The 144,179-nt window shown below is 36.1% G+C and overlaps 1 protein-coding gene and 1 pseudogene across 4 annotated transcripts; both read left to right on the top strand.

Annotated features, from left to right (window-relative positions):
- Window positions 1-18,988: 18,988 nt before the first annotated feature.
- Window positions 18,989-19,088, top strand: LOC116569750 (annotated as a pseudogene).
- Window positions 19,089-52,446: 33,358 nt separating this feature from the next.
- ITGB8 (integrin subunit beta 8) lies at window positions 52,447-135,082 on the top strand. 4 transcript variants are annotated; one of them, XM_032304038.1, is made up of 14 exons: window positions 52,447-53,155; window positions 82,369-82,454; window positions 88,338-88,509; window positions 98,487-98,733; window positions 100,241-100,406; window positions 100,997-101,155; window positions 111,725-111,820; window positions 116,044-116,133; window positions 119,903-120,037; window positions 122,406-122,811; window positions 125,185-125,410; window positions 126,657-126,763; window positions 129,772-129,935; window positions 130,030-135,082. In XM_032304038.1, exons 1-14 carry the CDS (start codon window positions 53,086-53,088, stop codon window positions 130,150-130,152), a joined length of 2,247 nt encoding a protein of 748 aa, XP_032159929.1. In that variant the 5' UTR covers window positions 52,447-53,085; the 3' UTR covers window positions 130,153-135,082. The 4 variants fall into 4 exon arrangements, with proteins under 4 accessions (XP_032159929.1, XP_032159931.1, XP_032159930.1 ...); XM_032304040.1 differs by having other exon boundaries at window positions 53,004-53,118; XM_032304039.1 differs by lacking the exon at window positions 88,338-88,509 and adding an exon at window positions 54,727-54,759 and having other exon boundaries at window positions 53,107-53,155.
- Window positions 135,083-144,179: the final 9,097 nt, after the last annotated feature.

The raw sequence follows: 144,179 nt of genomic DNA, 5'->3' as shown, positions 1-144,179 counted from the left end.
TTGTTTCTTCCTTCCTTCTTCCTTCCTTCATCCCTCTCTCCCTCCCTCCTTTTCTCCTTTGCTTTCTCCCTCACCCCCACCCCATCTCTCTCTTTTGTTTGTAGTTGAGACTCTGAAGTGGAAACAGGATGTAGGCTAGAGGTGGGAAGTTGATTTCTCAGAACCACATGATGGAAGCATAAAGTAAATACTGCAGTCAATTCTACAATCAGGAATTTTGTCATCTCAGGTCATAAGTGGACCTTGGCAACCTGAAGCAGTTAGTCACCACAATTTCAAGAAAAATTCATGTATATCCACAAACACCCTACTGGTTTAGAATTAGGAGAGTAACACTCCAGGTATTCCCCAGGTGGGAAGGGGCACTCCCTTGGAAGTGGGTGAATTCCCACTGGATGTCCCCATTTCTGTTGGGGATCTTGGCTCACATTTCCTGCATGGAGAGCCCCATGGATTTCTTAAAATGCTTTCTTCAAGAATGGGAACAGAATTGAGAAGTCTACCATGTTGAGGAACTCTCACTGCTCACTGCCTAACAATATATGAGATAAATTAAAGATTGAGGAATCCCTAGGATACTTCCTTTTATGGCTCCTATCCCCTAATTCATTTAATGACACAAGATTTAATTCTTATTCTATTGAAGAGAACCAGGAAATACCACCATGAGATTTTCACTGGATATCTCATAATTAAAGCCAGGTTGTTATATATTCCTGTCTACTCTTCTTTAGATATGTCTTTATAAAGTGAGCTATTGATTGCACACATTTATAATAAGGAAGCATTTACACAGTAACACACATACACACACACACACACACCACATAAAGTTTAACTATTTTGTTTGTAATGGTGTCTTCTTTTTAATTAAAAAATAGCCTCTTTCAGAATATAATGAAGAAATGTAATCTTTTTTTTTTTTTTAAGATTTTATTTATTTATTTATTTGCCAGAGAGAGGGAGAGCACAGAGGAAATGACAGGCAGAGGAAGAGAAAGAAGCAGGCTCCCACCTAGCGGAGAGCCCGATGTGGGACTCGATCCCAGAACCCTGGGACCATGACCTGAGCCGAAGGCAGAGGCTCAACCCTCTGAGCCACCCAGGCACCCGAGAAATGTAATCTTTTTAACAGCTGGTGATGGAACAACGTCCCCATGGGGGGAAAAAAAAATGAACCTAGACACAAACCGTGGACTCTTCACAAAAATTAACTCAGAATGGATTGCAGACTTAAGTACAAACCACCCAACTATAAAACTATAAAACTCCTTGGAGATAACATAAGAAAAAATCTAGACGACCTTAAGTTTGATGATGACTTTTTAGATATAACACCAAAAACATGGTCCACAAAAGAAAAATGTAGTAAGAAGAACTTCATTAAAATTAAAAATTTCTGCTGTGCAAAAGACATTTTTAAGGAGAAGAAAAACAAAAGCCACAGACTAGGAAAAAAAAAATATTTGCCAAAAATCCACATGAGTTATTTACTGCTCCGTAATAAACCATCCCCAAAGTTAAACAATAATTCTTTTTTTTTTTAAATTTTCAATCATGTTCTGCTTTTTAAATTTTTTTAATTTCTTTTCAGTGTTCCAGAATTCACTGTTTATGCACCACACCCAGTGCTCCAAAACAACAATTCTTTTAATTCTATGGGTTAGAGTTTCTGCTCCACTTAGTGTTGACTGGAATCACTCACATTCAGCTGGGAATTCACCTAAGAATGGAACATCCCAGATGGCTTCATTCACACTGTTAGCGGTTGGTGCTGTTTGTCAGCTAAGATCCTTCCTTTTTCTTCCATGTGACCTTTTATCCTCAAGGGTACCCTCACATATGCTTTCTGATAGATTAGCCTTGATCTTCTTTACATGGCCTTTGGCTTCTCAATGAGTGAAACAGAATCTGTAAGACCTCTTAGATACTAAGTTGCTTTCTATTGGTCAAAACAAATCAGGAGGACCAAATTCAAGTATAAGTAACAGTATATCCCATTTCTTGGTAGAAGAGGGCAAAGTCACCTTGCAAAGAAAACGTGGCATGTCAGGGGTTTTGGTGCCCATTGTGAGAAACAATATTCCACAAACATAATACTTTTCCAAAGAACTTATTATAGTTATATTGTGTCTGAGATTTAAAATATTTGCAAATTAGGGTATGTTTGAGTGGCTCAGTCCTCTGCCTTTGTTGGCTCAGGTCATGATCTCACGGTCCTGGGGTTGAGCCCTGGGACAGGTTCCCTGCTCAGTAGGGAGTCTCCTTCTGCCTCCTCTCTCTCAGTCCCTTGCCCCACTCTTGCTCTCTCCCTCTCTTTCTCTCAAATAAATAAAATCTTTAAAGTAAAATAAAATGCTTGCAAATTATAATAAGCATCCTGTAGAATTTTCTTTACAGAATGTTTATCTTTAAGTCCTAAACTTTTTATAAAAGTCCAAATTATTAAATTGCTTAAACTGCAAAAATATAACCATACACATACTCCATTTGTGTTCCCCAAATAAAGGTCTTGAGAATTTTTTGAGCGCTTCCAGCAGGGAGTGGGTATGGATTATATGCCCTGATGAACTAGTTAGTTCATTTCCTAAAAATAATGAGAATTATATGTAACCCATTATAGATTAATCTTAGCCTTGACTACCAAAAAGCATTTTCTGATTTCATCAGTAAAGACATTTTAAAAATATAATCATTCCTTTACCTTATCACTTGTTTCTTTTATTCAATATAAACGTGATTTTGGATATTTTTTACCCTACTTCTTTTTCACTCAGAGAGAAGCCACTTAAATTTTTCAGGAAGTAAGAAATGGATTTTAAATAATCAGTATTATGTTAATATATAAGAAGAGAACACAGGAATGATGGACAATGAGAATACTGTCTTACAGATTTGGAATCCAGAGCTATAAAAGGTAACACATTGGGGGCACCTGGGTGGCTCAGTGGGTTAAGCCTCTGCCTTCAGCTCGGGTCATGGTCTCAGGGTGCTGGGATTGAGTCCCATATCGGGCTCTCTTCTCAGCAGGGAGCCTGCATCCTGTCTGTCTGCCTGTCTCCCTGCCTAATTGTGATCTTTCTCTCTCTGTTAATAAATAAAAATCTTAAAAAAAAAAAAAAAGGTAACACATTGGACACAAAAGCTTCTCACCATTTCTAACACAAATATCAGAAAGCAGAGGGAGGCTCATCCTCTGAGCCTCAAAATCCAAACTGTTTTCACTCTTACCATACGGTATAAATCTTCAACAGGGCTAAGATTGGTAAATTTGAGACTAAGGCACATATAATGCTCTTTCTCAGATTACCAAAGAACAAATTTTCCTGTCCTGTACTTATTAATATACATGTGGTCAATCTTACCCTTATAAATAAACATACTCTTTTAAAAATAGCCAACAACTTTTTACCAAAAGATGTTTAAACACATAGGAATCTTAGGGAAAATCCAGAGGCTGAATCCAATGTATTCCAAGAAAGGGACAGGAAACCAAAACACTAAAAAAACTCACCATTTGTGTGCCTGAAATGCTCTTGGTTTTGTGCATGATTTGTTTATTGGTGATATAGGCATGTTTTCTAAATGTTACTGCTAAAATTTTCTACCTCATCTAATTACATCTGTTTTGAAAGAGAAAAAATTTGCTTTTCTGGATTCTAGAAAATCCCCACTGTATTCTAAGACGTAATTTTAAAAATACATAATTAAAGCATGAATGATTCTCACAGTCCCATAACTGATCCAATTCTTCTTGATTGGAAGTCAGTGAAAGAGTACTAAAACAATAAAAGAATACAAAAAAGCATGATATCACTTGTGGATTATTTAATAGGTAGGCTTGATTTTATTATTTCTCCAGTTAAATATTGCTTCCTTTTTAAACAAAATAGTATCAACCTCTCCAATACCAAAGTTACAAAATATTTGACTTCCATATTTATCAAAGAGAAGCTGATACTACATTGCTCCCTTTTGATATGTCATTTTGGTTGTCTTTGTCACCTTGAGGTCTTAACAAGTGATGCTTTGACTGGCCCAGGATAATATAAACCATTGCTCCTGACAAGCCTCCTTTTTTTTTGCAAGAAGCAACCCTACTCAATTTAACAAAATAAAATATAGGTTTATTAAAGAATACAAACTATCCCAGAATACTAAAACAGAAAATGAAGTATAGTTGGGCTTCTTGTGACTTGGGACTGAAAAATTGGAAACTAACTACTTAGTCTTTCAAGAAATGCCTGGACTGTATCCCTTAATTTTACTCTATGAATATTTTCAGTCTGTAATAATTTTTATCATATTTCTCTGCTTACCCATTTTTACCACAGCCCAACCTGGATACCTGCTCAACTCTAAGTTCTAGAAACCTAATGACTTAGGTTTCTCAGTACTTGATACCAAAATTCTAAGGAAGATATATATTGTTCTTCTTAAGATATATATTGTTCTTCTTAAACCTTCTTAAGGTTTACCCACAGTCTGTCTCTGCAGATTATCATAAACATATGGTCAACCTATATCCTTATTTACCTGAGACTGTAGTAAGATGGAGTCATGTGGTCAACTGGAATTGAGGACAATGATTTACATGTCAATTGCAGTTGACTAAATACATACCATGACATAGTAACATATAAGAACCCGTTTCCTCATACATAAAAGCCAATAATGTTTACTTATATTTGCATTGCCTACTCTTAAGTTCTATCTATAAAGTACATATATATCCATAAAAGCAAATGAATTAATAAGAAAGAAAGCACATGGGCAGGATGCCTCAGTAGCAAAGTTGGTTGAGCCTGGGACTCTTGGTTTTGGCTGACGTCATGATCTCAGGGTATGAGATCAGCCCCATGTGGGGCTCTATGTTCAGCATGGAATCTGCTTGGATTTCTCTCTCCCTCTCCCTCTGCCCCTGATGTTCATATTCTCTCTATATATATCTCTAAAAATAAGTAAATAAATCTTAAAAAAAAAAGAAAGAATAAAAGAAAACACATGGACAGCCATGAAGAATGAAGCTAATAACACTTTTCTACTATCAAAGAAATTAGTGGGACAAACTAGATTAAAATGATAGTCTCTCAAGATGTTGGGGACTTCATATAGGTAATTTTTTATTGTAGCAGATGAAATCAAGAGTCTAATATAACTCAAATATTTTCCCCCCTAGTTATTTAAGTTATAACTGTTTTTCTAATGAAACTGAGAAGATAAATCTCACTTGGATGTATAAGGTTTGAGGGATATACACTGATTTTAACTTTTGTTTAAAGTTTCCTTTTAGGTGCCTCCTTAGCGCAGTAGGCAGCGCATCAGTCTCATAAAGTTTCCTTTTATTGCAACTGGGTTTATCTGGCTTGGAATTTAGGCATTTTCTTTGACTTTTCTTTGCGCTTTTTTTTTTTTTAATTTGGTTTTTCTATAGCTGCTACTGGTTCTGGTAGTTTATTTATTTTGTACTTTCTATTTTTCTAGAAACCTAGCAGTGGTGAGGTGTGAAGATAACATAGATTATAGAAAAAGCAAAATAGCACAGAGTCTAAGCCCTGACAGCAGACAGGATTTATCCAACAGTTTGCAAAAATGAAAGGAGTGCTGTTGAAAATAAGTTATAGAGGCAGATGTTTAAAGCCTGCATTTATTTCTCTTTATTATTCATTTTGGATGAATGTTACATTCTTTGTAGATTCAAAATGTCCTCCAATCTCAAGGATGTTATGAGACTATGTTATGGCCTTTGTTAGTAGTAGAGAAAACTTTTATTTATTAACTGTAATAATTCATTGGCTTTTTAAGATATATTTATAAATTATCATCATTTTTCAAATTTAGTTATAATTGTCTATGGGCGATATCATCTTGTCCAATCAAAACACAAAGTTTAGAAATAACTGAGATTTTTTTAAAAATATAAGTTTCCTACAAGGCCAAATTGGCAAAACTGGGAATTCAGCCTTCTTTTAACTTTTTTTTTTTTTTTAAAGATTTTATTTATTTATTTATTTGACAGAGAGAAATCACAAGTAGATGGAGAGGCAGGCAGAGAGAGAGAGGGAAGCAGGCTCCCTGCTGAGCAGAGAGCCCGATGCGGGCCTCAATCCCAGGACCCTGAGATCATGACCTGAGCCGAAGGCAGCGGCTTAACCCACTGAGCCACCCAGGCGCCCCTTCTTTTAACTTTTTTTGTGGAAACGTTAAGTGCACAAGTGAATGCTTAATAGCAATAAAACCCTTAAGATAAATGACCAAAAAATTACATGATTTTAAAAGGAAAGTTGATTTTTAAAATATTTATTGAGAACTATTGAAATAAGTCATCACATTTATAACAAGAAAGACTTAAAATGTTTAAAGGGATATTTGTTTCCAAAAGACAGAAATTCTTTGGCATATGGGCCTGAAAAAAGTAAGTTTAAGCAGCAATATAAGCATGGTAAGTTCCAAAAAATAGAGAAGGACTGTGTTATCCTAGTTCAGTTAAGAGAACAATAACTGACTAGAAAGGGAGTGGCTATGGTCCTCATTTCTTGAAGGAAGTTAAAAATTAATATGGACATTAAAGGATAGGAAATACTTGAAAAAAGTAATGTATTTCTGCCAGGAGGAATAGCTCAAGCAAAGATTCAGAAAGTAGGCTCCACAGGTTGAAGTGAGAGAATTGGTTCAAAAGCATTGAGAAATCCTTCTTCTTCCAAAGAAGAAGAAACCCTTCTTCCAAAATCACATTGAAATGACAAGGGGGAAAAAAAAGTTACAGGATTAAAACCACAAAGGAAGGGGTGTCAGTAGTTGACCAAAAATTTTGAGGGATTTCTGTAAATAGAAAGTGGATGGGATAAAATTGACAAAGAAACCAAAAGAAAGAAACCTAGTCTATAGAAAAAAACTACTGAGTTGAGAATTCTCTTCTTAGTGGAGGCCCAGAAAAACTCCAAGCTTAAACTGAGTGAGCACAAGAATTAGGAGTGAAGTGAGAAATTATTAGCCAATTAATCACATTAATTTATAGCTAATTATACTATATATTTATATATTAGTTAAACATAACTTAAAGATATGTTTATAGGGTAGCTGGAGCAGAACTACCACTTCCCATCCCTATCAGCAGTAGTTGTTGGCCTCCAGGATAATATTTTTAATCTCCTCAAAAAATGCAGTATCTTTTCTGATAGGACTCATCGGATGGGTGTCAATGCCAAATAGGGAAATTCTGAAAAAAAAAGGGGGGGGGATGAAAAATCCATAATGGATGAGAAGGAAATTATTTTATTTTACTGTATTGTATTTTTAAAAGATTTTATTTATTTATTTGTCAGAGAGAGAGAGAGCAAACACAAGCTGGGGGGAGGGGGGAGCGGCAGGCAGAGGGAGAAGCAGGCTCCCTGCTAAGGAAGGAGCCTGACTCAGGACTTGATCCCAGGACCCTTCGATCATGACTTGAGCCAAAAGCAGACGCTTTAATCAAGGCATCCTGAAAAGGAAATTACTTTAAAAAGGAAAGATAACTTTGCTTGCTCTTTACCCTCAGATTAAATGACATTTTTTTTTTTTTTTTGCTTTTGCTTACCAAATGTGAGACTTTTAGTATATGTGCTGCCGAAGCGAGCACCCAAATGTGAGACTGTAAAGACATCTGTCTACTACATGCCTACCCATCCTGAAAGGAAGTCTACAAGGCAGTGTTCTTCCCTCATTGAGAGTTCGCACAAGAGCCTTCCATCAGGTAAGAGTTCCATTGAGGAGATACACTTATAGACAGTAGAGAAAATCCATGATGGGTGACTACCAGTTAATCTAGCATTCAGGTGAAAAATATAAATGGATAATGAAGGCTCACAAAAGAAAAACCAAGAACATGATCAGGATGAATTTAGATTCTTGGACTCAACTGCAGTGTTTACTTGTTTACTCACTAGATTAACAATTTATTACAAAGGATATTAAAGGATACAAATCAATAGCCAGATGAAGAGATACATACAGCAAGGTTGCCAACAAAAGAGTTTCTGTCCTTCTGGAGCTTGGGGCCCCATACATTGGCACATGGGAGTCTTCTAGTTTCCTAATATGGAAGTTCGCTGAACCCTTTCCTTTTGGGTTTTTATGGAGGCTGCATTACATAGGCATGACTGATGAATTCATTGGCCATTGGTGGCTGATTCAACCTCTTGTCCTTCTCCTCTCCCACAGGGTTAGGGGGTGAGACTGAAAGTTCCAACCTACTAATCAAGTGGTTAGCTCCACTGGCAAGCAGTCCCCATCCTCAGGTGATTTCCAAAAATCACCTCATTAACATAACAAGACACCTTTATCTCTCTTAACATTTTGGAAATTCCAATGATTTGGGGAGCTATGAGCCAAGAACTGTGGAGAAGACCAAATATAGATGAGAAATGACCAAACATATATTTCTTACAAATCACAGTATTGCTATGAATAACTAGTAAATCTAACAGATGTTAGAGGGATAAATAAATATCTAACATAAATTTGGAGGCAATGTCTACAGATATTTTTAACTGTCACAGTTTGGTAGGGGTGGAAGAGCTACTGGGATCCAGTGAGTACAGGCCAAAGACATTGGCAAAAATACTATGACATACAGGACAGTCGTCCACAACCATAAAAAAAATTATCCAGCTCAAATTTCAATACTGCAGAAGTTGAAAAACTCTATGTCAATTTCTCTTCTTCCCCCAGAGTCTTTAATAGCATTCTGGAAACACTTATCTCTTTCTGCCCAGTACATGCATCTGAAGCTCCTCCTTCCTTTTACACCCCCAGGAGATTCTCACTATTTTTATAAAGTTGTTCTCTCGGAATTTTGAAATCCTGGAAGTAACACATCTTGTTCTTGCTGTCTCTGAGCTTAGAATTTCTCTAGGATGAATTGCAGGGAAAAAAAATCAGTTACCTTCACTTTTCTTTATTAATTCTTTCCCTGTGACCACTGAAGAATGGTTTTACTTATACTTTACTTGTGGTTTGCTCTGGTTTCTCCTTGAAATTAAATGTGAATCCTTTGTAACTTGCAGAAATTTTTAAGAAAAAAGATTATGTATTTATTTGAGATAGAGAGCAGGGGTAGTGGTATAGGGAAAGGGAGAGAAGAAGACACCCCAGTGATTGTGGAGCCCTGAGATCATGACCTGAGCGGAAATCAAGACCTAGATGCTTAACCAACTGAACCACCCAAGCTTCCCATAACTTGCAGAAATTTGTGACTGTTGGATCTGTTTTTGTTTTTTTTTTTAAGCCCTAGAGCAGCTATGGATCTACTCCCTTGTTTATATCTTTTTTTTCATTTCAGTGGCCTTCAGGAAAATGAGAGAAGTTTGCATATATTCTCAGACTGCCATTTTTAACTGCAAGTCACTGATTATTTTTGAAAACTTACATCCATAAAATTTAGGTTACAAAGAATTACCAGTAAGTAGAATTTGTGAAGATTTTCAGTTATAAAAGTCACTGGAACTATTTCTTATGTGTTTTTGGCACTTTAATTTTGACACTGATAGTTTTGCTAGAGGCAAATTTTCGTCCTAGGATCATTTCTTAAAGTACAGAGTTATTTTAAAACTAGATATTAATAAACATTATTATAATAATATTGTATAACCTTTCAGATACGAAGTGATTTCATAAGCACATTATCCTGTCTGAACCTCACAATCCCAGGCAGAGGTATTATTTTCTTCTTTTTAACTGAAGCTTTGAGAGGCAATGTGAATTTTGAGTGAAGTAACACAGTTGATTGAGTTGATTGTAATCAAGTCTTCTAACTCTCTAGTTAATTTACCTACTGATCTACCACACTGTTTTCTTGATTAAAGAAAACAATGTTTACTTCAACATTGTACCAGCTGCTCCATTCCACAAGAGGGAGGGAGTTCTATGACAATCCAAGAAGAGGACCTTGTATTAGACCTTGTCTTTTGATTCTGCCCTCGTAGATGCCAACTGCAGAGCTCTATTAACATAAACATACCACTAACAAATTGTTTTTAAAAAATCAATCAATAGAAACTTCCGGATTAAGTACAGTTAAGGCTAACTCTGGAGGTCTCAGGCCAAAGAAAGAAAAATATTTTTAAAGAAATTTTCCAAGTTTTGCTCAGATCACATTATCTTGCATGTACTTCTCAGTGTTCAAAACCTAAACTAGTGCCTTCCAATTCATTATTTTCTTGCTTCTGTGTTCATTTGAAACTTGTGAGTTTAGAAAAATAACTTTCATTCTCAATTCTCCTACTTTTGTAGAAAGACAAAGCTTTATTCGCTGATCTACTGATGCCCAGGAGAATAAAACTACAGGTTCACAGCCTCTTTTCCCACTGAAATCAAGGCAAGTACTGTGATTCGTCACAGAGGATGTGAAGTAGCAACTTTTTTCTTCCTCTTTCTTCCTTACCAGAAGTGGTCCTCACATCTAACCCAAAGGGAAATACTGCTTTTTGTTATTGCCCATATTCAGTGTTGCTGGAAAGGGAATTTTTCCATAATCTAACAAACTCCTCACTTTAGGAGTATAGCAGGAGCAACAGAAATATTATTTGTATAAACCTTCCACTAGAGGACAAAATTTCTATCCTCATTTTTCCTTAGAACTGGTATTAGGAATAATTTTTAAAAGGAATAATCAATATTAATAATTACAATAAATTATAATGTTATTATTAATTAATACAATTAGGAATAATTAAAATAATTTGAAAATTAAAATTTACTTAATGTTTCATATGCAAGTATTGTTTTGAAAAATAAGTATTTTGAATTATTCCATAGTGCTCACAAAACCCCAATGAAGATGGTACTATTTTTCACATAAAAGGGAGAGCAAGATGGAAGTAGTTTGCCTAGCAAGTAGTGATTGAGCTTGTTCCCAAATTATTTGACTTATTCCAGTTAACTATTTCTCAGGAAGTTCGGATTTTTTCAACATCATATTTGTTCTCATTTTTCTCATTTCTGACTTTTTTTAATGGCAAGCATATATGATGTGAGTTTTTCACATATCCAACAGAGTTGTTCATAGAAATATCAACATGACTTCAATAAAATTTTTATTGTATTTGCTACTAAAAATAATTTTTCACATTCCAGATCCAATGAGTTTTGGTAGTGTAGCTGAAGTGCTAGCATTTTCCAATTAGTTTTTAACAAAAGATTATAACTTAGATATGCAATTATTTTTGTCATCAATCCTTTCATTTCATGTCTTGTTTCTGGTAAACTCCATTTCACATTTTCTAAGGGCTGTCTCAAAACTCTAGCATTGTCTCCGGATCATGACTCGCATCTTTCAGAAATACTTCTGCTATCTATGTCACAGATGACAGGCCTACAAATATGAACTCCTTCAAGCTTCCCCCTTCATACCTTTAACGTTCCAGTAATGACATCCCTTCTCTTGGTCTTGTAACCTATCTTGCAGGAAAAAATGCTCTTTATCCCTGGCAGACGAATCTGTTTTCTAAATCTAGTTCTTCTTATCTCTTTTGAGATGTTTGACTAGCAACTTATCCTCATCATCTCTATTTTCAATATCCCTCTTTCCAGAGTCTCCTCTCCATCCTCTACAAACATGCTTTCAGTCTTTGGGTATTCAGAAAAAGGTAAAAAAGAAAATCCTTCCTCCTACACACCATATAAATGATTGCCTATTTCCTTCCTTCCTTATCTTTCTTTACCTTTAATTTTCTTGGAAGTGACTTCCTTAGGTTCATTCATTCCTCAATCTGGTGAGTTTGGCTTCTGTCACCAACCCTCTAAAAGTCATCTTCTTTAACCTACCAATGATCTTGTAACAATCATATCTACAATCAGTTTTCAATTTCCATCTTATTTAACTTGTATGACATTGATAATGTTTATAATACCTGCTTCTTGAAGGACTCATTCTCTTTTTTTTTATTCTTTTCTTTTTATGGGAGTCCCCATTCCTTTTGGAAAATATATTGCCTAGAATTTTTTTTAATAGATTGTTACATGTAGGGACGCCTGGGTGGCTCAGTTGGTTAAGCAGCTGCCTTTGGCTCAGGTCATGATCCCAGCGTCCTGGGATCGAGTCCCACATCGGGCTCCTTGCTTAGCAGGGAGCCTGCTTCTCCCTCTGTCTCTGCCTGCCATTCTGTCTGCCTGTGCTCGCTCTCTCCCCTTCTCTCTCTCTGATAAATAAATAAAATCTTAAAAAAAAAAAAGATTGTTACATGTAAATATATATTTTAAATATAGATGTAAATATAAATGCAGACATCAATATAGAGGTATCAATGTAGATGTATCTTAAGCTATAGAGATCTATGCATATCTTATAGAATTTCTGTAGTATGAAATTTAGTTTATAGGAACAAACTAAGGTCATATTATAAAAGGTAAGATTTAGCCAGAACTTTGTTGTGTCATACATATGTTTTTATTAAGTTCACTAGATTAAGGCTACCCCTTACTCCAGGCTTGCCTACTCTATACCCATTAAAAAATAACTTCTCATTTCTCCCTACCCTACTCTACTTTCTTTCTCTATGATTTTGATTACTCTAAGTAACTCACATAAGTAGAATAATAAAGTATTTGTCTTTCTGTGACTGGCTTATGTCATTCAAGATAGTGTTTCTGAGGTTCATCTACATTAGAGCATATGCCAGAATTTCCTTCCTTTTAAAGACTGAATAATGTTCTATTGTATATATATGTCACATTTTGCTTATTCCTTCATCCATCAAAGGACTCTTGCATTGGTTCTACATTTTAGCTATTATGAATAATGCTCTATGAATATAGTTGTCCAAATATCTCTTAAGACTCTGCTTTCAGTTCTTTCAGATATACATCCAGAAGTGGAATTGCTGAATCATGTAATATTTCTGTTTTATTTTTGAGAAACTACCATACTATTTTCCACAGTGGTGACACCATTTTACATTCCCATCAACAGTGCACAGCAGTTCCAAATTCTCCTTATCTTGGCCAACAATTGTGGTTTTTCTGCTTCACTTTTTTTTTAATGATAGCCATTCCAATGGATATGAGCTGGTATCTCATTGTAGTTTTGACTTGCAGTTCCCTAATGATTAGTGATGCTGAACATCTTTTTACATGTTCATTGGCCATTTATACATCTTCTTTGAGGAAATGTCTACTCAAATCCTTTGCACATTTTTGAATCAGGTTGTATGTTTTTGATATTGTTAAGTTTTAGAAATTCTCTATATATTCTAGATACTAATCGTTTACAGATATATGATTTGCAAATATTTTCTCCCATTCCAGGGGTTGCATTTTTATTCCATTGTTAGTGTTTTCTTGATGCACAGATATTTTAATTTTCATAAAATCCTATTAGTCTATGTTTTCTTCCTTTGGTGTCATAGACAAAAATCATTGCCAAACTCAATGTCCTGAATCTTTTGCCCTATGTTTTCTTCTAAGAGTTTTGTAGTTTCAGGTCTTATATTTAGGTCGTTGATACATTTCCTGTTAATTTTTATATGGTGTTAAGTAAAGGTTCTACTTTTCTAATCTTTACTTTTTCCTTCTTTCCTTTAGCTTTAGATTTAGCTTGTTCTTCTTTTTCTAGCTCTTTAAATTGTAAAGATAGATTGTTGATTTGAAATCTTTCTTTTTTATATATAAGTATTTATAGTTATAGTTTCCCCTTTAGCACTGCTTTTACTGTGTCCTATATGTCTTGGTATATTGTGCTTTCATTGTCATTTTACTCTAAGTATTTTCTAATTTCCCTAATGATTTTTTTCCTTGATTCATTTGTTGCTGAACAATGTATTGCTTAATTTCCATAAATATGTGAATTTTTTTCAGTTTTCTTTCTTTTATTAGTTTCTAACTTCATCCTATTGTGGTTGGAAAAGATACTTTGCATGATATTCATCTTTTTAAATGCACTGTGACTTGAATGTGACATTCAACAAGTATATGATTTATCCTGGAAAATGTACCATATGTAATTGAAAAGAATGTATTATTGTTGTTGTTGAGTAGTATTGTTGAGTACATGAAGGTACTAGGAAGGTGTTGTACCCAGCAAGGGCATGGAAGCTCTGAGTCCCTTCTCTAAAATCCTGCCAATATGCATTTCTTTCATCTGGATGTTAATCTGTATTCTTTATTATATCCTTTTATAATAATCCAGTAAACATAAGTGTTTCCCTGAGTTCTGTGAGTCATTCTAACAAATTACTGAACCCAGTTATGGGAAGCCCAATTTATAGCCAATCAATCAGAAGAGCAGGGACTTGTGATAGTTATCTGTAGTGTGGAGAAGGGCAATCTTGTGAAATTGAGTGCTTAATCTGTGGGACCTGATGCTATCTTTAGGTAGGTAATATCAGAATTGAGTGAAATCATAGAACATCCAGCTGATCTAGAGAATTGCTTAATGTGCAAAAAACCCCACATATCTAGTGTCAGAAGGGTTGTGAGTGAGTGTGGAAGTAGTATGAGAGTAAAGGAGACACAGAAGGAGTGTGTTTTTCCCATATAACTACGATAATACTAGCTTTTATAATTGCTTAGGCATCTGTGTTTAGTATGAACTTATTTCTCCATATGGCATTGAGTTGCCATCTAGTGTAGTTTCACTTCTAACTGTAGGACACCTTTTAGCACTTCTTGTAGCCCAAGTCTAGTAACGAACTCCTTTGGTTTTGGTTTATCGTGTAATGTCTTCATTTTCCCCTCACTTTTGAAGGACAGTTTTATCTGAAATAGGATTCCTGACTGATATTTTTTTCCTTTTAACACTTTAAATATCTTATAACATATATCTCATAACATAAATATCTTATAACATATATCATAACACTTTAAATGCACTGCCTCCTGGCTTTCAGAGTTTTTTAATGGGAAATCCATACATTATCTTATTGATGATCTTTTGTATGTGATGCATTGTTTCTCTCTCACTGCTTTCAAGATTTTTTTGTCTTTTGACAGTTTGATTATAACATGTCTCAGTGTAAATATCTTTGAGTTCATGCTACTTTGAGTTTGTTAAGCTTCCTGGATGTTATATTCATATCTTTCATCAAATTTGGGAAATTTTTGGTTATTTCATCAAATATTCTCTCCACCACTTTCTCTGTTTCTCCTCTGGACTCCTATGATGCATATATGCTGATTGACTTGCTAGTGTCTCACAGGTCCCTTAGGCTCTGTTCATTTTTCCTCAACTTTTTTTTTCTGTTCCTCAGATTCCATAACTTAATTGTTTTATCTTTAAGTTCATGGATTCATTTTTTTTGCCTTCTCAAATCTATCCTTGAATCTCTCTAGCAAATTTTTCATTTCTGTTGTTAAACTTTTCAGATCCAGAATTTCTTTTTTGTTTCTTTCTAGGCTTTATATCTTTTATTTATAGTTCCATTTTGCTCATACATCATTTTCTTGATTTTTCCATATATTCCTTTAGTTCTCTGAGCATTTTTAAGGAAAGTTATTATAAGGCTTTTTTTTTTTTTTCCCCAGTAGATATGCCATCAGGTCTTTCTCAGAGAAAATTTCTATTGGTTTGTTATCTTTCTTTGAATGGTACATACTTTCCTATTTATTTGTATGACTTGTGATTTTAATTTGAAAGCTACACATTTGAATCTAATATGTGATAATCATGAAAATTATATTCTCCCCCTCCCCCTTGGTTTGCTGGGGTGTTTAGTTCTGTTTTGACTGTTACAGGCTGTCTCTATGCCAAGGATCAGTATGACATGTGAACTTATGATCTTACAAGGTCTTTTCTGAGTCTGCACCTTTCCTAGGGCTTGTGTGATGACTTTCTAATTTCCCCCATAAATATGACTGATTTCGAATACCCTAGTATTTAATGTCTGGCCTGAAAATAGAAAAAAGGGGGGGGCAAATTAAGTGTGGGGGGGAAATGTGCTAGCCCTTTAAATCTCGTAGAAGTCACTTCAGCTGAAAAGGCAAGGAGCTTCCAAGGATAGACAGAGGTGTAGCAACAATAGCAACCCACCTCTGTGTTTGCATCTCCATTATCAGAGGCAGCAATCAGCTATCAGAGCACAGGCCCCTGACAGTAGGAGGGCAGGGTTCTTATTGTCACTCTGGTTCCTGCAAACTGTGTGCAAGCTGATTCAGAAACATGTGCACAGCTGCCTGCCACTGGACTGAAAAGCGGGGATGGGAAGCTGATTAGTGTTGAAATTGACTGAAATTAAGCATAAACCAATGCCCAAGACTTCCTGAAAGTAGCAAGCCCTCAATAGACTCCAGAGATCCAAAATATCATCTCAAATACAATAGGGGTATGTTTCCCTTGTGGATTCTATGAAATGGCTTTTGATAGGAGTGACTTTCCTTGCCTGGAAATATTGCCTGTATCAACCAAAGTATTTGCTCTCACAGTCCCAACTTAGAAATCAAGAAAGAACAAGAAGTAAAAAGCAAGAAGAAGAAGTAAGTACCATCTGAGTCATATCTGAAAAAAAATGATAAGTCCACATAATTTTTAAAAAAGAACCACAATCTGTTAGGTAAGAATGATTTCTTACCTTATCTTACCTACAATAAGTAATACAAACCCCCAGATGTAGTTTCTGAGGCGACAGCATTTGAAGTATAAACACACATGCCCTGTGAAGTTCTAGTTATACGGTATGAAAATTTACACTCTGACCTAAGAATTTTGTCTCTTTTTCTTATGATTATGAACAATAGTGGGACTGTAACAGGGGATTCTCCTTTCCTTCTGGAAAATCCCTACTTCTTCCCTCTTAGAACTGAAAGGGACTAACTCTGTGTTATGAGGCTGCTGGGGAATTTCAACGAACTCCTGTGGAGAAAGAGATGGAAATAAGCATTCCTCAACAATCCTATTGATCAACCACAGGTTTCTCACAGGAATCTCTCAGATTCCTATAGGTTGCACTGAGGGAGAAGTGGGCAAAATGGAATCACCACATTTAGTCACCTTTACTATACTGACTGCCACTAACTATAATAACTATTCATTCTTCCTGAAGCCTGGACCTATCTGGCACATGCTAGAGGATAAGAAGCAACAGGAGACCTTAATGGTCTCCATGGTTTCCTGGCAGGATGCTTCAGCCAGTGCCAGTAGGGAAGAGAATATCTGTGAAATCAGATTTCTGAAAACTTGGGTCTGTGCCACTATCAAAAATTTTTAAGACCAAATTTCCACTAATTACATGGCATCCTATCTATGTCACTTCTGGTTAACCCACAACTTCTTAAGTCACTAACCACCTTAGACACTACAGATCAAACTCATTAGTCCTAGTGTTCCATCTTCCCTCTGCTCCTTTTCCTCCAAATGCTTCCACTTCTGCTGTCAGGGATCTTTGGAGTCCTCCATTCTCAAAAACAACCAATAAAATCCAATTTCTCTACATCTTTAAATCCTTAACCTCTCACAGGGCATGCCCTGTATGCTCTTTTTTAGCAGAAACTAACTTTGATGGAAAGTCAGTTCTTCTCATGTCGACTTTTCTAGCATAGGCTGCACATTCTCCCGTAAATCAACATGAACATCTCAACCCTGGAGGCAGAGATGGCATCCTCTTGGCTTCCTACTGTCACTTCCTGTTTATTGCACATTTGTTTTCATTCAAGAAGCCTCTTTTAAGCTCATGCTGTCTAGCTTTACATCCATTTATCTGAACCTGCTGCTCTCATCTTCTCATCTTTAGATTCCCCAGCAATTAATGAGAACATTGTCATCTGACCTACAGCCTTCATCCTTAACTATCCAACATCTTATCCTACGTCTGAGCTACTTAACTGATCTTTTCTTTCCAAAAATCTTTGCCTCCATTCAACTTCCACATTGTAATTCCAAAGACATACCATGGATCTAGTCAACCTCAAGAATCTTAAGTCCAGAATCTGAAACTTTGACTGTAAACCATTATCCTAACACTTCTGTCTCACTAAAAGAAAAAGAGAAGAGAAAATGGAAGGAAGGAAAATGGGAATGAGAAAGAAAGAAAGAAAGAAAGAAAGAGAAAAAAAGAAAGAAAAAGAGAAAGAAAGAGAAAAAGGAAGGAAGGTGTAGGAGGAGAAAGAAAATTCCATTCACCATCTCTAGCTGCTGCTCCATTTCTTTCTCCTTTTTCTCACAGCCAAGTTTCTCAAAAGAATTATCAGCCTTCACTATCTTCAGTCCCTCATTTCACATTCTTTCTTCAGCCTGCTGCTTCTATCCCACCTATTGAAACTATTCTCACTGAAGTTAACATTGTTTTCCTAATCACTTTATACCACCTCATCTTTGAGATCCTCTCATTGTTTGGGTTTCTTGACTCTCTTCTGGTTTTTTCTCTCACCTCTTTGAGTATTCCTTGTTTAATTCTCTATGTATCTATTAAATTTAGTGGTTCCCAGAGCACTAGCCATGCTTGTTCTCCTTTGTACACTCCTCTTTTCTAAAACAGCCTCTCTATTGCCTTTATTTCTCCCAATATACAATGATTGCTCAGCCAATACACATCATCCGCATAGCACTTTTCCAAGTTTCAAAAAATATGTTTCCTTTGCCCACAGGTATCCCTACTTCAGTGTGCTCCACATAAATCAATATCAACATACTATTTCTCCATTTATTTATGTAGTATGTTATACCACACAAGCAAGAAACAGGTGAGGTTGCGAGACTAAACATAACAGGACTTAAAGCTATCTTTTCCATTTCTATGGCTGCTTACTCAGACATTTATCATTTCTTATATAAATTATTATAATCACCATCTAGATTGTACAGCAAAAACCCTTTACATCTTCATATTTTATACCCATACCTCTTTCCCTTCTGGTTTTTCAAAATACATTATATAAATAAAACTTTTTTTTAATCTGAAAAACAGTCAAATCTCAAAACAAATACTGATACCACCTAATATAAAATCTAAGAAGACAGCATCTCTTTTTAAACTGAGAATGAATTTCAGTACTGTTCTTATTGGTTAATAAAAATCATATTTATGTGCTCACTTTAGCACCACATATACTAAGATTAGAATGATAGATTAGTAAGGCCCTTGGGCAAGAATGACATGCAAATTTGTGAAACATTCCATATTTTATTTAACACACATACACACACACACGCACCTTTATGCTTGTGCCAGGAGTCTCCTTATGTTATTCTAGTCTAAAAAGAAACCATCTCCGAAAATTTCATAAGAGTATCATTTTAGAAATGACTAGAACACTAGTATACCTTTCTAAAAACTAAACTCAAATATGTCATAATATAGCTCCATCTAACCAAACTGGAATTTTAACAATAAACAAGGCATTTCCAGAATAAGGATTAAAGCTATGATAAATGAGTAGATGGTTTATGCAGGACATTTCCCATTTTCTCCTTCACATTCATTATCCATTCTTCTCTCTTTGAGGCTCTTTGGCCAAAAGGAAGGAGAGAGGAAAGAAGTTGAACTACTTCTCCAATCCCTCCCCATGTGATGGTTAATTTTGTCAACTTGGCTGGGCCACAGTGCCCAGATATGTGATTAAACATTATTCTGGATATTTATGTGAGATTATTTTTAATTTTTTTAAGAGATATTTTTTATTTAGTTGAAAGAGAGAGAGCATGCACACGAGAGGAGGGAAGAGGGGCAAAGGGAGAGGGAGAAGCAGACTCTCCACTGAACAGGGAGCCTGATGTGCAGGACTTAATACTAGGACCCTGACATTAGGACTTGAGTCAAAGGCAGATGCTTAACCAACTGAGCCACCCAGCACCCCAGATGATTTTTAGGTGAGATTAACATTTAAATTGGTGGACATTAAGTAAAACAGATTGTTCTCCATGTCAATCAGTTGAAGGCCTGAAAATAACAAAATACTTTCCCCCCCACAAATAAAATGTAGTTCTGCCAGTGGACAGCCTTCAGACTTAAAATCCAACAGAGGCTTTTTCTGGGTCTCCAGCCCGCAGACCCATCCTGCAGAATTCGGACCTACTGGGCTCCATACTCCTATGAACTGATCTCTTAAAATAAATCTCTTTCTGTATAGGCTTACCTACAGCAAGAAAAAGAAAGATATCTGTGTATATATACATCCTGCTCTAGCACTGTGCCTGAAAGTAGCTGCAGCCCTGGTAAAATGATGCCTTTCTCACTTGTCCAGTTCACACTGTGTCTCACTATTGTTTACTTTTTCCTTGGCCCTAAGTGTAATATTTCCCCTGTTTCTAGTATCCATATCTTACCATCCTCTATTTCTTACACTGCCCACACTTTGAAAGTAGTCCTTTCATTAATGCAGTTGTCTATCAACTCAGGCTGCATCTTAAAATCAGCTTTGGGAAGCTCTGAAAAATTCCAATGGTCAGGCCACAAACCAGACCAACTAAAACAGAACCTCTAAGGGCAGGATACAGGCATCAGTATTTTTTAGAGCTTCCCAAGTGTTTCCAGTGTTTAGCCACAGTTAAGAACTATTGCATCAATTTCTCTTTATCTGAATCATTTGAGCTGAATTTGGTTTCCAGTCACAACCCCAACCAATATGCTGTCATCATCTAATATCCCCTTCAATGAATTCCTCTCAAGGCTTAAAAAGAAAAAATACATTTCTTGATATCCTGTGAGCATTTATTACTTTTATTTCTCATAGAATTATTCCCAATGCTACCAAGGGTTATTTCACTTTTAAGAGTAATTTATTTCTTTCCAAATTTGCAGGTTCCTTAGTGTGTTCTACTCAAAAACTTGTCTCCCAACTATCATTCTCAGCCTTTTCTTAAACCCCTTAATGGTTTAATATGTAAATTAAATATTTTTAATGACCTATACCTAAACAAATAAATTACAGTCAGCTATGGCACTGAAAGTCAATTGTTCCTTTCTTTCTTCCAAAAGTCACCCTTTGCAATAGCTTTTTCTCATTCTAGTATTTTTTTCTTTCCATTTCATAGCCTTGTTGGTCATGTGAGTATCTCTTTCTTTACAGGTATTTATGTAAGTCTTAAAAAATCTTTTTTTAAGTACTTTTAAGTACTTTTCATGAGTACAGCAAAGAATAAACATTATTAAAATGTAAGTATCTAGAAACAAGGGTGGGAAGTCCATTACTAGCTCTGCTTGTTGTCAGGTAGAATATAATTTCACTGATAGTATAACTTGGAGTTAGAACTCTATTAGAGAATTTTACTTTATATATGGAAAATGTATTTTCTAAAAAAAATTAAGAACTTCATATTTCTATTTCAAAATAACTTGAGTGAGGATATTACATCATAGAGTGTCTACATACAGTAACATAAACCACAATACCTCATGTATTGATTACTAAAATGTCATGTGATCATGTATAAAGCAAATGTCACCAGAGATTCTCACACAGAGACCCAAATGCCTCATCCAAACTATTAGTTTGAATTTGATGCTCCAAATTCTCCCTGTAACAGTTATTATTATCTTATTAGGGTCAACTTTTTTACTTTTCTGGTATCTACAAAAACTTAATCACAACAAGCATTCTGTGAGTATAGTAACTTCAGTAGTTCATAAGAAAAGTAATGTTACTCATAGGAGAGCTTTATTCCATCTCCTGTTGCCTCTACTTTGTTCCTATTCTCATCCCTCCTATCTCTTAATTCTGTCCTCTCCTCCATTGTATAGGAGCACACATGTTTCATGAACACTTAGTAAGGCCAATACCATACCTGCAAAAACTGACCTCATCTAAGAACTTATTGAGAGTTTCCAAAGCAGTTGAAGCAGTTAAAAAAATTCTGTCTTATCACATATGTAATACATGTGAATGCAGAAGACAATCTTACCTAATGGGGTCTGATATTTTACCCAGATCATAATCTGTTTAGTATTTGCCATTATCCATCATTTTCTATTACTACCTATCACTCAGCTTAGATTTTAACACATTATCATCATCCGTAAATAAATGGATGACATTAAGAAGAAAAACATTTTCTCTCTCTTCCAAGGAAGGAAAGGGGGGTGAAATATGGAACTTGGGATGAAAAAAAAAAAGCCCAACTTCATGCAGGGTGACATCTGAGGCATTTTACAAATATTACCACATTCAATAAACTTTTAAATTGAATCTTCATGATAAATAAGTAAAGAAGATATTACAATTCCTCTTTTTTCAGATGAGAATCCTGAGATTGAAAGAGACTGAATAACTTTCTCAAGGTCTTGATAGCTATTAAGTAAGACAGTTGAAGTCCACATTTATTCTGCTAGAATGTTGTACTAAAGATTAGAATAAACATATACGTTTTCTTTAACATCCCACTCATTACAGCCATGACATCACTCTTTGACCTAAATTCTTATCCTATGGTCCAAAACTGACCAAAGATAAGCAAAGAGGATATGCCTTAGTAAGAATTCAGTCTCCTTACAACACTATAGAAAAGAATTTCAGAAACACAAGGCTTGGGATATCACCTGTTTCTACTAGAGATATTACATGAGAAAGAATTAGATTTTTACCTACTAAATCAGTCATTCCTTCATTGCTTTATCTGAATAACACTGTCACCTGATTCCAAAGTCAAGATGAAATACAAAACTAAAATATATTTTTTAAAAAATAGGGATGTTTGGGTGGCTTAGTCAGTTAAGTATCTGCCTTTGGCTCAGGTCATGTTCCTGGGGTCCTGGGATCAAGTCCTGCAAAGGGCTCCCTGCTCAGCGGGGAGCTTGCTTCTCCCTCTGCTTCCTGCTCCCCCTGCTTTGTTCTCACTTTCTCTCTCTGGCAAATAAATAAATAAAATATTTTTTTTTAAAAAGAAATTTGAAACTAAACTTGGATCCTGTATTCTAACAAATGTCTGAGACCTTAACACATTTACCCAGATTTTTACCACTCACAGTCATGCCCCAGACAGAGGAAATGACTCATTTGTTTTGAAAACTGGAAGTGTTAAAGTTAACATAAAATATTCCAAGACAAATTTTTAAAATATATGTTATAGGAAGTACGTATTTATGTTTTTATAAGTCTAATCCATTTGCAGACCTTTAATTCTTCGGTACCTATGTAAAAATCAATAAAAGGAAGTCCACAATTGAAAAATAGATTATCAGGAGACAGGAGTACCTACTATTGGGTTTAATTACACCCATAAGCTTCAAAGGAAATTTTAAGACTATACTTTTTTTTTTTAAGATTTTATTTATTCATTTGACACAGAGAGATCACAAGTAGGCAGAGAGGCAGGCAGAGAGAGAGAGAGAGGAGGAAGCAGGCTCCCCGCAGAGCAGAGAACCCGATGCGGGACTCGATCCCAGGACCCTGAGATCATGACCTGAGCCGAAGGCAGCGGCTTAACCCACTGAGCCACCCAGGCGCCCTAAGACTATACTTTTTAAAAATGTTCATGCATTACTATACCTTCAAATGTAATAAAATTTCTCAAAATGCTGAAATGTCATGAGAAACCATGAAGTACTTTATTTGATTACAAGTAATATCTGATGAATTGAAAATATGATGGTGCTAATGTCTCATTTAAAGACTTAACTCTACCCTAAGACTCAATTTCAAAGGGTCTATTGATTAAAAGGCAGATTGCCTTCACCAGGGGCATTCAGCAAGGACAAGCCATCAGGAATGTGTGCTATGTACCCAGTACATACTATATATTTTTGATAGGATAAAACAAAACATCTCAGAAGATAAAGAAAATAGCTTCAGAGGCATGCCTCAAGGAGAAATTCAAAAGGAAAAGAAATCCATTTCTAAAGGAAGAAACAAAAAGTTTGAGGTCTTGCTCCAAAAGACAGATTTTGCCCTAAAATATCCAAAAAAGGAAAATGGCTGCCGGATATCCAAAAATGAAGAAAACTTTGACATTCTAGACCTTGGATACCTTAATGCATGATACATGTATCACAAAGTCCCAATTGTAAGCCCCCATGCAAGAGGGAGGGATAATCCTATGAGGGAGATGGTACATACATAAGACAACCTTTTCCTGGAGGTGTGTTGACGCCAACACTTAAGACACAAGGGTCCAGGGCGCCTGGGTGGCTCAGTGGGTGAAGCCGCTGCCTTTGGCTCGGGTCATGATCTCAGGGTCCTGGGATCAAGTCCCGCATCGGGCTCTCTGCTCAGCAGGGAGCCTGCTTCCTTCTCTCTTTGCCTGCCTCTGTGCCTACTTGTGATCTCTCTCTGTCAAATAAACAAATAAATAAAATCTTTAAAAAAAAAAAAAAAAGACACAAGGGTCCAGAGCTTGGCTAGACGTAGTATTACAGAGGTGCTCAGAGGTGAAAGCAGTAAAATAAAGACCAAAGAAAATCTTGATGTTAAGGCCAAGACCAAAGTACAGCAGGAACCAAAGATATAACCTAGAGTTAATGCCTGTCAGAAGAAAAAGTAATCTGAGCATATTTTAGGTGAAGCAAAACAGTGAGAAGGTAGGCTTTTACAAATATGGCTGTTTTTATGGCTTGCTTTTATTGGCTGTGTAGTAGAAAATGTGAAGGTGTGTTGGCTATGTCTTTAAAGTAATAGGATATTGGAAGACAAGAGGTCTAAATAAACTTTGTTGGACATTCAGTAATAATAGACAAGGCACTTAGTCTCAGTTTTTATTTTTCTTTGCTTTGCTCTGGCTTTTTTCCTGCAACTCCTATTTCTGTTAATACCACCACCACTCCCCTCTTTGAGTAACCCAAAAGCAAGGGAGCCATCTTGATTCTTTCTACTGGTGCTGTTTAATATCTGTCTTTAAACAGACTCAGCATTCTTAGAGCACCAGGGTGGCTCAACTGATTAAGAATCTGACTCTTGGTTTCAGCTCATCCAGCCCTTTGGAAGGCTCCATGCTCAGCACAGAGTCGGCTTAAGATTCTCTCTCACCCTTTCCCTATCCTTCTGGCCCTCTCCGTGCTAATGCTCTATCTCTCAGATAAATTAATTAAATCTTTAAAATAAAGAAATAACCAGTATTCTTTCAACTTAAATGTATTTAAAAGGAAATCACATTTTCCATCAAAAACTACTAGTTACTAAAAGTTACTAAAACCACCAGACACTAAAAAAGAAATATATTTTTGAAAATTGAATGAAAATTTTAAAATGTCATTGAATTTTGGCAGAAATCTACTTCTTCTTTTTTATAAGGACTGATTAGCAAAAACCATTTAACACACAGATTGGTATCACCCTAAGATTTTAATTAGAGGGATTAAAAGGTAAATGAAAAGAAAATTATTTTTTTTATTGTGTGGTGATTTAATTATAATTTAGTGCTGCATCCTTGTACCAACAAATGATCATCCCACACTTTGGGAAGCACCAGACTATGGAATAAAATCCAAACTCAATAGCCTGGTATGTCACTCCTGAATACCTTTCAACCTCATCTCCTGCCACCACACACGCCACATATCCTCACTATATTTGGCTCCATTAATTTCCCCATTGTGTCTTCTGGGACTACTCTTATTTCTCCTTCAAGAGTTTCAGATGTCAAGTCTTGAGAGACCTCCCAAGCACATTTCTCTTTAGCACTGGCAAGGATTCTTCCTTGACCATACTCTATCAGGTTCCTCTGAGTCCTCTATCTAACTATGCTTCAACCATAAAGACTTAAATAAACACTAATACAGTCTCCAACAGCTCAAAGCTGCATCCCTAGGATGACTCTAGCCTCCTTGAAGTACCTGTCTAAGAAAACTCATGACAGCCAAAGAATTCACTGTTTGTTTTTTCAACACATGAAAAAGATAGGGCCCCTGTCTCCCAGTGTCTTTGGGAGATTAGGAGCTTAACTTTGATAAGTGTCAGTTAGTAAACTCAGATTGATATCACATGGAGCAAATCCTTTCTCTCCACTCTTTGTGATTTCCTTTTCAATTCCCTGGAAAATTCCAGTGAACCCTTGCTGGCTCCCTTCCCTACAGCCTCATTCTCCCTTTAAAACAACCCATCACCCTTATGGACATTGGTGAGGGTATGTGCTATGGTGAGTGCTATGAAATGTGTAAGCCTGACGATTCACAGACCTGTACCCTGGGGCAAATAATACATTATTTGTTAACTAACTAACTAACTAAATAACTAACTAAATAAATAAATAACACCTTATCACCCATGTAGAAATCAAAGTTGAGTACAACTCATGCTGGACTCTTTTCCCTACTGCAAGAGTTACTACTGATTAAAATCTGTCTTTGCGGGTGCCTGGGTGGCTCAGTGAGTTAAGCCGCTGCCTTCGGCTCAGGTCATGATCTCAGGGTCCTGGGATCCAGTCCCGCATCCGGCTCTCTGCTCAGCAGGGAGCCTGCTTCCCTCTCTCTCTCTCTCTGCCTGCCTCTCCATCTACTTGTGATTTCTCTCCGTCAAATAAATAAATAAAAGCTTAAAAAAAAAAATCTGTCTTTGCCCTTTAACTAGTGTCTGCCTTTGTTTATCTTTGATAGCACTCCATATCTGCTTCTAATTCTCTACATTCTAAGTACCGAACCGGCCTCCTTACTTGTCATGCTGTGCTTGGTTTTGTACTCCAAGTGCCCAGTACTGTAGAGTGTCTTTTGTATGCAACATGGCAAATTTTTTTTACACAAATAAAGTAAAATGATTAAACAATGTTTTGTCAGATTGTTGCACTGTATGTATATTACGTATGAAATAACTAAACAGTATGATATCACATAGATACTCAACCAACACTGCGGTGGTATTTTCGCGAGAGCAATCTTTAAGCTTAAAAAACTGTGTACACAAAAAAAGGGAGCCGAGTTGTCTGACTAGTGTGAACAGGGCCACGTGGAGAAAATCAAACACAATGCTTTAGTTTTGGTCTCAACTTATAAACCATAAGAGGGACATCAACACTGTACATTCTATAGTTTAAAAATAATTTTAAAATCTTTATGAGCTTATTTTCCTTCTTTCTTAGCTTTGTCAGTATCATTTTTGATTCCACTGTTTTCTTTAACCTTCTTATCTTCCTCTTTTGGATGTCTACTTCCTTTTAAAATAATAATTGCCTATTACTTCTCATATCTTTTGTCTTATAGTAGTAATAGCACTTCTATAACTATAGCATGGGGAATTTACATGTAAGCTGTGTTTTTACTTCAAAATTAGTTTTGTTTTATCTGCTTCTAACATATAGGTGAAAATGCTACTTTCCATGGAAGCCTTTTAATTCCATAAAGTTAAATGAACCATAACCCCAAAGTGCAACGAGACGCACACAGCATGACCACATTATTTCAGAAGGCTGACAGGTCGCCAGTCCATTGATCTCAGACTTCCATGAGCCACAGTGCAGCTCAAATTGGGTCCCTGCAGAAGCTTTGAACTTTTGCCAAACAGCCACTGCAGAACTCTGAAAACCACAAGGTAAGGAGATGGCATCCAGGCACTTTAAAAAATACTGTTATTAACTCTTTTACTGAAGTTCATTTCATTACTTTATTAAAGGGGTTGGGGTCACATCAGAAATTTTTCTTGCTTAAAGGTAACATGCAGTAATGGCTGAGATAACAGTACTGAAAACATAAAGCAAAATGCAGGGGCGTATGTGAGCATCCTCCTTTTGCCAATGAATTACAGATGTTTCTTCCTTCATACAGTCGTATGAACATTAAACAATAAGTATAGAATTCCTGCTGTTGTTGATTTTTGGCATATAAAGTCACTTTTTTGTTTTCCATTGCTACCTTTATCAGCAGCATCCAGTTGCCTAAAACCATTCAGTCAATGCTCCACCCAGGCTTGGAGTCAATTTTAATGCAGCCAAGCAATATATTAAGAGTTCTATCCACAATCATTAACTGGAGGCTAAAATTAACCATGCATTCCTGGGCCCAGAATCCAGAATGGAGTGTCCTATGCATTCCTTTATAGCAGGAAACTGCAAACTGCAGCCACTCCTCCACCCAGTAACTCTGTTGCCCAATCTTCATTGCTGGATGCCTGTCCTTAAAGACATCCTCCACTCCTGGGGTTGTAACCCGTGTCCTTACCTAAACAACCACTGGTTTAACAGGCGCCCTGCTCCCTAACTAGAATGTGAGTGGGCCCCTCACACCCTGTTCCTAAAACAGGCTGGAGCTCTGCTTCCAACTGAATGAGCTCTTTCCTTCTTTTACCTGGAGCAAAAACTGTAGCCCTGCCAGGAATTCCTATTGCCATACTCTCCCCTAATCCCATTCCAAACCCTTGTAAATCATTCTTGGCTTAGAAGCCCACACCCCTTACTCTCAGATGCTGTAACTGGAAATGCTGGTAACTCACTCACGTTAGAGCTTGATCTCAGCTCCCTTTTTCTTGCTTGCTTCTCTTGCCTTGACTGAGACCCAGCACACCTCACAGTAGGTGCAGTATACGGGATAAGACCATGTCAGTGTGTAAACAGCACTCATCATAGAGAGGATAGCTTAAAGCATCATTTTTAGTCAATGCAAATAACCACCAGAATCATTCCTTTTGGTGGCTTCTATTTTTTAATGAAATGTAAACCTTTACATTTTTCCTAATAATAAAACAGTACAGTTTCTTTATATTTTATTATTCCAACATCTGGTAAACCACATGATCAAGTTATTCTTTTTGAAAACCATAATATGTAAGGTGTTAGAGAGCCCAGATAATACTTGAATTAAATAGTTAACTTTGTATTACGAGCTTGATTCTTTCTATAAAGCTTTCTGTACTATCTATATTTTGTACTACCCAGTTTCTATAGCAACATGTTTGTTCCCATGGAGAAACAAAAGTGAACACCTTAACAGAGTTGAACTTGAAGATATAAAACCTCACTCAATGGATAGTTTGCACAGAGGCTATTCAGGAATAAAAACAAAAAGACAGAAAAGCAGAAAATACATCTAGGTTTCAAATAACAGCTCAAAACTAAGAAACTACTTCTGATTTCTTTTGACCTGCCAAGTAACAAATCATTCTTGGTGTGTTCTTAATAGCAACTTTAAACTGACTGTTTTTCCCCAAAGGCAAGTTTTAAAACTCTCTACTTAGACAAAGAGCCTTTTAAATGGTGATTTGATGGTTTGTTTTATTTTAGCAATTTGGTCCTCATAGTTGGAATTAGCGTTTGCATATTTCAAGAATATTTGAATTTTCATGAAACGGCCTAAATTTGGCCAACCTAAGAAAAAAACAAAACAACACTATACATTAAAGCAATGAGAATGTAAGCAAGTGAGCATAAGGTTTTTTTTAAATGAAAACAAATTCTTCTTTTCTTTTTAATGTCCAAAATTTTCCTAGCCTACTTATAGTTCAGTATGTGCCCTTTGAATAGAGCCCGCAAACTGCAGATGGATGGAAATTTGGCTGCTTTGGTTGAATACAAAGGGAAGTTGGTAGCCTTAGTTAGGCTCCTACCAGTATGCCAAATTCCTAACACCATTACAACAGGACTCTGAATGATACCAGTAAAATAATTCACACCCATTTGCAAGCTCCAGTGAAGTGGCATAAACTCTACTTGTAAAAGACAAAGAAAAATCACTTGGCTCCAGTGGCTATTTGCTCTGCAACTTCCCTCCCTCCTGCCCACCTACCCCCCACCCCTCTACGTGCCCCCCCCCAATTTTATAATCTAGATACTGCTTCTTTTCCATTTGTATCCTACTTCTTTGTCTGCTATTCTCCAGCCCTTTTTGTGCTTTTTTTTTTTTTTTTTTTAAATCTTTAAGCCTTGACCTCCTTTTCCCATCCTATTCTGTTATTTCTACTCTACAGTGTCATCACTTTTTTTCTGGCTTCACTCTTGTTGCTTAGCCTCCTCTCTCTCTCTCTCTCTTCAATCTTTAGCTTTTTTGGCAGTATGCTTATTTTTGTCTTCTTCCCTGACTTTAGATTATTTTTCATTCTTGCCACCTTTTCTTATTCTCTTTGTACTTCCTCTTCTAGAATTTTGTGTATTTTACTCATTTTAAGTTATTATGTATTTTCCTTTGATGAATTATTTTCTCTCTCCTTCCAAGTATTATTTTTTCCTGATTGTTTGAATCCCAGTTCCTACTGACTTTATGCAAAACATTAGAATTGAAGCAATTTAATGTATTTCTTTAATATAATAAAAGTGAGAAGAAAAACTAGCCCTAGAAAATAATATCTTAAATAGTAGACTGCTTTTTTCCTCTTTGCCCCCTCTTTAAGTTCACAGTGAATAGAATCAATGAGATTTGTCATCTGCTATGTTTGTCTAGATCTGGCATTATTTACTCTAATCACGTAGTGAGGAGCAGGATTCTGAAATCAGCAAGTCTATCATGCTGAGTTGTTGCTGCTTAAGATAAAATAACTTTTATACATTATGTGGCCAACTGACAAGAAGAATAAAGATGTGACTCAGGATTAATTGGAGGTTTTGAAGCAATGGTTAGAAGAAACAAGACACAAAGGTTTTTCTGCTACTTATTTTTGTATGGTGCTGGGGGTAAAAGAATTTGGGCCCTTCCATCATTTTATATTGTTTATTCCATAAGGCAGATAGAATAATAAAAATTTCTTGAATACAGACCTTTCTTTTGCTTCTCTATCATCAAATGGGCATACACTTTGAGTTGCCTTTTTTGTTTGTTTTGGGAATTGGATAGTTTATCTTTCTTTCATAGGCTCTCACTTAACTTCCAAAAATATGCAATAGTGGATTGCATGTAAGGAGAAATGGTCCATTCAGGTTTAAATGCATTGCTTTGAACTAAGGAGATATATATTTTAATATTTGAATTACTTATGACCATACAGTTATATAAATTACATGAGATATACTTAAATAATTAAATCCACTAGCATAGATTCTTTCTTTATGATTTCACATACTTAAAATTTAATGTACATTGCATTTACTAAATACCTAAAAGCCACATTCATCCACTGATAAATTTTCAGTCTTTTAAATCCATAAGAAAATTATAATGCTCTATAATACCTACTGGTTGTATAGCCCTCAAAGTTTTGGAGGTTTATTTTTACTCATCATAGTTAAGATACCCGCCTTTTCTGTTTTCCTTTGTTTTTTACTATTTTTGCATTTAACAGTTTTTTATCTTGCTTAAAGGTTCTGAAAAAAAGACCATGCCTTAGAAACTAAATCACTGTTATAGAAAACTTCAGTACGGAGGAATTTTCTATACTTTCTTTTCTTTACTATGGATATAATTATAGCACCAACAATAGTCATGCATGCTGAGCACTGAACAATGCTAGGGGACCATTCTTGACCTATGTGTAGGACCCTGTATACAGATGGGTTCATTTTGCATTTCTCGCTGAAACTACACCATGCTTTTATCTGTCAGATGAGTGAAATTTTCTGTTGATCATGTTGGATTATGTTGGGTTTTACTCTCTAAAATTCCTGAAATGTAAATGTACAGACCATCCACTTCTCTTTCATGTTACAGAGAAGGAAGTTGCCTTCAGAGAAGAGATGTATCCTGACTATAATTTTATCACCATATATATCAACAGAGTCAGGTTAGAGCCAGTTCTCCTAATTCCTATCCTCAGGAATACCATTCTGAATATATTTGTATGACAAGGAAAGTATTATATTTCTATCACATAAACCCCATAGGTAGAACTTTCTAGGCTTTTAGCCTAACTTGACTCCTAGAAAATTTTACATTATAAAATAAGAAGTGAAATAATTTCTAGGTAATTTTCTTTATGCAGCTGGCTATGTAATCTGACAACATACTAAATGTTTTTTTGAGAGAGGGCTACGACATCACCATTGACTAACATAGTGGAAAATATTTGAAAAAGAACTTGTCAGTGCTACTGCTACATCTATATTACTGCATTACAATTTTGGAATATTGACATTAAGTATTTGAAATAAAGTTTCTTAGGAATTAAAAATGTATACTTTCCCAAAAATGCACTAGGAAACTACCCGTTTACTTATCTTCTCTATAGAGCTTTTCTTTATTAATGTCAATCTATACTTTTCCTTCTCTTATTTTTATTACTCAAAAATAATGTGTGGTTTTTGCTATTGTAATTTGTTTCTGTTCTCTTACTGCATCTTAAAAGTCTGTCAATTCCATATGTACTGTTTGTCTTTTACTTGTTTTCCTTCCTCCATGATCTTTTTTTTTTTTTAAAAGATTTTATTTATTTATTTGACAGACAGAGACCACAAGTAGGCAGAAAGGCAGGCAGAGAGAGGGGAAGTAGGCTCCCTGCTGAGCAGAGAGCCCGATGTGGGGCTCGATCCCAGGATCGAGGATCCTGGGATCAGGACCTGAGCCGAAGGCAGAGGCTCCAACCCACCGAGCCACCCAGGCACCCCCTTCCTCCATGATTTTGAGTATGTGTATAGATAATGCTTAATGTGTGCTTTCAGTGGACAAGAAGTCTTGATTAATTGGAAGCAAACATCCAAAGTTTATATTGCCAAAAAGTTGTCAGAAATGTACATCATGAATCTAAATGCTAACAGAATTAATCATTAATGATAACTCTTAAATGAAAATTACTACAAAGCATTTTCTCTTAGTGATGCTTAAAATTGTTTCCTCTAGTAGATTAAGCTATATTGATGAAAAGAACAAGCAGGGAGGAAAAACTAGTGCAAACTATCATAAAATCATAATGCTTTTAAAAATATTTTTTATTTTTCTCCTTTTTTTTCTAGAATTGAAAGAGATATATGACAGATTTGATCATAAACTTTCATTTGAGAGAGAGAAAGAACATAGCACTTCAAGAAGCCCCAGCTTCTGGCAATGTTGCAAGAATAAGTTACATCATTGACCTTTTTTCTGGGGCATTAAGTCCATTTTGAGTGGAGTTTCCAATTGCACAATGAGCATCTGGACAGTTTTGACATCTTTATTACACTCTCTGAGTTCTTAAAATGCTACCATTTTGTTTTAAAGATGATATCTTTCAAAATTAAAACAATGACTTAACTGCCAAGAGTAATCCCATGAATGAATGCCAATAAAATTATCTTCTCAGATCTGGTTTCCCTACTAATACTCATAATCAGAATACCCATTGTTTAATCAAAATTAAGACTTGATTAATGATCTTAACATTCAAATCCGTTTCTTCACAGGCCTAATTTTGTTTCTTGTATTTGCTTTGCACTGAATTACTGTGGTTTAAATAGCCTGTTTAACACAACCACTTTTAAACAAAATCATAAATTCTCATAAAAGCAGACTAAGGAATTCATAATCATAGCTCTTGGCCGCCACCTAAAGGTTTCTTTCTTGTTTTATTTTACATAAGACCTACTGTGCATGCCTTTTATAATAAAATTGTTGCCTGTATCATCACATGTTTCCACATAAGTATAAGGTTAAGAGACTTATTTCAGTATTTTTTTTTCATTTTTGTGTATTTGCATTAGCAGCCTATATAATTATACCCACTTTTCAGTCTATTTGGTACCCAAAAGTAAAACTAGGTCCACTAAGTGGTCTGACAATTTTCCATTCCTTCAAAAAATATTTTTTATTTCTGTTTTTATAATATACCTTCCCCATTCCTAAGCTCCTCAGAAATAGAAAAGTACTTAAGCCATGGTTTCTGGCTTCAAGAAGCATGCACCAGTTACCAATGTAAAAAACTGGCTTTTTAACATAATCTGTATTAAAATTATCATTAATTGGATGCCAAGGAGTAAAACTAGAAGCTTGAACAAAGAGAAATGTTTCTCATTTCCATCTTTCCTAGGTAAATTCAATAAAACTCATGTTTATTGAATCATTACTGAATGTAAAGTATAGGCTAAACTCTTCAACCTCTGTAGAGAACATTAACAACAGGTATACTATCTTGATTGTGCTTGAGAGTAAATGGGATATCAGAATTAATAATTCTCTGCTGCCTATCTCCATAGCCATAGTCTCACTCCTTTTATTCTTCCCTGAAGAAACACTTGCTTGAATCAGGCCAAATATCTCCAGTACCCTACTTGGATTCTGACAAAGTCATGTTTGGAGAATGGATTCAATTAATATCACACTGAACTGAAAAGTTAGTTATAAACTCTGTAGAGTTTATACTCTACTATAAAGATATAAAGAAGTTTACTCTTCTTATTTCATAATCCATACTGATAAAGCATCTATGAAGCACCCCAGTTTTTCTTAAATCTGTAGAAAAGTTTTATAAGCATGCACACTTACCATTATAGATTCTGTGTATTTAGCTTTTGAGTTACTTATAGAACACTATTCATTTATTTATTAATTCAAAAAATATTTATTAGAAACCTACTATGTGCCAGGCACTCACCATTGTCAGTGTTTAAGAAGAGATTTGTCTTTGCCTTCATGGGGCTTGTGAGGGAAACTAAATAAATAAACAAATAAACAAAACACATCTGATACAAATTACAAAAAAAACTAACACACTGCTCTGTAATGGAGAATTATGCTGAGGAGAGACAGACCTACTTTAGGAAGAAAATCTCTTCCAGGAGACAATATTCAAACTGATACCCAAAGAACAGGGAGCCATTGCTGCTAAGAATATAAGGATGAGGCAGTGGGAATTATCTCTACAAAGGCCAAAACACTTAGTGAGGGTAAAGGATCTAGAGCAGAGTGAGCAAAGGGGCGATTCATGAGATGTGGAGAAAAAAAAAAAAAAGAAACTCAATTATTCAGGGTCTTAAAGAAGAGGATGAGGACTTTGGGTTTTAAATGAAATAGAATGGAAAGTCATAGTAACAGATTAGAGAAGGAAGTAACTTAATCTGATGGCTCCTTGGAAAAGGGAGCAGGCAGAAAAGAGAGGTGGGAGACAGAAGTCTAGTGAAGAAGTACAGATGGAAGAGATGACATGGACAAGGGTGGTGGCAGTAGAGGCAGAGAAGTGAACAAATCTGAGGGGCATTTAAGAGCCAAATTCAGTAGGACTCAGTAATAGGTTAGATGACCCCCCCTTGATTCTACAATTCCTTCCCATCTTATTAGCATTTGCAGATATGAATGCTGACATGAATTGCTTATCTGAAATGCTGATATGGTTTTCTATATTAGATTTAGATTGTTATATTAGATTTTAAGTCACACTTAGACTTTTAATTTAGTAAAAAAATTAAGAAATATCTTAATAGGATGACTTATTTACATGTCAATAAGGAAATATTATCTAGCATCTTCTGCAAATGAGACAATCTAAAAAAATAATTTTATACATAATGGAAGTTTGTCTACTAAAAGTACCAAAGCTTATTTAATGTTAACCACTTTGAAGAATTTTTTTTTTTACTTTTTTAATTTTTATTTCATCTTGGGGGGGACCCAACATTTTAGCACATGGTAAAATTTGTAACTAGGAATAGCATTTTCATTGATCTGTCATTTCATAGTTTCTCTTTAAAAAATTAATTTGGTGTTCTCCTTTTTTTAAAAAAAATTTTTAATAAACATATAATGTATTTTTATCCCCAGGGGTACAGGTCTGTGAATCACCAGCTTTATACATTTCACAGCACTCATCATAGCACATACCCTCCCCAATGTCCATATCCTACCACCCTCTCTCGTCCCCCCTCCCCCCAGCAACCCTCAGTCTGTTTTTTGAGATTGAGTCTTCTATGGTTTGTCTCCCTCCCAATACCATCTTCTTTCATTTTTTCTTTTCCAACCCCCCAACCCCCCCACATTGCACTTTGAAGAATTTTTTTCTAAAATTGTTCAATATTTTTCTGACCTATTAAAGCTTAACATTAGTTAAGCTTTTCAAAAACTCAGGCTCACTATAATGAAAAACAGTTGCTATACCTCTGTACTATAGAGGAACCCCTAAAAATAGTAAGATATGAGTATGTTTCCTATACTCAGAAAAATAGCATGCTTTGAAATAATTAAATTTTGTTGTTACCTCGGTTGTTCCTAGTTCTCATTGTCCCAGACTGAAGTCATTCTCTTCTAACACATTGTAACATGATGTTTTTCCTTTGCTGTAAGGTGGGAACCCTATCAGACTTTCATGCACATTAATAGTGTGTAGACTCCAAGTAAAGTATGAACTTTTGCATTCTGTTTTGATTGCACAGAGGCTTTTTTACATGCTGTTTTCTCAAGTATATTTTAGGTCATTGAAGTTGCTTGATCAGCGAAGTTCAAGTCAGGGAAATGTCCCTATACTGGTATTTTATTTCACATTTTTCATGAGGTTCCTTGCAAATGAAATTCCTATTATCATATATTATACATTATCATGTTAAGTTTCTATAAAGAATCCTTCCTTATGACACAACTTCAACTGCATCATTATAAATATTGCTTTTTCATTTTATGCCTATAGTTTTCAAATGTAACATAAAATCATAAAATTTGACCATAAAACTAGACTAAAAAAAATCCCCAATTTCTTGACTGTGACTAAAATGTAATCTCTTTCCTTTTTTAAATTTTGACATTCATGGAAACGAAAATAAATCAAAGTCCACAAAGCCCCAATCAGCAACACTACTTTGAAAGTGTCTTTTGACAAGTAACATATGCATATTACAAACCCGAAGGCATGTTTGAAGTGGTTCTTCCAGAAACCTACATTCCTCAAAGCTCTGCCATATCACCACCTTGTTTCATGGATGAAAATGTGTAAATGTGTAATCGAAATGTGTAAATGATTAAAGCATCTGTGTAAACAAAGAACATTCTTAACACACATAAGAAAAATTTTGAGGACTTCTTGAAAAACCAGACACCAGATGCCTAAAGCTGATCTGCCAAATGAGAATCCTTGAGAGAGAGAGGTCCAAATATTTGAAACAAATATTCCCCAGCTTATTAATATATGTGCTCCTTAGAAAAATCCTTAGATAACACTGTCATAGACTTTAGATAACCAATCCTAAATGATCTGCCATTTCAATTTTGTGGCAGCTTGTATTTTCCAAAGATGACTGTAGCAATGCATACCATCTTATGTTCTCTTCCTATAAAGTGACGTTGACGTCTCTTCACCAAAAAATGGGGCTTATGTTCCCTTTTCCTGAATCCAGGCAGACTTTTGACCACAGTGGAAGTGATGTTATGTGACTTCCAAGAACAATTCATAAAATGTAAAACAGCTTCTTCCTGTTCTCTTGAGACACTTGTCCTTGGAATCCAGCCATCATGCTGTGAGAAATCCACATGGAAAGGCCACGTGTAGGCCTTTCAGCCATAGCTCCTGCTGAAGCCCCTGTCGACAGCCAGCCATTAACCACCAGACACGTGAGTGAGCTTTCAGATGATTCTAGCCCCCAGCTTTCGGGCCACCCCAGGAGAGCAAAAACTACTTCTCTCACTTAGCCATTTTGCTAATTGTGAATATTGCAGATTTGTGAATAAAATTAATGTTGTCACTGTTCTAAGTCACTAAATTTTATAGCAGTTTTTTATGCAGCAGTAGATAACCAGAACAAATTCCAAATAGTTCTGTGGCTTCTTTGGATGAAATGTAAAGCCCCAGATAAACCTTCATGCATTCCAGTTTGCATTTAAGGATTTCTGATTCTATCCAGCCAGATCCACTCCAGACTCACTTGCTAGGTCCTGCTTTAGTTTATTGCCTAGATCTGTGCTTCTCAAAGAGAAGTGATTTTGCCCCCTAGGGGACATTGGCAATGTGTGGAGACATTTGATGGTTGCCACAACTGAGGAGGAAATGCAATTGGCATCTAGTAAGTAGAAGCTAGACATGATGGTCAACAGTCAACAATGTACAGCACAGTCCCATCTCCCAACGACAGAGAATTATCAAACTTAAATCGTGCAGATATAGAGAAACTCAGACATGATCTGGTCCAGTAGTGGGGTACTCCATTCATACCCATGCTTCTCTTCACCATTATATAGCTCTAGAGTTGTCAACCAGGAGTTGAGAAAATGGTGCGTGTGTTGGGGGTGGGGGTGTGGGAGGGAGGGCTTTAGAGTGATGTAGAATATCAGGATTATTTGTGAAGATTTTCAAGCCATACGCTAAGCCCATAATGTTCACCCTGGCAACAAACTAGAATAATTTGTCAAAAAACTTTTTGCTTTGTTTTATTTTTAAATACTACCTCTATTTAAATTCCAGCATAATCTTCAATTCTAGAGATTCTGGTTCAAAAAATACTGGATGCCAGTAGTTTTTAAAAGCACCTTTAGGTGATTCTAATGTGCAGCTAAGCATGAAAACCAGACACTGGCCCTTTTACCTGGAGACTATGACTCCTAACTTGGGGAGTAATGTTGATACAGTCTAAAGAGTAAAACTGGAAAATTCCAGTAGGTAATTCTGGCAACACTCTGCCCCCTTCTTCCACTGAAAACCTTTGGCCTACATGCTTGCCTGTACTTAGCCTGCCAGGTTCTGGCAAGAAAAGACTGTCATTTCATTCTTCTGCTCTTATCTGGGATGGAAGCAAATCCCAAGGCTTAGTTACTTCTTGTTAAGTCAGTAAGCAGCACTACTTAGTAAATACTGAACAGCCAATTCAGGTATAATGGCCTCAGTGGGCTATGTACATCTCCACCAATAAAGTCAGCTCTACTGGATTTCCCATTAATTGCCTAAGATGAATATAAAAACATCAGTCAATATTCTTAGAATTTTACCCACTGGAGTGTTAAGCTAACTCAAATAATTTATATGATTTACATAGTTCAAGTTGTTGATATGATGTTGATAGGATGTGAACTTGCCTTGCCACACTCCTAATAAAATAACCGGTTAGGCAAATACATTGCCTAAAGTTGTTGATAGGATGTGAACTTGTCTTGCCACACCCCCAATAAAACAACCAGTTAGGCAAATACATTGCCATCTGCCTCAGATGCTAAGCAGATGAAAGTCTGCTTATTTAAAAAAAAAAAAAAAAAACAAAACTGACGGGTGGAGAAGAAAAAAATGTGAAATAGCCTATTATTATAATAATTACCTTGGCAAAAATGTGTTATTTCATCATGACAATAAGCTTTTCAGAACATGTTATTATTACATTACATTTGTGGTAAAAAGAAAAAATCAAAACTATGTTTTTCTTTTCAAAATTTATTTGTTGAAGGATAACACCAATTTAATAAATTAAATTTCTCAATTATCGCTTTGTAACTTTTCTTTTTTTAACTCTTTCCCATTAAAGCCCCAAACCAAAAAGAATCTTTAATTTTGTACATATGATCCCTACCTATGAAAGAGAATGCTGAATGTCTCTAACAGTTTCAAGTAATAATTATACAGTGTATGTGCCTAAATCTGGTAGAAGATGGTCATGAATAAGAGCATTTAACTCTTGAGTCAGACTGCCTAGGTTTAAATGCTAACACCACCATTTACAAAGTGGTCTTGGGCATGTTATTTTATTTCTTGTGACTCCATTTCCTCTTCTGCAAAAAGTAATAATAATAGTACTGAAGTCATAATTATCTTTGAAGATTAAAAAATAAAATGAATAGAATGTGCTTAGCACAATCCCTGGCATATAAGATGTACTTAATGCATGAGATTCAAATTTAACTATCAAATATAATTAATGCTGGTTTCTGTCACTAATTCACTGAGCAACTCTGATTAAATCACTTAACCCTTTGATTATCTCATTTTTCATTTGTATTACAAAAGGCTTAATTTCTAAAATTCAACTAAATAATTATCCATTGTGTCAGGTTCCTTCTAGCTTTTAATTTCTAAAAATCTGGCCCTTGAAACAGATTTTCACCTATTTTCTTGTATCAGAGTGTCCAATTTACACAAATATAGCATATGTTTTAGTCTATTATTTTAACGATTGTACTGAAAAGTCAGTTTCCATAGATTTCATTTCATTTCTTCTGATATCAAGTTAAGTATGCACTGAAACATAGGGTATGTGAATTTCCCTGTCAAGTGGTATACATATTACTTATTTCCTCTTAGACTGGAATCTGAAAAGTAAAGCTGACAACAGAAAAGTTGTCCTATAGGCATTGCTTACATTGTGATACCGAGCAAATCCTTCCATACTGATTTTATTAAAAAAATTAATATGGCAGCATATATAAAGATTCATTGAGAAATGTAGAAGTTTCTCTCAGGCTATTCTGACCTCTTTCATTCCCCCTCACGTCAGCATCTCAAATGATGTCTCCAACTCATTCACATAGTACAGTCTGGCTCCTAAGGCACCCTTCCCATAGGCTGCTTCCCCTAACAACAACAGTGATCTTCTGAGTTCCAATCTAATAGGATTGGATTCAAATCTAATTTGAAATCCTTACAAGAATTGACTTTTCTGTAGCATTTGACCTTCTGATCACTCTTTCTTTTTAGGTAGGTTTCACTTTTCTTGGTTTCTATCAATGAGTCTCCACTACCCTTTTTCTCTTGCCTCTATTGACCATCCTGTCTCAGCCTTCAATTGCTATTTCGCAGATTCCCCTTCTTGGTCATAATCTATAATCCTTCCATATATTCCCCCAAAGAATACCCATGACTTTATACACCACCTAGCATACTTTTACTCTCAAATCTATAATAACGGTATGTACTTCTCTTTTAAGATTCAGAACTATATTCCCAACTGTCTTCTGGGTATCTCCATCTGAAATTCCTTCAGGCCACTTCTAAATTATCTTCCCCAGTATATCTTGGTTTTCCTTTTATATTCCTTGACTAATCACTAAATATACCCTAAATATCTTTTTTAAATAACCCAAATAAAATATCTCTCAAATCTATTACCTCCTCTCCATCACCAAATACAACTTTCCTGTCCCAGGTCCTTTGCACATCTCACCTAATCCTGCTCCAGTCTCATCCTATCACATTCACTCTCCATACTTAATGCCAGAGTGATATATCCAAAATGCCTAGATAACCAAATCATCTGCCTGTTTAGAACTTCACAATGACTCCCCATCATATGCAGGAGAAAGTCTAAGCTGTATGGCCAACAGGGTCTTCCATGGTCTATTGCTACACACCTCTCTATCCTCATTACTAGCTACTTCCTTCCATAAACTGGAACCCACTACAAAACTCATTCATGCCATTACCCCAGTATCCATTCCTCATTCTTCAAAATCCCACACAAGCTTTTCTCATGTAAAGCCTTTCCTGATGCCAAGATGGATTAAATTTTTCACTTCCCTATACCACCTCACATGTTCCAAGCATTGTTATTATTGCTCATTTAATTAATATACAATTATATTGTAGTTATTTTCTTTAAATGACTATGTTCCTCAGGGTACCATAAAGTCCTAGGACAGAAAAACTAAATCTTACTAATTATTGTATTCTAGCACTTAGGAAAAAGATAGAGATACACCAAAGCTCTGTATATGTTTCTTGTGTTAGTAACAGAATAAAGTTATAAATTGGTTCAATAACAATTTACTCTGCATAAAATGTATAAGGATAAAAACCCAAGATAAATGTTGTATTCAGTTAAAAATCTCACTTTGAAAAAATTTTTAGCTTCACTGAGGAATAATTGGCATATAAAATGATAACATATTTAAAGTGGACATCATGGTGATTTGATATAGGTATATGCTGCGAAAGAACCGCCCCCCACATCCAGATAACTAATTTGTCAATCATCTCACATATTTATCTTTTTTAATGAGAACATTTTTTTACCTGCATAGCAATGTTCAACTATACAATACAGTGCTATCAACTATAGTTACCTTGTTTCACATTAGATTCTCAGACCTTATTCATCTTACTAAAATTCTCACTTTTCATTTCAGTCCTTAAACTTTTCATTCACACCTGGATTTTGTCCTTTTCTCCACCTCACCTGCACCCAGGTACCACATCTAATCTAGGTTCTTTTAGGTCTCAGGATGACTGAACCTTGAGAGAACTTCTTAAGTTATGCTTAAAGGACTTCAATCACTTACCTAATCTAGGATGTCCTACCAAGAACTTTATCTCTTTGAATCCTGCTTAGTCTTTCCTGTCAGCAGAAGTTATTTTTCACCTTCCTTAGAACATAAATGTACATGTATTCTAATACGTCCTTGACTCTTCTGTCCTAGGGTCTAAAACAGGTAGGAAAAAACAAAGAGTAAGGTTTTTGGACTGATGTTTCAAGCTCTGCTTTCTTCTGAAGTAGGTTCTATGGCAACTATGCCTCCAGTTGTTATTTTTTTCCTTTCTCTAGAGACATACTGTTTGCTAACTGGGTGAAATATTTAGAATGAACCTTTAAGTTCTCTATGCTCTTGTTGTCTTTTAGCCTTTCTAATATTCCAAGTAGTGCTGAGAAATAGTTTCTTAAAGATGCTAGGCCCAATGTCTTACCAAACAATTTAGGCAAGTAACAAAACCTGATGTTGCCCAATTGTACATATATCTTTGCTTGAGGATACCATAAGAGAGAGCCATATTATTATTTAGTTTCAGGACCTAAAACCATCTGGGAAGTATCTAGTTTCATAAAAAGAAATCTGTTTTAATAGGTAAAAGCTGTTTTAATTCCAAGCCACTTCCTGCAGGTCAAATCAAATCAGAGGGAGGAGGTATAATGGAAAGTATTAAAGGCTAGGACATAGGACAGGTAACAAGCAATCACTATTTAGTAAAAGGATTTGTAACAAGGTTGACAGTAGTTTTATTATACCACGTTCTATTGTTCAGAATGTAGTTCCTGCCACATTGACATTCAATGTTCAGTCAATCCTGAGAAAATAAAGAATCAGAGGCCTCCTTTGCCTATGAGCAACTCAAGCAGGGACCACAAATTTAAATGTCTATAAGATTTTGACATGTAACATATATGAGCAAACCCAGCCTAGGTATATGAAAAGCAGTAGCATGATCACATTGAAAACCAGTAATTGACAATCAAAATACAACAGGAAGTGGTGAGGACTATGGCAAACTGAAGAGCCTGGGCTGCTTCTTAGGTAGGAGCAGATACACAGCTCTAGCTCAATGCCTTGCAGAAATGAAGGCCCAGGTGTGTCCAGTAGTCTGACTATTCAAAAGAAGCTAAAAGTAGGATATTATGTTATCTTCTGATTTTAAAGCATTTGGCAAAAAAAAAAAAAATTTTTTTTTAAAGTTAAACCATGCAATACATGCCCTCTTTGCATGCAGCACTGGGTGTGCATAAACAATGAATCTTGGAACATTAAAATAATTAAATTAAATTAAATTTTTAAAAAAGTTAAACCACTCTATAGGCAGAGAGTATGAGCACTAAACAAAACATGTGCTTATATTAGATTCTGAAATGTGTGTTTCACAGTCAATCAAGAAGATCCAGGAAATTCAGGCAGACAGGGGTATGTATATTTGAGAGGAAAATAACATTTGCTCACAGCAATAAAAAATACGTATTAGGCAAAGATGTAAAATTTAGAGTAAGGGGCAATTTTCATATTTCTTTTGCTAATATTGCCGAGGTATATTATGGATATCTTAATGAAGCCAATCTCTTTTCCCTTGACCATTTGATCTCCTTTGAAGTTAAGCAGGTTGGATATTTTCCATTTACCCATTCAGTTCCATTCCCCACTCCCTTTGTGTCCCAGAAAACTAGCCAGTGTAGGTTGCATTGAATGGTTACTTTATATTTGGCTTTCATTGGGTTTGACCCATCCAAGACACTTGCAGGAGTTTGGAGGGTAGGAAGAAATTGATATCAAGATCTTTATTTGCCTGGCTTTCCCCCTGCTGGTTCACCAATGGGTTCCTTTCTTCCTGTCTGGAGACTCTCTTTATACAGCTCCTCTATACCTTCTGTGTGTGTGTTCCTTGAAATATTGCCTCTTCTTGACCTTCTAAGCCTAGGGTGCTAAAAGTTTCTTACTATTATAAGCTCCAGAAGACTACACTATCACTTGTTCCCTTCCATAAGACCTATGCTTCAGGCTTCAATTATCCAGCTCAACTCTGCTTTCCATTTCCTGCTGGGAACCTGCCTTAAGACACCATTTCCAAAGATACAATGATTTCCCAGGGCTGGGCTCTTCACCGGGCAAAACGTCTCATCAAGTCATTTTATTCTTATTTTCTGAGTCCTTTGGAAAAGCAGAGCTATTTGGCAGGAAGTATCAAGAGCCCTCAGAATGTATCTAATCTTTGACCCAGTAACTTCACCTTGAAAATTTTTCCTAAGGAAAAAGTCTTAAACATTCAAGAACTTAAAAAAAGACTTATGCAAATATATTTGTTATTAAAATGTTATTAAATGATCCACATCACATCCTAAGGGATGCCAGGTATCTCGTTTGCTCCATTATGCTTTCTGCCTTGACGGGCCAGACTACCTGGACCCTGGCTACAATGGCACTACCCTCTTGCTTAGGGATGGGCTTTGCCTATGGTATGTCTTAACAGGACACCAGAGAAGGAGAAAAGAATGAAGTAGGGCCAGTTATGCTTCCTGTCCCTTCTGTACAGATGATCTCAGGCTGGAAGTGACTCTTAAGCAAAGGTGACAGAACTTGCCAGGTGATATCCACATACTCAATACCTCTGGGGTTTAGTAATGCACCCTTCTTTTACTGTCTGAAGCCTGAGAATAGTGATGCATCTCCCCCTGGTTTATAACTCAAGAACACAGCATTATCACTGACACTCTACTCCCATGTTTACAAATAGCTTCTTCATTAACTAATTCTCCTCAAATTACCCAGTTTGAGTAGCTATTTCACTGCCAAGAATCCAGTGGAATCAAGGAGCTTTAAGTAAACTGAATAACAAACTCACCAGGCAATAATATATAACATAGAAAGATGTTCATGAAGAATGCATATTAAAAACAAAAATGGTAGATCCAGTATGAACAAAACTACACAAAAATAAAACAAATAAAATTAGCCATGAAAATGCAATATACAAGATATTACTTTTTTAATGAAAATTTTTTCTTCAAAGGTTATTTAAAAGTGAAAGATATTATAGATTACGCCAAGAGAAATCCTGATAAACTTGGTAGAAATGGCATGAGAAATTATTCTTAACAATCAAGTGGGACAAATGGAAAGGAAAAAGGGGTGGGGAAAACATGTCCGGCTGATGTTAAAGCCTCTGAAAAGGCAAGTGGAAGTGCTTATAGAAAATCAGGATTTCTCTTCTGATTTCTCTTCTGCTCTACCCTAGGGCATAAGGTAGTCAAGGAAGATGTCATACAAAGTGGTACTGGGAATTATGATTTGAAATATATGAAATATTCTAGGCTTCATAGTTGATGATAAGTAAAGTTCTTTTTCATAGCTTAGAGAAAGCTGGAGAAAAGGACAAGATGAACCATAGAAAGTTTTAAGAAAAGAATAACAATATTAGATTTTTATTTCAGAAGGAAAGCTCCTGGGCACCGGGTGGCTCTGTCGGTTAAGTGTCTGCCTTCAGCTCAGGTCATGATTCTAAGGTCCTGGGATCGAGTCCTGCACTGGGCTCCCTGTTCTGCAAGGAGTCTGCTTTTCCCTATCCCTCTGCTGCTCCCTCTATTTTGCTCTTTCTCTCTCTCAAATAAAATATTTTAAAAAATCCAAAACACCTTGATAATCTCCGTTACTTTAGCTTGAAAAGGGTTCAAATGATCAAAAGTATCATTGCCTTTCTGGTTGTTACTCTATATCATGCTGAAATGTGCAACTCTATAAATAATTTTATTGTATTTCTGAATCATTAGAGGACTAACATCCCAGACATAAAATTATGCTGCACATTATTCTATTATAGGGTAAAGGTTTCTTTATTGATTGTGTGAACACATTCTATAGTATTATTTATATCCTTTTCTAAAATATGTATAAACACCCAAGTTTTAAAGAAATTTATCATCAAATTTGTTGATTCGTTCTATTGAAATTCAATAAATAATTTTTACATTTTAGAAGGGAATTTTATGCCAATATCAGAAAAAAAAAAGAAATATGTAGTCTTGTAGTTTTATGCTTAAGTCCTTTAATCCATCATGAATGTATTTGGGTATACAGTAAGTTTCTAAATTAATACTATTTTTTCCAAAATAGTTAATAATTATCCCAATACCATTTGTTAAATTATTTATTCCCTCTCCATCAACTTTCAAAGCATATTTTGTGTTATATTAAGTTATTACTGATGTTAGAGTCTATTTCTGATCCATTCTATTTACCAACTCAGTCATCTTTTTTTTATTATTACATATCATTTCCAAATCAGATTAAATATCTTTGAAAAAAGGACTGGATTTTACTGATGCTTATATTTTCCATAGATCTACGACTTTACACATAGCAAATGTTCAATAAATATTTACATATTTGTTAAATGAATGTCAAAATTGAATATCCTGTGCCTAATTTACAAAGAATTTCCTCACTATGTTAAAAGGTCACATTCTTCAAGGTGAAACATGAAGTAATTTTGAAATTGGAGAAGGGGGCTGAGAATGGAAGCATTCCAAGTATAAAAATGCCATGTGAATCTGATTAGAATAATTTACATTTTGTAGTGACTTCATTCTCCAGAGGCTATGTGATCATGAGAAAATGCTGAGAAGGAAAATTTTAGTAGTGGATTTACTCTGAGTTATTAAAGTTCAGAAAGGCCTTTAGCTGTGTAATGATGTGCAAATCTAACCACATACCATCCTGGCTCAACAGATGAACTATGTCAATGGTGAAATGTTGTCTTTTTAATATCTGCTGCTACCTTTATTTGGGAAAACCAGCTGTGGACCCTTAACATTGCTAACCATTTAGAGCACTGAGCAGTAAAGCAACAACATTTAAAATATACTACATATTCATATTACCATCCTAACTACATATAGGTTTAAACATGTTGGATTTTAAGTAAAAGGCAGTTAAGACTTGTCCCTGTCATGTACAAATCAGTGAGACTTTCATATAGTTTTATGTCAAACTGTATAAGGATGACTTCAGGCTGAAGAGATTGCAGAACAATTTTGTTTGGTTAGGGAGATATAAAACTTGACCATCATAAAGAATGCTAGGATTACAGGCAGAATCCATATTAAGTCATGCTCATTATATCTACTAATGTGGATAAAGAATTGCATTGTTACTAGAAAAGGAAAGTTATGTATTCATCAAAACCAAAGATAATTTAATGGTACTTTTATGACAATATGCAAGTCTGGAAAAAAGTATTTATGTATTTTCAATGTTGTTTATATTGTGAAATTTAAATAATCTAAATTACCTTTGCAAAAACTGTTTGGAGACTATATGGTGAATTCGAACATGTTTCATAGCTGATCTCTCCTTTGATTCTCACAATAATCTTATTAGGTAGTCCTTTATGTGTGTATTATATAAACTTTAATTTTTATTTTTTTAAAGATTGAGAGACAGAGGAAGAAAGTATTGGGGGACGGACAGAGAGAGAGGGAAAAACAGACTCCCTGCAGAGTGCAGAGCCCAAAAGGGGGGTCGGTCCCATGATACTGAGATCATGACTTGAACCAAAATTGAGAATAGGGTGCTTAACCCCCTGGGCCATCAAGGTGCCCCTAAACTTTACTTTGTAGAGTAGTTTTAGGTTCACAGCAAAATTGAATGAAAACTACAGAGGGTTCCCATTCGCCTGTTAGCACCCTAGTACACATAGCCTTCCCACTTTCAACATCCCATATTATAGTGGTACACTTGAAACAATGACTGAACCTATACCAACACATTGTTATCACCTGAAGTCCATAGTTTACATTAAAGTTCACTCTTTATGTCATACATTCTCTGGGTTTTGACAAACATACGATGATGTGGAGTTAGTTAACTGCCCTAAAACTCCACTGTGCTCCATTGATTTATTGTTCCCTCCCCCTTACCCTCGCAACCATCTTTTTACTATTTCCACACTTCTGCCTTTCCAGAATGTCATATAGTTGGAATCATACAATACGTAGACTTTTCACACTGGCTTATTTTATTTAAGAATATCTATTTAAGTTTTCTTCATATCTTTTCATGGCTTGATAGCTCATTTCTTTTTAGCACTGAACAGTATTCCGTTTTCTGGATATACCACAGTTTATTTATCCTTTCACCTATGAAAGTACATTTTGACTGCTTGCAAATATTGACAATTATGAATAAAACTGCTATATACATCTGTGTGAAGATTTTTTTGTGTGGACATAAATTTTCAGCTTCTTTGGGTAAATACTAAGGAGTGCAATTGCTGGATTATACGTTAAGGGTGTGTTTAGTTCTGTAAAGAATCCATGAAACTCCCCCAAAGGAGTTGTACCTCTTGCATTCCATGCCAGCAATGAATGAGGATTCCTACTGTCCCATATCCTCACCAGTTGTCAGTGTCTGGACTTTGGCCATTCCAATAGAAGTACACTGGTATCTCTTTGTTTTAATTTGCAATTTTGGTAGTTATTTTTATTTTGTTGGGCATAAGTGAATAAACTGAAGCTCAGAGAAAATAAATAATTTGCCTGTGGTTCTACTGCTGCTAAATAAGATTCAGTTTTTTTCAGGCTCCAAAGCTCCTATACTTTTTATTTTGTGGATTGCCTAATAGCTAGACAAGAATAAAATTCAAATTCACACATGGAGCACTCCAGAGAGTGGTTTCCAGGCTCATTCACTATTTGTCTTAGGTTAGATTCCTCCAGAAGAGGACCCTGTGATAAGGAAATGCTAGGGAACAGTGGGGAAATGAGGGAGGAAAAGGCGGTCAGTGAAGAGTATGTCTGAATAAAGTTATCACTGTGGGCAACTGCAGCTTACAGAAAAGTGACAGAAAGCTAGGATTAGACTGCACATAGAAAATGTTTCATTCAAAAGTACCCATGAAGATAACTAATACCACTAATCAAAGTATCAGTTAGTAGGCAGGGTAGTTCAATTAAAGCTGCATTGTGACCCAAAATCCAACTGTAATGCAAACCAGTAGTCAGTGGAAGTCAGGATACCTGAGTGATGAGCATTTGTCACTTTACAGGGCTCCCTTCCTCAGCCTATGTGATTTTGTGTCATCTTATTGGGAAAGAGTATTATATTTTCCACTGAGGAAGCCAAAGGCAAGAGCTTCTCCTCCTACCTTTCCAACCCCAAAAGGCCAGGGGACTGTCATGTGACTAAAGTTCTGAAAATTCAACATTCCCAGCCAGGATTCTGCATCTTGAGCAAATGGTACAAAGAAGAAGTGATGATTAGAAAAGTGTTCTTGTTTGCAGGTTGCTTACTGCCCTTGCTTATGCCTCCATTGGTTTTTGACCTTTTTCAGTCCTGGTCTCTCAGTCTCTTATTCATTCTGTGAGCTCCCAATTTCCTTCCAATAATTTCCCTTTTCACTTATGACTGTCACAGTCTGACTCTGTTACTTGAAACCAAAAGTTGTCACTGATATGAGATAGTGGACAAGACTCAGAGCACTGATTTGTCTGCTCAGTAATTTTCTTCAGGATGTAAGGTTTGTCTCCTCTCCAATCTGGTTCTTAGTTTCCATTTTTGTAAAATAGGATTCATTTGGCAGTGTGCTTTATGGAAATTAGTTTTTGAAATGTTCTTTTAAAACAGGTTCTTCTTTTGGAGAATCCAGCTGCATGTAGCTTGTATAAGTTTCTGTAAAATCCTCCAGTAAAGGATTTCACTTAACTTTAATGTAGCATTTCCCAAACTTAGTCATGCAAGTCTGTCTCCAAAAATATCTCACAGAGTCGATCATTCATAGAATACTTTGGGAAGAGACTTTGGCTCTAGCAATTCATGTTTCTTTGACTTTGCATCTGACACTGGAGTTTATCAATAAACACACAAGAGGTCTTTGAGGAGTTTCTGTATTAATCTATTATGGTAGGGGTTCTTGAAACTCAGTACTTAAGGAACCATTTGAGGATTTTATAATAATAAATACTGCTGGATACCACACAAGATCTATGATTTCAGAATCTCCTGGAACAGAGCCAAGGAATCACTCAACAGATGATTACATTGTGGGCAGTGTCCAGTCCACTGTATGAGGAACACTACCTTGTGTTATATTTCAGTGAAAACTACCTTCCAGTGGCTTATGGTCTTTATCACTGGAAGAAGCTAGAAGTCATGTTCACAATAATACATCCCACTTACTGGATCACTCATCATATCCCTAGAGCAGTAGATGAAACAAGATTACAGACATCTTGTGAACATTTCCTTATAACCTACTGAATATCTGATCCTAACTTCAGAAAGATATAATATTAAAGTATACATATAGTTTTAACTCCATGCATGAGGTCAATAATTTGGACAAAATCTAGATAAAGGCTGAATACACACTAAAAGGAGCAGTCTTTCATATGTCTCTCTCACTGCTACTATCTATTTATAGCCTATTCATTTCTCACCATAAACAGAGTTAGCAAGAAATCAAGATTAGGAGAAATCAAAGGAGTAGGGAAGAAACTTAATTCATCTAATTTTATGACTTATTAGCAACTAAAAGAATCTGATGATAGGAAGACTGGAATGAAGAGCTAAAATGTTATTTTTAGACTATCTATGAAATTCATTTGCTCTCATTACCACAAATGATGAAAAATTAGCTGCCAGAAATTTCAAAGCAAGACAGCAGAACATCATAGAAACAGGAATTAATCCACTAACTATCTTTTGGAATATTTTTTCTCTGTTAGAGTTCTTCAGGTAATATGACAAAGATAACAATACCATATTTCTTCAGAGCATCTTACATATTTTCTTATAGAAAGAAGGATGAGTTGTGGTGACCAATGACACTCATTGGAAAAAAGCAAATTCTGTTCCCAGACCCTAATTTTATTTAGTGAAAGAAAACCCTACAGATGGTTGGTAAGGCTCAGGAGAATTCACTTTTATCTTTATAGCCCAAAATGTACAGATAGCTTGTTTGTAAATAACTTGCCAGGATCACAGTCTCAGCAGGGATACAGTCTTAGTTTATCTCAATAGCTGGAATTAAAACCTCTTTACAACTGGGAAGTGGTGATGAATGGTGCTGTAATTATTCTTCAACAACTCCATAAAACTGGCATCCTGATACATATTTGCATGGGTTTCATACAACAAAACATGGGAGTCTTTCTTTTTAAAAGGCTCCAAAATTTCCTGCAACAGATTTACAAACTGTTTCATTCCTCTTGCTACACAGTTTTTAGGGCCTAGTATGTAGAATATGTAGACTATACAGACATCTAACAATACAAGAAATCCCTGACTTAATGACAGTTTGACTTACAACTTTCTGACTTTACAATGGTGCAAAAGTGATATGAGTTCAGTAGAAACTATATTCAAATTTTGATCTTTCCCCAGGAGAGTGATGTGTGGTGGGATACCCACCACTCTTGCTGGGCAGCATGAGCTAGCCACTGTTTCCATTCAGCCATGCTTTCACAATGGTACACAGCCAATGTACCTGCAACCATTCTGTACACATACAAACATTCTGTTTTTCACTTTTGACACAGTATTCAATAGATTTCATGAGATATTCAATACTTCATTATAAAACAGACTTTGTATTATATGATACTGCCCAACTGTAGGCTAATGTAAGTGTTCTGAGCATGTTTAAGGTAGGCTAGGCCAAGCTATGATGTTCAGTAGGTTAGGTGTATTAAATGCATTTCCAACTTACAGTATGTTCAACTTATGATGGATTTATAAGTCAAAGAAGATATGTATAGTTAAAAATTAGTGCATACCTATTCAGTGTCACAAAACTACACCAATTGTTAGTTACATAAATTTACATTTTATTTATTACTATAATTGCCATTTACATTTCCAACATCGAGAGTCAGATTTTTAAAAATGTCATGAAACTCTGATGTACAACTTTACAGTGTAGCGTGCACTTAGACACACGTCTTTATAGGGATTATGAATTGACTTATTTTCTTCATTGTAGCACTATAGTGTCTGTGAAATCATCTCTGGAAAATACACATACTCCCCCATTGAAGAGTGACTAATAAGGGTGTAAAAATGCTCCTTTTGTGTTCAAATTTAAAGTCTTCATCCCCATCCCAGCTACTTTCCAGGCCACTCCTTTAAGACCACCTAAAACAAAACTAGAGCTGTTCAAACTTGGAACCAGAAAAGAAAATAAGAAGTTAAGAAGCTGAGCTAGATTTAATTACCTATTTAGAGTACATTGCCCAGAGTGAATTGTGTATAAAGGTATCAGTTTGTCAGGTTTGGAACATTCATTTGGTCTCTCAAAAGGACCTGCTTTGTAGATGTAGGGCACTTGTAATTTTCCAGCTGGGTTCTTGGTTTGCTTAGATAATTCTGTGGGTCCCAATGTGCAGTCCACACCTGAAAAGGGGGAGTTTTCAATGTTGTGGCTTATTAACCAGGTACTTTCCATTAACTCAGTTAACAATTAGAAAAAAGAAAAGAAGATAGAGAGAGAGAGAGAAAGACGAAGAAAGCCTCCTACTTGTTTTTTTACTCCAAATATGGAGATGGAAACTATTAAACAAATAAGAAGGAGGGGAAACTCCCCGCATATTTCACCTTGACCTGGCTGGACTGGTCTGATGCCTGTAAGAGGCGGTGCCGTATGAAAGACCTCAGGCAAATTGCTAGTGGAAAAATGAGAGATCAGACTTCACCACGGGGAACCACTCCTGCCCCTAGAGGAAAAAGAAAACCTTCACCATGTCTCGGATTGGAAATAGTGCCTTGTTTTCAATCCGGGGGACTGGGTTCCCTCCCTCGGCCTAGAGTGGTAGTGACAGGATTCCAGAAGGCACGCGCCTTCTCTGACAGTTGCCCAGCTTAATACCCGCTCCCTTTTTGCACCTAAATTTCTGAGCTGCAAGCAGGCAGAAACGCCCTCTCTCGTCCTCTCCTTAGTTTCTCTCTTCTGCTTCGCCGCACTTTGTAACTTCTTTGTTCCGTTTATTAGAAAGGTGACGCTTAAGGTCAAAGGACTCACTGTCACTAGCAAAACCCAGAGCCACCACCAGATCTGGGAAGAACACGGCTGTCCAGCCCAGGGCTGAGACTCGGAGAGAAGGAGGCGCGAGAAATTTCAGCGAGCAGCTCCGGGTACGGCCTCTGCGGACTGGACCAATTCTCCAAGTGTTGGGGAGATGCCGGACGGTCTTGGGGTGGGGTAAAGGGTGAGCTCCTAATTCTACAAGCAACGTTGGCAGTGCGCACCCTCGGAACAGAGGGTGTTGGGGGCGGGGAGAGCCCCCACCCCCACCCCCACATGCTCTACTTTGTACGCTGCAGCTGCCGGGCAGTGAGTATCTCGGAACAAAGGAGCGGAGAGTGCCCGGGTGAGAGGCTGGGGTTTGTGCGCAGCTGCCATTAGTACTGAGCGAGTCTCCATACCGGCTAGGGGAGCGTTGGGGTGCTAGGATTCGCCGATGAGGGGGAAAGGGAACAGGGGGAGCGATTCTTGTTGAGCAGCTACGCATCAGGAGCTCTTGTGAACGGTGGGCATGACAACTATCAGCGCCAAGGGGGAGAAAAAGAGCTGGAGTGAGCAAAACAAAGAGCGAGTGTGGGCCGCGGTGACTTCATGCCTCACCAATGTCCCGCCCACGCTGCTCCGAGCTGTTGCTGCTGCTGCTGCCGCCGGAGCCGCCGCTGCGCCTGCAGGCGGCCGGGGCGAGGCGCTGGGTAGCGTGGGGCGGTTTCCTAGCAACTCGCGGCCCCGAGCGCGCCCAGCTATCAGCACTTGGGGAGCCCCCCCACCCGGGGGCCGGAGCAGGACCACTGCTCCCCCGCCCCTCGCCAGCCTCGCTTCCCTCTCCTTCTCGCTGGGTGCACCCCAGAGTGCGCCAGCGGCCGGGGTTCTGGACGGCGGGACGCCTGAGCCACAAGCTGGGGCCAGAAGGACGAGGGCACGAAGCTCCCGCCCCGCAAGGCCGGGCTACTGCACCCTCGCGGAACCTCCCCTCCTGTGCTAGAGGCCGTGCGCTCCACTCCCGGCCGAGCCGGGAGCTGCTATGCCTCGCTCTGGGTCCGCGGGCGCCGCTGGGGGCTTCTAGGGTGCTGCCGGAGTCGTTTCCCCCAGCTCTTGGCACCCCGCGCTTCCTCCCTCACCAGCCAGGACATTGCCGTTTTGACTTTGCCCGCGGCTCAGCTAATGAGGCGGCAAAGCTGTAACTAAGTGGAATTGGCCTCCCTGCCCACCTGTGGAAGAAGCTCGCGTTGATTGATGCGCCATCGACTTTTTTCCCCTTCGGCCTCGCCGGCGTCCCCTCCCACAGATGCAGCATCACCCAGTGATAGTACTTTAGGCTGGTTTTTCCCCCAGGCTTCGGGCTTTGTTTGGGTTTGATTCTGTTTGGCTGTTCACTAAGCTGATTTATGCAGCAGAAGCCCCATCGGCCGGAGAGAAACAAAAGCTCTTTTCTTTGTCCCAGAGCGGGCTGCGGAGCCTTCGCTCGCGTCGCCGCCCCGGGCCATTGACCGTCAGAGGAGGTGCTTCTCGCGGAGATCGCGGGACCCGCAGAGCCGAGCTGGCAGGGCCTCTGGGGCCCTGAGATGCCAAGCAGTGCCCAGGCCAGCGTACCTGCACCGCTTGCTCCGAGCCGCAGGGTCCTCCTGCTGGGCCTGCGGGAAACGTCCTAGAGACACTTGGCCCGCGGGCCCCGAGGTGCGCCCAGGAGTCGCCAGCGCGCAGCCGGAGAGCAGCCAGGCGGCGGGCGCGTTGCGGGCTGCTTTGCATTATGTGCCACTCCGCCCTGGCTTTTTTTACTGCCGCATTTGTCTGCCTGCAAAACTGCCGGCCAGGTCCTGCCTCATTCCTTCGGGCGGCCTGGGTGTTTTTAGTTGTTCTTGGACTGGGCCAGAGTGGTAAGTTGTTCTGTTTTCTTTTGTTTTCTTCTCTTCCCCAAAGGTCTGGGGCTGTGACAAAGAACATCCTGGCCAGGTAAGTGGCCCAATGTCAGCCTCCATCTGCCCTGAGAACTTCAGAAGGGAGGGTGTGTGGCAGCGTCCTCCATTCAGGCGGCCCGAGGGAGGCCAGGTGTCAATTACTTCCGCCCCGGAGTGACAGCAATAACATTGTATGAGGAGACTCTGTGTGTTGCCTCCGGATTTGGGGGAAGCAGTAACAGAATGGAAGTTTGGAAAAGTGAAAGGTCATATTTACCTAAGCGAGTTCAGGGGCTCTGCTCCATCCTTGAAGGCATCCTCCTTGATGGCATCTTTGAGGGTACCCCCATCCTTCTGCATGTGGATCCACCTATCACTAGCATTTGATTCAAGGCTTAGGGTACACTGCTACAATGGAAGTGAATTTTCTGGGTTTGAGTCTATGAAAGAAGAGGATGGCTGCATACAAGTTTCCTCTATCATTGTGTTTGGCCTGAATGAATTAAACACACTCGCAAAATACTCTTTAAGTCACCATCTTTAAGTCACCATTTTTTCAGCTGAAAAAAAAAACAAACAAAAAACCAAAAAACCCCTAGCTAATTAATCCCTCAATCGGATCAGCCCCTGAGACTGAAACCCTGAGACAGAAACCTAGACCAGGATTGACAGCTTTCAATCCAGGCAAGCCACTTCTATCAGAATTGCCTTGATTTGGAAAGGATACTTTTTTATAATGTATATTGTCCTTATTTTACAAATTAGGACAGTACCTCCCATCCTAAATCACAAAAGCTCAGGTCAAATAGTGTATGAAAAGTTATGTAGGCATTTTGAATTACATGAAAATTTAAGATGGCTGTACTGGATTGTTAGCAAACAGCAAAACATACAGTAAGTAATAGTAGTACTCATCAATCTGGGGTGAGCTCTTCTTAGTTTTAAATATAGGCCAAACATTTATTTTTGCCAATGCAATGATTATTGCCAATTTTTTTTATTTGCTTTATCTACTTTTAGTCATCAAATCCTTAAATTCCGTTAGCACGTTTCTCTGAACTCGCCTGTTGTAGTAGAGTTCTAATTGTTTTGTAGACCAAAATTTTCTCTTATGCTTCGAATTGATGTGCCATGTTTCTGCCTGAAGCTAATAAAAACAATCAATTATCTTACAAATAAGAGTTTAACTGTAAATATCCAGTAAGCTTCACTCATTTGTTGCATATATAGTTGTCTAATATTTGTTCCAAAAGATTTACCCAGTTATGTGAAATGAGAGCAATTAGAGTAAGTTTTTATCTTGTGGTTATTTTTTGGCTTATATGTTTATTTCAAAATAAGTGAGATTTGAAGGCATAGGAAATAGTGACGTTCATTATCAATTATCTCTTCAGTGGAACTATGCATTGATTGCAGCAGATTTTCCACTGAGTATAATTCCACCTTGTGTTAATATGTGATGAAGTATTTTTCTAGATTTAGTAAATACACACACATATACACACAAAAGCAAAATGATCAAGGCTGTGTCAACAGAGTATATTTTGTCCCCAGTACCTAGACAAAACATGCTACTTGCCTCTAGAATTTACTACTAATAGTATTTTTTAAATATTCATTGTGCTTGTAAAGATCAGTCAAGTTCTCATGGAATAGCATTGTATTTCCATTCAGTAACTGTAATTGGTTTGAAGTAAATACTATGAATGGGCTCCCTTGCACCTGCAGTTGTAAAAAGGGAATGCTTATCTGAAATCGGAACAAGGCATCCTTTTCCCAGTCGCTGTCAATATACAAAGGTTTCTGATGTATACTGGTTTGCATTACAGTTAAAATCATGCAAAAAATTTAAATTATAGCCAGTACAACTCAGAAAATTAGAGATCAGCGTAAACTGTTGTACTTTCATGATATAGCTACAAGTCTCAAATTATATGTCTTCGCAGTGCAAATTAGACGCTTAAAGCAGAAGAGAAATCTAGGTATCAGTTACAAAAGAAATCTTGTTCCTTTGCTCAGTAGTTTACACCAGGGAAATGTTGAGGGCAATAAAGTCATACACAAGGAACCATAAACTGCACAACAGCATAACTTTGGATTTGATTTTGGAGTAGGATTTATAGGTCCCAAATACATAGTGGACTTTTAATAATGAATAAATGGTGAGCAAGGGGGATGTTGTTAATAAATCTGACCATTTTTCTGATTTAGAAAAATGTTTTTCAACTTTCCCTGGTGGAAATCACCAACAACTAGAGAAACAATAACAGTATAAAATGGTTAATGAGTAACTGGAAAACACTAAAGAATACTTAGTGGTTAATATTTGAAGAGTTAATGTAGCAACACTATTGTTTCTGCATTTGCTCACTTTGAAAGGTTAAAAATCTTTTTTACCTAAAGTTTTATATAGCAATATAAGAGTGACAAATTTCAGAAATTACCATTTACTTTTTAAAAAGTGTTAACTATTATTGCCATGTAATTTTACCTTCTGTCCATAATCAAATATTTATTTAAACTTTGAAATAACAATCAGCTGGATTAGCATTGTTTTGTAACTATAACATTATTTTACCTCAGAACATATTTCATATCACAAGTGTTCTGAGATTTCTTTATACTTACCTAAAGTAAGAGGATATTTAAGAGAATCAAGGCTTTAATTTTAGAAGTCCAGTCTTCCAAAATATTTGTACAATAATCATCCAAATTTATTCTATCTTAAAGCAACTGAGACACTTTCTGATAAAAAAAAGTTAGTGCTGTGTATGAAATATATGTATTTCATATATATACATGAAAGCAAAAGAACCGATAATGATTTGGAGAAATTCTGTGCCCCCAAGTGGCTCCTTCACCTGTTAACACATTATCAGAAATTTCACCATGTAATGGATTTCTTTGGATTAAGTACGGTTTTGACAGTAGGTTTCTTTTCATTTTTAACTTTGTATTTGGAAATTTTCAAACACATACAGAAGCAGAGAAAATGGTATAAGGAATCACCATACCCCCATCACCAGGCTTCATCAAGTATCAACTCAGGGCCAACTTTTTTCATCTCTTCCCCTACTCATTTCATCTCATTCCCCCAGTAAGATTATTTTGAAGCAAATTTCATATCATTTTATCTTAAAATATTTCAGTAAATCAAAGTACTAATAGAGGAGAAACACACTATCATTTGTCTCACAGCATGAATTTTTGAACTGAAATTTAGGGGTACAGGAATGTTTACTATGTTTAAAGGAAGAAATGCAGAAGTGACAAAGGAAGCCAAGACAATGACAGTTTCAACCATTTACTTTTCAGTGATTCTGTTATGGCTGCATTAAAAATACTTCTCTTAAAACTATGCATATGTAACAGCTTTTTTGGTATGCATGTATATGAAAAAGAAAAAAATAGCATGAATAAATCTACTTCCCCAGACAAACATCAATTATTTTATTCCAGGTATAACTTGTTTTAGGTTTCAGTTTTAAGGATTGTTCCCTGTGTCTCTGAACTCTTCAGTTTTTCTCCTCTCTACTGGGCCATTTATAGCATATGCATATCTATACATGTTGTAATATCTCTCATCTTCTATTTCTCACTCTCCTTTTTAGCAAAAAATCCTTGAAAGAGTTGTCTATTCTTGCTGTCTCCAATTCTCCTTATCTTCTCTTTGAATCCATTCCAGTCAGGCTTGTGTTAATCACCTCTGCAGTGATACCATCCTGTTAATATCACAGTGCCCTCCCTATTGCCACAGCTGATAGCCAGTTTATGGTTTTCATCCCACTGGCCTATCATCTGTCAGCAAGTTGACACGTTGACCACTCCCTCCTTCAAAACACTTCTTTCCTTAACTTCCTGAACTCACATTCTCTTGGTTAAGCAAGATCCTTCTCTCTTATGTTGGTTCTTCCTCCTGTCCCAACTCTAAATGTTAAAGTGGCTGAGGACTCAGTCCTCAGACTTTCTTTTCTAGATATATACTGAGTCTTCAGATGGACTAATGCAGTATTGGGTCTTAAATACCACTTGTATGCTGACAACTCCTGTCCTGACCTCTTTTCTGATCTCCAGAGGGGATAGCAAACTACCTATTGGGCATCTCCACCGTGCATCTAAAGGCAAAATCAACCCTAGTGTATTCAAAACCAAACATCCAATTTTTTCCCCCAAGCTTGCTTCTTTCATACTCTTCCTCATCTCACTAAGTGATCAGCTACACTTCCAGTAGTGCAGGGTAACACTTTGGTGACATTCTTGATTTCCATTTCCCTCACATTCTACAGTCACTTTACCACCTCCACTGCCACCACTATGGCCCATGTGGGCAATTTTTTTGCTTGAACTCTTGAATGCCTATTAAACTGTCTTCTCTGCATCACAGTACAGCCAGACTTACCTTTTTAAACTGTGCCTCAGGTTCTCTCACTCCTCCCCTCAGAACTCTATACGGTTTCTCATCTATCTCAAATTGAAGGCCAACTCTACATGGTTTCCAAGATCCTGATGACTTCCTGACCTCACCTTCTTACTCACTTTTCCTCTCTCAATCTGTTTTAACAACACTGATTCTTGCTATACTTTGGATGTACCATGCATGATCTTACCTCCAATCATGAACTCACTGTTCCTCTTCTCCCTGGAATGTGTTTCCATGAAATATAATTCTGATTCCCTCTCCCTTAGTTCTTCCAGATGTTTATTCAAATATCTTATCAAAGAAGCCCTCTCTGTTCTCCTTATCAACACTATAGTGCCTCACCCTGGATCTTTTTTTCTTTGATATATTATAGCCTCCCCGATATATTATGTATTTGTTTACTATCTTTCTCTCTTGCTCCCAACTCAGCAACTACATTATAGTATATAAGGGAAGGTACTTTGCTCTCATTTTAGTTATGGAAATACCAGTTATGTAAAAGATGCTCAATACATATTTGTTGAGTGAAAGAATGAATAAGTAAATTTCTTTTCAGTTTTGTCATCACCTTCTCTGTTCATTCCAAGATGAGGCTTCATTTATTCTCTATCAACCTCTCTAATCTTTGTAACGAACAAATGAACTGAAGAATCAAGTCTCACTATATTTATTTGATAATAACAGAATCTTCTCCCAGAAGAAAAATAAAGGTATTTCTATATTTAGCATAAACATGAAAAATTTGCCCAATAAGCCGATTTTGCTATGATTTTTTTTGTCCATTCATATTTGATAAAAGTTGAATTAATAACTTCTTCCTTTTTTTTTTTGAAAAATATATCATATCTTCAAGTGGTAGAACCATATATATAGGACTCTAAAACATAGGACTGACCAGAGGTACCTGGGTTGCTCAGTCAGTTGAGCATCCAGGCCTTGGTTTCAGCTGAGGTCATAATCTCAAGGTCCTGGAATCAAGCCCCCTATCAAGCTCTGTGCTCAGCAGGGAGTCTGCCTTAGGATCCTCTCCCTCTCCCTCTGTCCCTCCTCTCTACTTGCTCTCTCTTTCAAATAAACAAATATTTTTTAAAAATAAGACTGACCAGGTATAAAAGAGTTATCTGAGAATCACTAGCTGATTAATTTTTTCCAATGTATGTTTAAGTTTTAAAGATAAATTATTCATTCATGAACATATACACCTGGTAAGCTAATTAAGCCTTAATTAGAGCAAAAACAAAATTAGTTAATAATTTTAATGAACAAAGGGGAATTGGGAAGTATTATTTAAGAGAATAAAGGTCATCTTTGAATAGGTTTTCATATAGGCAATAAAAGATAAATACAATAATTAGTTCTCATTCCAATTTTTTTATGATGCATGAGAAATATGACATAGCAACACTCGATTGAATTTTCAATTTTCTTATTCCCCATTTTGAATGAAACTTTCTCAAAACAAATAAAGTATTTGAGATAACCTCATCTTTGTTGCTCAACAGGTTAGAGACTTTTCTGCCACCCCTGTTAAATTTGACCTGTCCAGGTATAAATAATTAAGTGTTTAATTCCTCACTTGGTTCACCAGAACCACCACCCACACAGTCATTTTAGTGTTCACTAGTTGGGTGTCAGAAGGTATTGTTTTGATCTAAGTTTCTTTAGACTCTAAGAAACAGTAGCCAATCCTCCGCAGGGCCCATCAGTTTTCTTGAAAAGTAAAAAACCATTTGTTATGTAGTCTTTCTCTTGTTTGTACTTAATAAGCTAAGATGCTCAAAGCATCCCCATTGAAAATGCCTATTGTATAACATTCTGTCATTTAAATGGTGTGTTTTGCTGGTTTGGGGAGTCTCTTTGAGTAACTCATATAAAAATGGTATGTGACTTGTGATATTATTGAATCTTACCTTATCAAACTGACCTAAGGAAAATGTCTTTTTATATGTTCATCAAATAATATAACAACATTCATAACCGGTCCTGTACTGTATATGTCTAAGTCCTTCTTGGTCCTCAAAACTAGTCCCTGTTGCAGCCTAAATCTATATACATTTAGACTTTTGCCAACATGAGAATGCTTAGCCCTGTGTATCTTCTCTAATTATATATGAAATGCATTCTGTAAGCTTTATATTGATTATAAAATAAAAGCAGTCATAAAATTAATATTTTATGATGATTCACATTGCATTTTATTAAATTAAACAATTAAATTACTGAGTTGAAGTAGGTGACTTATTTGTTACTCTCTAAAAATGTCATTTTTCGAATTATAACCTAAAGAAGTCATGTAAGTGTGACTTCTATATGTAGTGGAAAGAAAGTATAATGTTCATGTCATGTAAGAAATACTTGGGTAGGGGCACCCGGGTGGCCCAGTTGTTAAGCATCTGCCTTTGGCTCGGGTCATGATCCCAGGGTCTTGGGATCGAGCCCCGAGTCAGGCTCCTTGCTTAGCGGGAAGCCTGCTTCTCCTCTCCCACTGCCCCTGCTTGTGTTCCCTCTCTCACTGTCTCTCTCTGTTAAATAAATAAATAAAATCTTAAAAAAAAAAAAATACTTGGATAGCTCTCGCTCTATACATCTCACTGATCTAACTGATTCACCATATTAATTGACTCTTCATACTAATATTTTAAGAGAGGTAGAATTATCATCTCTGTTTTGGAGATGATAAAGACCGAAGCACAGAGGAGATAATTTGCTCAAAGTCACCTAGTTAGTAAGTCGAAGAGATAAGATGTGAACTGTTATGTTGCCTCCTACCTTAAAAAATTGACGGATGTTACTCGAAGTTATACATTCACTGTGGCTATCAGATGAAGGAGGACCTTCACACACCTGTGGGGATTCCTGGGTCCAACACTGTTAACAACGTTACAGGCACAGAGTAACTAGAGATGGGAATATACTGATTTGTGAATTGAGGGCATAATCAAAGCATACCTCTGGTGGAAGCTCCCAAGTGTTCTCAACTCATCTTAAATATGCCTCACTATGGTTAGTTTCCTATCATAGTGAGAATGGAGAAAAGTCATGTGGCTTTATGGGAGTAACCTGGAATGTAACTATGCCTCACACAGGATTTCCAATGCATTACAGATGTGTATGACTTGTGGTTATGAGAGAGAAAGAAAAGGGGACTGACCTACTAAGTATTTGGTAACTTGTTCAGTCAAAAGTGTTCAAAGGGACAAAATCACAGTATATGAGTCAGAATGCTGATCATCATAGGACTTGTGACATTTCTACCTGCTTGGAGGTACTCTATTATAGCTTAATACTCTATATTGTTTAATATATTCACATTACTTCGTTTCCATGAGTTTTAACTAAAGTGGGTAATTTTTTGGCTGTTAAATATTTGCTGTGATTAACCATGATTAGCAGTATTGGTTGTTTAGTGCATTTCTAGTATGTACTAGGCTAAAGGAATATACTGCTATGTTTTCTTCAGGCATAAGTATTTTTTGTTGATTCTTTTTTGCAATTTTATATTTTTATTTGACAGTCAGCAGTTAGTCTTCATCCATATTGACTATATAGATTTTTGAAGGCTGTGACAGGTATATGGGTAGCCAGCAATATAGAGCTTAATTAGTGAATCTTTTTTTTTAAAAAAAAGATTTTATTTATTTATTTGACAGAAAGAAATCACAAGTAGGCAGAGAGGCAGGTAGGGAGAGAGAGAGAGAGGAGGAAGCAGGCTCCCTGCAGAGCAGAGAGCCCGATGTAGGGCTCGATCCCAGGACCCTGAGATCATGACCTGAGCTGAAGGCAGAGGCTTTAACCCACTGAGCCACCCAGATGCCCCTAATTAGTGAATATTTATCCTTAGTGTTCTGGACAACCAAATACACATTCAGTGTAGGACATATCTTATTCCTTTGATCCAGAGAGCTCTCTTGAGCCTGGTGTCAATGCACACATCTGGAGTTCCCTTTTCCTTCATGGAAAATTTCCAGGCACTCTTTGAGTGCCTGAGGGGCATGGTTCTTAAAGTCCACTCCATGGATGCACTTGTGAATGCCCTTACTGTATTTCCCGGTCACCATCTCGTTAAGGGCAGAACAGCCCTTCTTATCCTTGTCAGTCTTCTTCGAGGGAGCCATCCAAGGAACACAAGGGATTATGTTCCTTCAGGCAGAAGTTTGATGCTGAGACATCAAAGGCTCTACCTAAGCACTAGGAATACAGTAGAGTGCAAAACAAAATTCTTGCTGTCATGTTGCTTACATTCTGATTGAAGAGGACAAATAATTGTATTATGCTTCTATGTATATAATAAATAATTGTATGATAAAATACATATTTTATACATAAAAATGTAACATACATTTTGTCACATATGATATGTATATGTCACACACACACACACACACACACACACACACACGGTAAAAAGAAGAAAAAATAGAGCAGAATGAGAAATTGCCCTGAGAGAAACAGAATGAGATATGCTGCTATTATATATGAGAGTCAGAGCAGCCTATTTTAAAAAGATGACATTAAACTTCTTAAATTGTTTCTTTCTAGGTCCACTTAAGGCATTTCACAATCTTTCCTATGGTTCAGCTCCTCTAAAAAGTAGGGAAAGGTATGTTAGGATTTCCAAGTTGATAACAATAATAGGAATTTTCTTCTCATTTGCTATTAAAGGTGATCAAATTCTCACTTATGGCTAGGAAGAGAAAAGATGTAAAGTAGTGAAGGGGTGACAAGATGATAAATAAATGGGTGAGACTAGGTAAAATGTTTTAAGGAAAATTGAGATTTTTTTTTTTTAACACAACAGCTCTTCATCCATAATGGTTTCTCAAATTTATCTCCTCTTTTTTTTTTTTTAAAGATTTCATTCATTTATTTGACAGAGATCACAAGTAGGCAGAGAGGCAGGCAGAGAGAGGGGGAAGCAGGCTCACCACCAAGCAGAGAGCCCGATGCGGGCCTCAATCCCAGGACCCTGAGACCATGACCTGAGCCGAAGGCAGAGGCTTAACCCACTGAGCCACCCAGGCGCCCCATCTCCTCTTTTTAATACAATGCCACTAGAGTAGAGAAAGACTGACATATCCTTCATTCTATGGGTTTCCTAACTAATCTCCACCATTTCAAATCTTTGTCCACATTTTTCCTTCCTATGGGTCCCAGTGTCTTCAGGCTGTTCCACATGGCAGACAAATTCCTTCCGAAGCATCTCATGCCTAACCCTGTGAATCCTTGTTCACATTCCATTTCCACACCCACCTGTGACCTTCTTAAGAGAGAAACTGCAGAGCACCAGAGTGGTGCAGTGGGTTGAGCAACCAACTCTTGGTTTTGGCTCCTGTCATGATCTCAGGGCCTTGAGATCCAGCCCTGCATTGGGCTCCATGCTCAGCAGGGAGTCTGCTTAAGACCACTCTCGTTCTTTCCCTACCCCCTTCCTCTCTCTCTCTCTCTCTCTTAAATAAATAAATATTTTAAAAGAGAGAGAGAGAAAACTCACTGTTTGTTCTGTGTCTCAATGCCTGGCACAAACTAGGGTCCTAATAAACTATTTGATATAAATGACTCAATGAGTAAGGTGAGGATAATAATGATTAGCTTAAAATTGGGTATCTAAGCAAATAAGCTTCTTTAACTCTAATCATCATTAGAATTTGAACTTTAAGAAACACAGTTTTCTTTTTAAAGTGAGTTCAAGAGATGCCTGGGTGGCTCAGTGGGTTAAGCCTCTGCCTGCGGCTCAGGTCATGATCTCAGGGTCCTGGGATCGAGCCCTGCATCAGGCTCTCTGCTTGGTGGGGAGCCTGCTTCTGCCTCTCTCTCTGTCTGCCTCTCTGCCTACTTGTGATCTCTCTCTCTGTCAAATAAATAAAATAAAAAATCCTTAAAAAATGTTATAAAAAAAGTTAAAAAAAATAAGAGTTCTAGGATGAAACTTTTGATGCCATGAAAGACACTTGTTTCTGCTTATTCAGTCCACCCAGAAAGCAGTTTCTTGGCTTTACAGGAAAATCTTTAGCAGTGATCAAAATAGAGATGTCATAATTTTATAAAATTGTTTTCCTTTTGAATTTCTGTGATAATTACTTTCATTGTTGACAATTAAGTATAAAAAATAATCCTGATCCTTTACTCTCAATCTATATTTTAAAATTAATTCCATTTAGATCATACAAACTGGACTTTATAGTCATTTACCAAATACTAAAAATGGTATTGAAGACAGACTGTTCTAATCCATTTAATCATTCAGATTTTCTTAATACATCTATAGCTTTGTGTCAAGCACAGTTCTGGGTTCTGGAGGTAAAAGAATAGCAATAGTGAGCAGTTGTGAAGTATTTGCTGTATGCCGGGTACCCTTCTGTGTATATAGGGTAAAAATATATCCTTTAATGCCCACAACCCTCTGAGACATGGGCTTTGATAATTCCCATTTTATAGTCAAGCAGACTAATTAAAGAAATATTGAATAACTTCTTCAAGATCTCTTTGTTAGTAAGTAATATGACTCCATACCCTCAATCATTACAGACTATCTTCCAGGGTTAAGAAGAGTCCCTCCTCTGGCCCTCCTCACAGTTAGGTTATCCATGCTATAGGACTCTTCTGGCTTCAGTGCCCTACTAGATCATCTCCAGGATTCTCTGCCCAACCAGTCCCGAATTACTTTCAGGGCCACCTTGTGGGTAGACTGTGCCACCTGTATGCCAAACTCCAAGAGAGGGGAAGTAAACAGAGCTTAGAAATGCACACTGGAGTGTCCATGCTGGCCAGCGATAGGCTACTTGCAATGCAGAATAAAACTAGAAGTAAGAGAGAAGAAGAGCAGATCAAGGGCTGGAGGGGTTTTACACACTGCCAAGTTGCCAAACAGAAATCTAAAGAGTCTGAAATTCTAAATTCAATGTGGCTTTGATATAAAATCAGTGTATATTTATCAAGATAAAATATAACTTATTTTAATGGTTCTTTTTTTCCCCCAAAGATTTTATTTATTTATTTGACAAAGAGAGACACAGTGAGAGAGGGAACTCAAGCACGGGGAGTGGGAGAGGGAGAAGCAGGCTTCCTGCCAAGCAGGGATCCTGATGCAGGGTTCTATCCCAGGACCCTGGGATCATGACCCCAGCTGAAGGCAGACGCTTAACCGGCTGCACCATCCAGATGCCCCATATTTAACGATTTCTTAGTTAGGGTTTTAACTCTTAAATATTTAGTCCTGTTAGTCCCATCACCATTTTCACTCTTGCTTTGGCCCTAAAAAAGTTAAGGACAGACTTGTATAGTAATTTATATATTACTCTAGGGAGAGTGACAAACAATGAAAACACCAGTGTTTATTGTATAAGAAAAACCACCCTATGTCAAGGTGTTTTTATTTGTAAGTAACTAAATGCCTTTTGGTAAACTCTAAGATGTGAACAGATTACACTGAATCCTATTTTCTTGCAAAGAGAGTTACAGTAAGGGTCTAGTGTATGCATATTTTAAATTTAGTTTTTCTTTTTTATTTCCCCTTATTAATTTAAAATAGGTCACAGAAAGGAAAATTTTACTTACATGAATTAGCTAAATTTGGCTGAATTATTCAGCTGGCATATATTTAATATCTATAAGTGAATGAATAGGTAAAATAAACATTTCCATACTGCTTTCATGGATTAAAGTCCTATTTTTCTCCTTAAAAATCAATCTTAATGTGGCCTTCTTTCTGTTTTCAGAGTAAGTAAATTAGTGTAGTTTCTGTATCAAAGAAAAATAATGGAAGTCAAAATGGTTTCCATTGGGATTTTATAAGTTAATTAAAACATTCCTATCTTTCAACAAAAGTACTGGCTGGGATCAATCATTTGAGGAAACTACTAATATTAAACAGGCTTATTAAAATTACCTTCTCAGGATGCCTGGGTTGTTCAGTTGGTTAAGCATCTGCCTTTGGCTCAGGTCATGATCCCAGGGTCCTGGGATAGAGCACCACAAGTCCCACAAGGCCCACAAGTCCCACATCGGGCTTCTTGCTCAACAGGAAGCTGCTTCTGCTTCTCCCTCTGCCTGCCACTCCCCCTGCTTGTGCTCTCTCTCTGACAAATAAATAAATAAAATCTTTAAAAATAAATAAGTAAATAAAATTACCTTCCCAATTTTTTAAAAGTTCCCAACTAAAATTAGTTTAGGAAATAAGGATAAGATAATTAAATTAGAATTCCCATGTTAAATTATAGTGGTCTTATTGTATATATACTCAAGATGACTTCTAAAAGTGCTTTTGAGTGGTTGTTATTCAAAGTTCATAAATGTTCATATTTTAGAGCAACATACAAGATTTTAAAAAGTGGGGGTGCCTGGGTGGCTCAGGGGGTTAAGCTGCTGCCTTCAGCTAAGGTCATGATCTCAGGGTCCTCGGATCTAGTCCCACATTGGGCTCTCTGCTCGGCAGGGAGTCTGCTTCCCTCTCTTTCTCTGTCTGCCTCTCTGACTACTTGTGATCTCTGTCTGTCAAGAAAAAAAAAAAAAAAAAGATTTTAAGAAGTGGCCTTCCATGATAACCTTATCAATCAGCCAACCATCATTACTATAGTGGTTTTGGAGATGTGTTATCTCTCTTTCCCAGGTGTTTTTATTATTTTGTTTTACTTTGTTTTGTTTTAATCAACAAATACTATTGTCAAAGACAGAGTCTGTTGCTATTCTAGGTTAGCACTGGTGCAGTTTGATTTTTGAAAACTGCCTCTCAAAATCATAGTCCCTGGGTTGTATGGAGAAAGGAAAAGTACCTGCCAAAGGCTAGTTCAAGCCAAAGTCCATGGGAAAGACCAAGTTTAGAAGCATAGGGAAAGTCTGGTAATGAAGGCAGGAAGATAAAAGAGAAGAAATGTCAGCTCTGAAGAAATAAATGTACCAAATATGTCTTACTAGGTATGTGAAGTGGGCCATGTTGTTTGGCCAGGGATGTTTGATGTTTTGCATGGTTTGGGACCCAACTTCCTTTTATGATAGTTGATATTTCAAGATATGCCAACAGTAAAGTGCAGCCACTGTTCAGATACTGTTTGTTACACATATACATATGGTATCAGGGTCCTATCCTCTGAACTGAAGTACAAATGTTTTCCCAGATACAAGTATTTTTTCCTGATTTCAGTGGAGAGCATACAGTTAGTGTAATTCCCTAGTAACTATGACAGATACTGGGTAGAGAAAGGAGCTGGGTGGAAATCTTCTTCCTTATGGAATGAAGGAGTACCACTATGCTCCAGAGTAGATTTAGAATATTATGATGTTGTACAAAGAAAATAATTAAAAGAAAAATTCAAAATTCTACAAGATTAGGCTGACAATAGGTACATTAAGGAATGACAAACTAGGAAATGTCTTTCCTTATTGCCAGCTTGCTAGAAGGCTGGACTGGCTATGCCTGGTGTGGAAGGTACTCATTGATAGCAGTAGGGCAAAGAATGTGAGAAAGTTCCGGGGTGTGTAGGAATTGCTGTAGAACTGGCTGTTCTAGTTGGAAACAAAAAACTCACTGTAGCAGAACTGTATTGTTGGCAGGAAAAAATGACCTAGCTGGGCTCTTTTATAGTATAAAGCCTACTTCCCAAGGTGTTGCTCTATTGTGTTTGTGTACAATTGGTCTGATCTTCCACTGAACTTACTGACTTGAAGACAAGCAGAACGTAATTTGCAAAAGAAAATCCTCTAGAAATGATAGATGAGGCTTAAGTTCCAAGGGAATTCATTTGGAAGATAGTAACACTGGAAAGCAAAACAAAAAAACCCTCAAGAAGAGAGTAAGTTTCAGGCATTCTGAATTTGGTTAAAAACGTCCCTTTTGGGGGCACCTGGGTGGCTCAGTGGGTTAAGCCTCTGCCTTCAGCTCAGGTCATGATCTCAGGGTCCTGGGATCGAGTCCCACATTGGGCTCTCTGCTCAGCTGGGAGCCTGCATCCCTCCCTCTCTCTGCCTGCCTCTCTGCCTACTTATGGTCTCTCTCTGTGTGTCAGATTAATGAATGAAATCTTTAAAAAAAAAAAATCCCTTTCTGTTGAAAACAAAAACAAAAACAAAAAAAGTCCCTTTTGATGAGTGTTTCAACCATAACCATCTAGACCCAGAGCCTTAAGGTGAGGGCCAACGTAATATAATCATAGTGCCTAACCTCTAATCATAGTGCTTTTCCTCTAAAGGAAACACAAAGACTAAATGTTATTAGTACCAGTCTCCAATGCAGAGATGTAGCATGCTAGATACCTCTTGAAGAATCCAAAGCCACAAAATGTTTGGTTACATTTCATGGGATGATGATGGGGCAAGGGAGGGGTGTGGGTTCCTGAGCATGTCCTGCTTCCTCCTGAAGGCAGCACGGCAAGGCTGGAGAATGAGGCCAGGGCTCCCTGTAAGGGTGCACATGGTATTGATATACATGTCCAGGACTGACCCTTGGCTACTTGGAGGTCAGCACAGCATTGATGCCAGAGGTCAATGTTGTCTGGGAACAGTCATAGACTAGATTATCTGATGATAGACTTGATGGGGCAGAGATAGACTTATAGGAATTATGAAAAGTCAGACGTCAGGGGGATCTGGGTGACTCAGTCAGTTAAGTGTCTGTCTTTGGCTCAGGTCATGATCCCAGGATCCTGAAACAGAGCCCCGCATCAAACTCCCTGCTCAGTGGATAGCCTGCTTCTCCCTCTCCCTCTGTATTTCCCCCACCTCGTTCATGCTATCTCAAATAAATAAATAAAATCTTTAAAAAAAAAAAAAAGGTCAGATATCATTTTCATGATTTCATGATCCAGTGTCCCTTGATGAGAATATATCTCTTAAGAATTTCGACATAAAACCCACAGTCCTTGGCCCCAGGGATTGCTAATAGCTCTGCCTCAGGTGGAAGCAGTGAGATTTGTGGCTGATTTGGATGATTACATGGAATCAAATGAACCCAAAAGTCATAAGCAAGGGCATGAATACATTGTAAAATTAGGAAAGTGTCTAGTAATAACAAAGATGGGGAGGGTCAAATTAAATAAGAGCTTAGGACTTTGAAAGACTAGAAATTGATACTTTCGAAAGACAGGGAGGTAGGGAGTCAATGAGAATGAAGACAAGACTAAAGGATTGGTTGAAGATTTGCTCAAAGAAAGATGAACTGTGATAAAGCTAAGTTTTGATGAAGGAGGAGGAGTAGCTGGACCATTTGGGGAACATATAGAGAATATGGAACAAGAACTTCATAGAACAATACAGACTATAGTTTAGTTCATTATATAGTATCACTATTAAATGTCCTGAATCCTCCAATTCTTTGGTGGTTTTATAAGAGAATATCCTTGTTAGGAAGTACACACTAAAGGCAATGAGGTAAAATATTGTCAACTGATATGTTTGTATAAAGGAGTACCTAGTCAAATTCTACCCAACAAAATTAAATTGGACAATTATTATTTGAAAAAGTGCAAGATAATTAAAGTATTATAGAAGGTTAAATTTATATCCTATAAGACAGGTGAAAATCTTTTCATTATAATTCAGAATTTTCTTTGTCTGAACCCAAAAGTAAAATGAATTTCATAAAAAACACTTAAGTATTTGGATCTTCTTTGGCACTGAAGATAGAAGAAACTTTACTGTAGAGAATAGAATATAAAATATATTATTAATGTGTACTTTAACTTGTATTAGTATTATCAGCAATAGTAGTATTAATTACTAAGATACTTAATCTTTCATTTGGTATTATTACACATTTCTCTCAATTTTTCATATGGCTGAAGGCTTGTATGAAGTTCCTGGTAGAATATAAACAATAATTTTTTAATTTGAAAAATAATTTTATAATCCAACAACTGAGCTAAATCTGTTTTAAGGAGGTTTAAAATAACTTATCTCTTGATCTGAATGGAAGTTGTATAAATAAGATAAGTAGAGTATAGGGATAAATGACTTTAGTTACTTACCCACCAACTAATCTGTAAATATCTATAAGTCAAAGGACTTATGTGATGTGTCATTAGTTTACCTTTTAAAAACCACATAAAGTAATTTAATATTTTTGTATATACTATCAGGAAAGAAATAAATTTCCTCACTGTGCACTCATTATCTTTGGAATAAAAAATACTCCACCTAAGTTAATTTACAAAGCAAATTTTAAATAAACTGTATTGATATAATTTACAATGACAAACTGCTTCTCTCTAAAGTTCCAATCAATGGGTTCTGACAGATGTATAGGCCTGTGGAACTACTGCTACAACCAGCATAAAGAACATCTCTACCCTTCAAAACCTTGCTGTGCCTCTAAGCTGACAGTGTTAAAACAAAACAGTGAATGATTCTGCATTACCAGGCAACCAGTGGGCAACTGGATGTACCTAATATACAGGTTTTGGGGTAGGAGAGACTTTTAAAATAAATGCCCATATTATAAATTGTATCTTAAGATATTTCCATAAACTAACAGAACTATGCAATGCTATAAAGCAAATATTCTCCACCAATCATGCTCTTTTAACTCAGATTGTATTTTAAAGTGTCTTGAGAGCACATCAGCCAGGAAGCAAAACCCCAGAAAAGTTAGATTATCAAGCCAAGGTCAGAGAATAGGCAGTTATGGACAAGAAAAATTTGCCTGCTTCCCTGTTCCAGATTTGGCTTCCTGGACAGAACTAGAAATTCACAAATGGAAATAGCAATTGCAAACACCATTTCAAGTGCTTCTGTCTAATTAGCATGCAGCCCAGAGCTGTCCCCTGGCAAGAGGCTGGGGAAACACAGTTGTAAAAGGATAAGTTCTCTCTTGTGCTGAAAAAGTGCCAACCAATCTAATTTAGGCACTCAGCACTCAATGAGATGTTCAGGCTGGAGCTTCGGTGTTAAAACTCAAAGTTTCCTTGTACATGGAATTAAAATGAATTTTGAAAAGGGCACTGTAGTATTTAGGGAGATCTTTGGCACTAGGGATAGAAAAAAATCCTATTGGAGCAATCTAACATCCTCATCTCAAGAGTAGGACTGATAATAGGAAAAGTAATGACATACTACTGTATGAAAGAATTATCTTGAGGTATATGAGAATTATTATTGAGTCATTACTTAAGGACTAGTAATAGTTTAATTGGCAAGAGTTTTAAATCATACTTTGGCATAATTGTCTTTATGTTATTCTCTATTCCATATAGGACATTATTCAAGAGAAAAGTCTCTATAATCAGAACTGGGTTCCAATTTGTTCTCTGTAATTACTAGCTATAGTTACCTCATCTTTAAAGATGGGCATGCTTTCTTCATAGGATTTTTCTAAACTTTCAATGAAATAATACATATAAAGTGCTCAGTAGAGGACCCAAAACCGGGTAATCACTTAATATTTATTTTTTATTTTCCCTAATTTATCCTATTGTATATATAGGTTTGCTTTTTGAAGTGGCAGAGGAAAATATAAATACCTTTCTGGACTTTGAAATCTAATTGCAGGAAAGCTAAATGCAAAATGAACTAAAGTTCACTTGGGTTCCTAATTAATTTTTTTACAAACAAACAAAATTCTTTATAATATCAAGTGTTTCTTTGTTTTTCCAATCCAAGTACACACCTGCAATGTGACTTCAGGTTTAAAAAAGGTAATGTAGAAAATGCATTGCTACTATCCCGGGGCATTTCTTTTATATCCTTGACTATGGCATTTGAGGTTTTGATGTGAATAGCCATGTAATTTCTTTCTTTCTTTTTTTTTTTTTTTAATGGGAGAAAGGAAATTCATACCTGCCAAGAATTGGAGAGGAAAATAGGAAGAGCCCCTGGAACTGTAGTATGTTAGATTAAAAACATTATTTAGAGGAACAGAGTGGGAAACCGGTGAATATTTTGGCTTTTATAAAAAGGGAGTGTGCCTCATAAACAGGACAGTTGGAATGTATGGAAAAGTTCCAGTTAAAACAAGACACAAAGCACATGACTAATATTGCTTTTCCAAGTTAGACAAATGCAGCTTTAACTAGAATTTGCCTCAGAGGGGCCTCTGGAGCCCTCCCTGAATCTTGAGATTTTGATCCTTGTTGAAGTTCTAATTCTAAAGAAGGAAGGCTATACTGGGAGATGCTGTGCTCTGACCCCATCTTTCTTCCCAAGTTTCTCTCACTTCCTCACAAATTTCCCTCAGATGAGTAAGTGTCAGAAGACAAAATGATGTGCTCAGGTAAGGGAGCAACTGCAAAACTGAATTTTATCATCTTCAGGAATAATTCTTGCTATACATAATTGAAAACCAGCTTGGGCCACCAAGAGAAATTTTCACTGTGTAGAAAATCATATCAACTGCAAAGTCATTTTTGAAAGCAAACAAGTATTCTATGTAATCTTTCATCTCCTTCCCACATGTAAGAATATATGTCAAAATATATAACATATAACTATCATAAACATAAATATGTTCATATATTAAATCTAAAAACAGTCACAAATTTCAAACAGATTTCTGAAGTGTACCTGTCCTTCAAAACTTGTCAGGCCCAATTTCACATGAATAGATTCCTTCATCACTAACTCAGGTCATTCCCTTTCTCCTGACTTCCTATCTATCACCTTAGCATGGACTGCCTTGTTTATTTTTTTCATTTCTTGTTCTACACCACCAAACTAATGTGCATTTAGAGTAACCTTAGAACTCAGCTCGCCTGGGAAGTTTGAATTTATACCGCTATATGATGTACTTAATAGTGCCCTCTTTCAAATTAAAAAGTGTTCTGATGTAGAGCATAATTTATACAATCGTCCACTGTATACTCCTATCAGATTTTTTTCAAAGCTAAATTAACTAAAGCGTGTGTAAATAAATCACAATGAAAGGCTGCGATGACCTCACCAAACCAGCCTTCTTGTGATGGCCCATTTCAACACAAATGAGTGTCATCAGTGGCTTTACAATGGTTCTTCTTGTAAATTCCATCATGAACTAGAGTTTTGCTTTATGCCATCCCAGCCCATTTTAAATTCTGACTCATGTTGGGATTGCCCCAAATAGGGCGGGGCAGACAGATGGAATGTGTAGCATTGCCTTAACATTTCTTAACCTGCCCAGCATTGAAAGTGGCTTTCCCCCGCTTTTGTTCTCCAAAAATCTTTATAAAACCCTATTGAACTCACATGAATTTTATCTATGTAACTTTTCCCTGAAACATAAAGATTACACATAATAAAAAACCTAATAAACCTGGTTAATGAGAAGAAGAGATTAGTGCTATTTTATAACATTGGCATTATAAGGAAGTTGTGCTCAGTAAAAACTACTCAACCTTATAGGGGCAAAGAATATTTGCTGAATTGAAATTTGATTTAGATCTTGGCAATAAAAAAACAAATGAATTTGGTGGTTCTGCATCTGATAATGGTAGCATTAGAAAGTACTGTTTCAATTCAGTATCATTCCCGTCACATATTCAGGGTTCTTTAGAAAGAAATTACCCTTGCTATAAAATAAATCAGCAGAACTGTACACCATCAGAAGACCAAATGTAAAGAAAATCATCATTATATGTTGGGTTTTTTTTTTTCACATTTGAAAACATCAATATGAATTCATCTAGATATGAACTCAACCAGATATGAGTTCATCCAGTAAGCATAATTATATTTATTGTCTTTTACAATAAATTGGTTTTGGAAATGAAGATTTTTTTTTTTTAATGTAGATTATCAAGAGCTATAAAAACCTAAGACATTAGACTGCCAGGTCAACTTCAGCTTAGAATATCATGTGTTCATCACACATTTACTGAGTATATACCAGATGCTAGACTTGGATACTAGGGATAGAAAAAAAATATTTATAAGCACCTGTCTTCCAGGAACTGACAGTCTCATAGTCTTATTTTTCCAAGGAAAAACAAAATGGGTGTCTCTTCAGAGTGGCTGGTCTATGTCATGTAAAGTAATGTTAGGTTTAACATTTCTAAAAAAGCATTTACATTAATACTGCTCAAGTCTTTCTTTCATTATCTTTCAAAACTCAGGTGAATTTTCCTCTTACATCAGAAACAGATCTGAGTGGGGCACCTGGCTAGATCTGTTGGTAGAGCACAGGACTCTTGAACTTGGGGTTGTAAGTTTGAGCCCCACACTGGGTTTGGAGATTACTTTTTTAAAGAAGAAAAAGAAAAAAGGATATAGTTCTGAAAGACAACCCAGAATGGAGGCAGCAACTCCATGGTACTGTGAGGGGCCAGGACCTCTTTACCTTTGCCAATCTTAGCATTGGCTTCCATGCTTAGCCCTATTCAGTGCTCAAGATGGCTGCTACTAAATTAGATATCCATTTATAGGGCTGGTGTGCCATCCCTAGATGCTCTGAGTTCTAGCCGTTAATGGCTCACAGCTGCCACATTCTCAGAAAAATGGCCTCCAACAAAGGTAGCCACATTGCTGACCAATGTGTAGAGTTTAAGCCACCCCAACACCCAGCCTTCTGTGTGCTGCCCTCAGTCAATAACTGACTGATGGGAGAGTATAAAAGCCAGACTTCCACTTTGCCGCAGAGTGAGACAACTTTGTGGTATCATTTGTACTCCAAGTTCTGGGTAGATAATCAGGCAGGTTAAGACCAGAGTTTGACTGCAACAGTATCTTTGCACCTTTTCTTTCTTGATCTTACCTTACTTCTCTTCTCAGTAGATTTGTTGCCAAGAATCTCTATCTCAGGCTCTTCTTTTGGGGAGCTAAGACTTTTTTTTTTTTTTTAAACTTATAATGTCTTCATTTCCTCACCCTTTCTTCTGAGTCTCTACATAAATATTGAACATTATTGTACCACTGCCTTTTCCTCCAAATATACTTTAAGACTATCAAGCCTAATCATCAGAACAGCTAACAGAAAAGATAAAAAAGAAAGGACTCCAAGCAGTTTTTGGCCAAACATAAATATGGGTATATATTTTTTCAAGTGCAAGTAGTGGCAAAACTAGACAAAAATTTTTTTTCCCATAGAGATACTAATTTTCATTTCCGTGGCCTGAATGCTTATTTGTTACAGGTTTGAAACAATATAAAGGGAAAGACAAAGGAAAGAAAAATACTCTAGCTTGGGTGTTGCTGCTAGAGAGTAGTATTTTCTGTATGTATAATTTAGTAGCAAACCACAAATATTGAGGTGAATTTTTCAACTCATTGTATATAAGCACAGTTGAAATATGCACTTGTTGCATAAAAATTATTTTAGCTATTTTAATTCTTTTTTTTTTTAAAGATTTTATTTATTTATTTGACAGAGAGAAATTACAAGTACACTGAGAGGCAGGCAGAGAGAGAGAGAGAAGGAAGCAGGCTCCCTGCTGAGCAGAGAGCCCGATGCGGGACTCGATCCCAGGACCCTGAGATCATGACCTGAGCCGAAGGCAGCGGCTTAACCCACTGAGCCACCCAGGCGCCCTATTTTAATTCTTTTAATAATATCTGCTTCTTTGTTCATTTCAACAGTAACATTATGTTTCCAAAACCTAAATGCTAAGTAAAATAACAAATGCAAAACGTTAATAAAAAATGTGGTTTTTTAATGTTTATTATGTTTATATGAAGTCCAAAGTGGTGGCAGGGGGGAACCAGAATAAAAAGGAAAATACAAATAGTTGTACTATTATTTCCTTGCTCCCTCTGTTTTTGCAATATGCCCTCAGTCACTAGCTTTCTCATAATACATCTCTAGCTCTTCAGAACTTCCCTGCTCTGATCTACCTTTTCCAAAGAGCTTCCCATACTTCTACCTTTTCTCCCATGCCCCTTTACATAATCTATCTTAAAATTTAACTGACTTCGCTTTTGTTTCCTGTGCCTCATTTTCTTCCCTCTCTATATATTTATAGGAGCCTTTAGAGAACTGCCCTCAATCAAAACTTGGAATAACTAGGTAACAGCAAGTGATCAGAACACTAATCTATTGCTTCATTTTTATTGTTACATCAAACGATAGCATGGTAAATTTCTGTGCAAAAAAGAGCTTTCAGTAATCAGGTAATGTATTTTGAAGATATCTGTAACAATTACATGGTCACAACATACACATAGAATAAGGAATCTCCAGTTATACTCTAAAACTTATTCTGTCTGTGCTCAATTTGCCTGGTTTTGAATGCTATCAAAGTGAGTATGTATTCATTATAACAGTGTTCACTTCTATCTTTTTATTAAGAAAATGGCTTTACATAATTATCCAAGTTTAATTTAATATGTACAGTATATGCAATTAAGGAAAAGATACTCTAAAAAAATGCATTTCTCCATTCTTCACAAATCACTGTGTCTAGTCCTAACAGAATCCAGAACGATTGATTCTGAATATCAAGGACCACAATCTTTATCAGTTTTAATTGCTCCTTCTTCCAGATAACTTTGGGCATCCTTTAAATTTGAAATGTTGTAGTGTAGACTTCAGAGCAGAAAAACATTAGGAATGTTTCCAAGAATTTCACTTTCTCTGATCACTTGACTTGTGGAAAGATCCCAATCTCAATGTTGAATCCTACGGGCTATTAAGGGCCTTTTTTAGTTTGTTTGTTTTTTTGTTTTTTGGGTTTTTTTGGTCCATTTTCTTTCACTTCTTCTATAGATTAAGCGTTCTCAAAATAATATGAATAAGTGATCATCTAAAACAAAGAATATTTAAGTGACATCACAAATATGCAGTTTCCTGATTTTTGTGTTACTTTATCCTGTTGATGATAGATATTTATTATACTTTATGACAGACTGTTATAAAGGTCATTTTACATGCGTCAGAAACATTTAATTCTGGGAAATAATCAGAAAAATATTCAGATTCAGTCAAGGTACACTTTGAAAAATGGAAACAAAATGAAGGTGTTGTAAGATTTTCGGTAATCAATTATAGTCATGCCAGAACTGTATTTGTCACAGATTGAACTGATGTGTGTATATTTGAATAAATTGGCTTTTAAGAGTCATTTTTAAATAACCAAAATAAAAGTAGTAGCTTTTTATTTAATAGTTATTTTTATATATTAGCTATATTTTTAAAACTTTGTGTTTATGATCCAAGGGACTTTCATTTTAAATACAACTAATCCTATTTACAACAAATTTAAAGACACATAACACCTCTCCCTTTTTTTGGAGCTAGATCTATATATCTGATGTGTGTATATATATGTGTGTACATATACACATAAAAATTATTATAATATTAATTATAAATAAGTTACAGTAGTCCCTTTGCTAAGTGTCTACCCTATCCTAACTACTATGCTTGGCATGCTTATGCTTGCTCTCATTTCAGCTAATATCAATATTTTGATATAGGTATAGTTATCCCTATGTTACCTTGGAAGAAATGGAACCTCAGCCCAAGAACACATTGCTATTAAGTAACAGCACTGTGGAAATTTGGCACTTTATTTCCAGTAACCATTTAGCAATGCTACCTCATCATTTCTATTACCTGCAGCTGTAACAGGAATAAAAGTAAGAATCTCAGCCCATGCTCATAGATCAAGGAATAGAATTTTTCAGAATGTACACACTTATATAACATTAAATCCTTTACTAATTTGTCTTGGTAGCACATTTTTTTAATGACATGGAATTTGTGAGGCAGTTAGAACTAAAGCAAATGAGAACAAAAGAGAGTTCTGAAGATATACAGTTTAAAATATGATTCTGCTTCCATTGTCTTTCCTAATTTCCATTAAGATCCACAAAAAGTATCCTTGATAAAAACACAATGCTAGAACATAAAGAATATAGTGCAATGACATACCACTAAACAGCTGGACAAGTAGCTACCACTCACACAGAGTGGCACAAAGAAACACTTGGGCACCCCTTCTAATGCGGTGTCAGTGCTGAAGGCTGCTAGGAAAGCACCACAGGAAAGCAGCCTCCTATAATATTGCATCAGGGATGGGGCAGCCAATGAACAGAGTCAATCTAGAGGCTGATGACAAACTGCCCATGTCTGGTCTGTAAACCACATTCATGCACTAATTAATGTGTGTTCAATATAAAGATTTCTGTTTACACAGGATGATCTGACAGAGGGATACACACACACACACACACATACACACACACACACACACATCCCTTTAGCACATATTAACTAATCGTCTCCATGGTAGCATGACCATTCAGTGTAGAAAACTGTTCTTATTGGTGTGATATGTGCACTTTAGGTATTTAATGTGTATTTAAAATTAAAAAGAAAAACCTTTAAGATTCTGCTTACCAAAGTGTATCTGGTTTGTCTTCTGTAAAGTCTAACCATGACACTCTCCAGCAGTAACATTTGACACTATTCCCATGGAGTTCAATTTATGGCCTTCCTCCAGTTCTGCAGAATCATAAGGTCTGCCTCCTCCATATCCATTTATGGGATCATTTTTCCTATAATTATGTAGACTGAGAAATGTCAACCCTGGAACCTGGGACATATTGACACAACCAAAATTTCTATCCCTCTTGGTCATCATTCTTAGGTGTCTGAAGTTTGAGAACAGAAGTTGGCAGTGGAACTTTTTAAAACAAATGGTCAGAAAGCAGACTATAAAGAAAGATTTTTGCTTATAAACTCGTTATTTACCACTCGTGTCTTGGAAGTAGGAGACTGACCTGACCTTGAATCTGGGTTAGCTTAGGACACAGTCAGACAACTATGAGAAACAAAGACCACAGTCATAGAAGCAGCAGCTTCCCTTCCAAGACAGTGCAATCTTAACTGCCAGTGCCAGTGTCCTACCTACGGAGTGAAAGAGTGAGTCAAGTCTGAACTGAAACAGACTTACTTCCACGTTTCAGTCAGGTCAAGTTTAAGAGTTGGTAAAGGCCAAGTTAGTTCTGCAAATGTGCTTGATTTCTTTCTGAGAACAAAACTAAAAATGTCATTCTCTCTTCTAAATATTTTAGAAATAAGCACCTTTTTATAGTTTGGCAGGCTAAGCCAGATAGAAGGATTTTAACTTATGAAGTCTTCATAGACAGGTGGCCATACTAGTAGTAAAAGCTGCCCAAAACAGTAGTTATTTTTTGTCCTTGGAAGTCTAGACCAGGTCTGGACAAATCAGTAAAGAAGTGTAGATCATGTTTATTAAAGTTGATATAAAACCAAGGACAAAGGCTGCAAGGGGACACAGAGAGAGAATAGAAAAGCCATTAAGAGTTAAGGAGAATTGGGGTAAATTGAAGGGGGAGACGAAGCATGAGAGACCATGGACTCTGAGAAACAAACAGGGTTTTGGGGGAGGCAGAGGGAATGGGTGACCCTGGTGGTGGGTATTAAGGTGGGCACATAATGTATGGAGCAGTGGGGGTGGTGCATAAACAATGAATCTTGGAACACTGAAGAAATAAAATAAAAAAAAATTTTTTTTTAAAGAGAAGAGTTAAGGAGGGATGGTTTGGGCTTAACTTGTTGGTTGTCTGAGGATATACAGAGAAGGGTGCTCACTACTACCCCAAGTAGTACCTTTCTGCTGTACTTACTCTCCTGCAGTTCCTCCTTCTCTCTTCCCACTGCCAAAGCCCACCCCATGCTGCCTTTAGGTTACAGCTGTTTTAACTGTGTGAACGTTGGAGTAAGTTGAAAGAGCAAAAAAAAAAAAAAAGAAAGAAAAACTGATTGGATGGGGACAGCAAGAGATTTTGTGGCCTTGATCCCCTTTCAAACTACCATGTCTCTGTGTGATTGTACACACACACACACAGACACACACACAGTCCTTTCATGCATCTTTCATTACATTTTTTGAAAGATAAATACAGATTAGAAGAAACGAAATGAAATGGCAAAGAGATATACTAGATCTCATGGCCTCTAGGGATCATCCTCAAAACATACCCTCTTCCCACACCCCTGCCCTTCCTTCTAGAACAAGAGAAAGATTTATGCGATCTAAAGAGAAACCAGAGTTCTGCCCTTCCTTCTAAAGCAGTGAAGTCCCTGACTGTGTTCCCATAGTGCCTTGGTGATATCTCTCTTGTGCTTATCTTACTGTATTTTGTTGTTTGCTTATATAGTTATCTCCTCACCTGGACTGTGACCTACTTACAGCTAGAATGCTTGTTATTCACTGTATGCCTGTGAGTGAGATGAACAGAATGCTTCATTTCCAGTGTCCTTGTGATATTTCATAGTAGAGGATGGACTGTAGAAGTATGTGATTATTCTACTAAAAACTCATGATAAAATAATTTATGACTCATTCTTACAGCATTTTATGTGTTTAAGTTCATAACGATGAGTCTCTTCATAATGATATAAGTAGTTAGTGACTAGAGATAAAGGTAAGTAGTTTCCAGGCACAGCTATGTTACTAAAATGTCCAGCTAAGTGTGGGAATGTATGGGAAAGTGAACTGGTCATGATCTTAAAGTGATCTTAAATTGGGTAAACTAAAACAATTTATCCATTTTAATTACTTTATGTCTAAAATGTTGAACCACGCTATTATATTTGGTTCTGGTACCCATGAAGTCAAAATAATCAATAGTAAGACAATCAGAGTTCCTGAGCTGATTACTCTATATGTCATCATTTCTCAAGATATCAAGATCATTTTTCAAAAAGTTCATTCACTGTGACCCAACATGGATTGAAATGTTCAGATTGAGGTCTGTATATGACTATTTTTATAGGAAAAATTCTAGATCCAAAAATGCCTTATTAGTTCAGGTAATATGAAATACAATGAAGCTTTAGCATACTAAAAAATGTGGAGTGTCTTTTACTCTTGTAGTAGAATTCAAGCCAAACCCCAAACCTAACTAATATCACATTTTTATCACCCTCCTTTTCCCCAGCCTTATAAAACCAAATAATAACTACTCAGGAAATATTATATCTGTTAATTGCAATGCAGTTAACCCTACCTCTTCCCAAAGAAATTATATATATATATATATATTTTTTTAATTTTTATTTTTTTTTACGATTTTATTTATTTATTTGACAGATAGAGATCACAAATAGGCAGAGAAGCAGCCAGAAAGAGAGGAGGAAACAGGCTCCCCGCTGAGCAGAGAGCCAGTTGCGGGGCTCAGTCCCAGGACCCTGAGATCATGACCTGAGCCGAAGGCAGAGGCTTTAACCCACTGAGCCACCCAGGCGCCCCAGAAATTATATATTTTTTAATGTAGTGTACTTAAAACTATTGGTCAACTTGCTTCAGCTTTCAAAATGCATTTTGGTCTAGAATTGTATATACTTCCCAATATGAGAGTAACACCTCATTTTGTCCTCCATTACAGAAGACAATAGATGTGCATCTTCAAATGCAGTGTCCTGCAACAAGTGCCTCGCGCTGGGTCCGGAATGTGGATGGTGTGCTCAAGAGGTGCGCCATTTTCTTTCTTGCTTTCCTCTTTCTTTTCCTTCGTTCCTTCCTTCCTCCTCCCTCCCTTCCTTCCTCTTTCCTTCCTTCTTTCCTTGTCTCCCTTCCCTTCTTTTTTCTTGCCTTTTCTCTTTTTTTGCTATTTTCTCTGTTCCTCATGGTTGACCTTCTCTCTAGGCAGGATTTCATTGTCCTAGTATTTTATGCCTTGAAGGTGCATCAGGAAAAAGAGAGATACTGCTGAGCACCAGGAAAATTTTATTTGGTTTTATGCTTGGAAATATCTGGCTTAATATAAAGTATAACCTTTTCATTAGGAAAATTATAGTAATTTTGAAATGAAGTGCAAACCATTTTATGTTTTCCATCTGTTCTATAGAGAGAATTGGCAAACACAGAAAGTGACTTTTGATAGGTCAGTAGGCTTTGTGTGAAATTCTTGCTGCAGCTTGGAGCAATAGGTTATATATCCAAGTTGGATCATAGTCTTGTACATGCTTATTAAAGAAAAGCAAGTTAGTTTATTGGTCTCTTTCATTTGTTTTTACTTGAAATACTTAGAGATAAGTTATTTACTCCATTTCATAACAATGTCCATCAATTTGCCAGTTACTTATGAAAAATGGGATGTTCTTCCTTTGACATGTGACCTTATTCATGCAATACTGTGTACATTTAAATTCTGTGGAATGAAGAATAATTCGAAGTTGTTTATTGTTCAAAATTAGTGTTTTTATATTCTAATAAGAGAAACATACCCCAATAACAAACTTCTTAGTAAAAAAATTACAATGCATTCTTTCTTTCTTGGCTGTGAAATTGTTTTGTTAATTTTTTCTTTTGTTGATGACCTTTGGTCAGAACTATCTTATATAATAAGTTGTAATGAAGAAGCCATCTACTAATCTGGGAGTTCTTTTGTGAAATTATATAGGTAATTTTATGTTTGTTTACATAGCTCTTGTGAATTGGAACAAATAGATCTTTAATGGCCTTTTGCTTGACATGAAAAGAAATCTCTAGCTTTTGCTTCCTGTGATTGTGTTCAAAAACTGCACCTACCATCATCTTTCCAACCTCTCCTGTTACTGCTTGCTCTATGTATCTCCCAAGAGGAAAAAGAAAGCTGAAAAGTAGCAAAGGATTATGGACATTACTTTCTTCTAAAGCAAGTCAGGAAAGAGGCAGGGGAGGAGTTCAGAAAATAGTGGCCATATCTGAAAGTAAGTGTCCCTCCTACTGACAAACCAAAGCCTTCTTGAATATACTCTAGGCTTTACCAGTAAGAAAATTTGAGATGTCACTCAAAACTAGGCAGTGCTTCACCAGAACCCATAGAATCAAGCAATGTCAGAGAGAGGACAATTCCAGAGTTTCTAGTTTCTATCCTATCACCTCTGATGAGACAAATGACCAGATAGAATTCACTCTATTCTCTGAGCCTCCCTTTCCTCATCTCTCTAACCGTGAGTTTGGCATTAACTTCTAGGTCTTCTTGTCAAGAATGTTCCATGGCTTGACATTTCCTGACCCTAGGCCAATATTCTATTTTAGATTTTTACTAAGGAAGATCCTTAGAGCCATGAAGCTTACATCAACTTGGTGTGCTGCTGAGAATTTTGGTCAGTATAGTTTAGAGGGACTCGGGTGGTTAAGACAGCCAGTTGTCAGCCAAATGTTAACATCCCAGGCATACATAATGCCAAGTTCCAGAGGGACTTCTTTATCTGATAACTGCTGCTGGCACAGAAAATCTGGAGAGGCACAGTTATAGACATAGCAAATGTCAGTCCTGCCACAAGGGAAAGGATTTTGAGTATTCAGAGAAACTGGTGGCCAAATGGAAGGAGGTAACCCAAGGGGAAATGGTGTGTGGCTGCCAAAGCAGAAGAGGCAAACCTGTGTCTGCTTTGGTCAAATGCTTCAGAAGAGGATCTCAGGAAACATTTGGAAATTTGTTGGCTGTTCATGTTGCAAAATAGCCTTCTAGGTAGTGCAGGTTTCCCCAAAGCTCAGCAGGACCCTCGGTGCAGCCCCAGGGCCCGCCAGTCCATAATGCAGCGGCTGGAGGACTACCTGATCGCGGGACACCCACCCTCTTTCCAAGGTCTCTGTGCTCCTGGGTCCCCAGAAAAAACCCGGACTAAGCGAGCGTGTGCAGTAAATATTTATAATCAACCAGAAAACAAACACAAGAAACACCATCATGGGATAGAATACAGATGGCAGGGGGAAAGAAGCATCTAATTCATGTATTTAAAAAGCAGGCTCTGAAATGAGATCACCTTGGATTCAAATTCCAAGGCCATCCATTTCTAACTGTATAAATTTGGACATATTACTCTAACAACTCTGAACATCAGTTTTCCCTCAGAAATAATAATTGTACCTCTGACACATTGTAGTGAGGATTAAATGAAACAGTATGTGAGAAGCATTTGGCCCAGGTATTGCTTAAGAAATGGGAGTTGTTACTTAAAGAACTTAAGACTCCAGAGCAACTCATTCAGGTTTAGGAAACCAAAAGGACTGTGTTAAGAACACCACCTAAGGGTAAGCAACCAGTGTTAGGACTCAGCCACTAGCCACTTCATTAACAGAAGGAGCTGTCCACTCCCTGCAGGCTGACCTGACATCATCAAGAGGAAGAGTAGAATGATTAATTTTGAAAGCTTACCCACCATTAGGCACATATGCAACTGATGCCTTTTATTTCTTAACCAATGAGAGTGGAAGGACAGGGAAAGAATAGGCATTTTTTCTCTGTTCATGATCAGAATAAATAAACAGTAACAAATTAAGCCTGGTTTGTACAATTTTCAAAAGTGGTAAGAAGTAAAACATCACTAGAGAATTTAGACAGGGTATATTCAATATGCCTACATTATTTTTTATAGCATGTTAATCTGCTATTCTGTACTTTTGGGTTTCTCTTTCTCTCCATGCTACATAAAAATAATTGGACAATAATTAGGATAGAAAGGACCTTACCATTATTACCTAGTTTAATGCCTCAACCTCCCTTTTAACAAAAACAAAATCTTGATGAGTTTTGAAGAACTCTCTTTCTCTCCTGCCTGCTATGCCCGACATAGATTGTGATTACATAGCCAGAAGTTTAGAGGGCAGCCTTCAAACATAATTATACTGAAAGACAACACAAAGGGCATTCACTGTCAAAAGGAAGATGACAGAGTTCTTCATTTCTGTGCAGATTACCATGTTTGGAAATCATAAAGACTCAGAAATGAGAAGGAAAAAACTCTTCTTACTTTTCCCCAAATAATTATCTTGAATGGATGAAAGAAACAACTGATGAAAAGCCATCTGGGGTAACTTCAACCTGGGCTTTTCATGTACAAATAGGCTTGAGATGCAGATAGTTGGAGTATGATTTTTGCTTGTGTATTTCTTGCAGAAAAAATAAAACATAAGAATTAGAAGAAATTAAAATGACACAAAACACCACAAATTAAAAGGGTGTGGTTTCAAATTCTTTTCTTTTATACAAAGTAGAAAGTAGGCCACAGTGGGTAGGGGCAGCATTCCATTCTTTATTTTGATGTCACGGTCTTTTCTTCCCTTCTCAAACCTAATTGTCAAATTGGCAGTGTTTTTCTAACTCAGTTTTTATAGTGGAGTAAAAACAGCTATTGCTGATTCAGACATTGCAAAATAATTGAGACTATTTTGCCTATTTCAGCAAAATGATTTGACATTTAAAGGTCAAACAGCATAGTGTGATGTATAGTTAGAGTTGAATTAACCATATTCCCTTCTTTTCCATTTCTGTATACACAAATAACAAAATTCCTAGCTGAAAAGGAAAATCGGAATTATTTGTACTTTATTTCCTTCTTGATTTGAAGTCTTGGGGTTTTTTACATCTGTAAAACATGTGTGGCCCCTTGTCCGTGGCCCGTCATTTGAGGCAAGAGGGAGCATTGAGGTTCTAAGCCTCATGCACATTCAAGATTCCTCAAGCTCCAAGAAAGGAGGGATCCCCCCCATCTAGCCTGGAGCTTTCTAAAGGGAAGTGATACCGTTGATAGCAGTCCATGCTACCTTTCTTTGAGGAATTCCAAACTTTTTATAAACTAAATCGTATACTGAGTACCTCTGAGTTTTATCAATAGATGAATAAATTTGGATACAATAAATTAAGGATTTGGACTTTTTAAACTTCAGGCTAAAAATCTAGGTGTCAATAGCACAGTAAATTGAATTTTTCTGTTCCCATGAAGTGGTTTACCAAATGACAGCTGGACATCTTAATTGTAAAGGATATATCCTCTTTCATCTTTCAATTATTTTTATATTTTAAAGTGTGTTTCACATTCTAATTCAGAATCAGTACTATAAGGGGCCACACAGTAAAAAATTTTGTTTTGTGGGCCACATACTGTCTCTCTTGCATGTTCTTCTTTTTTATTGCTTTATAGCATTTTTTAAATGTAGAATGCATTTTCTGGCACTCAATCAATATAAAACAGGCCACGGATTGTTGTATTTGTCCCATAGTCCCTAGTTTTCCAAACCTGCTCTAAATTAAGAGAGGAATTAAATTAAAATCCTTGTATGAGTGTTTTTATATTGCCTACCACCATCCCATTTAATACTCACCATTGCAGTGGATGCTCCTATTCATAATTAGTGATCTAATATTCAACTAATATTGAACTTGATATAATCTCCTTCTTCCATAACCTTATGAAATTCTGTGCTTCCCCTAAGTTTAACGCCCATAAAAATTACATTTACTTGCTTAATGGCTGAATTCACCAAGGGTCTGTTAACTCTTTGATGACAGGGAGAGAGTCTATCTTATTCTATTCTGTATCCTCAGCACCTAACAAACTACAGTAAGTATTCAATCTGTATTCTTCGACTGAATGATTAGTTGGAAACCCAATTCCCTGAATCAGCTGAACTAAAGGAGGAAAGACTGAATACCAGATCAGAATAACTACTGCCAGGAAGATCACTAAGCAAATACCCAGCTAATGTGTAAACAAATATTTCAAATAATTCAGGCCAACATTCTATATAAAAAAACATACTTTTATACTTTTTGAAACATTTCCTGTCCTTAGGGGAAAACCTGAATGGTTACATGAAAAATAAAAATGTCAAATTTTTCTCAGTCACTATAAATTGAATTTTAAGCTTGCTCCACTAATTCCAAGTTTATTATACAGCTATTGAATGACAACCAACCAATCCTGAATGGTAATAAAAGTTCTAGATTCAGTTACAAAATCAGGAGAATCTTAGCTGCAACCTTGTATCTCTCAGCCTCATTATAAACATCTTCCTTGGTTTATTAAATTATTTCCAGGCTATTATGTGTCTAAGAAGTTGGAGGATTTTATGGTCTAAGGAATACAGATTTCCAATTCATTTCTTAAAATTTTAGGATCTTATTAGGAATGTGAGTCCTGAGAGCTTGTTCTATATTCCAAATATAGTAGTATTTAATAAACGTTATCAGCTGGATTCTTTGAGAACTGAAATTTACATTTGGAATGACTGAATGGCCTATTTTGAATAAAATTTTTTGAAGCAGTCTTTCCCACATAAAATATTTAGAAAGAATTAAGTTGGTATAATTTTACAGTGATCAGTTAACAATATTTAAAGTCCTTGGTTTAAATCTCCTCTTTAATATTCATTTTCTTCTTTTTAAATAGAGTTTAGGAATTAAAGCTTTATTTAAGAGAAATTTACTAGTTTTCTTATTGGAAACATGCAGCTATTTTGAATAGTTGCATAATCTATGCAGTATTAGAAGATGGCTTCTTTTCAATATTTGCTGTGTGGTTTTCTTTGATTGTAACTGAGATAGGATGCACTAAAAACGTCAGTGATTTTCCTTTTCTTAAACAGGATTTCATTTCGGGTGGATCAAGGAGTGAGCGTTGTGATATTATTTCCAATTTAATAAGCAAAGGCTGCTCAATTGATTCAATAGAATACCCATCTGTGCATGTAATACCAAGTGAAAATGAAATTAATACCCAGGTGACACCAGGAGAAGTGTTGATCCAGCTGCGGCCAGGTTTGGTGATTTTCAAATAAATCTACGATGGTTCTGACTTGAAATTACATTTAGCTTTATTTGCTCACATTTAATATTTTGTGGAAGGCAGTATTATTATAATAGAAATAACAGTGGGCTCAGAATAAAGAAATAAGTATTTTGCTCTTTTTTGTGCCTATAGCTAGCTATCTGTGTGGCCTCGGACACTCTGCAAACCTGACCACATTATATTATAATTACATGTTTCCAGACTTGATCAAATTGTAATATAATTGTGTTCCTATTCCATTGCCAGCTCTGAAAGAAAGAGAACATGTTTTATTCCACTGTTTCTCCAAAGCCTCACAGAGTGCTGGCTTGTAGTAAGCACTCCATAAGTATTTGTTGACTTGATTAGTTGATTAATTAATTAGTAAGAGATATAAATTAAGCTAAGCCCTTAGAGCCTGTGTGATAAACTTTTAAACAGAAAACTACAATTCATAATTATCATAATTAACTTGAGCTGCTTTGTGATGGCCCCTGAGATTAACACATCTTTCTCCTCCTATACTTCTCTTGTAGTTGCCATTTTATCACATTGTATTCCACAGTTTGACACAAGTAGTAGGCCACTGGAAATTATTCATTTTCCTCTGGTGCTAGAGAATCTCAGTGTACAAACTACACATGGCAAGATAATTTCAGGTACACAGGTATGCATCAGTCAATTAGATGCACTTAGTTTTAAGCCATATGCAATTGCCTTCAAGTCTGCCATTATTTCATTCTGGGTGGTCTTGTCCTGTCATTAAATTTTTAAATAACCATTATTGACACGTGGCCTCCCTATTCCAAAACTGAGCTATTTCTTACAGATTCTTAGGTTACCAGAAAAACAAATTATATTTCTTTCTTGGCTCTAGACATATTCCCAGCTTCCAATTAAAACTATGTTCTTCACCATATAAAGCAGCCTGATGTGGACACATATAAGAAACTGTTGGAAAGGGATACACAAAAATGAAAGAAATTAGATTGTTAAGATTATGCCATTCACTACCTTCTATTGCTACCATAACAATATACTGTACAACAGGTGGCTTAAACAACAGAAATTTATTTTCTCACAGCTAGAAAGTTTAAGATCAAGATCCTGGCTGATCTGGTGCCTAGAGAGGGAGAGAGAGATACATACAAGAGAGGGAGACAGAGAACGAGCTCTGTGGTATCTCTTCCCAAAAGGGCACTAATCTCCTCATGAGGGCCCCACCCTCCTGACCTCATCTAAACCTAATTATTCCCCATTGGCCCCATCTTCGAACACCTTCACATTATGGGTTAGGGCTTCAACACACAAATTTGGAGGGAACACAATTTAGTCCACAGCACTTGATCTATAAAAATATTTTCAAAAGCCATGGAATATTTTTAGATATTAATCATATTTTAAACAAGAAAACTTAATCCCCAAAAGTGAAACTTTTTATAGGTCAATATCACTGTATACTATGCAATAACTTTTGAAATCAATATGAGGATAAATAAATATTAAATAATGAACTAAGAAAAGCTTTTCCTAAATAAAGTCTGTCTCCAAGAATAAAACAAAACTATAGTCATAGACTATTTAATAATAACAATAAGAACAACACACATCAAAATATATGGGATGTGATTAAGTTTCCTCCCAGGAAAACTAAAAGCTTTAAATGCTTTTTATTATTAAAGAGGAATGAAAAAAATTAACTAAGCATCCAAATTAAGATATAGGAGCAACAAAAACAGAATAGCCATAAGGAAAAAAAGAGAAAGGAATTCATAAGTTATGAAAAAAATTAATGAAATGTAAAATAGAAATTAAAAGGTAAAATTAATGTATAATTCCAAGAGTTGGTTCTTTGCAAAGTCTAATAAAAACAGATAAATTGTTGTCAAAACTAATTAAGAAAAGAGTAAAAAAGTAAATAACCCAGTTATATAGATTATAACCAAAGAAACAAATATTAAAGAAAAAGAGACTATGAAAATATTAGGTATAAAAATCTATGGTAAAATGCATAAATGTTGATAATATACATTATTTTAAGGAAATATATATGACTAATATTGCTCAAGAAGTGGGGGATATCTAAGAAAGCTAATAAAAATAAAAGATATTAAGAGCATTATAAAAGAAAAACCCACATTGTGTACTTAGTGTTTTCTTAGGAAGAAATGATTTCATGTTCACCCAAACATTAAGAAATGCATTATCCCTAGGCTGCATAAACTCTTGCATTATTTTTAGAGAAGGCCTAGAAGCTACCCAATCTCTACAAAGTTTGCATAACCCTAGTATCAAATCCTTAACATTTCAGGAAACCACCTTAAATCATATGTGATAAGAAAAATAATGCCAAAAGGAAAAAATATATATTGTTATTTCAACAGATGCTGAAAAAATCATACAGTAAAATTTAATGTCCACTCTGCCAAAACCAAAATTGAAGAACAGTTCTTTAATATGTATTAAAATTATTCTGGAAGTTTTATATAAAAGCAATTAGGTTTAAAAAACAAATACAAGTTATAAACATTTTGAAAAGATAAAGCAAAATTATCATTATATGTCTCTGGTAAATCCAAGCAAATCAACTAAAATTAACTTTTAAAATTTAAAATAAAAAACAAGGGACTCTTGATCTCAGGGTCACGAATTTGAGCCCCACAATGGGCTTAGAGCTTACTTAAAAAAAAAATAATAATAAATTCCTCAGCCATCATCATAAACAAGGAATACATGTTTTTAAAAATAAATAAATAAGGCAGGTTGTTTTTTATAAAGTATTCAAATCAGTGAATTTCCTATGTGATATTAAATATAATAAAAAAGGGGATCAATTCACAGCAACAACCTAAAATATAAACTATCCAGAGACAAAGTTTTTAAAAAAATTCATAAGATCCATTGTGTAACCTCAAAGAAGATATGTAAAAGTGCAGAAAAATTTTATGTTCCTGATTAGGAAGGCAATATTATAACAGTGACAGTTTTCTATAAACGAACTCTATAATTGTATCAGAATCCAAGTGAATAAGTAAATGTAAGTCAATCCCAATCCCACCTGAAATTTTTAAAAATCTTCAATATTTGTTATGCATGTATCTTTGTATAATACAAATAAATATAATATATATTTTTATATTTACATAATAAATATATAAATATTAAAAATAAAAATACATATATACAAATTTATTTAGATTTTTAATGTTATTACCAGGTTATTCACAAGAAAAATGGATGTCCAATTAAGGCTTTCATGACTCACCCTTGTCTTGTCTTATCTGCTCTGTTACTTGTTTCTTTTGCCCTTTTTCCTAGTACTAGGAAGATTCCTAAGCTTATTAACCATCTTAGTTCTCTTTTTTGTGGATGATATGCCTCTCCACACAAATCTTCCTATTTTTCTAACTAAACATTACTTTTTTTTAAAAAAGATTTTATTTATTTATTTGACAGAGAGACACACAGCACAAAGCAGGGGGATTAGCAGGCAGAGGGAAAGGGAGAAGCAGGTTTTCTAAAGAGTCAGCAGACAGCCCCACCTAGCTCAATCTCAGGACCCTGGGACCATGACCTTGGCTGAAAGCAGCTCCTTAACCAAATGAGCCACCCGGGTGCCTCTAAACATTACTTTTCAGTAGCTTATACATGAGGCTTATGGTATATTATGTTTCTAATAAATGTAACTATATCCTTTCAAAATGTCTTGCTCTTTTTCTTTGTTTGTTGTTGTTGTTTTGTCTTGCTCTTTTTTAAACACTTAGGATTTGAGACAAGGGTGCATTTTTTTTTTTTTTTTGGTGTGTTACATTTAAATTTATATACTTAGTTTGTTCATTTTTGTAGCTATAATGGTGGTTGAATCTTTCTGAGACTAAAAATTAACATTTCAAAACTTGAGTAACTGTTTCAGCGCTATAGATAAGCAATGACAGTCATGGTAATGAGGCAGGAGAAAAGTGGAAGGACATGAGGGATAATGGGAGGTAGCATCTCCAGGGGTTGGTGATTGATGAGCACAGGGACACTTGGGCTGTGGCTCAGGCAACAAAGGAAGAGTGCTGGCTGCCATCTATAGAAGGCATAGTACTGAATTCAAACTGAGACATTTTAAATTGAGTTGGTGACTTATTTACTATATATGAGGCTGCAGTTCAGCAGGAGATACAGGTTGGATAAAGATGTGGGAGACTTCGGGGCGCCTGGGTGGCTCAGTGAGTTAAAGCCTCTGCCTTCGGCTCAGGTCATGATCTCAGTGTCCTGGGATAGAGCCCCCATCGGGCTCTCTGCTCAGTGGAGAGCCTGCTTCCCCCTCTCTCTCTGCCTGCCTCTCTGCCTAGTTGTGATCTCTGTCTGTCAAATAAATAAATAAAATTTAAAAAAAAAAAAAAAGATGTGGGAGACTTCAACATAAGGTAGTAAATGATGTTAAGTGAAAGCAGAATGGGGGGTGGGAAAGTGTAAAGAGAAATGCTTAATATCTATATCAGTCATTATGGGGTTTGATTTTTTTCATTTTTCCACTACTATTTAAATTTCTGTATGCAAATCAGTGAATTATATAATGTGTTTAAGTCATCTCTCCAATGTAGCCATGACAGAACTATATTTTACAATATGCATCTATAACAAATGCTTGTTAAATTATATTTAATAAGATCATCTAAAAACCACATGTGGCATCAAAGATGTGCCAGCTTTGAGGCACAATATATAAAGCTACATTGTACCAATTCCAGATATACAGAACCACTGCTCCTTATAATATAAAAGTCCTTTCTACCACGACACATACAATGCATACCTAAGTATAAAATGCATTTATTGGGTGCCTGGGTGGCTCAGTGGGTTAAAGCCTCTGCCTTCGGCTCAGGTCATGATCCCAGGGTCCTGGGATCGAGCCCCACATCGAGCTTTCTGCTCCACGGGGAGCCTGCTTCCTCCTCTCTCTCTCTCTCTCTCTCTGCCTGCTTCTCTGCCTACTTGTGATCTCTGTCTGTCAAATAAATAAATAAGATCTTTTAAAAAATGCATTTATTCTCCAATATTGATTTAGACTTGATTTATTTATAATTATTTATTCTTATAAAAATTCATTACCTTTAAAGTAGCATCTATTAAGAATTTAAAAATTTTTTCATGGATACTGATTAATTTTTTTAAAGAATGTTAGTAGGACCTTATTATATATTATATATATATATTTATTTATTTATTAAAAGATTTTATTGGGGCACCTGGGTGGCTCAGTGGGTTAAGCCCCTGCCTTCGGCTCAGGTCATGATCTCGGGGTCCTGGGATCGAGTCCCGCATCGGGCTCTTTGCTCAGCAGGAAGCCTGCTTCCCTCTCTCTCTCTCTGCCTGCCTCTCCATCTACTTGTGATTTCTCTCTGTCAAATAAATAAATAAAATCTTAAAAAAATATATATATATGATTTGCATTTAAAAAAAGATTTTATTTATTTATTTGACAGACAGAAATCACAACTAGGCAGAGAGGCAGTCACAGAGAGAGGGGGAGGCAGGCTCCCTGCTGAACAGAGAGCCCGATGTGGGGCTCGATCCCAGGACCCTGGGATCATGACCTGAGCCGAAGGCAGAGGCTTTAACCCACTGAGCCACCCAGGTGCCCCTATTTTATATATTTAAAATGAAATTTAAAAGTGATATATTCTTTCACTTTTTACTTTTTAAACAATATATTTTTTTCTTATTTTTACCTACCAATCTGGTGGAAAAATAAAAGAAAAAGGTATTGATCCTACTTGATATTCCATAAGAACATTGAAATGAAATATTTAGGAATATAGGAGAGAAAAAGAAATTCTCCAATTCTGCTTCAGAAGTAATACAATGTAAATGATAAGTATTAGTGTAATTTATACTTCACCAATTTAAGAAAATATTTCAAACTCAATTCACTTTAATACTGTAACAAAAGAATGCCCTTTAATTTAGTGTAGCTTAACTTGAAATGTAAAATTTTTCAGGTATTCTTCCTAAATTCAAATTTTTTAAAAAACCAGAAAAATACAGAAATCACACATTGTTTCCCCTCCACCCCTGGTACATATCACTCAATTTATCCTCATTTTTTCCCAGAAATTCAGAAATGTGCTGGAGTCTGTGCCTTGATGTTCCAAACCCATCTCATTCTGGGGACTTCTCCCTCCCTGACCCAAGTATAATGAACAGAATTTGGTTGTTCTTTCTTCCTGATAGTTTTCCACATTTTCTTTCTGTTTTTCAGTTTCATCTTATGCAGAACATTTTTAGTTATCTTTTCTTAATGTCCAGTCATGGTTGTAGCCAAGTCTTCAGAGATGTTCACACCATTATTTGAGTGATTTTAAGCTCATTCTAACTACTTTCAATTCTTTGGGCTATTCAGACCAATACTGGCAAAAGCTCTAAGTAGGTCTCTGCTTTCCTCCAAGTCCTCTTTCTTATTCTATGTCACAGACCTACTTTTTGCCTTTGAAGCTGATCGATAGAAACAAGGATCTGAGCCTTTAAAAATCTCAAAAGGTATAAGAATGAAGCTTTCTTGGAGATAATGTAAGTAGTGGCATAAACCTTTGGGGGCCAGATGATATTCTTCCCTCTCAGAGAAATTAAGTTTTTTCCTACTCTGAAGGAAAGAAGTAGTAGATAATGAGCTTCTCACTAAGGTTAAAATATGAGGACCTTTTGAAATGATGTATCAAAATGTGCTTCAAATGTAGTTTAGTTAAACACATTTATGAGTGGTTAGGCCTGAACTAAACCCAGAAACTTCAGAGATGAATGAAGTTTCTATGCTAATGAGGCTAATAGTGATAATTACTAACACATATATATTTACTGTGTACTAAATACTGAAATAAGTATTTTAAATAGATGCTAAAAGAATTTGCTCTCAGAATAGTATTTATGACACTGCTGTCTACATTGATAATCTCACCAATATTAAGTCTTATTTGTACATGTGTTTCTTTCTCATCTAAAATATTCAAAATCTCTTAATGTCATCCACATTTTGAGCCCTGTGTTGGTGACACCCCAGAATGAACTGAATGGAGATTTTATCTGGGGACACAGTATCCATGTTCCCATCAAAAGATATTTCTACTGCCTCCAAGAAGGTTTCTTCGTTATATAAAATGAAACCATCAAGAGCCAGCTTGAAAGCATATGGGGAATATCTCAAGCTCATAGGCAAAACATGGGGTTTGGGATCAGCTTGTCTAGGGCTGCCTAAATAACTTTATGGGAACCTCAAAGGCCATGCAGTTTATTATTTTTTAAAAGATTTATTTATTTTAGAGGGGGGGAGGGACCATGGGAGAAGGGAGATAATCTCCAGCAGACTCCCACTGAGTGTGGAGCTGAACTCAGGGTTCCATCTCAGAACCCTGAGGTCACTACCTGAGCCGAAATCAAGAGTCAGTTGCTCAACTGACTTCACCACCTAGGCTCTTCAAATGCCTTGCAGTTTCGAAGTGATAATTATCATTTTCTCTGGAAATGATTAAAGGGCCTATGTATACAAAGAGTCTCTCCCCCTTTATTAAAATTTTGTCTTACTGAGGCCTCAGCCCATGCTGAAGTCTTCAAGTGACCCAGGTACATATCTGAGACCAGCATTTATATGATTTAAAATCAAGCTACAGCAGCCTAAATCCTCCAACCCTGATCATTTGGCAAGCTTCCTTACAGCCATCTTCTTTGCTGAGGCCAGTGAGACTAGGATTTTCTTGCAAGGCTAAGAGTAACTGGTATGTGCTGAGGGCCCTTGTAGGGCTACCATTTGGTTGGATCTCTCTTGAGTATTTTAGTCCTCTAAGTACTGTGCTTTTGCAGTTTCTATTGGCTAAGACAACCACAACTTTATAACAACCTGGACAATACACTATCTAGTTTATTTTTCAGTAACTCCATGAACACACACAGCCATTCTTCTTTAGACACCATAAACTGTAATGATCACCAAGATGAAAACACAATCTGGCCGGTGCCTTAAGTCTTCAGCCTTATACCCCAGTCAAGAGTTAAAAAAACAACTACACAATTTGTAGAAGAAGAAGGAGGAGGAGGAGGAGGAGGATGGGGAGGAGGAGAAGGAGGAGAAAGAAGAAGAAGGAGGAGGAGGAAGAGGAGGAGGAGGAGGAGGAGAAGGAGAAGAAGCAGCTGATCCACACATTAAACCACATGAACCACATTCCCCATTTATGCTCCATTTCTATTTCTTATCAATCTGGCTCTTTCTAGATACTGACAGTCTCCTGGATTGGACTTTTCCACCCAAACTCAAGACACTTCCAAAGGGACAGGCCTTTTTACCAGACACTGGAAAAGCAGAGATGAATATATGCTCTTTGGACGCAACCCATCTCATAAAAGGAGTGAGAGAGTGGGCTGGGTGGCTTTCACATCTCCCAGTTTCTCCTCCCAAACTCTTGGGCCAAAAACTAAGAGTGTTGCAGTAAAGGGGTTTTCAACACATACAGGCAAATTAGGAATGAGTAATTTTCCCCATAATTATTATTACATACCAGAAAAAACTTACTTTGAATACATTCTGTAACTGGTTTAAAAACATCTGATTTGTAAAACAATTTGAAAGAAAATATTGCTACTTTTGAGCATATTAAGACTAAAAATAGGATTTGATAAATTAGGGGATTCTTCTGATAAGTAAATCAGACTCTCAATTGTATATACAAATTGGTGTTCATTAAAAAAATTGTTCTACTCAAATTACTCTCTACTGACAAATAATGACTTAAAAAGCATATACTTTATTGTTTAAAAAAGTAAAATTCACAAACTGCTCATATTTAAAGAGATGACTTTTTTACATGTACTTACAGGCTTCTAATTATGGAATTAATAAGTCATGGGAATAAAAGGCATAGCATAAGGAATGTAGTCACTGTAATAGCTATGTAATAGTACAGATGGTAGTTACACCATCTGTTATACACAGCATAATGTATAAATTTGACAAACCACTAAGTTTTACACCTGAAACTAATGTAACATTGTGTGTCAGTTAGACTCACATAAAATCAATCAAGAAATTAGAAGAAATTATAAAAATATTAAATACAGAATTACCAACTCCACAGAGGGCCTTTATACAGTGATACCGGTCCCTGTATCAAATGATAATGGACAGGGAAATAAATAAAATGGTATGGTACACACTTGTTGGGAGGCTTTCACATTTCTCCTCATGGTGACCCTCTCTTTTTGTCTAGTTCCTTTGCTTCTGTGATCCCTCTTCAACATCCGTTTATCAAGCACCCACTATGTGTTCGACAGTTACTGTTCCCTACATTGCCCAGGTCCCCAAGCATGGCAGTGCTGGGTACAATTCTTTAGACTACTGTCTCTCATTCCTTCTCAGGACTAGCTGTTGGGAAGGATCTCATCATATAATTCATAATGAGGTACTACTTATTTAAGATAGGTTAACCTCATACTTAGTACCAGAGTTTTCACATCATATATGTAAATATGCCTTAACCCAAAAGGATGAATTTGCACCTTTATCCAATAAGAGGTAACTTTTCTTAGGATGCCTTTCTACTTTTCTTCAAACCAAAACAGCCACCTACACTTGAGATAGAACGCTGCTTGCTGTATTGTGCTGTGCTTTCCTAGATACTAAGGGAAGTATGGGTTCATATGGTGATAAATACATTATCTATTACATTTACAATGAGTTAGTCCATTTGTTACTATCACTAGCTGCACCACAGAATTGTGAGAAATACATTGTAGATGTGGGAAACTAATAAATTGATATGATTCATATGGTTTTCAAATTGCCTTAAAATTATTCCAGGATATTCCTAACTTCATTCATTATGCACAAATCTGTGCTAGTCGTTCTGTATATAAAATGTGACTGATTTATTGAGAGCTTATCCTGAGATGTTTAAAATGAATACTACATAATATCTGTCTTTCTTTGAACCAGAAGCTGAAGCTAATTTTATGCTGAAAATTCATCCTCTGAAGAAATACCCTGTGGACCTTTATTATCTGGTTGATGTCTCAGCATCAATGCATAATAATATTGAAAAATTAAATTCTGTTGGAAATGATTTATCTAGAAAAATGGCATACTTTTCCCGTGACTTCCGCCTTGGATTTGGCTCCTATGTTGATAAAACAGTTTCACCATACATTAGCATCCACCCAGAAAGGATTCATAATCAATGCAGGTATCTAGGGTTTGATGTGGACTTCGTAATATCAAATTAATTTTTTTCTTACAAAATCTCTCTTTGTTTTTATATAAAGGACTCACTAAATTTTATATTTTTATTTTATTAAGTGGGAAATTAAAATATTTGTAGAGGAGGTATGTTCCTATCTGAAAACGTAGGACATCATGTGTAGCTTGGACATTTGATTTTGTTTTTTCAAATATCACTCAGTTTCATCACAAAAAAACCCACAATAATATTAGTGATTTTGGATAAACTCCCAATGTCCAAGCCACCATGCATATAAATACCTGTTTGAGAATTCTGTATGTGTCCATTCTGATAGCTCCAAATTTGTTAAATTAAGGTTTGTCAAATATAAAGTACCTACCTTGCCAGTAATGCAACTACCTTTCCATTATTATATCGTGACTATGTTTGTAATTATGTTGCCTGAGAGGTGACTTCAAAGAAAGTTCAGCTAGGACATTGAGGGTAGTTGGAAAGAGAGGAATTTGTCTGTTTTCTGGAAAAAGCCCTTTTTCTTAGCATTTTGAAAGTCTCATTCTAAAGAGCACATGCTGCCCTATGAAACAAGGGCGGACTTTAAAAATACAAGTTTGTCAGACAGTATCTTATTTAGCCTGTTGAATTCTCAGAAAGAAATGTGTTCAGTTCTTCCTTAATATAACATATCATTTTAACATCTTCTTTCCTACTTTCATAAATTCCCCAGGTCACTTTAGAGTACACACGCTCATCTACCAGAATAGCTCTGCTCACTGTTGGAATGAATGCGTCTCCTCATGGAGCTTCATGTTCCTTCTCCCTAAATGTGCATGTGTCTGGGGAATGATTCTCACCTCTTGGGACAACATGGGATTCTCAAAACAATTTTAGTAAACTGTTCATCAATAATTTCACACGACACAATGTTTTAAAAATTAGCACAATATTTTAAAATATCAAACAATAGTATAATAGTTCCACTTAATTCCTAAAAACAGTTCCCCCAAAATGTTTTTCTGCTGCACCACGGTCAAATATGATAGGAAATGACTGCAAATTCTTAAAAATTAACCATGTATATTAGCATAATAAAAGCTCTTTAGGTGTCCTATATTAAACGTGCTTAATCTTCTTTAGTTTTTGGACACCAAACCATTATATTCCTATTTCCTACTTGCAAAGAAATATCTAATATTGAACTTTTTCCTGATTTTATTAAGTACAGGTTTTCTCTAATAGAATTACCTTGGCAAAAAATATATATTTTATATTTATATAAGCATAAATACTTAATATATATACTATTTATAAAATATATAAATATATCTTTATATTTTATATATTTATACTTTATATGCCTATATGTTTCTCTCTCTCTTTCTCTCTCTCTCTCTATATATATATATATATTCCTTTCTTAGAGCAAACCACATAATTTTACTGTGAACAGTATTTTGAATCTTTGAATGAAGCATAGCAAAATAGAATTTGCCTTTCTTCTTTTCCCATATAGTGACTACAATTTAGACTGTATGCCTCCTCATGGATACATCCATGTGCTATCTTTGACAGAGAACATTACTGAGTTTGAAAAAGCGGTTCACAGACAAAAGATCTCTGGAAATATAGATACACCTGAAGGAGGTTTTGATGCCATGCTTCAGGCAGCTGTCTGTGAGGTAAATAGTTTCACATTACCAAGTTTTTGCTCAGATGCAAAATTCTCCAGAATTTAAGATTTTATTTTCTCTTTGACCTATAGAGTGAAAACATAATACAGAAGAATACAGTCTTCTAATGCTTATTCCTCACCAATGTTATTCATTTTGGTATGTGTTCAGGACAGAGGGGCTTAAATGAAAGAGGGTTATAAATAGAAAAATATAGAAGGGAAAGAATAACTTACGTGCTTGGAAAATCCTTTCCAAAAGAGCTGTCTTTTCACTCACCACTTTCCAAGGAAGAGCCTGAAACAGACATTTTCCTACTCACATTGTGTTAGGTGCTCTGCAGTTCATAAACCTGGCTTGTTCTTCCTCTGAGGGAACCCCAGAAATCTCCAGCTGGGAGTTGGTGCAGTCAAATGGCTGTGGTAAAATAGAGAATATACAAATAAAGTCAATACTATTTAGGAAACAGCATAGTATTTATGCACTTCATTCCAGCCTGACTTAATGTTTGTTAAACTCGAACTTAGTGTTTCTTGAGATAAAGACCACAATAGAGATCTATGTGATTGTACAAGATCTAATTACATGTTTATTTTAAGAGTCATATTGGATGGCGAAAAGAAGCTAAAAGATTGCTGCTGGTGATGACAGATCAGACATCTCATCTTGCTCTTGATAGCAAATTGGCAGGCATAGTGGTGCCAAATGACGGAAACTGCCATCTGAAAAACAACATCTACGTCAGATCAACAAGCATGGTAATGTAGCAAAAGCTTCTTAGTAGTTATGACTCTTCTGGCTCAAGTATAAGTTTAAATTGGCAATTCAGCTGTTTTTGTACAAAGGAATTACCTAAACAAGCATGATACAGAGTCAGGATAAACCATGAGAGAGAAGTTATGGAATAATGCCATCTATAAATGCTGATTGATAGAGTATAAGGCTAAAACACTCTAACAACATCTAGTAGCTAATTCTCTGATATGCTAAAATGCACTGTATAATATCTGAAAATAAAAGTGATAGAAGAGCTTACTTTTTATGCAAGTGAAGAACTTTAAAAGGAAACACACACAAGCATACACACACATACACTTGTTCTGCAGTGTTGGTATATAAAAACATATTAAGGATTGGTAAGAAAAGGATATTTGGCCTGAAGAATCCTCACAATATAATAGGTAGAACTAAATAGAGACTAAGGAGAAAAAAAAAAGTAAAAAAAAGGCCAACTTCCAATATTCTGGACCTCATTACTTCCCTCTGAAGCTTATCTATACTTAGGGTCTCTTTTTTAAAAATTAGTGGATATCTGGATTGATTCCTGAGGGTTAGTTTCAGCTCTGAATCATACACTTAATACAATCACCTGGAACCACATCTTTCCCAGCATTAGTTATTGTTCTACATGTGGAAAGTCAACTGTATGATGCATGATTTATTTCTGATAGAAACTATTTATACTGAATGGTAGGACAAAATTTTCCTAACTTTCTCAGATTTTGGTACCCTAGTATCTTGGTAATTTTCTTCTCTTAAAACAAAAGCTTTAAACTTTCTCTGATCTTGGTACCTTAGTGTCTAAATAATTTTTTCCCCTGGTTTTCATAAGCAAAAAAAAAAAAAAAAAAAAATCTGACAGTTCTGTTATTAGGTAGGTCCAAATAGCTTAACTATTAAGAATATATTAAAATATATATATATACATGAATCATCAAAAAGTAATATACATGATTCATCAAAAAATACATGTGCGCGCACGTGTGTGTGTGTGTGTGTGTGTGTGTGTGTGTGTATCATTCTTAGTAATGAACTTACTAGAAGGAACTTCCCAAGCCTTAGAATCAGACTGGACATCATTTCCTGTTCCACATTGATTTTCATTTCCTGTTCATTTCCTGTTCCACATTGATTTTCATGCTGCCTAGTTTTGCAAAGATATGATGTCATTTACAGGAACAGAGACAAATGTAATCTTAAAACTGCAAACTATCTCCAGCTAGTAGTTCATGGCTACCTGTCAGATGCTGAACTATCACTTTAAAAATTAATGATACTTCAGGGCACTCTGGTGGGTATACCCCAAGGCACCTCATGCACAGTTTGGAAATTGCAATATTAGAAGCATATAAATTATGCTGAAATTTGTGTGGTTCCCATGAGTCAAATTTAAATAGTTTAAATTTACTTAATCTGGGACATCTTACCAGACTTACTGCAAATCTACAGGAGCAAGCATTTTACTGCATTGAACAAATTCAACCCTTGGTAACAGCCTCAAAATTTAAGGACTTTAAAAGGTAACTAGAGATTGAATTTTAAATTTTGGGATTTGGAATTATTCCAACAGTCTTTCTCTTTGCTAATTCTATTCTACTCAGCCACATTTGGTAGACCCACTTACTTTCATTTAGTCATTTCTTATCTTTCCTTCCTTTTATTTAACCTTTTTAAATCTGAGGTAGAGTTCTAATTATTTACCACGGAATGGAGGAGGAGGGAAGAGGAACAACCCTATTGTGAGACTAGGAGAAGCTTTTTCTTTTTTTAAAGAAAAAATAATAATCACATTTTCTCAAATTGCAGTGCACTATCCTTTTGAATTTTTGCCAAGTCACTGAAGTCATGTCTTTATAACTGTATTTTAGAGGGTGCTGTTATACATCTAGGAAAGATTTCCGTAAGGCAAAGAAATGCTCTCATAATTTTAGACATATGCCATGCCATATAACCTTATAGAAATAAATTATAATTCTGGTAGAATTTTACACAGTGTTTGGGCTCCTATGACATCAGGAATTTGGACAGTCTTTCATGAAATTCATTTGCCTTCCTGAACATTGTTCCACCCACTTGAAAGAATGAACCTTCCACATGTCACTGATGTTTACTGAGTAAACCAAGGAGCAGTGTGTTTGTTAACATCTTAGAAGAATATTTTTTTATAAGAATATTTTTATCTCATTTTATCCCAGGACTTTGTTTTAAGGGATCCTCTTTCTAAGAATTCTCATTCCCTTCATTTCCAGGGACACTGTCCTAAAACAAAAGAAGCTGAAGTATTTTGATTGATCCCTCGACTACACATTTATATCTGCAATATGTGCTACTGCTCTGAAACTTCTTATATCCAAAGCTACCCTGAACCTGACTTTTACCTGATTTTTAAAAAATGTCTCCCTTCTCTTCTATTTGGCCATTATAGAGGAATTTAAGAAGGTATAAGTTAGACAAGCAATCAAACACTTCGCTTCCTGGCTTCATTTCCAGCAGCCAACACCAGTAATGTTGAATGGTATCTGACTGAGCTTTTTGATCTAAGATACTGGTGGTTTTATTTATAAAAGGAAATAACTGATAAAATACCTTTTATATGACCAAATTACATGGGCTAGAGTTCTACTATTTGTACATATAGTTATTTCATGAGGGTCAATGTGAACTCCAGAATAGTAACAACTACCACGTTTTGGGTATTTATTAACTGAAACCACTATAGCAAACACTGCATACATGATCGAATTTATCTTCATAGCAACTCTATAGGGTTGTCATAATTATCCTTTAAAAAAACAACAACAGAAAAACTGAGCATAGATGTAGTTAATTAAGTTTACTAAGGCCAGAGAGTTAAAAAGTTAATAAGTAGCAGAGCTGGTTCAAATCTTACATTAAAATCTTTGCCACAATGTTTCAAGGGAAAAATATAAAAGAGAGAGTGCTGGCATAATTTCTGCTCTAATTTCCTGGCTGCAGTCTTACTTATAGAAGACATAAAGCACATAATTTGGTTCACATGAATAAATGAGATATAATTTAAAATAGTTTCTATTTACATATTATTATATATTAGTATATGGTAATTATTATATATTAGTATATGGTATTATATATTAGTATATGGTTATACTACTGAATAAATTAATTTTCCGCTGCTTTTTCTCTAAGTTCCAGAATAGAAATTTGAGTAGTAATATGGCTCTATAATTTATCCAGGAATAATGGCAGCTTAAAATATGGCATTCTTTCTAAAACAGTAGATATTTGTATAAAAATTATTAATAGTGTAAAAGAAGGCTATTAATACTGAGGGTCTGGAATTTCAACCTGTCTCCCCACCCAGCTCCTCCAGGGTGATTCTCAACCTCACTCAGAGCCTTCCTTAAAACATTCACCCCATCCCTGGCGGAGGCCAAGAATAATACAAAGGTCTCTATTAACAGTGAAAGGGAGCCAAGAAGCAAATATTTGGAAGAAGCACACCAGTCACGTAATGAACACTTACTAATGGATTTTCAAAAGTTGCTGTGACTCTCTGTTCTGGATAGAGACATGCAAATAGGCAAAATCCCACCATACTCCTAAACATATTTAGTAGCTTAATTTTGGTGTTTCTTTTTGGACTCAGCCTTTTTGTGTGTGCCTCATCATATTATGGCCAGGGATTCTTCACCCCTCCTATCACAGAGCTCCTCAGAATTCCCCTACTGCTGGCCTCATAGTTCACTCCCTCCCCTGAGCCTCATTTAGGATATACTAGCTGTTGAATTGGTCACTACCTTAGAGGATGAAAGCTGAATTGTAGAAGGTGTATTAGGCATTACTAAAGAGTTTTGCTTCCTGATGGGTAAAAACAGTCAATATTCTGCTTGTGACTTCTCATATAACTATGTTTAACATGTCATTCACTTAGAGTAAACCGTTCAGGAAGACTTCTTTTTTTTTTTTAAGTTAATCGTTTTGTTTTGTTTTGTTTTTGAGAGAGAGCACAAGCCAGGGAGCACAGCAGGCCATGTGAGCAGTGGGAGGGACATAGGAAGAGAGAGAGAGAGATTTTAAACAGACTCCATGCTCAGGGCCAAGCTGAAGGCAGAGTATGATCTCACAACCCTGAGATTATGACCTGAGCCGAAATCAAGAGTTGAACATTTAACCAACTGAGCCATGCAGGCTCTGCTAGGAAGCCTTCTTTTTTACCATGTATCTCAATACTTGGAATTGTATTCAGTTTTTCAGAACTGCTGATGAAAAAAGGGAGCCCCAAAAGATACTTGGCTAATTTAATGTATAACACTGTTGAGTTAACAGAAGTTAAAGTTATTATATTTATTTGTGTTCCTTTTAAGGGTTATTTCTGACATTTTCAAATGTTTGGGAGACTCATTTATAATTAATGCTGCAATCAGACAGCATTCCATGTAAGGAGACAATGATATTCCACGTAAGGAGTCTTTGGTAAAAAGACCTATTAATCATTTTTGCTGCTCTATAACTAAGAAATAGCTTAGAAATAACTTCAGAAAATGTTAAATGTCTCTCTTTTTCTGCTCCTCACCTTCTTTGTGTTGGACACATATTAATAAAAATATTAATTCATGGAGCACTTATTTTGCACTAGCACAGTGTGACTATATTGTTTATTTTAGCTCATTTAGTCTTCACCACAACCCATGTTATAAATAAGGAAGCTGAAACTTAGAGACCTCAGATTCATTTACACAAGGTCACCGAGATACTACAAATATCAGTCAAGCCACACCTAAGCTGTCTAATACAAGAATTCACTGCTGGACTTTCACCTAATGCTGTGCTGGCTGCTTCCGTTTATTACCACTAACCCTGAACTAAATGGTCTGCTGGACCCTCCACACACCTTAGCTCATTATGTCTCCCTATCAACTTGATAGACTCGGCATCATCACACCCATCCAGGATGGCTGAAGTGGAGAGGGAGGGTAAACATCTTGCCAGGACAGTTGACTCTCAGAGCTCCACCTTGCCCACTACACCACAGTTTTCATACTGACTGAGTACTGGCTGCTTTTCAGAAAACCAGTGAATGCGAGTGATGGATACTGAAAGAAAGCTAAGTTGAGAGTCATTTTAAAAAAGTAGTTTTAAGTTTATTCAACTCTGAAGTCCTCCCCAAGTAATTATTATTCTAAATGTTTTGAACACTTAAAAATGTACTTCTTAAATCCAAGTTTACACAGTAGTCCTTATTTTGCATGACACTGAATCCTATATCTAATGAAAAACCAATCTAGAATAACCCCCCAAGTCTATTACCTTATGTCACAGACTGAGGTTCAACAGCACAATAGCTATTGAAAGTCAAACGGAGAGACCATTTAAATCAAAACCATCCTTTTAAGGGAATTAGTATTTATTTAGTTTCATGGAAATCATTGATATGTAGTTATGAGAAAAATAATAACAGTAATTCTAATATGGCTCACCTAAAGCATGTAATAATACTTTTCACCTTATTTCTTACTTTTTTTCTCCACTTAACACTACATAAAACCATAACTTCTAAAATTAATTAAAGAGATAAGACCAGTTTAGAGAAAAGTCTTTCACTAAGCACTTTTGAGTTTTATTAACATGCACAATCAGGAAAGTAAAGGAAATGTCACCTAGGCAGAATGCACCTAGAAAGTTTTAAATCGTGTTTTAAGTCCAGATGCAGTTGAGTTTTTAAAAATATTGTTACAACTTTAAAAACTAACAAAATGCCTGATTTCAGCTTATTGCTCTCTCAACTGTTTTAAATTGTAAATGCTATAAAAACAGTAATGACTTCAACAATAACTTCAGAATAGACCTAATTTGAAGGTTTTTCATGCTCAAAGAAAAATAGCCAGGGAATGATCTCTGCAAACAATATTTAGTTTATTTTTTGTTTTAAGTTGAAAGCAAAGGTTTCAGAAACACCGGGGCTAGGCTTAGAGTAGCCTGGCACTGCGTTTATACTGACTCTGGAAATGAGCTCTGAAAAAAATAATGGTTCGCAGAAGTGACACAATAAAAGCCAAACGTGATGAAAATACTTACATACAATGTTCCCATTAAATGACATGTTTCAGTTCAATCCTATTTAGAAAACTTTTTATAATCACTTTCATTGAAAAATTTACAAAAATTATTAGTCGATCCCCACCCTTCAGCAACTGGGATATCATGATCACAGTCATACTGCATTTGGCAGAAGTTCCAGATTCAGGCCCTTGATGGGCCACATACAAAGGCGTAACAAATGCAGCAAGTCAAACTAAGCATATCCAAGCAGAGCTCCGTACCTAGCCTTTAGTAATGGCCTCCAAATGTCTTTCACTAAGCAGTATTTCCTTAGAAAACTGCATTTTGTTAAGTCCTGTGGTATTTGCCCATTACACTACATAACATCACCCAACATCACAGTGAGGTACGGATAAGTGCTACCTCCATTTTACGAATGAGAAAATGGGGGTGCTAAAGGGATCAGGAATTAGTCTGTAGTCACAGAGCCCTACATAGTGGTGCCTATGGTAAATGCCAAGCAGTGTGACATCAGGAATGAGCCCCCACTCACTGTTAATCTGGATCCAATAACTACAGAATGATAAGTAAAAGCCTTTTTATATATTAACTCATTTAATCCCCACCATAACTATGAAAGGTAGGTACTAGTATTTATACCTGTTTTACAGATATTGGATCACAGAAAGGTCACAACAATTAACCAGTGTTCTATAGCTGGTAATTGCAGAACTGGGCATGAAAGCCCAGGTGGTCACAGAGCCCCTGCTCTTGGTATGGTTCTCAATTGGAATGATTTTGCCCCCCAGAGGACATGTTAATCTCCAGAGACATTTTAGTTGTTACAACAAGTGTGGAAGGCAGGAGATACTGACATCTACTAGGTAGAGGCCAGGGATGTTGCTAAATATCCTATGGTGTACCAGACAAGAACAGTGCACCCACAATACAGAACACTCAGCCCAGAATGTCATTGGTGCCACTGATGAGAAACCCTGTCTATGTGATTACTACTGTGCAACTATGCAAATAGAAAAAACACTATTGCAATAAGATGCGGGCTGACAACACAGAATTTAAAGTCTTCTCTTTAAATAAATCTCTGCTAGCAGACTGCTTTCATGTTATCTTTCTTCTAAAAAGTGAACTATAAAAAAATTATCGAGATAACTGAGTACTTTATTTTACAAGACATTGGTTTTTTCATCTTACTATGATATTTAATACTACAAATTTTCTTCTTAGCTTATAAAAATTTTTTTATGAGGTTCAGCTTTATGAAGAGACTCTTCAACACTTCTTGTTTTGGTCACTATTTCTGCACCTTATTAAAATTCTCCCATATACCTTTACACGATTATCTCTTTAACTGGAATTGCTCCCAGTGAATCTTTCTTACCTCCTCTTCCCTTCTGACATTTAGAAGTTATTTCCCACAAGTCACCGCGAAGGTGTTGGTGAAGAAGAAAAATGTAAGAGGAACGCTTTTGCCCTTAAATACTTAGCAGCTGTCTTGGCACATTGCTTTCCCTTCTCCCTTCTTGCCCCTGAAATGCTTGTTATCTCTGTTAATTATTTTCAGAGTTTAGAGAAACAATATGTAATAGATTAGACAGAGGGGGAGTTAGAAATGAGAAGCAGTGACGTCACTAGACCAGGACAGCTGGCTGAGAGGGAGTGTTCTGCTAGTGAAATACAAGACATAAAAGATAAAATATTTAAAAGATAACATGCTTCATGGAGGAAAGGGGAAGGGGCTTCAAAAATGGCCATTAATCCACAGCTCTCCTGTCAACAATGGTTTATTAAAACATCTGTTAACCATTTGTAATTTTAATAAACCTGCCTCGAAGTAGCTGGAATTTTCTCTTAAAATAGATATCTTCCTAGGGTTTAAAAAAGTGTGTTCTTTTAAATTTAAAAATCCAATTGACCTTCTTAATGAGCTTCTGACCAAACTAGAACTTTTTAGATTTAAATTTTGTGTACTTTTCATCAATGTGACTTCCTGTTTTTGAAAAGGGAAAAGAGATTAAGAAGTCTCCAAAAGCTGCTTATGTTTTGGACTGTTCTTTAAATATTGATTTTTTGTGAGTTAAGTATAAACTAGTTAAAAAACATATGGATTAAATTTTCATTGAAATACAAATGGTTTTTAAAATTAAGGGGGATTGCTTGGCAAACTGATTTTCTTTTTTTTTTCCCTTGGTCAAAACAAAATATTTCAGAAGTAGTTGTTGCCATTAAAAAAATATTCCCAATACAGCTAGATTTACCCTTCCTTGACTTGTTCTTTTTTTTTTTTTTTTTTTTAAAGATTTTATTTATTTATTTGACAGAGAGAAATCACAAGTAGACGGAAAGGCAGGCAGAGAGAGAGGGAAGCAGGCTCCCCGCTGAGCAGAGAACCCGATGCGGGACTCGATCCCAGGACCCTGAGATCATGACCTGAGCTGAAGGCAGTGGCTTAACCCACTGAGCCACCCAGGCGCCCCTGACTTGTTCTCTTTAATTTACTAGCATTATGGAAACTGTCATAAATCTATTTTAAGAGTATACATAGTATTAGGAGCAAGGCATAAGAATTCATCTGGCAGAATTTATATGTTGGGAACTGATTTTCTATTACTTTAAAATTATATTCTTGAAGAATTGCTTTGGGCAGAATTTTTCTTATGCAAACCCATGTGGTAATAGTTCTTTAACCTCTTTGTAAAATAGTTTCATATCACATTTAAATTAAGTTCATGAAAATTTGATTTGTTTCTACCAGAATAATAAATAAAGAAATAAAATGTATTGCTATGGTTATTATCTTGGTCCATTCAGGCTGCTGTAACAAAAAGTCCATAAACTGTGTGACTTATAAACAATAAAAATTTATTCCTCACAGTTCTAGAGGTTGTGAAGTCTAAGATAGAGGCACTGGCAGATTCAGGATCTGGTGAGAGCCTCCTTTCTAGTTCATACATGGTACCTTCAAGCTGTAATTTTTCCACCACCTCACACAGTAGAAGGGGCAAGGTGGCTTTCTCCATTGGCCCTCTTTTATAAGGGCACTAATCCCATTCATGAGGACTCCACTTTCATGATCTAATCATCTCCCAAGGCCCACTTCAAGTTTAGGAATTCAACTTGTGAATTTGGAGAGGAGGGCACAGATAATCAGATCCCAGCAGTTACTTATGTTATTTTTAAACACAAGGCTATATCTTATATCTATGTATTTAAGTTTAATATTTGGGTCTCAGAGCTTAGGCTATAAGAGAAACTCTAGTTAAATTAGCTCTTTTACTAAGTTCACATGGTTTGCCCAAATACAGAAATGTTAACCAAGATGGTTCAGCAAAATTTCCCCTTAAAGAAAACACAATTAACATTGACAGGTAAAAGGAGAAATAAAAACTACAGTTATTTGAGCTTGAATCACATGATACTAATTAGGTTCAGTCACATGATCCTTATTTGCAACTTAGCTAATATAACTAAGCACCAGTGAAGAGGTGAGGACCACTGAAGGTGAAGTTTGACATCAACCCTCTGAGAAGTGTCTAATTATGAAGTTGTTATTTGACGTCATCACTTTAATTTCTGGAAGAGCATTTTTAGAAAGAAAAAATATCAAGTACCATGTCTATTTAAATTTAGATACCATTCCATAGTTGGCAGATTTCTCATATTTACTAAATTATATACCCTTTCTCCTGCTCTTCCCCAGCTTTCTCACTAACACAAAGAATGTCACAGTTGGCTGTGTGTAAATTTTATTTATCAAAGTAAAACAGATTTATAATATATCATATGACCAAAAGGTTAAGTATGTTGATAAGTTGAAAGATACTATATACACCTTGTATAAGCTGTTGGAAATAAAAATCATGGTAATTGCTATTGGTTTTGAGCACCTACCATATGTAAGAAGCTGCACTAAATACATGACATACAATCAGTATCTTTTTAATCTTGCTTGCCATCGTGGAAGGCAAAAACCACTGAGATGTTACAGAGGATGGACCTGAGAGAGAATTTTTATCATAAAGTGACAACCTTGGATTTGAATACAGGGTTTTCTGCTTTTAAACAAAGTTCATACTGTATCATGTTATATACTGAATATCTGTGTATTTATGTTTATACATGCATATATTTGCATTTCAGCACTTGTTACTAAATTTCAGAATATGACTGTCACTAATGTGTCTCTATTTCTGAATAGTACATTATCTTTCACTCTTACCATTGTTAGGCCAAATTTAATCTAAAGAGGTACTTCACACAACATTGAGTCAGCCTTCTTTAGTTTTCTGAGTTATAGGATTTTTTCTAGAAAATATCCTTAATATATTGATATTGATCTTATTTTTTTTAATTTAAATGACTCCAATAAAACCATAATCCTTCCAAACATAATACATTTTTATGTCAGTCATATGGTTTTCCTCATAATGATGTTTGGGTATGCATGGGATTCGGCTACAATATTTCACTCCCTTCTTTTTTTTTTTTTTTTTCATTATCCTTTGCAGGAACATCCCTCACTAGGCCAACTTTCAGAAAAGTTAATAGACAACAACATTAATGTCATCTTTGCAGTTCAAGGAAAACAGTTTCATTGGTATAAGGTACGTTAATTCCCAAAAAATAAAAATTAAACTGTTTGCATGGATAGTTGAAATTAGAATGCTTCTTAGACCCCAGGTGAGGATTCTAGAGTTACTGTACTTTGTACAATCTGATTTTAATAATGTATTAACTAATATATAGCACACAGTGTCTGAAATTAGCATTTACATATACATTCTATCTATGTTAACACCTAGAACCAAGTGTGGGGACTGATAGTGTGGTACAATAATGGAGAAGATTTTTATCAGGTAAAAAAATAGTTCACATTCCAACTACACTTTTCATATCTGGATTCCTGATTCTTTTCTGGTCCATGGGCATATTCTTATAATAGATTGTGTTGGGGAACATCAGCTTAGTTTCGACAGTAACAACATACCTAGATTTGGTCTAGGTCATCCAATAAAGGAACAAGAGGAGCCAGTGAAGTGGTTGACCCTGTCAGAGCTTTCCTATGCAAGAATAATACTGGTTTTGTCGACAATACTTCAGGCCAGATGAGATCCACAAACAGAACAGATGTTTGGTCAGTCATGTCACTGTGGCAGCACTGTAGAACACACTTCCAACAAAAAACTGCTTCTGGGATCCTGCTGTCATGTTCTTTTCACAGTCTTCTAGGTCCCTTTTTCCAGGAAACTCTCTCTCTCTCTCTTTTTTTTTTTTTTTTTAATTTTCATGACGTTGTGATACCCTTTTATTGCACATGTCTGTTCATAGGATCTCCATCTCCTTTGTTGTCTCTGCTACTTCTTTCCACTCTGACTGTCCTTTATTTATTTCTTATAATACTTCAGAGAAACTAAATTTTCTTTCATCTTCAGCAAATGCTTAAATCTATCTCCATTAGCTACAAAGCTGTTGTTCCCTCCACCAATTTCCCCAATACCTGACCAATGTCTAGCTTGTCTGAAAGCACTATTTAATCATTCCACTTCTTCCCTTAGAAATCTTCAGTGAAACTTTAATCAATTCCCAGATTGGTATACCATGGAAACCCTTTTTAATGTAATAACCATTAATATTCACAGAAGTAGGGCTCTAGCCCAAATTAAATGCCCAAACTACTTTGTGAACAAAGTAACAGATTCCGTTTATTGAATACTAACTATTGTCAGGCACTGAGTTTACTAACATTAACTCATGTAATACTCATAACAATGAGGGAAGTATTACCAATTTAAAGCCCATTTTAAAGATAAGGAAACACATTCAGAGAGGTTATGTACTTGACCATACCTTCCTAACAGCTTAAGTCCCATGCTCATTACCTCTCAGCTTAATGGTTGAATTTCAGGAATGCAAACTGGTACAGCCACTCTGGAAAACAGTGTGGCAGTTCCTCAAAAAGTTAAAAATAGAACTACTCTGAGATCCAACAATTGCACTAGGTATTTACCCAAAAGATAAAAAAATACAGAGTTAAAGGGGCACCTCCATGCTTACAGCAGCATTATCAACAATAGCCAACCTATGGAAAGAGCCCAAATGTCCATTGACTGATAAATGGATAAAGATGTGGTAAATATATATGATGGAATATTACTCAGCCATCAAAGAGAACGAAGTCTTGACATTTGTAATGCCACGGGCAAGCTGGAATGTATAATGCTAAGTGAGATAAGTCAGTCAGAGAAAGACAAATACCTAGATGATTTCATTCATATGTGGAATTTAAGAAATAAAAAACTGATGATGATGAACATATAGGAGGGAGGGAAAGAAAAAGAGAGAGAAGGAAACAAACCCTAAGAGACTTTTAAAGATAGAGAGCAAAGAGAGTGTTGATGGAGGGAGGAGGGTGATGAGTATTAGAAGGGCGCTGGATATGATGAGCACTGGTGTTGTATGGAAGTGATGAATCACTGAATTTTGCCCCTGAATTGTATATTGCATTGTGTGATAATTACCTGGAATTTAAATAAAAATTTGAAAAGAAAAAAAAAATGGGACTGTAACTTAAAACAACAACAACAACAACAACAACTTTAGCACAGAGAAAAAAATAGTTGAATTTCATATTATTGTGTGGCTTTTTACTACGTTAGCCTGGTCCTTCTCTGCTATGTGTTATTTCTTATTGTTGTTGTTGTTATTAGCTTAGCAGTTTCTCCCTAGTCCTTTAAAAAGATTTTCATTGACAGATAAAACCATAAGCCAGGTTTATTATTAACTGAATTATGTAAAACTGTGAATCAACAGGCTCAGAAGGCCTGACAAGTTCTGCCAAAAGTCCTGTGTATGCCTTTACTGTCACCTACTTTGGCTGCCCAGAGATATTTTTATCAACCACCTTCATCTGGGTTGTTACAGCCTCCTAACCTGTCTCCTAAATTCATCCTCTACCTGGATGCAGAATGATCTATTAAATCACAATTTGTGACCAAAGTTCTCCCTAGAGCAAACTATCCCAGTGATTCTCTCTGATTTATAGGATCAAGTCTTTAAGGTGGCATATGAGACCATCTGGTCCCTACTTGCCTCTCATACCTCCCCTTATTCTCTGCCTTACACCTCTCCCCCTAGCTTGCTTTTAAGTCTCCTGTGCACACACACTTACCAGGCCCCCTCTTTGTGACTTTGTTCTTGCTACTTCTTCCTCTTGCCTGGAAGTCTCTTCCCCTTATTACTTGGCTCACTCTTCGTCATCCTTTAAGATACAGCTCATGAGTCACTTCCTCCAGGAAACAATCCTGACAGACTTTCCCAGCCCTCAAATGCTTGCTGGGGATCCCTCTCATCAGGGTCTGTGCGTTATCTCTGCTACTTCATGTGTATATTGTTTTTTGAAATTGCTATACTTGTGAGGTCCTTAAGGATGGGAACTCCAAAGTGGTACATAATAGGTATTCAATAAAGGTTAGATAAAAAATTTTTAAAATTTTAAAAATCTGTGAGTGCTACATTTTACCTATTACCTAAGATACCAAATTGTTAATGTCCAAGTAGTGGCTGGCATACAGCAGGAGCTTAATGATACTTGTGTATGGTAAAATGGGTGTACAAATGGATTTTAAGACTTTCCATAATCTGATTGCTTAAAAGTACTCAGCCTTCAGGTCAGGATCCCAGGGTCCTGGGATCAGTCCCATAACAGGCTCCCTGCTCGGTTGGGAGACTGCTTCTCCCTCTCCCATTCCTCCTGCTTGTGTTTCCTCTCTCGCTGTGTCTCTCTCTTTCTGTCAAATAAATAAAATCTTTTTTTTTAAGGATTTTATTTATTTATTTGACAGACAGAGATCACAGGTAGGCAGAGAGGCAGGCAGAGAGAGAGGAAGGGAAGCAGGCTCCCTGCTGAGCAGAGAGCCCGATGTGGGGCTCAATCCCAGGAGCCTGGGATCACGACCTGAGCTGAAGGCAGAGGCTTTAACCCACTGAGCCACCCAGGTGCTTCAATAAATAAAATCTTAAAAAAAAAAAATTCAGCCTTCACTCCAGTCAGATTGGTTTCTTCTCTTTTCTTACTTTATCTAGAACTCAGGTAAACCTTTAAGCCTTTGCTAATTCTCACTTTCTCACTAGGAATACCTAGAGTTTTCTCCATAATTGTTCAGTGACATCCACCAAAAATACCCACTCCATGAAGCTTCCACTAGTGACAATGATTTTTTTCTCCATTCTGGGCCAACTTGTCCTAAAGGTCACTCCATGGAACAGTAGTTCTTCATATTTACATATGCTACATGAGAAAAGGGTTTTATAATTTGAAAATGTTGGAAATGCTGCAGCAAATACTGCTAAATCATTACCAAGACTTCTCTGAACCTTTACTTTGCAAGTGTGCATTTTGAGTATCTATGTTGAAGAAACCATATGCAGAACTTTCCAAAATTTTTGCCCTCACAACACTTTTGATAACTATATTCCATGGAACATGGGACATTACTTTGGGAAATCCTGGTCTGTACTTTGATTGGGTTTTTAGGTCAACATGTAATTTGTGGACACATACATGCTCATACACATACAATACACACACTCCCATTTATAGTCTGGTGGTGGTTCCATGGTGTAATGGTGAGCACTCTGGACTCCGTAGTCTGGTGTATGTGGTCTGGTGTCCTACTTGCTTGCTTATATTTTTCTTGTATCTTATATTTTTTTCATTCATGTAATGGCTCACCTTCCACCTGTAACTCTAAGAATTTTTAATATTTGTTAATTACTGAGCCACTGTATACTACTGTCATTAAGTAAATATTATTGGTATGTTTTCTAGGACCTTCTACCCCTCTTGCCTGGCACCATTGCTGGTGAAATAGAATCAAAGGCTGCAAACCTCAATAATTTGGTAGTAGAAGCCTATCAGGTATGTATATATTAAACACAATTTTTTCATATAAACTTTTAACCCCAGTTTCTATGGCAAGATACAAAATAGTACCCTATCATCTTGAGAGGAATCATAAACAGAAAATTAGGTTAAAAATTAGAAACCTGAATTAGCCCTGGCTCTATCACTAACTAGTCTTGTATCCTTGGGAAAGTCATTTCAGCTTTCTTTACCTCACTGTCTCATTGACAATAAACTCAAGTCAGGCTACGGGGTATCTGAATTCTTTTCTAAATGAAATGTTCAATAAGTCACCAAATCATGTATCAAGATTACTGAGAGGACTCTGTTGGAGTCTCTTAGATAAATTACTTGATTGTTTAATCAGTTATTTTAGCAATATTATCAAATTAGTTTGATTAAAAGAATCACCTTAAGAGGTATACTGTTTTATTGAACTGACAGTTGTACGCTATCCCTAGTCTATCAAGAGTGAGTGCCAAATGCAAAGATTTACAGAAACATCTGCTCTCTCAGCATAGGTCATTCCTGGATAGAATAATCACTGTTAAGATGTTGTAATAATTGTGATTTTTACTTTATTTTTTTAAGATTTTATTTATTTGAGAGAGAGAGATAGCAAGAGAGAGACAGTATTAGCAAGTGTGGGGGTAGGGAGAGGGAGAAGCAGACTCCCCAACAAACAGGGAGCCTGATGTGGGACTGGATCCCAGGACCCTGGGATCATGACCTGAGCTGAAGGCAGATGCTTAACTGACTAAGCCACCCAGGCATCCTTGATTGTTACATTAATACCACTGAGAAACATTACTTTCCATTTGTGTCCTCATTTAATCCACACAACCAATCCATAAGGAAGATGTTAGTACTCCCATTTTGTATTTATAGAATCTCAAAGAAGCTAAGCAAGCTAATCAAGGGTAAAAGAAGCAAAAAGATCAGGACCAGAACCCAGGTCCTTCTTAACTCTAGGCCCCAGGTACTTCCTTCTGTGTGGTAACACCTGTTTTTCTTTCTTTCTTTCTTTCTTTCTTATTATTTTTTTTTTTTACAAAGATATGCTTTACTCTACCTTGAACGTATGGACCTCTGATAAAGTCTCACTTCCCAAATTCTCTGATTGTCTTTTTTACACAGTAGAGATGAATAGTGTACATAGTAGCCCAAGCCTTATGAGAAACCTCAGGCTTCTCTTCTCATTTTCTCTATGCAGCTCTGCCTTCTCCTGAGCACAAAAGGAAAGTCAGGAAGTAGACAGGGAATAGAAAATGAAGGACTTGTTTAAACTTTATTCTTTTAAAAGAAAAATAACCGTGTGAGGTTTTTTGTTTTTGTTTTTTTGTTTTGTTTTGTTTTTTGCCAAGGAATTGTTCTATGTCTGAAAACTACATTAGAGAAAATAAGGAAGAATATCTTTTAATTATTTTTATTTCTTATTGTTACAAGAGAATATTAGGATTGGGGGAGCTTCTTATCAAGGAGGATCAAACATGTACAGTTCATTCCCCTATGCAGTTTGTTCCCAGGAATAATCAAAATAAGGAAGGAAAGTGCAGTCTTAGAAATCACCCTCGTTTTTATAGTATGAACCCACTTATTACTCCAGACAAGAAATTTCAAAAAATAAACTGACAAACTTGTCTGTGTGTCAGACTGTACCAGTGGAAAGGGAACCAGCAGTATTTGGTTTTATGTTTTTTATTTGCCCAGAATAGATATCCATTGCCTTAGCTAACTGCAGTTCAGATTAACCTTAAACAATGGGAAAATATTAGCAAATCCAATAAGACTGACTCTGTCTAATTAATCTCCTTAGGTTGTGATTCTGTTATTTTTTTAACATATGCATATATCTTCAAAATTCTTCTGAAATATTATTTTGTCTTCACAGTCCAACAGAAATAATTCATAATTCATTGAAGAATAAAAATATTTCATTCTAACTTTTAATTTTTTGCATTTCCTTTCTAAGAATTTTATAAAATTACACATAAATTTAGTGCATGGTGAATATGACTGCATTTTGTTTTTTATCTTTTACATCAGCACTGCCACTAGAATTAAGATTAAATAAAAATCATGACTAAAATAACTTAAGCTGAAATTAAGAAATGAAAAATAAATTGAATATAAATAATTGTATATAAAAAAAATCTGCCTCTGTATTTGTTAGATATTAAAAAGGAAACTTAATATTGTGTTTGAGCCTAATTTCTAAACTTCAAAACTGGGCAAAATTTTTAGACATTTGTCTTTACACCTGCTTAAGCAAAAAACATTAGTATAACAAGGTTAACTTCTTAAGAGAAGGAACTCCAGAAGGCAAATTGAGAACACTCATTGTACTGGGAATTTCCTTCTGATCTTTCAAACCATCACCCTATCAAGACCATTTATATACCATTGCAAGTTTCTGTTGGCTTGCTGAGAATGTTCAATTAAGTGATTACAATGGATGAGCTCTCTGGGAGATTTAAAAATGTGGCTAATATAGTCTTATTGAATCCAAATAAAATTTACTGATTTGAATAAGTATTTTGTTCCAGATTTACCACCATGGTCCATTATCAGTCAGTAAGCATACATCTCTTTATCAGTTATACAGTTGAAGATAAAAATTTACTCAAGTAAAATATTAGAAGCCAATAGAAAAAAACTTTTCTTCATATCCTGCTACTCACTCTTTCCTTAGGTATATACTTCATCTTTTTTGTTTATAAGGTAAGGATTTTTACATGTGGTAGACTGTTTTATGAGATGAAATACACACAGATCTTCAGTATATAGTAAATGTAGTTAGAACTTTTGGAACCAGAGACTATGCTGGAAGAAATTTGTGTGTGTGTGATACAAGATAAACTTTATATAGCTATTTTTTTAATAATTGTAAAAATAAGTGAATAAATGAGTGAATGGTTTTCTGTCTAGTAAGTGGTCCCATTTTCGTATTAAGGATTAGAACAAATGTGACACAGGCAAGCCCCAGGGACTTGACAAAAATCATAGGCCATTGTTGGAGAATTTACAGGACCATATCAGGCAGATAATTTTTTTTTTTAATTTTATTTATTTGACAGACAGAGTTCACAATCAGGCAGAGAGAGAGGAAAGGAAGCAGGCTCCCTGCTGAACAGAGAGCCAGATGTGGGGCTCAATCCCATGACCCTGGGATCATGACTCTATCGGAAGGCAGAGGCTGTAACCCACTGAGCCACCCAGGTGTCCCAGGCAGATAATTCTTATGCCTACAGTATAGAAATGCCCTCGCCAAAATTTACCTTTCAATTCTGTATTAATAAGGTATTTCAGTTTTCATGATAGCCTAAAGTGTTTCAAACAGAAATGCTTATTTGATAGCTGAAATTGTCAGACATGTGTTCCAGATTTTAAGCTGTTAAAGATTTACCCTTGTGACAGTATAGGTGTTCTCAGTGTTTTATTTAAGTTTTGTCACAAAATTTAAATACTGTTGGAGTTAAAATGACTATTTTTGTAACACAAGCTGAATGAGCAATATCTTTAAAGTCATCAGTTGCATAGTCATGGAAAATGTGAAAAAATAGAACAATTTAAATGCAAATGGTCTAATCCTTCAGTATTTCTTATGTATCTCAAATACAATTGGGTCATTACATGGAAACACTACATTTATTTATCCTTTTATGGAGGTAGACTTTGATTTCATTAAAAATTAAATCTAGAATGATTTAATAAGCTTGCCTCTGCTTAATTGATTACATTTGAAACTTTTGTGATATACAATCAAAACATGATGTCTCTGCAGAAACTCATTTCAGAAGTCAAAGTTCAGGTGGAAAACCAGGTAAAAGGCGTCTATTTTAATATTACTGCCATTTGTCCAGATGGGACCCGAAAACCAGGCACAGACGGATGTGGAAATGTGACAAGCAATGACGAAGTATGTGGGTGTACATTCTTCCCATTTAAAATAAACTAAGTTGTCTGGCATGTTTTCTCACAGAAAAATCAAATCATTCTGGAAAACTTTATTTACTACGAACTCCAAGTATCGTATTTAAACACTTCAAAGTAATTTTTATTGTCTCTTTCCAAAGTTCCGACTTGTTTTAATTCCACTGACTATTCTATCAAACTCTCAAGTTAAATATATATTAAATACTTATTTAATAATAGTAACTTTAAACTTAGGGGTCACAGCCACTGTATATCAGTAAAGCACATCTCATCAAACAAGCAGTGTCTACACTTATGATGATGATGATACCTTTCTGGTTTCAAATCTGAAAATTCTCAGAATAAATTTGAAATCAAAGGTAATAAGCCACAGAAAAGAATGGGAGTGATGGAGCAGTTGATAAAGGTTAAGAATTCCAAAATCTTTCATGTGTTATTGTCCCAATAAACTCAAAATGATCTAGGAAGAGGTGGGGGAATTTGTTTACAATAAAAAAGAAGTGTTATTTAGCTAAGAAAGGATAAAATGGGGGGGGGGGGAGGGGGGAGGAGGGAGGGCCCACATTATTGCAGTGTTAGGAAATAGGACCAGGAGAGATAGGGATTCTCCCCGTATTGACATGATAGAGAGCAAACACACAGAAATAAGCTGTTAAAAGGGAATTCCTATTAGATGCAGTGATTTTCAGTTGCTTCATTTTTAAATGATCTGCTCAGACTAAAAGATTTCTAATCCTTCTTCTTTTCATCTCTAAAGTTCTGGGCTACATGTTTCCCCCTTGGAAAATTTAGAACCTTTGGATAGTATAGTTGCTCCAATTGAAATCAATTATTGCTAGTATCTGTTTCTGTAGGTCTTGCATAATCACTTCATGGATTTTGTTCCCAAGACATTATGTACCAGTTTATAAAATATATATATTTGATTTCCATTAAATATAGATAAACTTTGTGCTAGGGTAAGTTTCTGAGAAAGGGTTATCCTCTTAGTAGTTCTTCCTTTCAAAATCAGTTTTGTCAGAATGGTTTTCCTTACTGCTTACATTTTTTTTCCTTTTCCTTTGTCTATAATCCCTTTTCCCCCTTCACTTTCAACTAAGTAGTATAAACAGTTTGACTTTCAGAGTCATGTGACCTCTTAATTATATAAACCCCAAGTTTTGCTCTATTAATTTTGGCAATGACCACATTATCTTACACATCTGTTAATCCTTAACATTCTTAAAGACAAAAAACATCTCAAATACAATACCAACTGCATTAATTTTAATATTATGGAACTGATTCTAATTTCTGATGCAAATATGTAATATATAAGCCTGAAGTTAGATATTTTGTATCTTGTGCATGTATGTGCATGTGCACACACATATCTGTGCTAGGCTTTTTGTTCGGAGTAGAGATCCATATATATATCCACTCCAACAAAAATGGCTATCACAAATTATTTTTACGTTTTAATGGACCTCAGTCTAAAATGGAAAAAACCTACAATCTTATTTGCCAAAGTACCTGAAGATCATAAGATAGGCTAACAAATAGAAAAGACACATTATACCCATCATGTCCTGCAAAAAAAAAAAAGAAAAAGAAAAAGAAAAAGAAATAGAGAAAGGAAAAACTTGGCAGGATCTTTTCACAAGGGGAAAAAAACCCTGCCAACTCAGATCTTTAGTTGTGGGCTCACATCTCCTGAGACAAATGTATGACCTAGTATTGAGATCTTAAATCTAAGAGAGTCCTAAATCTTTTTCCCTTAAGCAACATCAGAGAAAGCCTCATGTTTTCCCTCATTAACACCATATATAAAACTAAAATTGAACCCTGAAACTTTACTTGGGCCCCTAGGAAATAGAAACAAAAATAAAAATTGTTCATCTGAACATCCTATCTCATGGTTATAAAGCAGGAGAGCAGTAGTTCTTTATTTTAGATTATTTGATCTCTCCCTTGTGCCAAATATCCAATAACCCCACATTTGAAGGAATTAATTCAGGAGATGATCTGTTCTCTCTCAAGTTTGCTAAAAACTCAATGGAGGACATCAGTTAATCATTGGAAGAAGAGTGGGCATTTCAAAATGGGCTTGAACCCATATTCATTTAATGGTACAATATAGACACGTAGCAGTCATTGTTTCCTTTAACTCTCTAGTTTATTAATTAGGATATAAATGAAATTAAAAAGGGATGTTACATCTACCTCTGAAAGTGTGTGTGTGTAATTTATAACATATTATAAGTTTCCATAAGATGGCACATTAATGATTCAGAATATCATTAATATAATAGTGATGATAGAAATAATCAGGACATATAAATATATTTTCTTTCCTCCCCCCCCCCATTTAGGTTCTTTTCAATGTAACAGTTACAATGAAAAAGTGTGATGTCATAGGAGGAAAGAGCTATGCAATAATCAAACCTATTGGTTTCAATGAAACCACTAAAATTCATATACACAGAAACTGCAGCTGTCAATGTGATGACAGGAGAGGACCTAAACGAAAGTGTGTAGATGAAGTTTCTCTAGATGCCAAGTGTTTCCAGTGTAATGAGAATAAATGTCATTTTGATGAAGATCAATTTCCTTCTGAGAGTTGCAAGTCACACAAGGATCAACCTGTTTGCAGTGGTCGAGGAGTTTGTGTTTGTGGGAAATGTTTATGTCACAAAATTAAGCTTGGAAAAGTGTATGGAAAATACTGTGAAAAGGATGACTTCTCTTGTCCATATCACCATGGAAATCTATGCGCTGGTAGGTATAAATAAATACATACATGCAGTTTTTACTAGTAACTATTAAACTAGCATATATGTTTAAGTACCTTTAAATTACACCTTTATAATTACTAATCCTGAATCTGAATTTAATATTCAAAGTCTATGAAATTAGGGCATGGCAACAGATTTATAGCACATGATTCTGGGTATTTAGAATTTAAATTATTTTGTACAAGAAATACTTCAAAATAAAAACCAAAAATTAAATGTTATTCTCAAGTATGCCTTGATCTTATAAAAATATATACCCAGAAAAGGAAATTACTGATGATGTCTGGAAGGCTTTCTATAATCAGAGTATTCTTCTAGAAAGACCTGATTCACTCTCCTAAGTGGTCACTCCCTCCAGCTTGCTCAGAGAATAGTGAGCTATATAAGTTTCCTTTCATTGGAAAATAATGCATTATTACAAATGGTATTATAAATTTGTAATAACTTAAACCTTTCCGGTATATTTTTGGAACACCAGTAACGAAATTATCAAAGGACAGCATTTCCAAGAAAATGCTGGTTTCCTAAGTAATCTAGAAGATTAGTACCAGAAGCCACACGCAGACAAAGTTTAAAAATGAAATAATTTAAAACAAAAATATTAAAAGTACTTTTTGGCTAATTCAGTTTACTGCCACCTAGAGGTTAGATTCTAGAAAATCTGTGCAACATTTGAAGTTTAATACAAAATGTTTTTTTTAAATGAATCAATTTTTCTGTGACATTGTGCTGAATCCATTTATTGCTAAAACAGCTTTTTAATGTTTGGGTTTGGTAATCAAATATTAAATTACTGATTAACTGAAATATTTCACTGTCATAACCATAAGGAAAGTAACAAACCCATACAAATTTTCTATTCTTGTATAAACTAGAAATATGCAATGGAAAAATTGCCTTTTTATTCTGCTATATACATGAAACATTTTATAAGCCAAATATTATTCTGCTGTACCTGGTATCATTGATAGAATGGATTATAGGTGACTTAAGAACAAACTAGCAATTATCTTCTAATTTGCAAAGCTAATCCTAGTTGGAACAGGGAAGAAGAAGAATTCTGATATCCCACAACTATTGATCTGCCAAAGAAGCTTGAAATACATTGAGAATCCCAGTCTCTATTTATAGTTAAATATCAAAAGTCAATGTACTAGCCCTCCTATATGACTATTCTACTGGCCATAGGCAGTTGAAAATCTGCTTTGAATTATTTGTGTATAAATTATAAGTGAAAACTATAGGCTGACAAATATTTTCTTCACTAGTCTCCTTTGAGAATAAAAACACATGTTCACAGGTCAGCTGGATAGGATTAGGCGTGCAGCCTATATATAGGGAACAGGGTCTGGCAGGCATTTGTGTGGCCTGGACCTCATTAGTTTTAACATTTAGCAATTGAGTTGATCCAACAGTAGATTCTATGGAACAGTTACCCTGTGAGGTGCTTCTCAGTAAGGGAGGGAGGGAAGAAGAGTGGGAGAAGGTCAGGAAGCAAGAGAAGGAAGGAAGGAAACGTCTGTGGCCACATAAGCTTGAGAAACATTATGTGACCTTGTAATATAGACTCCCTCTTGAAGATTTCTAATTCATATAAGCTTACTAAATTTTAGATGCTTTCTGCTGTCTAAAATCCATTTAAGTACATATAACCAGTGTTTCCCTTCAACTCATTTGTCTGCATGCCCCCAACCCCAACACACAAGTGTACCTTTGCACACACGCACACACACTTAACACACATACCCCACCTTGCCTTCTTTCATTTATGACCTAACAAATGCTCACAGCCTACTGGAGGACATGCCCTTCTAACCTGTTAAATAATGTCCTGATGACATGAAATGATTAGTTTAACTTCCCCAGGGAACTTTAAAACGACCCGAGCAGCACTGAAGCCCTACAGGGGTTTGCCTCAAAAACCAGAATTATCCCAGGCCTTCAGCAATCATGAGAGACTACAGGAATAAATTATGGAAGCTATTAATCAAATACCCCTATTTTTCGGATTTTAAAACAATTAACATTACTTCAGCCTTTGTAGCTTTTTTTATTTTTGTGTGTTTTTAATTTAAAACTGAATGACCAGTGACCTGCAAGTGGCCAGGCAACCACCGCAGCAGAGATGTCACAACTGTCAGCACAACACTTAGCATCAGGAGATTCTCTACAACGGAACAGCTTTGAAAATGAACACTCCTAAACCCTAGCATCGTTCTTATCAGACGAATAAAATGATGCTGTTTCCATTCACTTGATCATCAGTGTGTTATCCTGGAAAATGGGAGAGGATTTCATGTTTGGAAACACTTCACAGATCAGTGGCCCCAATAACTTCCTGGAGTGTCTGTTGCAGGGCATGGAGAGTGCGAAGCAGGCAGATGCCAGTGCTTCAGTGGCTGGGAAGGGGATCGCTGCCAGTGCCCATCAGCATCAGCCCAGCACTGTGTCAATTCGAAGGGCCAAGTGTGTAGTGGAAGAGGTACGTGTGTATGTGGCAGGTGTGAATGCACGGATCCCAGGAGCATCGGCCGCTTCTGTGAACACTGTCCCACGTGTCACACAGCCTGCAGTGAAAACTGGTATGTGTTCTCTGACTCCAAACATACAGAAACACACATAAAGCAGTTCTTCATTATAGATGGGTTCGTCCTTTTTTTATTTTGCCTTCCTTAACCTTAGAAGTTGCTGGATCTTCTCTACTAGGTAAGTTGTTATCATCATGCTAAAAAAGAACTGAATGGGGAATTTAGGAATTAGAAAACTTGAATTCGAATTTTTGGCCACTAGATAGATAGTTGTGAAAGCATCAGAATTGATCTAGGCATTCACTCCCTTACCTTTTTTGAAATAGGTTTGTTGTTTTAAAGAATAATATTCAGTGTCCATTGTTTTTTCTCCAACTTTATTGAGATATAACTGATATATAACTTTGTTTACACAAGGCTTAAGGTGTGCAACATGGTGACTAAAATAATAATGAGGATTATAATAAGACCTGATACAGTTCCATGACAGAATTAAGTTAGATAATTGACATAAAACAAAAATAACCCAACTTTTGTACTTGGTGCGTGATAATCTAGAATAAATGTTAGCTATTATTACTGGGTTTCTTTTATTTTTTTATTTTTTTTTAATTATTTAAAAAATAAAGAATGATAGTGGCTATGAAGCACCTCTGGAAATAAGTGATGGATGAGTAAAAGGTGATATGTTAATGAAGGTGACGTTTTGTGTCAGTAACTAATTTCCCAGAAACAGTTTGAGCCTGCTCAAAGATCACTACTCTAAACATTACTGTGCCTTCCAATTTGTTTTATTCAAAAATTTTAAGACATTTACTTTCTCAGATTGGTAGCTCAAGTAAATTTTTAAAATTATACATAGCAATTTATGTAACTCTCTTGGGGATGCAGTATTTAAACATAATGTTGAAGTTATTTCTAATGAACCCAACTGAAACTTGAACTGTGTATTCATTGCTAAACATTTCTAATAGTATAATATATATCCTCTAAAATACTTTTGTGGGTTTTATTTGTGATGAAAGCATCTTATGCATTTCCTACTTTCTTCTCAATATAGAAAGTTCATTATTTTGATTTTATACATTAATAAAGTATTTCTAGTGGCTAGAATATAATTTTGCCATAGTATTAAATTCAGCCAGTATTACAAATAAATGTCATGGCTTTCTTTCCCAGCTTTACATGGCTGCTGTCTAAAGCAGTACTATTCTATTTTGATATCTTATTTCTTGCAGAAAATACCGAGAGCTACAACCTTTTCAAAGATTAAATGTTTCACTTCTTTTCATCCTTACAGGAATTGTGTGCAATGCCTTCACCCTTACAACCTATCTCAAGCTATACTTGATCGTTGTAAAACCTCATGTGCTCTCATGGAACAGCATTATATGGATCAAACATCAGGTAAACCAAAGCTTAAAAAACACTGAAGAGTATCTGCAGAGAATCACATTCCCCAAAAGGGCCCATAATTAATCATCCTAAAGAAAGGACTAACTGCTTCAGTGTTTTCAGTCATCCAGAAATGGTACTCTATAAAAAGCAGCTGAGTATATTTGCCATGGATTGGCTGAATTACTACATCTCCCATCCAATTACCCAGCTAAATTCTCATGCTGTGCCCCTCTGTGGAAGTACACCAAGCAGATTTACTACAAGGCCTCAGTGAGCCAAGAGTGGAAATTTCCTGTGTAGAGTCCTTACAGATAAACTATGGAGCCTCACTTATCTTTCGTAACCCAAACTTGCTTCCAGTTACAACGTTCCTCATGTAAAACCAAAATTCACTTTTCTGTTTCAGGTGGAGCCAAAAATCCTAAGTAGCAATGATCTGCTTTTGCAAAATATATAACTTAAGAAGGGCCATTCCTTTCTGGTATTTTCCATTCTGATGTAAATATAATTTACAGGTGAATGATTATAAATGCAGCATAATGGAAAAGGCATGAAACTTTTAGTCTGAAGAATTTGGTTTAACACATGTCCCTTTACACAAATAGACAAGAAATACCAGCCCTCTTAAAAAACTTGTCCGAGCCTCAGTTTCCTCATCTGTAATAAAGATAATAATACCAAACTCAAGGAATTGTAGGTGATTAAATGAGCCAGTGACTATGAAAGAAATGTGTGAATTAAAAGATTATATGCAAATGGGAAAAACATGTGAAAGCTGTGTTCAAAGACAACTTTCAGATAAAAATTCATTAGAAGCCAAAAGCCAGTACTCTACTTGGCTCAGGTGTAAGGTGTTAAAGTACACATGAATTAGAAATTAAGCTTAGAAATAATTAGAAATTGTGTCTTCTTTGAAGACATTTCTACTGCTACTATTATTTTTAGTCCCTTCTCCAACCTATAAAGACAATTCCAGCTCATAGACTGCACAGAAGAATGAACTTTCTCCAGTTTTGTTTCCTTCTTCCCTTGTATGCACAGTGATCTTAGCCCATAATGAATTTGGCTTTGAAAGGAGCCCATGTGCTGCCAGCTGGGGCTGCAGCAATCACTACAGAAAGCCAAGTGCCTTCTCTAATAAATAGAGCCCTTACTGTCAACATGTCATTTATTATGTTAAGTAAACAAACCTACTCTGACCTAAGTGTGGTTACAACAAGTATTCCTTAAAAGCTCCTTAGGAAAAGCCCTTGCTTGACCTAAACTAAATGAGAGGCATGGCCAAGGCTAAATGTTTGTCTATCCAAATGACATTCTAAAATGCACGCAGATTTGAGCCAGAAAATGTCCTCTATCCTAACCCATTAGAAATAGTTGTAAAATTTATTGGTAGCTAGGGGGCTCCCCTCCCCTTCACAACTATGGTGGATGGAGAGGGAAAGAGGACTTGTTAGCCACCTCTATTATCTATCCACTCAATCACACTTAAACGGTGTTCTTCCAGTCTTCTGGCTAAGCTCCTCCTAGGCAAGAAGCCAATAAGTGGGATCAAGACACGTGTCTCCTTTAAGGATCTGCTTTAGCTGATTGACTAGTTCTAAATCAGCCAAGGGAAATGACAGTCTGTCAGGATGAAAGGCATGCTTGTCATAAACCCGAAGGTCACTGCGTTAGACTCGAAGGACACCACCTTTGAAATAAAGCATGCTGGATTCTCCCTGTGTGAGAGACCAGTAACAACAGGAAATATGTGCTTACTTTTGGTATTTCTATTCCAATCAGTAGTTCTCTGGACTCCCTTTAGCCTTTCTTTCAAGGAAGCTTATCACTGACCAAAGAAAGCTGAGCTCTAAATGTTCCCACTTGGAGAGGAGCCCTTGCCTCATTTCTGAGTTCTTGGCTTATTCAAAAGCATGCTTGGTCATCCCTGCGAATTCAGACACAAATTACTCATGTATGGGTGACCGCTTTTCTCAATCTTGGCAGGGCCCCTCCCAAAAGGCCCTCTCAGAGAGAACTTCAGGCATTTAGGTGAAGTCCCCAAAGTCTGGAGAATAGGAAGAAAACACATGCCTCTTTAAGTCAGGAGGAAATTTTGTGTATCTGGGGCAGCTAGTGAATTCTGTGGAATACTGGCATATTGTGCAATGTTCCTCTTAGATTAGGGTAATACTTCTGGCATCCACAGAGCCTGCAGACTTTCCAACTAAGGTTTGCCAAAGGTCTGGTGCTAAAACAGAGACTTAGTATGCTCCTCCTCTTAATGCAGCATTTTCCTTTCATAGCTAGTAATTATTTGTTCTTGAAAAAAAAAATACACAGTGGAATTTTTAGAAGCAAAATATGACAGATTTCGTTGACAAGTAAAAACTAAATTATCAAAAACTGAGGAAAGAGATTTGCATATTGTCCTGAGCTGGACACTCCTATTCCCTAGAGGCTACATGTTATATTAACAGAGATTTATACCACACTTTCAAAGGAAATACTTATTCATCTATTAGAATAGTACTGATTTTAGCTTCTGCAGTTGTTTATTTTCCATTACTGATGTGCAATGAATGAAAAGCAAGCATAACAAGAGAAACATATGTTGATACACAGAGCCATTAAATAATTTTTAAATCCTGTTTTCCACTTAATGATCAACAATGCACACCACAAAAACTGCCCCTCTCTGACATCAATAAAATTGTATTTGGTTAAGGAATTTGGGCACATTCCAGTTAATTCAATTAAAGAATCAAGCTGCAAGGAAATAATATTTTTGAAAACTTTAATTGTGGCTATTCTCCAAAACAAGGTATTCTCTTGGAAACATTTTAATAATAAATGTGCGATAAAAATTACAGTTTACTTTTTAAATCAATAGTAATGACATTCTTCTGTTTCGAAAACGTAGATTTGCAAATATCTCTGGTCCTCTGAATTGAGATGAAGAACATTGTTTGCTTGTTAGAATCCTTTGATTTACTCATTCCAGTTTTTAATCCACTTATTTGTTTGCTTTATTACAGAATGTTTCTCTAGCCCAAGCTATTTAAGAATATTTTTCATCATCTTCATAGTTACATTCCTGATTGGGTTGCTTAAAGTCCTTATCATTAGACAGGTGATACTACAATGGAATAGTAATAAAATTAAGTCTTCGGCAGATTACAGGGTGTCGGCCTCAAAAAAGGTCAGTGAATTCTAAAAAACAACTACTATCTGTGTGTCATTGTCTCCTTTCAATATTTAGATGGTTAATTAATAATATTTTTTTCTCCACCAAGGACAAGTTGATTCTGCAAAGTGTTTGCACAAGAGCAGTAACCTACCGACGTGAGAAACCTGAAGAAATAAAAATGGATATCAGCAAATTAAATGCTCATGAAACTTTCAGGTGCAACTTCTAAAAAGATAAAAGTCCTTTATGGGGAACTGGATTTTTAATAATTGCTCCTAAAAACATATAATTTTAGAAGTCACAGGAGGAGACAAACTGTTCTAGATCATGCTGGTTGCTGGTTGTCCACTTGAATGAAGACTGACAAGCATCCTCATCATCATGTGACTCACATCGCTGCTGAATTTTTCAGAGAAAAATGTGTCTTACTACTGTTTGAGACTAGTGTCATTGTAGCACTTTACTGTAAAATATAACTTATTTAGATCAGCATAGAATGTAGATCATCTGAAGAGCACTGATTACACTTTACAGGTACCTGCCATTCCTATGCTTCCCAGAGAGAGACAATGCTATGTCACTACAAGGGTACAGTAATCCCTGCACCAAACATGCGGATGAAAAAATAAAAGGCAGTTATACTACTGTTGCCACACACTTCAACACTTGGCAGTGAAGAGACAAGAACATCTAGATGAATAAATGATTAGCGTCTCACTTATTCAAGAGGTTAATAGATAAAACTTTAATTTTGAGGGATATTGCTTTGGAAACTGAGTAGTGTTATGCATGTGTTTATGTTTTCTGCTTCTTACAAGATACTAATTTCAACATTCTCTCTTTGCCTTTATATTTTTTCTTTCTTACAGGATAAGTTTATATATGTCACAGATGACTGGATTATATAAGTGCTAAGTTACTACTGCCATAAAAACCTAATAATACAATGTCACTTTATTAGAATACTGATTTTTAAAGTTGAATGTTTAATAAGGGACACTGTAAAGTAACATCAAAATCAGACAGCTTCATTGTGTGTAGACGTGGAGTCTTCTATACCTTCTTACCTGAAAAACTGGATGTTTCACCATTTCATTTGTCTAATCATCAGGTTGAAGATCACAAGGCATTTAGAAATTCTGCCTCAAGCAAAGTGCCATATTCTTTAGTGAGTTCTCTCAGATGTTTACTTCAAGTAGACATTAGCATTTTTCTAATTAAAAGCTATATTAAGCTATATTATTTTCACCCTTCTGTGCAGCCTAAGGAGTTCTTTTCCTGAACCACCTAAACCGTACTCACAAGAATTTTAAAAGTATACGATTGGAGGAGGATAGACAATATCTTAGAAATAAGCTAATTCATCCTTTTACTTAAGGAACTAAAGCTCAGCAAGTTTAGATGATATCTCAAAAAACACCCAAGTGATTAAGTGGTAGCCTTTGAAGAGAACTTTTTATCTTCTTATTGCGAGGCTAGTGTTCATTCACAGTATCATGCTACCTCTTGAATCTTTAAAATATTTCATTGGAAGTATATTTCAATGTGATTAACTGAAGTCTTCAGTAAATGGACAAGAGAAAATTCCAAAGCAAAGCAGAAAAGCGTAACTCAAACTGAATTCCATGATTGGCTTCCAGTCTTTCCTGCTAATCAGCTTCTAAGAGAATGCTGCATGGCCTAACTACAGGGAAATCCATTCACACCACAGCTTGTGAGTTGTGCAGAGCTCAGCCAGAGAGCCTGACACGGAAGCCATGAGCTTTTACCTTCCCCCATGGAAACTTCTTCACAATTACCATATCCCTACAGACTCACTGAGTCTGATTTTATTGGCTATAAGTCCAATAGTCCTGTGTGTAGTACAGAGATTTGCTTATGAAAACAAAGGAATTTGTTTAAAATGTTTTCTTATGATTAACTTCCCAAATTTGTCTTCCAGCACTTGAAGAAAAGCCAGATATTTGGATTTTAATGAAGACTAATTCCCACCCCATATTTTACCCCAAAGAGGATTTTAAAACATATAATAAGTTGTTCTGGAGCAAACAAGCACAGCAGCTCCATTAACTGTTCCCTACAGCCAAACCATTATGATGTTAAATTGAACTGTATTTCCTTCCCCAATGAGACTGAGGACAATGATATAATTCAGTACTGTGACTCATTTGTGTAAGATACCTTTGATCACCAAGGATAACATAAAGATCATATTCTGCAGGCTGCCTATCACACACAGTATCCATTTTTAAAGAAAAATTGGATACCTGATAGCTCTCCAAAAGAAAAAAGTGGAAAACATCCATTCATTAAAATGCTGACAGTTAAAAAAAAAAATGAACATTATAATGTTCCTAAACTAATCTCCATGTGGAATGAATTATCCAAAGGAGCATAATAAAATGAAACTCTTAAAAATCAAGGGTTTATATTTTTATACTCTCACTAGTTTGCACTAATATAATGGACCAAGGCTGTTATCATAGGAAAAGACAAACTTCCAGATAGGCAGTTCAATGCTTGATGATGATTGTAGTTATGCTTGTGATGTCTTGTGCTTCCTTTTTTTACTTAAAGACCTAATTCTTAAAGATTTTAGAGCTTATATTTTACTTGAATAATGGATATTTTCCTGTAAAATGGCTTATGAGAAGAGAATTAATATTTGACTAGCTAGAACTAATTAATAGGTAAGGGAAAACAGGGTATTCTTATTCTTAGATTAAATAATTTATGTAAATAGAGCCTATTTTCAACTAATATGACCATAGGATCCTTTTGAGATTTGTGATATTAAACATATAATGAAATTTTAAATAGTTAACAAAGAACTTGAACAACAATTTTGGTACGATAGCATTTTTGTGCTCTAAAGTACGTAATAATTTAGAAATGTGATATATATACACTACAATATAACTGTATGCATTTTATTTCTCTGGGGAGATCTTTACACCATAGTGTACATGGATTTATAAACATTTGATATCTTTTTTAGACACTTATTAATATGTATGAAGTCATAGACATGCTCTGCAAGACACAAAAATTCACTTAAAAATCTGATTATGTACTGAATGTTCAGTGTAGCTGTGGTTTATAAGGATAAAAAACTCTAAGATTAACAGAGTAGATTTATTTGGAGGCAAATTTTTCAAAACTTAAAATTGGTAGATGCATCAAATACAACACTTCACAAAAGGATAAATTCCAAATTTTTAAGAAACATTACTTAATTCCATTAAAAATATTCTTATGTATGACAATAAGTATCCATGAGACACTGAAATATGAGTATGATGACGTACAAAAATTTTTCTCCATAGAATTATATTCCTTCTGGTTACAAGGTATAGTAAATTAGACTCAATGACTTTTCCTTCCTTTCCTTGCTTCTGGTTTTCCTACTCACTATTCTTGAGATTGCCCTAAAACTCTGAGCTCAATAAGGCTTATTGTAAAAAATGACTCAACGTAATGGTATAAGGGAGTTCTTCATTTCCAAAAATCTCTCAATGATTTCAAAATTCATCATGTAACTGAACCAAGACATACACATTAAAAACTAAGAATTTAAAATTTTCACAACCATTTGAGCTTCTTTCAGGTCTAAAGGGTTTGCAATCTGTATCTTTAATAAAAGTATTGAGTGAAATATAGCTATTTGGGAGTTCAATCATGTGTATTTTGTATTCTGTTTTATATACTTAATATTTAATTCACAACTCTCCTTATTTATATTGACCTTAAGAACTCCATTTCATTCAGTGCAAACTGAGATATATTTTCAGAGAAGTATAAAACTAGCATTCTTTTAGATCATTTCATTTTTCTTTATAATTACTGTATGGCTAATTTATTATGGGTAACTGATTATACATATTCATATTTCATTGATTCTAAAATATCTAGTTTTGAATTCCACATTTCTAAAATTGTAATACATCTTAAAATTGGCATCTTAGATGCAGTGTTTGAAGTTGTACTTGAATAAGTATTAACTAATACACCTTTAAATGTTCACGGGGATAAGGACACTCCTTTTTCTTATAAATATATTTGAGAACCCATTTATGATAATATGTGAGGCCAATTTTCAGTACAACTGAATCACATACAACTCATCATGAAGTCTGTCTGATTATGAGCTCAGACCCTATAGATCTTTAGGTTATAAAAGCTCTTTCATATTCCTATGTATACTTTATGCTAGTGGCTATGATTTCAGCAAAACTAATTGATAAGAATGGGTGGGTTTCTCCCAGTTTTGCTAACAAATTTTTAATCTTTCTATTCCTTTCTAAAGAATACTTTCATATGATCATCTCACTTTAAACAAAATTAACTGGAAAAATATAAGAAACCATCATAATTAGATTATGTAGCATCTTGTATAACTTATATCAATGACAGAAGAAAAATATGATGCAACCAATCAGTACTGTAGGAAAAAAAATTTCCCTTCAAGTCCTCTCATTTTTTTATACTTCTTTCTCATTTCTGCCTTTTTGTTTGACTTTTTTCTTTGGCTTTGATAAATTTACCTTCAAGCCTATATAATGACTGTCATAAAACTGCATACTTAAGTTATTTGAATTATATGAGACAATTGTTCAGCTATCTGGGCAGCTGTTAATGAAATATCTGAGAGTAATAACACTACTCTTTTATCTACCTGGCATACTTTCCTGCATAAAATCTATCTTTGTTAGCTAACTCTATTAATCAGATTTCCAACCTCTGTGACCTATTTCAGTAAAAATTATTTAATCCATAAATATTAAAAAACAAAACAAACAAAAAAAAACAAATGCAGTTATCAAGCATATAAATTGTGATTTGTGTAAAGAACACTTACTAACTTTACACTGTATCACAGATAAATGTGATTTTGATAAGAATTCCCCACAATGACAAAATTTATGATATAGAAACTTTAAGAATGTTGAAGATGAAATATTTTAATTCTAAATTATAAGAAAATATAAATTTGCACATAATATAGAAAATAATTTTGTGTATATTTAACATAACTTTAAAACTATTTTACATTTACCAGTTACTTCATTAAAGTTTTTTAAACATCTGCAAAAATAATTTAGAAATGTTTTTAAGTTATCAGTAACATAACATTATTTGTTTCATTTAACAAGAACTGTCTTTGTAAAAAAATTAATATAGAGTATTTTTAAATTAAAATATTTGAACTTAAAATAGCTCTTATGAAAGAAACAAATTCTCATTAAAAAAGTTTCTTACTATTTCTGACTTTGAATTATAAGTAGTTAAATCACCTTAAATGATGCAGAAAATTGGGGAATAAGATAATTTCAGAAAATATACTATGAACCTGTTCATGCAATTCTGATTGACTACTAACTTCTGTTTTATGTATTTATTAAAGAGCTGACACTGTAGTTTGTTGTGAGATGTTTATTTTTCTAACAGAGCTTATAATAGTTATGACAAAGCATTTAATTAATGCATCATTCTGTTTAAAAGTAGGTATTGTATTAATCAATATGAAATTTTATGTTTTAAAATAAATATGTAAAGATCTAAGAATGCACAGAATACTTCTTTGTTTACCATTGTGTGTTACATGACCCTCAGAGCTGCCAGAAAATATCATATTTTCATACAAGGAAATTTAATATCATCTGTACATTGTCACTGGTAAAGGAAATTATATAATTCCAAAAAGCTACTTTTAGAAAGTTACAGAGCCAATGATAAAGATGTGGGGCCATTCAAATTTCTCTCTTTGCTTTTGATAGCTGCCCAAAAGTGAAAGCAGAAAGAAATCCAAATTACAGAGAACTGAAAAATTAGCTAAAAGATAAGTCAGGCTTTTTTTTTTTTTTTACCAGCCAGAAACTACCATCAAATTGATACAAATGTAAGATGTTCATGAACTTCAATTGCCCATTCTTGAGAGCCATATTTTAACAACTGAAATTTATAGAATACCCTTATGTTGTGATTTTCCTCTGTTTAACCGAGGGGCAAGAGTAAAGCAGATGAGGGGACAAGTTAAAAGTCAAGTAAGACATGTGGACAGATTGCCTGTCGTTAAGGAATTTCAATAGTTTGAAGGAAAAGGTATGTGTAGCACATCTAGAACAGTTGCACTGGGAAGATCAGATGGAATCTATCAGGAAGTCTCACAAGGACTTTATTTTTGAGTTTCACCCCAGATGGGTTCAGACTACAGTCTTTGAGGCTCAGAATCATGATTCTGTTATGAGCGCTGTTGGGCCCCATTCTTCCTTTCCACCTTCAATAACAGGATCCAAGTTTCAGTAGAGCACATAGCTAAGACTTAACTACCCCAGACTCTTTTGCAGCCAGACGATCAGAGGACTAAATTTTGCTGGTGAAATGGGAGAAGAGGGAGTATATGCAAACTGGATCTCACTTCCCCTTTCTCTCTCTTTGTCATCTGGAAAAATTGGAGCAGATATATTGGTCAAGGAAGTCCTATGCTGAAATTGTCAGAGCTTCCCCATCAGCCATCAGCTGCTTACCTCAAGATTGATACCTGGTAGGGAAATAATTCTTTTAGCTAAATGACTGCATTTGATGTTATAACAGTTGATGTTATAGCAGATAATCTACACTCTAACAAAGTGTTCTTTATATAATTATCTCACTGAATCTTCAGCAATTCTAACTAGCATTTCCCTTGATTTTTCAAATAAGAAATTGAGGCAAGAAGGTGTTAAGGACCTTGTATAAATACACATAGCCAGCAAGTTGCCAAGGTAGAATTCATGCCCAGATCTGTTTTTGTCTCCATAAATGACTGATTATATGTTCTTTGAGGATAGATTTTGCTAGTTTAACAAATTTTATTAGTTGAACTATGTCCCCATGCCCCCCCCCAAAAAAATGTGCAATATATTAACTTGGAGAGTTAATGTATGTGCAAAAGTACTACAGAGGAAAGAGTGAATAAACCTTAAAAATGAAAAAAAAATTGCTAATGGATTCATGTTGGAGTATATCAAAGTTGGTCCACAGAGAGCATTTGGCTTGGACTTTGAAGGAAAGGTGAGGGTGGATATATAGAAATGTGATGTCAGGGAGAGTTAGGGGAATGGTAAAGCTGACAAAAGTGAGAATTCCATGTAAGAACATCAAAATCTTGTTAAGATACAGCACTGGATAATGAAAGGCAATAACCTACAGGTCCTAAGCTATGAATTTGACTTCCAGGGTTAGAAGTTTGAATTTTGGCTACTAGGAAAAAGCAAGTCCTAAAGTTTGTACATAGAAAAGTGATATTATTGGAATTATATGTAGTTATCCATATTATATGGAATTATATGTAATTACATATACTCACAAAAACCAAATATAATTTCTTAATTAAACATTAATTTCATACCCCCTAATGCTGTCAATACTTTTTAATACTATTAAGGTTGAATCACTATGATGTACACCTGAAACTAATATAACATGTGTCAACTCTACTGAATTGAAAATTTCTTTTTAAATGTTACTAAGTATTGGGGCAGCTGAGTGGCTCAGTGGGTTAAGCCTCTGCCTTCAGTTCAGGTCATGATCTCAGGGTCCTGGGATCGAGCCCTGCATCGGGCTCTCTGCTCAGCAGGGAGCCTGCTCCCCCACCCCTTGTCTGCCTCTCTGCCTACTTGTGATCTCTCTCTTTCTGTCAAATAAATAAATAAAATTTAAATTAATAAATAAATATTACTGAGTATTAATGCTATAAGATACTTTTTATACCCAATTCAAATACTATTTAGTACTAATGTAAAAAAATTGGAAGTAAACAAAAGCAGAAATTAATTCAAAATCCAACTTTCTAATATCAATCACTTTCACATCTAGGTATATTTTCATTTTATTTTTCTATGTACTTTCCCATTTTTATTGTGCAAATAATGCATATTTATTATAAAACATCCAAAAATACTGACGCTCTACAATTCAAATAAATACTACTCCAGTCTGACCACCAAGCATTGACCATCTTATTTTCTAGAGATATATACATGTTTGTATCTAAGATAGAAATATGCTATGAATAGTCAAGTATAAAAATATTTTTTATTCAAAAGCACTTCAAAGTTTTTCCATGTCAAGGTTTAAACAATCTTTAACAGGTATATATTATTCCATCCATATAATGTGCCATTACCTCTTATATTTACTGAGTAAAGAATAAGCAGGATATGATACCAAACATAAAATATTGGTTAAACTTCGGTATTCAATAAGAGGAGACTGGGTGAGTAAGTTGTTTTAAAATGGGAAGGATTTGCATATTTACAATGGCAAAGAAGAAGGAGCCAATGTAGAGAGAAATGTTTATGTTGGGGAGGTTTGTACTGGTCTAAGGTACCATAAGAAAGCATTTCAAGTTGTGACAAAAAGGAGCCAATGAAATGAGCCTGAAGAATTTTTATGAAAAAGTAAAGATCTAGACCAAAGTACAAAGGGAGTGAATATGAGCTACTACTGCAAGGAAGATTTGAGAGAATTTGGGTACTGGCTAGATAATAGGTGATAAGGAAAGAAGTTAGTGGAAGAGAATTCCAATGCCAACTCTGAAAGTCACTATAGACTTCTATCCAAATAGAATAAAAGTTCCAGTCTGGTCTCACTAACCACATCATTCTTGCCAATCTGTGACTTTTAAAATAAATTCCAACTTCATCAAAATATTTGGCCTGACAAAACTAAAGCTGTGAATTTTTAAACCATGTCAACTATCATGCTTTCAAAATTATCAAAAGAAGCCTAACTGCAAGATAGGCAGTATCTCCTTTTAAGCAGTTATTTATATATGGATAATCTGATCATAATTAGAAGCAATGGTAGGCTACCCAAGAAAGATAAATGATTATGTTGGGTTTTTTTTTTTAAAGATTTTATTTATTTACCTGACAGAGAGAGATCACAAGTAGGCAGAAAGACAGGCAGAGAGTGAGAGAGAGGGAAGCAGGCTCCCTGCTGAGCAGAGAACCCGATGTGGGGCTCAATCCCAGGACCCTGAGATCATGACCTGAGCCGAAGGCAGTGGCTTAACCCACTGAGCCACCCAGGTGCCCCAATTATGTTGGTTTTTGACTTGGCAATCCTTTAGCTCTTATTCAGACTGGTGCATTATTTAGCACTTAGGGCCTGGAACTGTTTAGACTTCTTCCAGTGAATTGCTTTAAGTTTGAAAACAAAACAAAACAAAACAAAACCTTCAGGCTATAGTGGTAAGAGAAAAACACTTTCTTCACTGGGTGTTATCATGCTCTGTGCTGTTTTTCCATTGTTATGACTACAAAATACATTCAAACCATCATCATCCACTCAAGAAAACCTTAATTTGACATTAACAACAACTTATTTTACATTTTCCACTATTAAATTATAAGCTGTAAGTCCATGGTTTTCAAGACGCAGTCCCCAGATCTGCAGCATCAATGTCACAGGAAAACTTACTAGAAATGCAGATTTTTGGTTTCTACCCCAAATCTTCTGAATCAGAAACTCTGGGAATGGGGCCTACTGATCTGTGTTTAATACACTTTCTTAAGTAATCTTATGCATACCAAAGTTTGAGAACCATCTCCATAAACAGTAAAAACTAGAATAAACAGACCATAAGCTATGGGTTATGCTTACTGTTCAGTACTTGATATTCAATACTTAGTACAGGTATTCAATAAATAAGTGCTGAGTGAGTCAATGATGGTCTGATTTCTCTGAGCCCCTGAGACATGTCCCTGAGAAAAGACTGCTTAAAATTTGCTTGTAATTTTTTATAGTTAAAATCAAAGTAATAAAATGATTGTCTGGCCTGTTATTTTAAAAAAATAAGGTTGACTTCAATTACTTTTTATAGCAAGCCTAAATCTCCAGTGTATGTAGAAGACTACATTAAATATTTTTATTATCTATAGCCAGTTATCATTTTCTATCACTGAAACCCTCTCTGTTCATTTCAAAAGCTATATGCCTTTATATTTGTGTGCATGCATGAAACATCAAAGGATCTCAACCACTATCTTAATTAACAGGGAAATTCTAATATGGCCTGTGGAATTCCATCTTGGTCAGAGAACTAAATCTTCTCTTCATACTCTCATCCTCACCAAAGTATACAACTTCTCTCCTTCCTCCTCACTTAGTGACATGAGTGTCCTATTTGTTGTCTTTAGGGAACACAAGGAGGACAGCCACATCAACGTCAGCTGGGCAGAGTTTCCTTTCCATTCTGCTCCCTGGTCAATGGAGTAGAAAATCATTATGGTCCCTCTTATTTTTAGAAATCACTTTTGTTTATTTTTCTTCTCTCAGGTCTAATTCACCCCTTTTTCCCTTGGCCCAGATCCATTTTTATCTTGTCTTGAAAAAGGAGAGAGAAAGAAAGAAAAGTAGATCTACAGACAACTAACCACATTTGTCTTTAGTCCACTAAATTTTGCACTTGATTTGGTAGTACTTCTGTTTTTGTGTGGGCTGGAAAAGGGAAAATAACCCTTATATTGCCAACAAATAGCAAAAGGGAAAGAAATATAATTATGTGTATGTAAACAGACAGACCCAAAGAATAAAAATGATACTGAGAACTGGTTCTGGGACTATGGACCTCTGGAGCCATAGAGAAAATAAAAAGAGGGTAGAGGGGGTAGAGAAAAAAAAGATTGTTTAAAAATTTTTTGAAAGATCCTTGGTGTGAGTCTATTTCATCTCTCTCCAGGGATACGGTAAAAGATATTCCTTCTAATTACCAGCCAGTGAGGTTTCCAGGGACCCACTGTAAGCTCTGAAATGTATTCCTACATCTGGGAGACAAGATGTCTGATAACCTGTTCATGCCAGAGAGAAGAGACTTCATCATAAACTGGTGCTGACAACATGGAAGGCTATATTCTGGGTCCTACTTCTTCCTAGGAAAAGGGGATGAATGGCTAGTGCTACGTATGTCTACCCTAATTCTAACTAAATGTCTATTCTTATTCTACAAGTTACAGTATAATTTGAAACAGAATAAATAAGTGCCATTTTCTTTCCTTTCAAATAGCAAAACAATGTCAGACTCTTCTCAAGAATGATTTTGGATATAATTTACAACTTCCTTTCTCTTCACCAGAGAATCTGAAAACAACAAAAAACATGTATTGAAAATATTTCTAAAAACACTTTTAAAAAGGATTTAGAGGAGGGGTTCCAACACGGCAACACAAAAGATCCTGAACTCACCTCCTCCCACAGACACACCAGATCTATAGCTATAAATAGATCAGTTCCCTCTGAAAAAGATCTGATAACTAGATCAACTGCTCTACATAATAAAGAACAAAAGGACAATGAGAGGGGTAGGAAAGGCAAACACACTGTCCACAAAAAAAACCTACACCTGGTACAGGGACACACAGAAGGGATCTTACTAGAGGCATTTCTCTCAGGAGAGCAAGGATTAGAGACCCTTACCCCTGAGATCTGCACCAGAGAGAAAGCTCCCAGAATATCTGGCTTAGAAAATCAACAGGACTGCTATCTGGTAGTCCCAACGTGCTATAGGAAACTGAATTCCTCCTCTTGGATGGCTCACATTCAGTCCTGCTCACCTTGAGACCTGGTGAAAAAATGGCAGTCTGAAAGCACCTAGACAATATGAGAAAGATTCATTTGCTGATCTGGAGGCATCAGCTGAAAGCGTTCAATCAGTTGAGAAACTCCCTAGAAGCAGAAACTCTGATGGATGCCACTGCTGTACTCACCACACAGCCTGGTAGCACAGGTGGATGAGTTTGGATGGAGCACCCTCCTGCTACTTTGCTGGGATGAGCTGGACAAGGGATCACAATATTTACTGAGGCCAGAGAGCATGTGTGGTTGTAGCACTCCCCTACTCCCTAAGAAGGGCAGGTCACAGAGTTTTCCTGTTCCCCAGCTGAAGTCCACAAGTATAGCCAACTGCAACACTCCTCACTCCCTCATACCCCCCACACCCTGGAGCCTGAGGCTGGCCAGTATGAGAGGTCAAAGCATTATCTTGCTCTCAGCCTAAAACTGGTGCATGTGCAGACAAGGCACTTTCCTGCTGCATTGCTGAAGCCTATGGAAGCGCACATTCAAGACATTTTACCCCTGCGTTTCAGAAGCCAGCAAGCAAGTCTCCACCTAATAAACTCTCCAGCTGCCTTGCTAAACCCAGCAGGCACATACAATCCACATAGGGGACACTCCTTGATTGCCTGGCCCTGGTGCCCCAGAAGGTGGAATTCCAGAGTTCCACAGGACTGTAACAATCAGAAAGACAGTTCTTGGCAGGCTGCCACACCCAGGGCACTGCACAGACAGCAGACTGAAAGAAGCCCAGTCTTCCTATGAAAAGGTCTATTTACTTAGCCTAGAGCTTCAATCTGTGATCTTTCTACACAAAAACGATGGACTATCAGAAAGATAAATCAAGAAAACAATCACATTTACATTCACATACAAAAGAATAAAATACCTAGGAATAAATTTAACCAAGAACATGAAAGAACTCTACACTGAAAACTATGAGACATTGATGAATGAAATTGAAGACTACACAAACAGAAAGATACTTCAGGCTCATGGATGGAAAAGCATATGTTAATTTGTCTATACTACCTAAAGAAATCCAAAGATTCAATGTAATCCCTATCAAAATTCCAATGACATTTTTCACAGAACCAAAACAATTTTAAAATTTGTATGGAAACACATAATACCCTACGGAGCCAAAACAATCTTGAGAAAGAGGAACAAACTTGGAGGTATCATACTTCCTGGTTTCAAACTATGGTATTGACACAAAAACAGACACATAGATCAAGGAACACAACAGAGATTCCAGAAATAAACCATGGATATACAGTCAATTAATTTATAGCAAAGAGGAAAGAATATACAATGGGGGAAACAACAGTCTCTTCCTTAAATTGTGTTGGGAAAACTGAACAGCTCTCTGCAAAAGAATGAAACTAGACCACTATCTTACACCCTACACAAATACCTCAAAATGTCCTCAAAACGGAGTGTAAGGCCTGAACAATAAAACTCATAAGAGAATACATAAGTGGTAAGCTCCTTGACATTGGTCTTAACAGTGTTTTTTTGGATCTGACACCAAAAAGAGACAAAAACAATAATAAACAAATGGGACAGCATCAATCTAAGAAGTTTCTGTACAACAAAGGAAATTATCAACAAAAGAAAAAGGCAGGGTGGAGTGGCAAGATGGCAGAGAACTAGGAGACCCTGTTTCAACTGGACCCTCAAAGTGAGCTAAATATCTACCAGAACACTCTGAATACCCATGAAGTCAGCCTGAGATGTAAGATAAAACACTTCTGGATCTCTATGGGGGAAGAAGACATCAGTGAAGAGGGTGCATCTTGCCTGGATTGTGGTCAATATATTCAACTATACATCCCCTCAACCACCTATCACCAAAATGACTAGGAGGAGGAACACCAACAGAGGAAAAATTCAGAAACTGTGGTCACAGAACTATCATATATGGACATAAACAGTATGTTGGAAAGGGAATTCAGGGTAACAATTACCCAGGCTATGGTTAGGTTGGAGAAAACCATTAGTGAAAACATAGAATCTCTAAAAGGGTGGAAGTGAGAGCCAATCTGGCAGAAGTTAAAAATAATATAAATGAGATCCAATCTAATCTAAATACTCTCATAGCTAGGGTAACCAAGGTAGAATATAGAATTAGTGATCTAGAAGACAAACTGATAGAAAAGAAGGATCAGGAGGAGGCCTGAAACAAACAGCTTAGAAAAAATGAAAACAGATTCAGGGAAATAAATGACACCATGAAACACTCCAACATCAGAATTATTGGGATCCCTGAGTGGGTAGAGAAAGAGAGAAGACTAATAGATATAACTGAAAAAATTCTCAATGAAATTTCCCAATCTGGGGAATGGAACAAGTGTTCATGTCCTAGAGGCAGAAAGGACGCCCCCAAGATCAACAAGTGTCTGGATGTCTTTAGAAAGACACTTAATTGTGAAATTCATGAATCATAATTTTAGACAAGAGGTCCTAAGGGAAGCTAGGGGGAAGAGATTCCTTACATACAGAGGAAGGTCCATCAGAATAATGTCAGACCTGTCCACAGATACCTGACAAGCCAGAAAGGGCTGGCAAGACATATTCAGGGCACTAAATGAGAAGAACATGCAGCCAAGAACACTTTATCCAGCATGGTTGACATTCAAAATGGATGGAGAGATA

The sequence above is a fragment of the Mustela erminea genome, chromosome 11 (assembly GCF_009829155.1).
Source record: "Mustela erminea isolate mMusErm1 chromosome 11, mMusErm1.Pri, whole genome shotgun sequence".
Classification (NCBI taxonomy): Eukaryota; Metazoa; Chordata; class Mammalia; order Carnivora; family Mustelidae; genus Mustela; species Mustela erminea.
This window is presented reverse-complemented; position numbering and strand designations above follow the sequence as displayed.

Excerpts from the sequence above, each read along its gene's own strand:
- ITGB8 (XM_032304037.1), top strand. The coding sequence starts at position 54,557 with ATGTGCCACTCCGCCCTGGCTTTTTTTACTGCCGCATTTGTCTGCCTG. Across the intron at positions 54,684-82,368 it reads TCTTGGACTGGGCCAGAGTG|AAGACAATAGATGTGCATCT; the intron begins GTAAGTTGTTCT and ends CCTCCATTACAG. Across the intron at positions 125,411-126,656 it reads ACAGCCTGCAGTGAAAACTG|GAATTGTGTGCAATGCCTTC; the intron begins GTATGTGTTCTC and ends TCATCCTTACAG.